The sequence below is a fragment of the Hyaena hyaena genome, unplaced genomic scaffold, assembly GCF_003009895.1.
Source record: "Hyaena hyaena isolate Hyena2069 unplaced genomic scaffold, ASM300989v1 scaffold_954, whole genome shotgun sequence".
NCBI classification, from domain to species: domain Eukaryota; kingdom Metazoa; phylum Chordata; class Mammalia; order Carnivora; family Hyaenidae; genus Hyaena; species Hyaena hyaena.
This window is the reverse complement of record NW_024081592.1, coordinates 466,724-610,902: the sequence shown is the minus strand read 5'-3', so window position 1 is coordinate 610,902 and position 144,179 is coordinate 466,724. Positions and strand designations below refer to the sequence as shown.

The 144,179-nt window shown below is 46.4% G+C and overlaps 2 protein-coding genes across 2 annotated transcripts; both read left to right on the top strand.

The window, feature by feature from the left end:
* Window positions 1-36,332: 36,332 nt before the first annotated feature.
* KCNQ3 (potassium voltage-gated channel subfamily Q member 3) lies at window positions 36,333-88,824 on the top strand. The gene is made up of 14 exons (XM_039221190.1): window positions 36,333-36,518; window positions 37,844-37,970; window positions 42,115-42,287; window positions 47,790-47,945; window positions 49,391-49,501; window positions 51,064-51,159; window positions 52,465-52,559; window positions 59,768-59,794; window positions 77,777-77,979; window positions 78,869-78,971; window positions 81,479-81,610; window positions 84,451-84,549; window positions 86,221-86,305; window positions 87,843-88,824. The coding sequence occupies exons 1-14, from the start codon at window positions 36,333-36,335 to the stop codon at window positions 88,575-88,577; spliced, it is 2,328 nt and encodes a 775-aa protein (XP_039077121.1). The 3' UTR covers window positions 88,578-88,824.
* A 21,853-nt stretch (window positions 88,825-110,677) lies between these two features.
* On the top strand, window positions 110,678-143,775 carry HHLA1 (HERV-H LTR-associating 1). Its single transcript, XM_039221189.1, has 16 exons — window positions 110,678-110,756; window positions 111,848-111,907; window positions 116,136-116,195; window positions 117,009-117,089; window positions 118,076-118,159; window positions 118,263-118,346; window positions 123,765-123,848; window positions 125,468-125,524; window positions 125,632-125,724; window positions 127,969-128,208; window positions 130,818-131,054; window positions 133,986-134,054; window positions 134,404-134,454; window positions 139,492-139,648; window positions 142,472-142,554; window positions 143,715-143,775. Exons 1-16 carry the CDS (start codon window positions 110,678-110,680, stop codon window positions 143,756-143,758), a joined length of 1,563 nt encoding a protein of 520 aa, XP_039077120.1. The 3' UTR covers window positions 143,759-143,775.
* The last annotated feature ends 404 nt before the right edge of the window (window positions 143,776-144,179 follow it).

Genomic DNA, 144,179 nt, shown 5'->3' with positions numbered 1-144,179 from the left:
GTCCTCTCCCAGGAAAAGGTAGTATTCTCTGGGACCCCTCAGGCTATGGTACATGTCACCAATAAGGTTGGTTTATGGGAGAGGATTTTATTTCTCTCACAGAACAGAGAATAGAAGGCAGGCAGCTGCTGATGTTTGTTCAGCAGCTCTGTGATGCCAGAGCCAAGTTTGAATGGTCCTCTTTGCTTTTCCCCCACGTTAGTTGTCTCATGGTCATAAAGCACTGTACCTATAGGCACTAAACCCATGTCCAAGTCAGAAGGAAGACACAGGAGACCTTTTTATAAGGAGAGCCAAAAGCCTTCCTGCCACATCCTATTGGCCAGGTGTGTCACATGACCACCCAGTCCACAGGGAGGCTAAGGGTGTTAGCGTGTAGGCTGATCTTGCTCAAAGTGGGTATCCATTAGTAATGAAGAGAAGTAAGAGTGAGTGCTAGTAGTTGACTAAGAACATCTGCCACAGGGTGGAAATTTCAGTAATGATTTTGTTACTTGAGTGCTGTACTTTAGAAGTTGGGAATGTAGACATATGTTGACCAATCGCTGTGTGCCCACTGTGTTGGCTGATCAAAGGAAAAGAAATCAATATAGTGGCCAGTGCCCTAAAGGAATTTACAGTTAAGTTCTTGATTCTTTTTGGTGCCCCTGTTACCTAGCACACTGCTAGAAACATAGCAGACACCAAAGGCGTGTGGTGAATTTATCCATAGGACAATTAAAACAAAAATGTGGAACTATTTGCTATGGAGTCCTGTGGGGTGAATCCTCTCCAGTCAAAGCGTGGTACAGAGGACAGTATTATGTGGGAGCTTGTCAACAATGCAGTCTCTCAGGCCCCACCCCAGACCTACTGAATCAGAATCTGCTGTTTAACAAAATCTCCCAGTGATTCTTGTGCACATCGAATATTGCAAAGCTCTGGTATTACCGTAATGCTTGAAGTAGCTTGGTCATGTTTGCAGAAATAGGAATACGGACTTGGACAAGACCAAGGGTAATCTTCCTCCGGTAGACAGGGGATGAGCATTTGCTCAAGAGTCGTTTGCCTGTGATTTAGATCTATGGCTCTCTACTTCCTGGTTGTGTGACCTTCACCAACTCCCTGTGCTGGAAATTATCAGGAAGTTTGTCGTCGTTGTCCACAGGGAGGTGGTAAGGGACAGGGCATCCAAAGCATTGAGCGCCTGGCTTGGCATGCTGTGGGAGCTCAATCAATGCAAATTTCTTCTCTAAGAAGAATACTCAACATTAGCAGTGTCAGGGCCATCATCGCTAAGAACAGGAGGAAAGAGCTAACGAGCATTGTGACTTGGAGCCATCACGCAAAGTACAAGTGTGGCCTGGACGTGGCAGAGGATCGGGGTGGACATCAAGTCGGAGGAGAGGTTTGAACTCATCTGCAGAGACTCACCCATGTTGGTGTATTTGTTCCCTATGGCTGCCATAACACAGTCCCATAGACTGGGTGCAAAACAACAGACATTTATTCCCTCATGGTTTGGAGACCAGAAATCCAAAAGCAAGGTGGTGGGCAGGGCCATGCTCTCTCTGAGAGCTCTGGGCAAGAATGTTTCCTTGCTTCTTCTGGTGTGTCCTGGCAATTCTTGGCGTTCGTGGCTTGTAGATACCCCGCTGCAGTCACATGGCCATCTGCTCCCCAGGCATCCCCACATTGTCTTCTCTCTAAGCGTGCCTGTCTCTCTGTCCAGATTCCCTGTTTATAAGGACACCAAGTGAGATGTGTCATCTCATTTTGACACCTCATTTTGACTTGATTATCCCTAGGAAGACCCTATTTCCAAATAAGGTCACGTTCTGAAGTAGTGGGGGTTAGGAGCTCAACATACCTTTTGTGTGGGTGGGTGGGAGGGGACAAAATTCCCCCCATCATACTAAGCAAGTGCTCTTGGTGCCAAGTGGGCGTGATTCTGGAGGGATGGGGGTAGTTGATATGGAGAGCAACCTAATGTATATATGGCCCCAGCAGAATGTTAAAAAAAAAAAAAAGAAAAGAAAAAAGAAAAAATGTTGGGGAGCAACCAGTGAGAGATAGTGCTTTCTTCTCCCAAACAGTGTGGACATGACTTTTAAGAGCTATGTCTTCCCTTTGCTCTATTGCCTGTGGGTTGGGATAGATTCTCACCTCCCTGCTCCCTGTAGAAACCTTCAAAATAATGTCCCAGGGACCTTCCTGAGTGAGAAGCTGGGAGACACTGTCAGAGAATTGCTGTGACTTAATATGGTGAGGGTTTGGAGGGTTGGTTTTTTCTATTTTTTATTTTTTTCCCTCTTTCTGCCTGTGCTGGCGGTAGCAGCTGTCTCTTTCTCAGCAGTGACAGGCTGAGAAAATGGAAGACGAATTTCGGCTGGGCGTGGGTGTGATTTCTCTTTTCTCTAGCAGGGGCTTCATCTTGGAAGGCACGGAGCTGTTTTTATCCTGGCCTGGGAAACTGAAGAAGTAACTGTCGGTGTGTAAATGAGGACTTGCAGCCTCCCGGGGACCTTCCTGCGGGAGCACCTGGCAGGCTTACAGACTTGAGTGCTGATTGGATCCCCCCCCCCCCGCTCCCCCCCGCCCAGGAGGCAACATCAGGGGAGATGCTGGGAGGGGTGTTTGGTCCTGTCACCTGTAAGCAGGTGAGCTGGGTTGAACGTGGCCCTGAGGCAGAGAAACAAACATGGTTTTGACAGAGAGCTGGCTTCCCAGAGAGAAGGGGAGTGATCAGACCCGAGCCTGCCCTTCCCAAAGCCAGTAGCAGCTCTGCATTGGAATGTTCTGTGAAAGATGCCAATTACATGGGTTGATATATTTACCAGTGCTCTCCTTGCCCGCAACCTCCTAGTAGGAGAATCAGGGTACATCCTTAGTCCTAATGCATTCAGCCTGGGGCTTCTCGCTGTCCCGCCATGTTCCACACTGGGGTGATGCTGTGTTTGCTCCCTTGCTCACTATATTTAGTGACAAGAACACGCCTCCTGGCCACCACCCCCTGCCTTTCTTGAATGCCATGATTGATCCTGTCCATTCTCATAATTTAACTAACCACCTATTAGGTCGCTACTTCCAAAGCTCTAGCTCTAGATAAGCTCTCTTAGGAGTTCTAGCCTGTGTCTGGTCACTAGCTATCACCCCCTGGAAGCCATCTCACAGGCACCTTGAACACAGCCTTCAAAATGAAACTCACCAGATTTCTCTCACTCCTGCTTCTGTACCAAAACTCAGTGAATGACAGCTCCTAGCCACGCCTTTCTCCAACCCCTGTTGTCTTCTATTCTCTATCCTCCTTACTGAAGTCCCGAAGTCAATTAACTATAAGCCTTTAAAGTATTCTGAGTCAGGCTCCTCATGCACGAGTGCTGTCCAGTGCTGCTAGCTTGGTTGAGTCTCTCATCTCAATAGTCACCCCCCAAAAAGCTAGCAGCACCATTCATGCCCTTCTTCACCACACATCCAGAAAGATCTTTAGGAAACACAAATACGATCATGGCTGCACTCCCTCCCCCTACTTAAAATCCTTTGTCAGGGAGGAAAAATTTCCCCCAACCCTTTTAGATTCTTTCATTGGGACATGCAAATTAAACTGACAGAAGACAGATTAATAGGAGAAAAGACATATTTTATCCATGTATGTACATGGCAGAAAATATGGCTCAAAGAAGTCATTAGAATTTGGAGCTTATATACCATCTTAAGAGGCAACGCAGAAGGGAAGAAAGGGCACTTCTGGAAAGAGGAATGACTTTTGGGAAAGATAGTTGGGCCCCTAGGGAATAGATGGGCATTAGATGGTTTCATGATTATGTTTGTTGATGTGATTTCTCATCCCAGTAGGGACTTCTAGTTTGCTGTGATGGAATTCAGTCTTCCTTCAGTATAGTAAGCCTCCCTTGAATGAGAGACAGCTGAATTGTTTGGGAAGGATCTGCTTTTAGGCAGATGGAGGCCAAGGTGGGGTTCAGACCCTTTCTGTTCCTTTGATTCTCAAATGTCTTTAGCTCAAAATAATTTTTAATGCCAAAGTGATACATTCTGGAAGCCCCTGTTCTCTGCAAGACAAACTCTTGGTGCCTTAACATGACATACCAAGCTATTTAGGATTTGGCCTGCATCGCCCAGACTTCATCTCCTAGAACTTTTTTCCTTTCTTCTTTGTCTACCTCTCTTCTTCTCTTCGAAGAGTCAGTTAAGGGGATAGCCCTGGAGGGAGAGTTTCAGATACTCCCTGGCTGGGATAGCTAACGCTCTGCAGCTCTACCCCAAGATTACCCTTATCCTAAACTTTGACCATCATGAATTGAAAATGTTTCCTTGTCTCACTCTCTACCAGATAACAGTAAAAATAAGGACTACACTTTTTTGAGTGTTCATTATGTTATACACACTTTTCTAAGCATTTCTATGAAGTAATTCATTTAAAACTCATATGTGTCTGAGATCAGTACTAGATTGGGAGCTCCTTAAAAGAAAGAACTGTTTCTTTTACAATCATGTATTCTCCATGCCTAATTCCTTTCCGGATTCATAGTAAGTGCTCAGTAAATATTTTCTTTAATAAATGAGTGAACAGATGGATGGATAAGAGAATTATTTAGTGTAATATAGTACCCCATCCATATGACTCAAGAAAATTATTCATTTGTTGCTTCGAGGCCTGAATATTTTGGGTTCTCGAAAAAGCCCACTAGTTGAGAAATCACATGGGCTTGACTGGTGTAAATCACAAAAAGTTTACCCGGAGGCAGAACTGCCTGAATCTTGACTAAATGTGTGACAAGTTAACAGGCGCTCCCCTCTGGCTAATTGCAGTAGCTTGGATTTTGTCAACATGATTTTGCACGAGCAGGGGAGTTTTCATCAAATGCAGCTTCTTTGCTGTTGATGGAACCAAACACAATCCCGCTGGGTTTGGTTTTATGGTTTTTAACTTCTGAGTGAACTCAGTCATGCTTCTTATCTCCCTCACTTCTTGGAGTCTGAGCCACGTCCACAGGTCATGAGGCAAGGAAGATATTGCAAGGCACAGGCAACGGGAGATGGGTTTATAATTTTCTTATAGGCAAGTGAGTGAATAGAAATGGTGGTAGAACCTACTGCGAATAGTGATAAAGTCTTCCACTCAACCACTGATAACGGGCTGGGGGTAAAGAGGAACTCCCTTCTGATTTCATGGAGGGCCAAGATTTCCATATTAGATGTCACGGTCAGAGGGAGAAAACAGACATTGATTGAGTACCTACTGTGTGCCAGACACTGGGTCAGGGACTTTGAGATATTTCATCTCATTTTTCACATTGCTCATTTATTCACTGAGTGCCTATGGCCTGCCACGTGCTGTGTACGGAGGTGAGCAGAAACAGACGTAATTGTGTGTTCTCAGACAAATACTGAATGTCTATAAAATTGGTAAATGCTCTGGGCTTGAGAGGCGAGGGGAAGGCCTGCTTCTCTCAGAAGCGTTGATGCCTTGTAATGAGAGCCAAGCGTGAAAACACGGAATGAAGTCAGCCAGACTCTATTTGTGAACGAAACATGTGCTCAGTAGCAGAGATGCGGAAAGGCCAGGGAGCGGGCAACCGTGATGAGGTGTGTTTACTGTCACCCAAAGATAGACGATGTGGACGAACCACCATATATAGGAGAAAATACGTGAGGAATCAGACATGAACTGTGGCCGCCTCCTCAGAATGCTGGCAAAGTGTCAGTGGCCAAGGGCAGGACCCAGGTGCTAGAGATGCCCTTAGCACAGGGCCCATTGGCCCTGATCATTGTCGCCTTGCAACAGATTCAGGTTTCCTTAAAGCCCTGACCAACTAGGTACGAGCCTGCTCAGGCTGCCATAACGAAATAGCAAGACTGGGCAGCCTACGCAACTGAAATGTATCCTCTCACAGCTCAGGAGACTGGAAGTCCAAGATCAAGGTGTCAGCACAGCTGGTTTCTCCTGAGGCCTCTCTTCTTGGTGTGGAGACAGCCACCTCTGTCTGTGTCCTCATGTGGACCTTCCTCTGTATGAACAAGCCGCACCACCCCGTGTCCTTTCTGTGTCCAAATCTCCTTTTTTCATACAGACACCAGTCAGATTGGAATAGGAGCCCACCAAGGGTCTCATTTTAACATAATCAATCCTTAAAGACCCTGTCCCAAAATTCATTCATGTTCTGAGGTCCTGGGAGTTAGAGCTTCGGTATATGAATTTGAGGACACAATTAAGCCCGTAACAACCCCCAAGCAGCTCTGTCCCTAATAGTAAAATTGGAATCCCAGTAAAAGGAAGACAGAGGGCAAGAAATAATCACACTTTCTTTGGAAGTCTAAGACTTCACGGAGGCTTTAACAGTTAAGCTCAATTTTGAATTTATGATTAGCAGAGAATGGGAAGAGGGGAACTAGAACAGGCAAAATAGCACATATGAAGTCATAGCACTTTGAAAATATCTTAGAACTGAGAGTCCAGTGTGACCAGAGCCTGGAAAATATGAACAAAGTAGGGCATCATACTTAAGTCCCAATGGGAAGGGGCTTTGCCTGTCCTCAGCTCTGAGTCAACTATGAGAGTATGGACCTTTCCCAGGGGAAGAAACAAGAACCACCATTTGGATCTGCTGGCACTGAGATATGCATTAAGCACTAGATTACGCACTGACTTGTGTGGGTCACTTCTCTCTCTGCGACCATGGGCAAGGGACAACCTTCCCGAGAGCCTGTCTTCTGATAAATGAAACCAAAGACACTTTCCTCTAAGGATGCTGTGATGCTTCTGTAGGATAATGGATGCGAAATTCTCAAAATCCTGGTATGAATGTTAGTTACTCTTATTTTTACCACTCAGAGAGTGTTGCCAAAATGTGGGCACGGAGTGATATCCTCCTCACCCAGTTCATGTTCATTGATTCGCTCTTGGCGGGATCCACAATGAAACCTGTTGTCTTCTGCTTGTCATAGAGTACAGCTCCAGAAGCTCATTGATACCTGACACCCCCACTGCCTTCCTAAAACCACCTTGCGCTAGCCTCAAGATGCCTGTCTTTATACTTCTGCAAATGGCACAATCCTTAATAGCTACAACTCATGATTTATTTTTAAGAACACCATGCCTCGTGTGTAAAATAATGGCATTCCGGCTCTGGATTTCTTGGAAGTTATTCCAATTTGGGCCTTGGCCACTTGTCAACTCTTTGGTTTATTTTAGATAAACCACTAAACCATGATTCTCCGGACTTGCCTCCAAGTTCCTGTGCAGATGCATGTGCACATGTGCGCACGTGTACACACACACACACACACACTTCCTTTTCCACCAGGAATGCATGAAAACACTCCATGGTTGGTATTTAATTTTCATATGCATGTTATCACCACTGCAGTCTTAAATCCTTCCGTGACTATTTCTAGCACAGGCATGCAGACTCTGAGGGGAGGGAGTAGTTCATGATCATCTGTTCCATGCCCCTATGTGCTAGCTGCATCTTCTTGCTGACAGCACGTTAAGGGGAAATGCTTTATTTCCAAAGCAGCAATGCTACCCCAGTACCCCTCTGGTTCTCAATCCCTGGTTCTAAGCAGCCAGGCCCTGGAGGCTGTTAGCCTGGACTCGGTAACCCATGGTATGCTGCTAAATATGTGGTCACTTCTCTTAACGAAAACCCCTGATGTGCAGCATTTGCTACTTTCTTTGTTAGATGTATTCCCGCTATGGTCAATTTCAAGCTCTCGGTGTAATGTGAGTGAAATCAGAGTCAAGAAGAGGTGCTCGTTTTTGCTTCTTGCCAGATGGTGTGAGTAAGTTCTAGAACATCCCTGTCACCCAGCTGACATCTCGTGGAGGCAGGGTACAGACTCTTAAAGCATCACTGGTCTTCGATCTGAAGCCCGGGTCCCCACCCACCCTGTCGTCTCTGTCCTGGGTTGCACTGGATCCTACCTACTCCTGAAGAGTTTCTAAAAGAACTGCAGTCTCTGCACTCCTTCCCCAGCCACTGTTACCACCTCAATCCCAGAAAATGGGTCCAGTGGTATTTCTGGATTGAGTGTCTGACTTCCTCTGGTATATATTGGATTCTGGCTAAGATCTCAGTGCCCTCTGACTTCACAAAGGGACTCGGCTACTAGCTACTTTTATATTTGCCTCATAGCATCTCGATGAGAAGTGTGAAAATATTTTATAAAGTCTTTTCTTGGGGGAACAATATTCCTCAAGGTTGTTTCTACCAACAGAGTGTAGGTTTTTTTCTTCTTGAAGAAGCCCAGCTGGGGAACACTTCCAGATCACTTCCTGGTTCACAAACAGGGGGCAGACTGATGGGTCCCTTCTGTCTCAACTTTATCTTAAATACTTGATTAATGCAGACTCCTCCTTTAAATTGTAAGCCTGGAGAGGGCAGAGACCCTGTCTTCTCTGTCTATCATCATACGAAGTGTCTTGCATAATGCCTGGAAGACAGTAGATACTGAATAATGAGACTGAATCTTTCCTTCATGCACTCACTCATTTATTCATTTTTAACTTCCTTCCTTCTGTTCTTTCCTTCCTTCCTTCCTTCCTTCCTTCCTTCCTTCCTTCCTTCCTTCCTTCACTCATTCTTCCAACAACTGAATTTACTATTATGTAGCTGATGCTCAGAGCAGCAGATTCTAACGAGTAGAATGGAAAGTTAGGACAAAGGGTTGAGAGCTCAAAAAATCTCCAAATCAAGGTGTTTGGAGTTGACCACGGTCTAGGTATTGGTTCATTTTTCAGCCACTTAGGAAGAGGATTGTCTTATTCTCTTTGACTCAAGTAGTTACAATGAATCCAATTTTAACACTTTTTGGAAATAAAGGAAATGGCAAAATGAGAAAGCATGCCTTGGGTTTGGTTGCAGAGGATGCCTTATGTTCCTGCTGATTGAAGCTGGTGCGTCAGATCCCTCTAATTGAGACCAATTAGTAGGGAACCAGGTCAGAATCAGGGAGGAACAAGGCAGAATGTTCTTCAGAAGAATGATTCCTCACTTTCAAGGTCTTATAGACACTCAGAGTCTCCACTGCCAGAAGGGAGGCCCAACAACTATCGGCCTGAGCCTGGGATAATCAATCCACAGAATTAAATTTTAAAAAGCAATTAATTCTGTTTATGCTTTTGTATGACTGAATTTTAACTATGGGCTATCTCCATTACGTGCTACAAGGACGTAAGTGTACATTTTAAATCAATAAACTAAATCCACTTGAAAACAAAATATTATTCTGGCCCTTAGGTGTGTTATTGGATTTTAATAATTTATTATTTTTTACATTTACCAAACATTTATTCAATACTTGCTATATGCAAGCCACTGCGTTCAGTACTGAGGAGTCAAGTGTAAATAAAATCCTTACCTTCTCTAAGTCTTAACTGCATCAGAATCTCCTGGGGTTTTACATAAAATTTCAGATTCACCCAACTACGTTTCACACATACTATATCAGAGCCTATAGGGAAGAGTCCCAAAACGTGCATTTTTAAAGTGAGCTCTACCAGTTATCACTGAAGTTTAATGTCATTCATCGTGGAAAACATAATAGTAATAGCTTGTGTTTATGCCTTTTCAATGACTGCAGTATCTTGAGATGTATGCCCTAGATTCCTTAAACACCTTAATTGTAACCAATACAGATGAGAGCCCCATCTGGCAAAAAGTGCTAAACTCCAATACCACCACCTCTGCAAACTCTCCCAGCTCTATCAACTCCAACATGTTTTTGTACTTTGCACACATTTCCATGAAAATACTCCTTAGGGGCGCCCGGGTAGCTCAGTCGGTTACATGTCCGACTCTTGGTTTTTTGGTTCAGGACATGATCTCATGGTTCCTAGGTCCAATCCCACATGGGGCTCCACCCCAGTAGTGGAGGGTGCTTGGGATTCTCTCCCTCTCTCTCTTTCTGTCTCTCCCTGTCCCTCCCCCACTAACACATGTGCTCTTGCTCTCTTTCTCTCAAAAATAAATAAATAAACTCAAAAAAATTTTTAAAAGAAAATACTTCTTATATGGGATTATTTCCTTAACTGCCTACCTCCCTGTTGGACAGAAAACTGTGTCTTCTTCCTGTCTGAACCCCCAGGCTACCATCTTGGTTCTTGGTAGGTCCTTAAAAATCCTTCCTTCCTTCCTTCCTTCCTTCCTTCCTTCCTTCCTTCCTTCCTTCCTTCCTTCCTTCCTCCCTTCCTTCCTNTCCTTCCTCCCTTCCTTCCTTCCTTCCTTCCTTCCTTCCTTCTTTCCTTCCTTCTTTCCTTCCTCCCTCCCCCCTTTCTTCCCTCTTTTCTGCCTCCCTCTCTCCCTCCCTCTGTCCCTCCTTCCTTCTTCCTTTGTCTGAGAATTTATTCACTACTGTCTATAGTGTCTAATTTAATCTGCTGAATATGTGAGTTTACACATTTGTGAAGGAACAGAATTTACAAAGCACTTTCACATTCAGTGTATCCTTTGATGAGACAAGTACTAGCGATTGTTGATACATAGCTTTAGCCGAGTGATTGTCAACTGCCACCCACTCCCGTTCACCTTCATGATTTTTGTCACAACCACGTTGGTATTGATTTAATATTTTTCTCTTTAAGGAAACTCAGTGGTTCTTACGCCATAAATTTAATCCTAAGCAATACTGTGTGTGAAGTCATGTTCCGATGTGCTAAATTACGTTATTTCAAATCCGCTTTAAACATTTAACTATATTTACACTACCAAAAGTTCCCTGTATCAGGCATACGTACATTCTTCATCATATGAAAGACACTGTCCTAAGCCTACCTGTGGCTGACCGCACTAGACGGTAGAATTCTTGGTTCAGTATTTTAAGATGTCCTGCTTATAGCTCTTAGCTTTCTCCTCCCTCCTGACACCTTCTTTACTGCATCTAGCAAAAGAGACACATCTCCCTACCTCTGTACTTTCGTCTTCCTGAAGGTTCTTTTCTCTCTAATCCAAAGCCCACCTAGAATACCTTCTCTTGCTCTAAGCCCACCCTGAGCTCTCCCTTCTCTGGACCCAACTTGACCATTCAACTAAGCAAGCAGTTATATACTGAGTGTCTATTATTTCCCTGCTAGTAGTGGGCTTTAACATATACATAGTCACTCAAGGAATATATCTTAAGTCTACTTTTCTAACTATTTGCCCTGGATGGTTTTGAGATCAAGGGACTGATGTGGGAATTAATCAGTTTTAGGAATCCTTGCTTGGTTTATGGATTTGGAAAACAGAGGCTCTTTTTGGTACACTTTGTGAGTAAAGGTGGGAATTCCCTTCATCATAGAATATGCTTGATAGTTTTTAAAAGAATAAAGCTTTAGGGGAAAAAATCCCATCAGCTCAGGGCCCAAAATACTAATTTCAATCAGCTTATGCACTCACTTTATCATGTCCTGAAAATCAGCTTACACTTAGCCAGGGTACCTCATGGTACCTCTTCATCCAATTTTGGAAGGGAGCTGTTGGCTGGGGTCATTGTTGCTTATATATTCCCAACTGTTCCCAAGCTTAGGATCTCATGGGCAGGCAATGAGACTGGTCCGGGATGAGCTGCTTATGAAAACAGACTCAGAGTCTGCACATCTTTCTGCTTTTCTTCATGCTTAGAATTGCAGGAGGCAGATTTGGAGAAGACATGCAGGTATGAGTCTATGGCTCTCAGCCATTAAAGGAACTCATTTAATGGATCTTAGGGAAATAATATCTGAAGGGGAAAAAACAGGAAAAAAAAGGAGTTTAGTGTAATGGAAAGAGATCCAGAAACCAAAGAAAATATTAGCAGGGTTTTAGGATTCAGGCCGGCTCCACAGTTATCTTCCTGCGGGACCTCAGGAAAGGAGCTGGACCTCTCTGGGACTCATCCTTCTCTGTAAAATGGAAGAAATAGGTCGGATTAGCCGGGGGTATTCTTACAATTCTTTTGCAGCAAGATCTTTTCTTTTTAATGAAATCTTGTGTTGAAGTATGATATTCACAGCAGATGAAAACTGAGATGCTCTGGTGAAAGAGGACATGGAGCAGGGAAGAAAGGTGGTGCTTTTGCCTTTCTTGAAGGAGTCTAAGAACTAGAATGAGAACATCAGATTTACATTTTCAAAGCTCACCATGACTGTTTTATGAAAAATGGATTCAAAGGGCCAAAACTGAGACTCATAGACAACTGAGAGAGGTAGGTTTTGTGTGTGTGCAATGAGAGAGGAACAGGAAGCTGTGGGGCCCCGGAGTAAACAGTGCTATGGGACAGACACAGAGAAGAGAAAAAGGGAGGTAGACCCCGAGGCGCCAGTGGGGCAGATGGCTGTCCCCAGCCTTGTCAGGTCCCCTGTGTGGTCGGTGAATAGGAGGAAGAACAGAGAACTGATCTTGCATGACTAACAAGCTCTATGAAGCTGACCTTGACCTTGGGACCTGCTCATCAGATGTGATCTAAGACCATGGCATCACCTGGGAGCTTATCAGGCCTCACCCCTGATCTATTGGGTCAAACTCTACATTTAGCTAGTGTAATGTCCACGCACACTGGAGTTTCAGAGAAACGTTAGCAGAAAAATGCCTTCGAAACAGATGATGAAACTGCACTAGATTCCTAGATGAATTTGCTGGTATTGACCTTGGACAAATCACTTTCCTTTTTGGCATTTTCTCATCCACACCATGGAGACCATACTGTTCACCTTACAGATTGTTTTTGGGACAGAGATGCTGTAAGTAGAGTTTAACACTGAGCTCACTATTGAAACAAAAGTTGATGTTAAGGAAAACAGTATTCATACACACACACACACACACACACACACACACACACACACACACACCCCATTCCTCTGTGGACAAGGAAACAAGAAAGAAAGTGAGGAAGAGGGTCTAGGCCACCACTGTGATTCTGGTGTGGATTTTTGTTTTTCTGTCTTCTCCAGTGAGAGACACCCATTATGTTTTCTGGGGGGCAGGGGAAAGGTTTTCTGTCTAAATAGAGTATTTCCAGGAAAATTGTCATCATTTCATAGTGCATAGAAAGAACATGGATTTTAAATGGAAACAAACCAGATTTTGACCTCCTTCGGCACTTCCTAACCTGTGAGATGCTGGCTGGTTGCATTAACTTCAGTCTTTCTCATCCGTAAAATGAAAATAATAAAACCTTCCAGATGGTTTGTAAGGCTTAAATGAGATGCTATATGGAAAAAGTCTCTTTTGATAAATCCCCCTTCCTCCTTCCTCTTTTGTGACTGCTTTTTGTCTGCCACTATTAAAAGAACTCTTTTCATCCAAACTGGGGTTAGAATTATAGCATAGGGGCATTCATTCATTCAACAGAAATTTACTGGATGCTCACCATGTCCCAGGTGCTGTTCTAGGTACAAAGCTACAACATGGCCAGATTTGCTCTTTCTATTATATCCCCCAAGCTGTGGGTTACACCGATTCTGGGTACTGTCCTAGGTGCTAGGCATGCAACGTTCATTGTTTGTGTTTTAGTTCATTCCCCATCCGCAGGTTACAGCAAGGCTGCCTGACCTGAAAGGGGCACAGATCTGCTTTCCTTGGGATACAGCTGTGGTTATGTTGTGGTCATTTTGATGAAATTCATAAAACCTCCCTCATTTCGGTTTCAAGGATAAGGCGCATTTTGCAAGGTCTTTGCATCCTCTATTAAAAATGCACCCACAACCATACACTTGGCTAAGCAAATTAATAACACAAACAAGACTGAAAATATTTAACCTCCTTAGGAGAACAAACTGTTTTTCAAGGAGCCTGGCAGGGCCATTTGCATGCAAACACTTAATGGGCTGCTTTTAAATGATCCTTATCTATTTATGGAAGCAGGTCTGGCTAGACCCCTCCTTGGCAGCTCTATGTTAGCTGTTAGTTGGAGCCACTGTTGCCCATGAGCTGGAAAGCCATCACAATGCGTTTATTGAAAGATGCTCAATAGTTGGGACTTCCAGCATTTTACAGGGGCCTCTGCCCAATGAGCTAAGCCAGTCCACTTGGACCGAGCCTGCTGTTACAACCAGCCATGAAGAAATTATGACCCCATGTACCTTGCACACAGTAGGTGATCTGTAAGCAGTGTCTAATGAATGGATGAATGAAGTTGTCTGACTTATTTCCTCTGCACCCTGTCTGGACACTTTTTTAGGACTCTTCTCCAGAGGGGTGCTGGTAAGCATTTAACAACCAGCTCAGAGTAGGGAGGAAGGAATAGCCCTGATGTGCAGTGTTTGCTGATCTCCGAGGTGTAACTAATCCCACCGTGGTAAGCTTGAAACTACCACGGCAACATCACTGAACACAAGGAAGAGATGGGCTCCATTATATAATATTTCTATCATACAGAGAACAAAAGACATGACCCAAAAGGCACAAATGACTATGAACCATAGATGAATTTTGAGCTTTTATTACCTTTGTTTTTAATATAATATAGTTCACTGGTTCTTAATAACAGTTGTGTTTAACTACGGCTGAGAATTTAACAGTGGGCCCTCAGGAACCCTGTGAACTGACTCCAGTACACCATTGTTTCCTGCCCCCGTAACACATGCACGTTGTGAGCAACAAGGCTGTCACTCTTCCCACTGTGTCCTATCCAGGAGGACCGAGGGCTCATAAGTGCTTCCCGACGTGCAAACAACCAAGTGATGAGGTGTGGTCTGTCCCCCCACAAGGCTCCACTAGCACCCTGCTTACACCCCTTAGTGGCATTTTTCACCTTCTCCAATGTGTGTTAAGAGCTATCTGTGTACTTGTCCCTTCCCTGGGGTCTGTGCAATCCCAAACTATGAAACGCAGATGTGCACTGAAGTTCCCTGTCCTTTGGGATCAGAGTCGAGTTGCTTTCAATCTTATCACACCACCAGTGGGAGTCTGCTCCCCTCTTCCCAGTCCCCTTGAGCACCAGGCTGGAGCACGGCCATGCTTGCCTATTGCCTGCTGGCCAAGAAATCTGCACGGATATCATCCAGTGAAGGAATCGCACTTGCTCACAGACGTGTGTGGCATCCAGACCTGGAACACCAGCCCCTTTCCGCTGACGTCCCTCACAATATTGTGCCCATGATGATGTGTGCAGCAAACGTTCCTGAGCTTCTGGGCTGTGTTTTGTTATTTCTGTCGTTGTTGTCATTACTTTCTTACATTCCCACATGGCTTGGCCCTCTTTTCTCCTTCAAGCTCCCACTCTTCCCTTTCCCTAGCCTCCAGTCTTACAACTCTTTCACAAAAGGCAACTCCTCTGCTCCATGGATCATGAGAAGAATTTATTATACAGAGAAATGTGGCTACTTATGCCTTTTTGCATATTCCCAGACTCATTATGTTTACTGATGATCATGGGCCCTGGGGTCCAAATCTTACCTCATGTTCCCCAGAACCCACTGTAAGCTACAGAATACAAAGAGATGCTTTCAGCAAAGTCCCATGGAGGAAAGCTTCAAACTGATCTCACAGGAAGCTCTGAAATATGAGTTGCAGCTCAGAACTTCCTGACCTGGGACCCATCGGTTATTGGGCAAACCCCACCCTCATCTGGTGGGGACTTCCTGCCCTCTGCTCCCACCCACAGAGAAAACAGTTCCAGAGGTCCATGGCCTACTTCTTGCAGAGAAGAATAGCAGATTTAGCTCTTTGGAGGCCTGAGGAGCAGTAAAAGATCTTTAGTCAGAGAATGATCTGCTACAATCGTTCAGAACAAAACTGCTCAAGGTTTTGGAATACCTATTTCTCTCTCTTTTTCCATAATTATCTCTTCAAGGAGAAGAAAGCAGGTTAAGAATCTATTTCCCTCCGCTATGAATGATGGTGTGGCTCTTAGTACATTGCTGTTGTTTAGCAGGGAGAGGGGGGTTAGGCATGCCCAACCAATAATCCACATTTATAAGATGATACTTGGAAATGTTATCATATGTTCCAAAGAAGGAACCTCAGTACCTATGAACTGGCAGACGTCAAAAAGACTAGGAGTCTTAGCCTCGGCAGGGATTGGTGAGGAAGGTCAGCAGGCTCTGCTGCCATTCACTCAATAACTATTCCTGGAGCTTTGATTAAGCCCCAGGCACAGTCCCCAAGTACCTGGGGATACAGCAGTGATCTGGAATGACATGTTCCACCTCTCATCTATCTGAGACAGTGTCCTCACCTATGGCATTGGAAAAACCACACAGCCCAGCAGACTGGTAGAGAAGAACAAGGGAGATAATGCCATGAAAGTGCTTTGGTAGGGGCGCCTGGGTGGCTTAGTCAGTTAAGCGTCCGACTTTCGCTTAGGTCATGATCTCGCGGTTCGTGGGTTCGAGCCCCGCGTCGGGCTCTGTGCTGACTGCCAGCTCAGAGCCTGGAGTCTTTTTCAGTTTTTTTCTCCCTCTCTCTCTGACCCTCCCCTGCTCATGCTGTCTCTCTCTTTTTCCTAGAAATAAATAAAATATATATATAGATAGATAGATAGATAGATAGATAAAAGTGCCTTTGTTGCCCCCTCATGTGGTGGTATCATTTTTGCTTTCCCAAGTAGAGCATTCATCAAAAGGAGAACTCATTTAAATAAGAGCCTAGTTCACAAATGGTGCCCGTTGCATGTGTGCATGGGAGGAAGGAAGTGGAGGCTATGAGAGGTGCCGTGATGGGCAAATAAGTAGGGCTCCCCAAGCCCTCCCCACAAAGTCACTACACTTTTTCTGTTATAATTATTGGACTCCTGCAGAAGATATGCTTTTGAAAAAAGGATTCTGCTCCGAAAATAAAGAAGAAAGGAGGAAAATAGGGAGAAAAAGAGAAAGAAATATGGCCTGGTTCATTAAAAATCAACTCCAGTTGGGGGGACAAAAGCTTGCCCCCTTGTTTTCAGAAGCACATCTGTTGCTTAAATTGTGGTCTATGTGTTGGTTTTAGAACTAGTTACGGATCTACAGAAATTACCTAGTTATTAGGAGGCAATTGTAGCTCAGATAGGCGAAGTGAATTTCCCTAGGTCACCACAGTGCCCTGTGGAGCACAACCAGGACTAGAACCCAAGTCCCTTGACTCTAGTCTGGGGTCCTTCACTGCCCCTCCCTCCATGCCTTGCTTTATATCGAAGACAAGTGTATATGTACAATGCATTTGCTGGGCACCTCAGTTCTGAGTCATTCTGCATATTTTCCTACTCTTTGTGTGTTTTTTCCTTGTCCTCATTTCAAGGAGAAAACTTAGTGTCATCATCTCTAAAGAGAGAGCGAGGGAGAGGGAGAGAAATCCCATTTGAAATGCTGCACTCATGACACATTTCCCATGCAGCTCCAAAACTCGGCCTCAAGGAGCGTTGATTACTCAGTCCCCATTAGAGCCCTATGAGGCCACAGGGACCTTGATAAATGGATCTGGGGTCTTCGCTGCTGTGGCCAGGATGGTTTTTAAACCAGAGCTTGCAATAGCCTACCAAAGCGGTAGCTGGCCTTCGGACCCGCCCACTCAGAAAGCTGTCTCTCTCCACATCCTCTGAGCCTGTGGCCTGTCAGTAAGAGAGGGACAGACTAAGGACAAGCTTTGCCACTCTCTCAGGGCTGGAGGGGCAGATGTGCACCTTGCAGGAGCTGAGTGTAACTTGTGTTGATTTGGGTCTTTGAGCCCCCACTCTATCTGTAGCTACTCTCAGATAACGGAGAAGTGAAAACTGGCAAGCTGTCTGAGAGATGGGCTCTGGGAGACAGAAGTGGGTGAGAAACCTAAGCCAGAATCCTTCTTTCCCCTGGAAGAGCCTGGCTAGGGAGGGGTGGGGAAGTCATGGAAAGCTGTAGAAGAATTGTGGCTCCTACATTAGTGATGTCCCCTGTGTCACCAGCAGGACTGTCATTCAGATGCCAAAGCTGAGGGGACATTAATGCTCCAGCAGCAAAACAGAGTTTCCAAAATGATTATAGTGGCTTGAGATACAGCCGGACCTAAGAAGAAGAAATTGAGAAAAGATAAAGATAAGAGGACTTTACTTAGGTCCAAGAAGTAGTCAGTTCCACACACAGTGATGAATGGCCCATGCTTTCCTAATAATAACTGCAAAAAAGCCTGTATTTCCATATGTTCACTCGGAAAAGTCAACAGTGTCATTTTTGTGCCCCAAACCCCAGTGAATTCAGAAGCTCTGAATGGGCTGAGGTGGGACCAGAGGAGAACACGTCCTCTGCCCACAGCACCAGGCAGTCCATTGGTGACTGCCTGCAAGGCTGTGTATGGAGAAGAGCATCCCAGGAGGGCCCAGGCGAGGAGAGAGTTACCCCAAGTACTTCATGCCTATGTGGAGAAAAGCCGGCATCACAGCCCTGAGTGGGGGCGGGGGTGACTGGTGACGTCACTGGAGGCAAATCAGAGCGACATGAGGCGAACCTGTGTGCAAGAAGGGCACAGGGTCTGCAGCTGGGGAACTAAAGCCCAACAAGTACCGGATGCGAGACTCTGCAAGAAATGTCTTCTTCTTAAAGTCACTCTGCCTGGACCTACAGAAGGGGGACCTTTCACTTTGCACAGTCAGACCGCCTTGTGTGTAGATCTAAAGATCACTCACTCAGTGTGCATGGAAGTGTCTGAAAGAGAATGAACAGGATGGCAAAAATGCTTGCAGGTCTATCATAGGAGGTCAGGTTTACAGAGCCTGGTTCAGAAAGAGAGAAGATTTGGGACCTTCGGAGCTACCTTCCAGTTCTTGAAGAGCCACTTGTGAAAGAGGGGTGGTGTTATTTTCAGAAGGCAGAAACAGGACAATTGGGCGGAATTTATGGGGAGACAGGTGTTGATTCCCTTAGAGAAAGGACTAAAGAAGCCTTTGGGTCTGAAGCCAATGGGAAGGGACTTCAGCAGGAAGTTTTCAGGAATTGTCAGTATCAGGTAAAGCCCCAGAGACGGGAAAGTCTGTATGGGAAGTTCTGCTGTGTGTGCAGTGAGTAAACAAATGTCAGATGACCAAATGGACAAATAAGACATCAGTGGGCACTTACACCATGTGTGGCATTATAGTGTGTGGTCAAGAATGTAAGTTTTGATGCCACGCAAACCTGGGTGGGTTTGAATGCCAGGTCTACCACTTAGCCATGTGGCCTGGGAAATATATGTAACTTTTGTTGAAAGATTTTTTTTAAGTAAGCTCATGACTCTCGTACAAATATAAAATGTATTTTAAGGATTTTCTTTATCAGTCATTGACAGAACAAGACAAGTGTTATAAAGGGCTCAAAAGGGAATTTGAAAAACAGATACATTTATAGAGCAGGAATTTTTGAAATGAATGGGGAAGTGGGTTTTTTTGCATAAGGCAAGAGAGAAAGAAGTCAATTGAGTCTTTTATAGACAGGACAGATTTGCATTAGTTTGCATTGCTATCTGTGATTTACAGTTTACAGTTATAAAGTAGCTCAGAGACAGGAAAAGACTAAAGTCAATAAAGACAATGAAAGACAAGATAACCTGGAAAGGTGTGATCTGAAGGAAGCACAGCTTTCTAATGAAGCACAATTTCTTTACACTTGTATTGCCTCTGTTTGCCCATCTTAAAAATGACAATGATTGTGTATCAGTGGTTTGCTATGAGGATTAGACAAAATGATGCATGTCTTGCATTTTGACCAGCAACTGACACATGGTAAGACTTCAGTGAGGAGCCCAACAGGCTTGGTGGGTGGATGGAAGACACTGCAGTGTGTCACACCTGCCACAGGACAGATCTGTGCAACGTGCTGGGGGTGGCAGGCAGAGGAGGAGACCATGACCTCTGATGTGAGAAGCCGGGCAGCAGTGAGTTCTGTGCAGGCTGTTGATGATAACAGCATTCCCTGAGTGGTCATGTGCTGTGCCCTTTTAATGGATTGTCTTGTTTAATTTTCATTAGGTATATATAATATCCTCAGTTTCTACATGAAAGTGATGTGGTGAGTAGATTTTAGGTGGACCCCTTGATGCCTTCTAATATACATGATAGCATAAAAGTATAGCACCATCTTGCTAGTCTCTGTCTGTCTATCTATCTATCTATCTATCTATCTATCTATCTATCATCATCTACCTATTTCTCTCTCTATCGCTCTGTCTATCTCTTGCAGGCTCTGAAGAAGCAAGCTGCCATCATGAATCCCTACAAACATAGGAAATAAATTCTACTGCCAACCCAAGGTGGTTTGAACTTCCCCAGTCAAGCCTCTGATGAGAACCCAGCTCTGGCCCACACTTTGACTCCAGCCTAAAGCAGAAGTCCCATCTAAGCCATGCCCAGACTGTTAAATCACAGATACTGTGAGATGATAAATATGTGTCTTTTAAGCTGCTAGATTTGTAATAATTTGTTGGAAAATTCATATAAATTGTGAGGCTATAGATATCAAGTACTTGCTTGGTGCATCCTTACTAGAAAGCATTAGAGATGTGATTCAGAGCTCACTCTTCCCGACTGCAGAGACACAGCACTACCGTGGCAGGTCCCTACTACAGGTTCCTTCTTTGACTACAGACCAGCTGCAGACAGGATTCACATCCATAGAGTCTGACTCCAAAGCCCACAGTGTTAGCTGGTGATTCATTCTTTCCAGAAAGTGGTGCTCAACCCTGACTGTATAGTATTATCATGTAGGGGAAGTTTAAACACCAGACCAGCAGTGCCCCTATTCATGACAATTAAATGAGGAAGTTCATAGGTTGGGGGCAGCCTTTGGCTCTTGTTGTTGTTGTTTTTAAGATCCATAGGTGATTTTAATTTGCAACTTCACAAACCACTGCTCCAGGACAGAGTGATGCCTGGAAAACACATGTCAGCACTACATCTGGGGAGAAGGTTCTGCTGAAAGAAAATTTTCAGGATGAGGCACACTCATAACTGGCATCATAGCTTTCCATCGACACAAACATGTTTTCTATACCCAGCTCTTCTTGCCTAAGGGGAGTGAGGCCCCCATTCAGCCTGTGCTTAGCTGGCATCAGCCATTCCCCCCAAGTACTTTGATAAATGTTGCTAGACAACAAAAAGGAAAGACACGGAGTGTTGTGTGGGTTCAGAGAATGAGGAAGAACCTCCCAGAAAGGTCAGAGAGTTATTGATTAATGAGAGAGGCAAGGACCAGTGAATGTGAAACCCCACTGCCTGTCACCCTCAGTGAAGAGGGGGCCTAATGGACTTACTCCCAGTGTGTGTGTATGCCTAAGTGTCAACAAATTGTTCTCCCTTCCTACATTGGTAAATGGTTCTTAAGAAATGGCCTGTCTGCTTCCTGCCCTTAACTACTCCTGTATAATTGAACCCCAAGGGTCCATTCTAAGCCTTATTCTGTCTTGTTCAGACTTCTCTCCAATAGCCTGAAGCCCAGAACATACCCTGCTGCACCTTCTGAACTCTTGTTCAGACTTCTCTCCAATAGCCTGAAGCCCAGAACATACCCTGCTGCACCTTCTGAACTCTGATGCAAATTAGAATCACAAACCTGTTCTAGATCCAGAAGATGTATTAGGAGAGGGAGGTGTGGAATAAACCTGAGCTGAACCCGCTGTGTGCCAGGCACTGGGCTAGAATTCTGAATGCATTCTCTCATTGATTCTCCCAGCCTACCTCTTTTAGTGGCTCGAAGCAGTTAGACCCATTTTGCAGATGAGGAAATTGAGGCTCACAGTCAACTTGCCCAAGATAGCCCAGGTAGGTGGTGGCTAAGACTTGCAATCAGATTTCTTGTCCCTAGTATTCCTTTGTCATCCTTCATTTCCTATGTAGAAAATCGTAGCAACAGGTGCCTTTTTCTCAGGCCACCCCCAGATAAATATTGTACCTCAATTTGCAGTATGACACTGGTTCTAGAAGTTAGGAATAGGAGAGCCAAGTGAAACCAAGCCTGTCAGAACTCCTAATGACCATGGCTAGTGAATGATTTGCATTTTTCCCTAAGTGATTGATCTTAGAAATAGGTGAGAAGGGGGGTCTCAGAGTCTCGGATGCAGTGCAGGTTGGATATTGTGGCTAATAGTTGGTAACCCCTGAGAACTTATTAGGGTGCCCTTGACCATCCTATGTCCCTGCAGAGTAGCTCATGCTGCATCCACTTTAATGGTGGTCAATTTCCACTGGGATATTTGGTTTCCTTATGACGCCATAAATATCTTAAGAGCAGACTTGAGTCTTGGGTTACCTCTGGACCTTGACACAGGGCTCAGTACAGAGTAATTGCTCAGTAAACATGTACTGAATGAAGGACTGAGTGAGTGAATATACAATCCAGGAGCATTTAAAGATAAACGCAGAGCCCAACGAGGGAAGGAAATTGCTAAAACAATCAGCCGTGATGGCCATTGTTTCTGCAGCGCAGCTGGGCAGACAGATGTGCCTCCACCATGCTAATGCTAGTATGGAACACACTTTTTTAAAAAAACTCTCATTTTGGAAACTTGAAGCCACTAAGTGTTTCCATTCTAATGAGGTTTCCAAGAGGAGAGGGGAAAAAAATCTAGAATAATCGGAGCTGTGTCATGCTGGGGAAAAACAGCAGGGGACCCAGATCTTACTTTGTGTCTCTAGGTTTGGCTCTGAAAAGAAATGGTGGAGCCATTTGTAAGAAGGTGCTAATGGGGTAAGAAAATATAAGATGTTTACACCTTTTGGTTTGGGTCTGAGTGGACCATTTTTTACATCTGAATGAGAAAAGTCTCCAGGGCCTGGTGAGAAAAGTAAGTAATACACCAATTACACATTGGCATTTTCCCCACTGTCTTCAGCCTGAAGGCAGTTGAAAAGGCTAGAGTCTGATTTGGCCACCATGTAGGTGGAGAAGGTGAATGCCTACTTGGGATAATTTCTGAGCTGCTGGGAAGACTTGCTCCCTTTTCTCCTAAAACCTCTGTCCCTCAGCTGGTGGTCCCTTAAGAAGTACCTTAATCTTTTGGTACAAGACTTTATTCTCCTTTAAAATGTAAATCCCAAGTGCCACTTTACAGGTCTTAAACTAGCAAGTCAATTAGCAAATGGTAATAACCACTGCAAGTAAAACTGGGTGAAAATAGGCTCCTCATATGTTCCCAGGGACAGTGAAAAGTCTTATAACCTTCTAGAATAGTCTGGCAGAATATATCAAGAATTCATACACATGTTCAAAGTCAAGATATGCTGGAAATTTAGTCTAAAGAATTGGTCCTCAACAAGGAAAATCTACAGGCACAAAGATATTTACTCTAGCATTATTTATAATAGCACAGAACTGGAAGCAATATAAACCTAAATATTTATCAATAAGAGATTAGTTATATATATTTCAGTGCACTGATGTGATTGAATGCTGCTCTTTCATTAAACATGATTGTTTTGAATATTTAATAGCTAAGTGGAAGAATATTTATGCTTTAATAAGATAAAGTGTAGAACATAATGTTGTGACAAACATTATGTAAAAATTATATAAGCCTGTGTCCTTGGGCTGGAGAGGGTACAGGGAGGGGGAGAGAAAAGAATTGATTTCTTAGACTTACAATTAAATATGATGAGTTTTTGAAGTTTATTTATTTAGTTTGAGAGAGAGGGAGCACGAGGGAGAGGCAGAGAAAGAGAGAGAGATAAAGAGAGAGAATCTCAAGCAGATTCTACGCTGTCAACACAAAGCCCAATGTGGGGCTCCATCTCACAAACCATGAGATCATGACCTGAGCTGAAATCAAGAGTCAGATCCTTAACTGACTGAGCCACCCAGATGCTCCTAAATACGATGATTTCAGTCTCCATTGTCCTCTTGAGAATTCCTTTTGTGAAATGCACAGGATGGAGGGATCTGACTGTAAGCAAGGTAACCAGGAACAGATGAGAGGCTGGAGCCCTTTGGCACCCATGGTGAAAAATGCCTAAGAAAAGGCTGTCAGAGGGCAATGGAGGGCCAGAAGACCCTCGGAGTAGAAGTGACCGAGGAAAGAAAGGGGTGCCCTAGAGCACACGCTCTGGACTTTAGACTCTGGACTACGCACTCCAAGTCCTCTCAGGGGGTCCTGTGTTCAAATGGAAGACACATGAGGAGGACTGGAGAAACAATGCTGGTATCTACTGTTTGCCAGGGACAGATATGTCCCCTTCCTTCTGGAAGGAGGGGTAAAGGGGAACCATGCAGTCTGTTTGCCATTCCCCCATCACCTTCTCACCTTCCACCCTCAGAGACCAAAGACTTTCTCCATGCAGGCCTTCAGAAGGGCAGCTGGGGAGCCTTCACTGGACCTTCCCATCCCTCTGGTGAGAGAGCAGGGACCCTACACTGCAACATCTATAGGAACAGTTAGTCTAGACACTTTCTGTTCTGGCCTCCCTGGACGAAGGTGCTGTGCCCAACACTTGCAGTCACAGCAACGTTACCGTTGAGCACACTTGGAACCTCCCACATTCCAGAGTGTGACTCTGGTGACTTTGCATCCTTTATCACCAGTCTGTACTACAGTTCTGCAAGGTGGACATGACTGTTAGCAAGACACAAGTAAGGAGGCTAAGAGGAATTAAATCACCTCACCTGGGTCACAAAAATTTGAAGAGGAAGGGCTAGGGATTGAAGGCAGTCTCTGACGGTGCACACTCTCCCCACGCTGACACACTGCCTCTAATGCTTCGTACATACAGGTGCGTCAGAAATGCACATAGAAGAGCCCTGCACCCTAATATGTGCTGTGGGGAGGATGGGGGTCCTCATAGTACCAAGCAATTCTCTGTCACCAACTGGCATCCTACAATTTATCTCATTTCTGACAGCATCTACCTGACGATGGCGTCAGATTCCATAGTTTAAGGACTCAGTCCTACAAGGCTGCCCCCATGGCCCCATTTTAGACATCAATCAAAACTCAAAGTAGTTCTCTGTGCTAATGGCTATATAGATCAGAGATTCCAATGACCCCCTCTTTGAGTTCCATTAATTTGCCAGGTCAATTCATAGAAACAAATATTTGACTAGATTACAGGATTTGTTTTTTTTAAGTTTATTTATTTATTTATTTTGAGAGAGAAAGAGCTCTTAGGTAGTGAGGTGGGATAGAGAGAATCTGAAGCAGGCTCTGCACCAGTAGCATGGAACCCAACAGGGCTCAAACTCACGAACCATGAGTTCATGACCTGAGACAAAACCAAGAGTTGGACGCTTAACCGACTGAGCCATCCAGGTGCCTCTAGATTACAGGTTTATTATAAGGTATAACTCAGGAGCAGCCATATGCAGAGATGTATAAGTTCTCTGAACCTAGTCCTTTGGAGTTGTCATGGAGGTTTGTTACATAGTCATGCTTGATTAAATCATCGGTCATTAGTGGTTGAATTCAATCTCCAGCCCTTCTACCCTACTCAGAGTTTGGGGGGTGGGGGAGGCGGACAGAGGGAGAGACTGAAAGAGACTGAAAGTTCCAATCCTCTGATCACATGGTTCATTCTAGCCACCAGCCCCCATCCATAGATGGGTCCAAAAGTCACCTCATAATATAACAAAAGACGCCTTGTTTGCTCTCATCACTTAGGAAATGGCAGGGCTTTTAGGCGCTCTGTGCCGGAAACTAAGAGGAAGACCACTCGAGTATATTTTATCATCGGTCACAAGATCACAGCACAGTAGCAGCTCTGCAGGTGTTTGTTAAATTAAACATCCTCTTAAGGTTGTTCAGTATCATTCGTAAGGCAGTGTAGATGTCTCTGGAAAGATGCATTCAGATCTCAAAAATACCACCCACAGTGTGAAACAAGATAAAGCTGCCTGGACTTTTAGTTGAAGCTGATGGACTTTTAATGCTGCTTTTGTTTCTCGCATCCTATAATGTCATGCAGCCTCCTGCCACAAAGGAAAGTAAGCCCCTCCTGTTTCTCTTTTCAGATGTCTCCAGGTTTTCTTTCTTATCTCTTTTGAGCCCCATCCAGCTCTCTGATACTATGCATCCTGTGATAAGGTCTTGAAGAAATTATGAAAAAGTCAATAAAAATGGTCCTGGTAAGGTGTCCTGAGTGGAAATGCAGCTTTGCATTTTCTCTAGCTGTCCAGGATCCGCTTTCCTCGATGGGCATAAAGGAAATACTGCCTTTTTTTTTTTTTTCTGGGCATGTGCTATACGTGCAGGGACGTTCTGTAAAATGATACGACCCACCTGGCATGGTTGAAAGTTGGCAGAGAAAATGGGTGGGGTCTGCTCTCCAGGCGCTGAGAATGGTGGGAAGGAGTTTGTAAGTTACCAGTGTCCATTGATAGCCTCTCTTCACCTGCACTGGGATCACAGCACCCCAGCAGGTGCACCCCATTGGTGTTTTATAGCCTCATTGTACAAATAAGGAGACTGAGGTTTTCAAAGGCAAGAGAATGTGACCAAGTATATACATGGCTGGAAATGTGATCCAGAATCCAAACCCAGATTTGCCCCCACCAAGACCCTTCTCTTTCTAATAAACCAGGTTTCTCAGATGATGCATGACTGTGTGTGCATGGAAGGTGGGAAGTGATGGACAGAAGGCAGGGAAGGATAGCTCTGGTCCTCCCAGGAAAGACTGCAAGGGAAGCAGCGAAGGGCCGCAGGAGAGCCATCAGGAGTCCTCACTGGAGGGATCGGAGGGAAAAGCAATATAGTTTGACGAGGGCCTTGGTCAAAAGGACACAGAAGTAGACCAGAGGTATGGTAGCACATCAGAGGAAGAACGGACATACTTTGCTGAAGGATCAGGTACGCCTGCAGGGGTGTGGGGGGGTGGGGGTGGGGAGGTGCTCAGCACTCCGGCTGCATGCTTTCTCCCCGTGAGACCTCATCCCTGCCTGTGGGAAGCCCTTTGCATCAGCATTTCTAAATCTCCAAATACAAGAGCCGAGGGTCAGAGAGATGGAGTCTTGCTGAAAGTCCTGCTGCTGTCAAGGAGAATCCAGGTCAAACCCCAGGTCATTATTAAATTTTTTAAAATGTTTTATTTATTTCTGAGAGAGAGACAACGTGAGCAGGGGAGGGTCAGAGAGAGAGGGAGACACAGAATCCGAAACAGGCTCCAGGCTCTGAGCTGTCAGCACAGAGCCCGATGCGGGGCTCGAACCCACAAACCGTGAGATCATGACCTGAGCCAAAGTCGGACACTTAACCGACTGAGCCACCCAGGCGCCCCCTACCCCAGGTCATTATAAACAGGGGTGCCTGTGAGAGTCAAGTCCGGAAAAGGAGGAAAGCCTGCCACACTGCGGAACATGGGTGGGAGTCCTGAATCTTGGCACCTGACTCGGTCTCCTTGGCTAGCTTAGCTGAGCCCCAGGATATCTCATTCCATGAAAATAAAGGAGCTTTGCTTCCAGGGAAATGTGTGGAGATTCAGACCAACTACTCGGAGCAGTAACAGCTCTGATAAAAATAGAAGGGCTTAGGCCAAATAAACCATTTACCCAGACTTGAATGCATGTGTCCCCCTCATACCAGGGACATAGGCTCCACCTCCCGCCCCTCAGACACACCTGAGTTGTATGTTAACACCTTGTCCCATTCAGAGGGTTTCTGAGGACTTGGTTCTGAGGCAGTGTTACTTACCTCTGTTTCATCAATTCTAAATATACATTTCCCCCCATTTTAACATCTCTAAAATGAGGCTGTGAAGTATGGCTGTCGCAATTATTTGGCAGTTTCGTTTTTTTACTAGTTTATACAATTATGTGGCTTACAATTAAAATCGTTGCTTATTTGTTCCCCAAAGATGACATGTGTCTGATGAATTCCAAATGTAGTAATGACAGTTTCTTCCCATTGAGTACTTCTGAATTTCCCAGGCATTGTGTTTTATGGAATAAATAATAACAATAATAACAGCTAACATTTATTAAGCATTAGCTTAACCTTTTATTATCCCATTTTACAGATGGTGAAACTGAGGTACTTCAGTCCTCACAGCCACTCTGTGAGGTTGAATAATTACCCCCACAATGAACTTGAGGGATTGGAAGGCCAGACAAGGTTAAGTTACTTATCCTAAGTCACACGGTGTTAAATAGTGTCATCAAATTTTAAACATATTTCATGCCCGATTCCCAAATTTATGCCCCCAGGTATACGTATTTGGTAAATGAGCATGGATGTCAGCAAATTGGAGGGAAACTACCAATCACTGGGTGCCCACTGCCTGCCTGTATGCATTTCATATCTGTCACCTCATTGAACCCTCGTAGGTAGCCTGCGCTTCGTTCTCACCCTAAGAGGAGAAGCCAGCAGCGCAGTGGTACGGTGACCTTGAGAGACTGATGGGATTGACTCCAAGACCCACACTCTTCCCTGACAGGAGGTTCAAACAGTACTTGGTCAGGTCATGGAGACGTTTGCCCTGCTGTACAAAGTAATGCAATTAGTACCACCCACAAATACCCTTCTGGGGCAACACTAGCGAGTTCAAACAGGACCATTGCCTTGTTTAAAAACCAGGAGTAAGGGGCGCCTGGGTGGCTCAGTCGGTGAAGCATCCGACTTCAGCTCAGGTGGTGATCTCGCGGTTACCCCATAATTTGTATTCTTTTCCTGAAATATGTATTTCTTTTCCTCCACAAACCTGTGTATGTTCTGATTGCATTCCTCTAATCATGTTAAATAGTGTGGTATTGATCTCAACAAATGGGGTTTTTAAGATTAAATTCCAAACTTTTATCTTTCAAAATATTTTCTCTGCACCGCATCGGATTTGGAATGTATCTTCAGGAGCCGCTGAGTTACATTGTCCTTGGCTGTCAACATAGGTCAGGAGTTGGGAAACTTTTTCTTAAAGAGCCAGAAAGTAAATATTTTAGGCTGGCGGGCCAGACACACTCTCTTGCAGTGATTTAACTCTGCAAAAGCAGCTACCGATGATACATAAAAAAATGAGTGTGAGTGTGGTATTAAAAAATATATATTTACAAAAATGGGCAGCAAGCTCGATTTGGCCTGAGGGCCATAGTTTGCTATCTCAGCTTTTTTACATGGTCAAAACGCGCATCTACTATATTACACATCTGTGGATCTGTCAGTCGGTATGGGTAGGGTATAGTTAGATATCGACACAGATGTGTGTGCAGTTATTTGTTTATGATATTCTTGCCTCATTTCAAGAACATGGAAGTTTTTAAAAACAAATTGTTTTTTTCTATATATATTAAGGTCAATTTTTTGACTCTGCTCTATGAGTGTAAGATGAGAAGGAGGGTCGGTAAGAAAGCAGCACCTGCTGAATGCCTCATGTTTTACAGAATTCTAGGCAGTTCACATACATGATTCTCTTCTAACTACCAAGCCCATCCCGTGAGACAGGTTGAGAGAGGCCCTTTATTTCACAGTTAATGGGAATCGGTGAAAATCTATGCCAAGGAAATCTGCTGAAAATGGGACCAAACCTCATACCAAACAGTGAACAAAATACCTCATTAGAAAATACAATTAAAATACAAAAATGTGGGGCGCCTGGGTGGCTTAGTCGGTTAAGCGTCCGACTTTCGCTTAGGTCATGATCTCGTGGTTCGTGGGTTCGAGCCCCGCGTCAGGCTCTGTGCTGACTGCCAGCTCAGAGCCTGGAGCCTGTTTCAGTCTGTGACTCCCTCTCTCTCTGACCCTCCCCTGTTCACGCTGTCTCTCTCTCCTAGAAATAAATAAAAAACATAAAAAAAAATACAANTCAGAGCCTGGAGCCTGTTTCAGTCTGTGACTCCCTCTCTCTCTGACCCTCCCCTGTTCACGCTGTCTCTCTCTCCTAGAAATAAATAAAAAACATAAAAAAAAATACAAAAATGTGTTTATTGTATCTCATCATTAACAAAACATAGGTTGTAACTGCAATTGTGCTCTAATTTATAGAATGAACAAAGATGGAATTGGGGTATATTTTCTATGCTAAGAGTCTTTGATAATACAAGGTGTGACTTTGCACTTTATCTTCTCAACATTTGGGGGGGGAAGAATCGTATGAGATTTTTAATCCTTTGAAGTATCAATTGAGGGACGCCTGGGTGGCTCAGTCTGTTAAGTGTCCGACTTCAGCTCAGGTCATGATCTCACCGTTCGTGGGTTCGAGCCCCGTGTCGGGCTCTGTGCTGACAGCTAGCTCAGATCCTGGAGCCTGTTTCAGATTCTGTATCTCCCTCTCTCTCTCTGACCTTCCTTTGCTCACATTCTCTCTCTCTCTCTCTCTCTCTCTCAGAAATAAACAAAAACATTAAATTTTTTTAAAAGACTGGGATAAAGAATGAAATAACAAAAATCCCTTGTGTTGTTTGTTACTCCTGCATTGTACCTGAGAAACTGAGACTCAGAAAAAAAAACAAACCCCATCTAAGGTCATTTAGATTCCAGGTGGTGAGCCAGGATGCAGACCCTGGTTGACCAGTATTGGTTATCTATTACTACATAACAAAACTACCACTAATTTAGCAGCTTAGCACAGTACATGTTTATTATCTCCGTTTCTGTGAGGCAGGAATCCAGGCATGGCCTCCCCGGGACTTCTGCTTGGGGTTTCTCACAAAGACCACAATGAAGTTGTCAGCCGGGGCCGAGGTCTCATCTGAAGGTATGACTGGTGAAGAATCCTCTCCCAGGCTGCCTTCTGTGGTTGTTGGTAGAATTCAGTTCCTTGAGGGCTGTGGGACAGAGCGTCGTTTCCTTGCTGGCCATTGACGGAAGGCCACCTTCGGTTCCAAACCACGTGGGCCTCTCCATCACGCCAGTAAGAGAGACAGCGTCCCAGCAAGACGGCGGTCACTGTGATTCTAAGAGGCTGTTGGGCTGATTTGTAGGGAATAAGGAAATCCCTGGCACACAGTGGGTGCTTTACCTTTGGGGCATCTCAGTTGAAGATCAGTGGGATTCTGATGTAGTCTGAGGGGATGGATTTTCTGCTCAAGAGCAAGAACCAATTGTGCTGGTTGAGAGTCAGGATGTAGGGACTTACTATGATGCCAGCAACACTTGCTCCAGAGAGTTAGGCCCTGCTGCCTCCTGGCCAGGGAGGGTGTTTCTACTCATCCTCACTTAATGGCAGGCAGACAAGGAGAAGAGTTCGGTAGAGTCAGCTGCTGCCCTCCGCCTCCCATCCCAACCCCCAGGATCCTGCGCTCCAAGAGCTGCCCGGGAGCAGCTGTAATTGGAGCAGGAGGCAGCTGGGATCTCAGGAAACTCCCTGGAAATGAACCTGAGTGTTTCTCTTCCCCACCAGGGAGTCCAGGGGAAGAGGGAGGGAGGGGCTTGTCCTCCTACCGCCATCGGCCCCTCCCCCTCCCTGCCTGTTCCAGCAGGTTCTCCCTCCCGCAGGCCGCTCTCAGCGTGGGGTCCGGCCCCCAGCAGTGCTGCCCTTCCTCTGCCTGGGCCGGAGGCTCAGTTCCTCATCTGTACAGTGGGGATGCACAGAACGGTGACAGGGACCCCACCTCGCAGGAGTAAAAGAAAATGATGCACAAAAAAAGTGACCAAATAAATTCTGGAGTTTTTGGCTACCTGTTTGTCTCACTGCAAGGGGAGCTGGGAGCTAATACTTAGCTGTTAGGCCTCGTCTCGCATTCCCACAGGACCCAGCTTTGTTCCAGCGAGGGAGGTCGGGGGCGCTGGGAAGAGGCGGCAGGAGTCCTGGGAGCCGCTGCGGGGCCTCGGTCACTTCCGCTGGAGCAGAGCTGCCGTCCCACGGTATCAAGGGGTCTGGACCGGAAGCTCTGGACCTTACCCTTGACACAGCAGGTGCCGGAGCCGGGCAGCCTCCCTCCCGCCCTCCCCAGGCCAGCTGGGCGGGCAGATGCAGAGAATGGGCGGGGAAGCATGGAGACAGACAGGACTGCAGAGCAGGATCTCAGTGACATGGCTAAAGTCAACAATGCAAAATTCACACACACACACACACACACACACACACACACACACACACAAGAAACAACAAGTGAAGATGTGGGGAAAAGGGAAGCTTCGTGCACTGTTGGTGGGATGCAACCTGGTGCAGCCACTGTGGGAAGAACAGTGCCGCCGTTCCTCAAAAGAGTTAAGCATAGGGGCGCCTGGGTGGCTCAGTCGGTTAAGCGACAGACTTTGGGTCAGGTCATGATCTTGAGGTTTGTGACTTCAAGCCTGGCGTCGGGCTCTGTGCTGACAGCTCAGAGCCTGGAGTCTGCTTCGGATTCTGTGTCTCCCTCTCTCTCTCTGCCCCTTCCCTGCTCACACTCTGTCTGTCTGTCTGTCTCTCTCAAAAATAAATAAACATTTTAAAAAATTAGAAAAAATCGAACATAGAACTACCATATGATCCAGCAATCGCACTGATGGGCATCTACCTAAAAAATACAGAGCCACTAATTCAAAGAATACATGCACCCTTAGGTTTATCGCAGCATTATTTGCAATAGCCAAGATATGCCAGCAGCCCAAGGGTAGATGGATGGATAAAGATGCGGTGTGTGTGGGTGCAGGTGTATGTGTGATGGAATATTACTCAGCCATAAAAAAGAATGAAATTGTGCCATTTGCAACAACATGGATGGAGCTAGAAGATATTATGCTAAGTGAAATAAATCAGAGAAAGACAAATACCATATGATTTCACTCATACGTGGAATTTAAGAAACAAACAAAATGGGGGGGGAGAGACAACACAAACTAGATCCTTAACTAGAGAACAGAGGGCTGGTTGCCAGAGGGGAGGTGGGGGAGGGGGAGATGGGGGAAGGGGATTAAGGACCACACTTGCCTTGATGAGCACTGGATGATGTAGGGAAGTTGAATCACTATTTTGCACACCTAAAATTAATACCACACTGTGTGTTAGCTTCGCTGGAATTAAAATAACAAACTTTTAAAAGGTGGCAGAGGAAATAAAAGAATCATTGGTGAAACGCGGGGGAGGAAAGATGGTGCCTCGCCACACACATCTGGTTTCTGTGTTGAGACTGGTAACTTGGTCTGTGTGTTTGAAATCAAGTGCGTATCTTAAGAGTAAAATTGAAAAGTGTGATATACCAAAGAGCATTTTCCCCTTCCCTGATTAAGGTGGGCTTCTTGATGCCCTTAGCGTTATAAATGGCTGTTCTCCAGTCTCAGAATGTAAATTCCTGAGGTTGCAGGTGCTTTGAATTCCTTGAGGTCTGAGAAAATGCCGAGTTCCGCCGGGTGTTTGCTGCCCCCTTCTGGCGAAAGCCTGCACACTCCCCGCAGATGGGAGTCGGGCTGAAATTGCCTTTCGGTGGCTGGTTAAGGCCAAAGCATCTCCTTGGCTGGCTCTAAAATCACAGGCTGTAAGAGCTGAAAGGAACTTAGGTGTCCAGCCTCAACCTCTTCCCTAAGCTTTAGACTTGGATTGTTTTTAATTTTTAAAAAAATGTTTATTTTGTTTTGAGAGAGACAGCGACAGAGTGTGCAGGAAACAAGCAGAGAGATAGGCAGACACAGAATCGGAAGCAGGCTCCAGGCTCCGAGCTGTCAGCACAGAGCCCGATGCAGGTCTCAAACTGATGAACCGGGAGATCATGACCTGAGCTGAAGTTGGTCGCTTAACCGACCGAGCCGCCCAGGCGCCCCTAGATCTGAATTTTGATCAGCCTGCTGCATATTTCCACTTGAACCTCAAACTCAGCAGATCCCCAATGTAGTTAATGTTTTATTTAGTACACAATGAAAACAAATGATTGCAAAGTGACAATGGCTTATGCTCAGTCCTGGAATAGACATGCAGTAGGGTGCTCTGGGACCCCAGGGGAGAGGTCGCATAGGGGAACATGAAGAGAGCAGCCAAAGTCATAGAAATCTCCGGAGGCAAGGCGTGACCAGTGCTGGCAAGGCCTCAGCAGGAGAATGAAGGGGTTTGGGGGGAGTGGGCATCGAGACAGGCACACTTACACCGAGGGGGTTTGAGGAGATGGCTTCCCTGGGAGTGGGGAAGCAGCGGAAGATCAGGCTCTGAGGACAGCAAAGCCCCAACACCAAAGGCCCACATCCCTTGCTAAAGGAAGAGATTGAACTGGGTTTTGTGTCCGCAAGCTTTTGCACTCTGCACATGCACATGTTGTTCATGATGCCCCGGGGGCCACACTCCGGGTCAGCACACATAAAATAGGCAGTGTCCTGGATAAATGGGGACATGCAGCCAACTCTAGTTAAGCCTCAGATATACTCCCAACCCCTTGGCCACCACTTCCTGGATGCTTTCTATCTCGTACTCCCAAAGCATGTGGGGGACACTCAGATCATAACCTCTCTGTTTGTCCTCTGGTTTCCCACTGCACTAGGGAGTCCTTGAAAATGAAGGCTAGGTTTTATTCATGTTTGTATCTTTAAAACCAGTGCTGTGTCCGGGACAGAAGAGGCACTCAATACATTCACATTAAATCACAATCAAATGATAGCTAATATTCAACGAAGGCACTCTTCCAGGCACCTGACACGGATTATATCACTGAATGGTTGAGGATGTGGGCATGTTTACTGGGTCCTTTTTATAGATGGGGAAACCCAAGACCCCGAGAAGTTGTATAACTTGCCTAAGATGACACGACATAAAGGAGGAAGGGGATTCTAATCTAGGGCTTATCTCCAGAGCCTGTGAATGAATAAAATAAAGGCTTGAGAGAACTGGAGTGTGGATTGGCAGACCACGTTCCCCAGGGCCTGCTGGATACCCAGCCAGTGATGATGCATGAATGGGAAAACACCAGGCATCATTTGCACAATCCGGTACAGTTGACCAAACAACTTCGCATCCACTGTCTCCTGTGGTCCTCACAGTAGCCATGATCTCTAGGCTGATCTGCTATTCCCATTCTGTGAATGTGATCATCGAGGTTCCCAAGGTCAATGAGCTACTCAAGATCACAGAGAAAGTACTAGAGCTTCCCTTTGAATGTGTATCTCTGAACTCCAAACTCTGTGGTCCTTTTACTGACAACACAATTATCCAGATGGTAATGAATCCTTCTGATGACTTTCTTCATCTCTAACATAGGAGTTCATGTCTACCTTGAGAGGTGGTTGTGAGGATGAGCTGACAGATACATAGTGGCCAGTGGTAGGTGCTCACTAACAGGGGGTGTGGGAGTTGATATGTTACCATCATCATCATCATCAACATCACCACCACCACCACCACCTGAGAAGATTTGGGATTCAGGGTAGGCAGATTCCAGGCATGGGTCCGGAACCATAAGTTTGAAATAAAACGGCGAAATGCAGGAGGGATTTGAAAGTCTTGTTTAGGTTCCTAGTCAAGCTTGGAAATAACGGTATTCAGATCTACAGATCACCAGGCTGATTGATCAGAAAATGTCATCCGGATCACCAAGGGTCGGAGCCAGGACTCGGGTCCCCAGCCAAGGCTGGGAGCTGACATTTCCAAACCTCCTACCATCGTGGTCCTTACCATCATGGCATGAGATAGCTTTGTGTTTGGCTGGACTGTGGGCTCAGGAGGATGGATTCAGCTTATTCATCATGGAAGCCTAGCTCTGTGTCCCCGGTGGCTGCCATACAAATATCGAATGAATGAATGGAGTGAGTGAATGAGTGAATGAATGCACAAGTGGGTCCCCACTTACACAAGCAAGCCAGCAAAGCGTGGATGGGAACCCGCAGGGTGGAGAGCTAGATCACATCGAGTGGAAGGACCGAGACTCACCCATGGACCTTAAGGAGCCTGTGCTGAGCACTGAACCAGAAACTCTCCACCAAGAGGGGATGAGAGCCACTTTTCTTCGCTGAAACAATGTAGCATGCACACACATGCGCACACATGCACACACATGCACACACATGCACACACATGCACACACATGCACACACACTCTCCTCCTCCCACCCTCCCCACCACTGAATGTATGTAGATGATAATTTCAAAGGATTGTTTGCCGTATGTCCCTGCCTCAGGCATGAACAAGGTGACCTCTCTGTGACTTCTCCAGGACCAGCATTCTGCGTCGTTCTCTGGGGTGGCTCCTGTTGGTTTTCACAGGAAGAACACTCTGTAATTTCAAAAACAATTCTGAAGGTCCCCGTATGAAAGAGGTTGTTTCCTTTAGTAACTATTGTCTGTAAAAAGAATAATACGAAGACATGATGACAGAGGCCTTTGCTGAATGGATCAGTCTTGGAAACGAACTTGTCATTTGTTTATACTGAGAATGTCGCATATATTTGATAGCCATTGTCCTGTGTGTTTGAGACACATCATTAATTCATTTATATTCCTGTTGCTTTACCAAAGCTTTGTGTAACTTGGTCGGAAAAATTCTGCAGCACTCCCACCCCCGCCCCCCCCGACGGATTCCTCTCACCAGCTGGTAAAGTAAAACTATACACATTGCTTACACTTCCTCCGATCTGTTTTCTTTCGCTGGAGTGATCATTCCTCCCTGCCTCACAGGTTTGTTGTGAGGTTAAGTGGGATAACAGAGAAGGCGCATGCCAGTGTCTGATGGAAGTCGTAGCTTCACGGTGTCTGACACCTTTCTCTGGAGCAAGCCAGAACTCGATGTTTCTTCCTTCCTCCCTTCCAGGTTCCTGATTGTCCTAGGATGCTTGATTCTGGCCGTGCTGACCACGTTCAGGGAGTACGAGACCGTTTCAGGAGACTGGCTGCTGTTACTGGTGAGATCGCGCACCCACCACAGTGCTAGTCTGGGGTAGGCCCCTCGGGTTGGACTTTCACAGTTAAGGGCAAGGGGGCTGCCCTTGGGCACAACCAGTGTTGGCTTCCCTGAGTCTCTGACCCAGTCCAGGCCCAAGAGAAAGCAATGCCTGGATCAACTGGTCAGGTCTGCCTTGGGTACAGGTGGAAGGGAATGGCATTTTCATTCTGGAGAGGTCAAAGCAAAAACCAATGCACATTAGTTATGTTATAAACTACAGCTTCCTAACCCTCTGAGAGTTAACACAAACACACTCTTTGCTAAAACTTGCCTCTGCCTTTTCTCCCTGAACCCTGAGGTTCTCTGACTCCCTTCACGGCCAAGTGCCAAATCCCATTTGTGCATTACAACTCCACATCCTCCCTCCTGGGCCCTCTGCCTGTTTTCTCTCTCTGTTCACCAGCTGCACAGGGAGGGGGCGCCAGCCCCCCAGTTAGGGCGTACAAAACAGCAGAACCTTCGCCTTGCATTGAACATGCCATCCACAACACCGGCGTCAGCAAATTCCTTCTCAGGTGATTTTAGTCCACACCGTCTCACGCTGAGACCTTAGCAGGCGAAGCCTGGGAAGCCATCTCGTTCCAGGAACTAAGTTTCAGGGATTTTCACGGAGCAACGACTCCCCTAGGATCCCCAGGGGTCCCCAGGAGAGGGGGGCAAAGGTGTCTTTGATCAACAAGAGAGGCGGGAAGGAAACGGGAAGCCCAGGGTCCAGGGGGACGGCACAGCATGGTGCTTAGGCAGGTCAGCTCTGAGCCTCACTACCAGCTTGGGAGGGAGTCCTTCTTTGCCACTTCCTAGTCTGGGGAAATTGTGTACTCCTTGCCTTGGTTTCTCAAAACATAAAATGAGAATATTATAAAACATTGGAGCCTCGCTTAGTAACTGTTGGCCACGATTAGCAATACGAGGGGCCAGGCACTGGGTGAGATTAGTAGACTATATTGCGTTGATACTTCTCTTTTCTATTTAACTGCGTTTAAGGAGCTTTTAGTACAAGAAAAGAGACTTAAAAAAAAGAAAAGAAAAGATCGGTTGGAACTAAAACATAGAGAGGAAAACAAGTGATCACTTTGCAAGGCTGATATTAGGGACACTTAGCTCATGAGCGTGGACACGAGAGCTGTCCCAAACTGAGGGGAGGTGACGACGTGTTCCTCACCTCCGTCCACTACGAAAACAGCAACGACAGAAATCCCACTCTTCAGAACCTCGGAACGGAAGTCGCTACTTCCAGACGCCTGGGTCCCGCCTGATCAGCGTCTCCATATGTCCTTAACGCAGGAAACATTTGCTATTTTCATCTTCGGAGCCGAGTTTGCTTTGAGGATCTGGGCTGCCGGATGTTGCTGCCGATACAAAGGCTGGCGAGGAAGGCTGAAGTTTGCCAGGAAGCCCCTGTGCATGCTGGGTAAGCCTTGCCCCCGAGTCACGTGCTGCCCCCGTCCCCTGCTTTGGGTGCAACTATTTCCCCGAGGGGATTTCAAGCAGCCACTGTGCTTCTGGGAAATCACGTGGCATTCTGGAAGCCAGCATGGCCTCCGACCCCACCTGGATGAGGAAGAGCTGCTCCAATGTTCCAGATGCTTCCGTGGCTTGCCCTAACGCTCTACTTGGCAGTGATTCTTAATGGGTCTGGGTAGGGGCCACTCTTGGCATGTGGGCTGTGAAGGAGCCGTGCGTTGTAGGATGTTGAGCATCCCCAGTGCCTGAACTTGGTGGCACCCTGTCCCTGCTACAACCAAAACTGCCTGCAGCAATCCAGAGTGGCTTTAGTGGGCGGGGGAGGGGTGACACCACTGCTGGTTGAGAATTACTTCCGTAGGCCCACGTTATGCCCATTTTACAGAGGGGGAAGCCCAGGTTCACGGTGCTGAGTCCTTTCCCGGTTGCATGGGTAGTAAGCAGCAGATTCCATCCTGACACCCAGGTCTAGAAGAATCTAGCACCTCTGCCCTCCTTCCCTTGACCCAGAAGTTGCTTTGCGGGGGAATGTCACTGACCCCCTTCCTTCTGGGTGCAGGCATTTTGATAGCAGAGAAGGTGGTCGCTTTCTCTTACCCCTGTGGGTACAGCATGGACCCTTGTGTTCCCATCTGAAGATCCTACTAAAATCATATGGTGGCAGGGATGCAGAGGTGGGGGAGCCTCAGATTCCTAGATCACAGGACGTCAGGGCTCGAAAGGCCCTCCAAAGGCACTTGGTCCAACGTGCCGCCCTGTTTGGTGCTCCCACTGCCTCTACAGCAGGCTTCAAGTAAAGGCGGTGGGAGGTATACTGCTTGCATACCTCTAGTCCCGGGGCGCTCACCACCTTGAAAGGTATTTATGCCACCTTAAGTCTTCTGTCTTCAGATAATTGAGTTCAGTCATTCTGTTCCTTGTTTCCACTCCAGCAGTGGACAAATATGCCTGTGGCTTCAGCTACACCTTGTATCACATGTTCTTGGCATCATACTACCTCTTCTTCCCTGAGCATGTTCACTGCCCTTTTAAAAAGCAACCCCTAGCACTGAACACAACCCTTTGGGGACGGATGGCCAGCCCGAGGGAAGACGACCTGGACCCCTCCTCAGTCCTAGATGCCACACTCCCCTCAGTGCAGCCAAGGGTTAACTGCCTTGCCGCCATAGCTGACCATACCACCCTGACCACAACTTACTTCTGCCCACTTGCCCTTGAAGTTTGATCCTTGAGGGTTTTGTTTTTGACTCAGAACTTTTTTTTTAACATTTTTTAATGTTTTCTTTATTTCTGAGAGAGAGAGAGAATGAGTGTGATCAGGGGAGAGTCAGAGAGAGAGGGAGATACAGAATGTGAAACAGGCTCCAGGCTCTGAGCTAGCTGTCAGCACAGAGCCCGACATGGGGCTTGAACCCATGATCCGTGAGATCATGACCTGAGCCGAAGTCGGACGCCCAACCGACTGAGCCACCCAGGCACCCCTCTGACTCAGAACTTTTAATGGAAGGAGAGAGAATGTGGGTGTATATGTGTTTGTGCATGCTTGTGCACATGATTTTGGAGGACTCTGCAGCTACTGATTTTCTTTTCATAGTTTTTTTTAACCTTCTGTCTGCCCCTGCCTTAGTCCGTTCAGGCAGCTAGAACAGTGCCCCAGACTGGGGGCTTATGAACAAGAGAAATGTCTTTCTCACCGTTCTGGAGGCCAGAAGCCCAAGATCAGGGTGCCGGGCTTTCAAGTCCCTCTTCCGGGTCACAGACTGTCCACTTCTTGGTGTCCTTGCTGTGTCCCCAGACCAGGGAAGGAGGTGAGGGAGCTCTTAGGAAGCTCTTTTATCAGGGCACTAATCCCACTCATGACCTCATCACCACCCAGAGGCCACATCTCCTCAGAGCGACTCTCTGGGGGACGGGATCTCAGCATATGAATTTGGGGAGGACACAGGTATTCAGCTCATAGCAACCCCAGCTTGCCTTCCCTTCTTTTCTCTTCCTTTCAAGTCTTTTGCAAGGTGTTAAGCTGACTTCTTTTTCTTCTTTGGAGAGATCTATGCAAGTGCTGACCGGAAGTCGTGTGTGCGTGTGTGTGTGTGTGTGTGTGTGTGTGTGTGTGTTGGCCGGGGGTGGGGGAAGTGACTTCGTGCCCAGATTCAGAGGTTCCTACCCAGTTCGAGAATATCCTAGTGTTGTGTGGAGCCTGGACCCTTCCAGGACAAGCATGTTCCCCGGGGAGGAGTCACCACGGTTCTAAGAGGGGCTGATGTGACCGAGCTCCTGGGTGTGCTCCATGTCCAGCCTCCCCTTGGAGAGCCCAGCCCAGCTCCCAGCATCACCATCCCTGCTGGCTGCCTTTCCAGGGCGCCCGTGTTTTCTGCTCTCTTCCTTTCTCGACTTCTCCCATCACATGGCTCTTGCAGGAAATGTTACTTTTCTCTCCGTGTTTGACTTGAGGGTGGGTGTCCTGTCAGTGACCCTCATGGCTTTCATATTCGAGGCAGCTTCAGACCCAGCCATTTCGGGTGTGGATGGATCCAATCAGGCCAGGATCTCCCATTCTCTCTGAGCATTGTAGACCTGGCTTGCATTTGCCACGCATCCAAGTTCTGTCGTGTTCGGCTTCCTTCAAACATAATAAGTGGACAACTCGACACGGATAACCTGAGACACCTGGCCAAGGATACAGACACATTAGTATCCAGCCAGATGTTCGACACCAAGGTCTTCCCAAAAGTTACACACATTTAGGAAACTCTTTGATATGGCCAACGTAGCCAGGGGTGAATTGAGGGACCCAGAGGCCAACAAGTACAAACGTGTGGGGGTGTGAGGGAGTGCTGTGTGCTCAGCAAACCGTACCTGCTTCTGGAAGGTTCCTAAGGGCCAGGCCACAGAGTTTTCAGGACTTGGGCATTACCCACTGGATGAACATTTCTTCCAGTGTGTTCCTTAGAACCTGATGGTCTTGCAAAACAATAGTCCTGCGGTGGAAATCCTTGGGGAAAGGCTGTACTTCATTTGTATAACCGAGAGCCACCGTGCATGGTAGCGTATTGAAGGTTCCTGGAAGTCCTGGTCCTAAAGCACCAAAATCGGCTTAATGGATCTTTTTTTCCAAATTTACTTGGATGTGGGGCCCTTTTTCCCTGCTGACCATCTGCAGTGCGGTAGGGAGATGGGTTTTATGGGCGTTGGGGGCCGCTGAAGGCATAGGAAGGGATCTGGGCACACTCCTCCATCCTCAGCCATTGGCTTCAGGAGCTAGCTTGGCCCTTCCAGAAACACCCCCACCCCCCACCCCCCACTCCCTCCCTCTCCTCTGTTTCTCTGCTCTCAGTCACAGCTGGGGTAGACGGTTCCACATACCAGCACCGCATTTCATGGGTGGACCTCATGTTTTACCACAGTCTACCCCAGGGCCTTCCCTGAAAGCCGAGGGAGACCGCCAGGTGGCACAGCTCGGAAGTGTGGGGGCCTGAACCACCCGGGGCAGGACCCTCCCCCAGCAGGGGGCAGGAGCTCCTGGGCAGAGGTCCCACCAACCATCTTCCAGAGTGACAGCCTTGGGAGGTGTCCTGCCTGCAGAACAGAGTCTGCTCACACCTCCCTTCGCAGCGCCCGTCTCCTTCCCTGGCTCCCCCTCCCCTCCCTGTGCCTCCCGAGCTAGACTCTCTCCGGTACATCAGCCGTGGCCAAGGCCTGGACTTGGTGCTGCTTTTAGGGGAAACCTGCCTTCAGTGGCGTCTCAGCTTCAGGCGTCACCTCCACAACCAGGGTAGCCCTGATCCCTCTTGGGGGGGGGGGGAGCCCTTGGGGAATCGCCCCCCCGGGACTGAGGAAAGGCTGCCCCCAATCCCCACCAGGCGCGGTCCACCCGCCTGCCGTGTAGCCCTGGGCAGGCGCGCATGCGCACTCCGCGTTTCCCCTCTGCACCGGAGAACGGCCCTGCCCACCACGTGCGGCCGCGTCCCGCTTCAGCCCAGCGATGCCCGGCGCGCGTCGGTCTGCAGGCGGCCAGCGGCTGCCGCGGCCCCACTGCACCGGCCTGACCTTCTTTTCCTTCTCCCCCGCCACGCCTCTGTCCTCGCTCCCAGACATCTTCGTGCTGATCGCGTCCGTGCCCGTGGTTGCCGTGGGAAACCAGGGCAACGTGCTGGCCACCTCCCTGCGCAGCCTGCGCTTCCTGCAGATCCTGCGCATGCTCCGCATGGACCGCAGGGGCGGCACGTGGAAGCTCTTGGGCTCGGCCATCTGCGCCCACAGCAAAGTAAGTGCCACCGCCGCCCGGGCGGCCGCCCCGCCGCGGGCCCCTCCCCCGCCTCTGGTGCCTTTCAGGGCCTCCCTCCCGGAGGACTGTGCCTCCACCAGCAATGATGCAGGAGGAGGAGGAGAGGCCCGAGCAGGGGTGCAACAGCGAGCAGAAGCAGGAAGGCCGGGGGTCAAGCCCTCCCTGCGCTCCGCCACGTGCAGATGCCTGTGGCTGAGTCACCCATCTCTCCTTGAGTCTCGGGTGCCTGGTTTCTAAAGGAGAGATCAGGATGGTTCTGCCTCCGGGTTGTCGAGGGGGTGAGATGCCCCAATGCAAGGCAGCATGGGATGAGAGGGAAAGATTCAGGAGGGGCACAGGCTGGGGGGAGGGGGGGCGGGGGGAGTCCAGACTGTATGGGTGTGACTGTGGGGATTCTCGGGAACCTCCTGGGCCTTGGTTCTTACACTTATAAATTGAGGATGGGGCGCCTGGGTGGCTTAGTCCCTTGAGCGGCTGGCTCTTGATCTCAGCTCGGGTCTTGATCTCAGGGTGGTGGGTTCAAGCCCCCACTTGGGTTCTATGATGAGCCGTAGGCTGGGCATGGAGCTTACTTAAAAATAAGTACTTACTTAAAAATAAAAAAGGGGCACTTGGGTGGCTCAGTCGGCTAAGTGCCAACTATTGATTTTGGCTGAGGTCATGATCTCATGTTAGTGGGTTCAAACCCCGTAATGGGCTCTGCACCGAGTGGAGCCTGATTGGGATTCTCTCTTCCTCTCTCTCTGCCCCTACCTCACTCTCTCTCTCTCTCTCAAAATAACTAAATAAACTTAAAGAAAAGGAAGGGCACCCATGGGTAGCTCAGTTGATTAAGAGTCTGATGCTGGATTTTGGCTCAGGCCATGATCTCATAGTTTGTGACATCGAGCCCCCCATCAGGCTCGGTGTTGACAGGGCAGAGACTGCTTGGGATTCTCTCTCTTTCTTTCTCTCTCTCCCACTCTGTCCCTCCCCTCACATTCTGTTTTTCTCTCTCTCAAAATAAATAAACTTTAAAGTAAATAAATAAATAATAAATAAATAAATGGTTTTTAAGTATAAAATGAAGATGATAATGCACTCATCTCATAAGGTGAAAAGACTTAGGACATGCTCTATTTTTATGAGCTTCCTCAACAGTTAAAATGAAAATCCTAGCTGCTTGCACGAGAAAAGGTACGTTTCAGTGCCGGGTAATAGTAGGTGCTTGTCAAGCCAAACGTGCCATTCTCCCTCTCCCCCTCCCGCCCCCGACGTCCCCACTCAGCCTTGTGCTGTTCCTAAGCTGCATTGCTGCTGCCCGGCCGCCCTTCACTTCCAGGGCAGGCAGTGTGTTGAGGAGGTGAGCACCTGCCAGGATTCGAGTCCGACTTCCCAGTTTATTGACTACAGTTCCTTCTCAAAGCCTGGTGGACGAGCACTTATCATTTCTCTGCTTCCTCCATCCATCCAAACAATGTGTCCCCTGGGCCATGTGCCGTGACTCCCTCCTCGGGGTGTCAGCAACGTGGAGTGGGGCTAGCATTTCAAAGTTAGGCCAGGCCAGGCCGTGCTGCCAGAATAAAGAAGCCCGGAGTCTCCGTGACTTATCGAGAAAACGCCGAGGTCTTCTCACTCACGTGGGGTCTGGCGTGGGCCTGGCACTCCCTGCACAGTGTACCTAAGGGACAGTAGGAAGCTGCTGCCAGCACCCCTCACACACATGGGCTCCATCCCAGCCCCCCAACCCCCCAGCCCCAGGCTGACTGCAGGCGGCTCAGGCACGTGCATGAGTCTGGGGACATCAGTGGGGTGGGGAGAGACAGCCACGGGCCGTGGCACAGAGCTACCAGCAAACATCACATAAAGTCAGAATTACCTTGAACAGCCTTCTGAATGACTGCAAAGCACAGAACTGGGACACATTTCCACTCCTTTCCAGTGCCCATTATGCTACTTCTTAATAATCCAACAAAGCCAGTTTTCCTGTGCACTCGTGACCAGACTGCAATTTCCCTAGCTAAGTACCAGATGAAACTTCTGACTCGCATTTGGGGGCCAGAGGGGATGAAAAAGCAGAGGAACATGAGAGCCACACTCAACGAGGCGAGAGGCTCATGCCCAGACAGTTGCTGGGGAAGGACCATCCAGTTCACCTTTCTCTTCTCAACCCACCCCCCCACTGAACCCCCAGGGGGGAGACAGTCACTGAAGGGAATGGCTGGCTGGCCAGGTTGCCTGCATCATTGAAACCTCTCTGGGCTGTAAAGTGAACCCACAAAAGGGGACTGTGCGGGAAGCCAGACGTAAGCAGTGAGTGGAAGAAGTGTTACAGATTTAAAGAAGTCTACTCAGGACACAGCGAAACAGATGAACTCTATTGCGTTGAGCAAGCAAATGTTCTGGAAACTTTCATCGTGGAGGTGATGGGAGTCTCAAGATGACCCGCTGCTCTTCATGGGGAAGGTCAGTGTGGGCAGTGAGACCAAGGTGAGCAATGGCATGAAGCACCCCTTTCAGTGAGACCTGCTGACCCAGATGGCCAGATGCATGGACCATGTTGATATGAGCCACTCTGATCCCCTGGATGACTTAGCAGGGGCATCAGACCTAATCTTCAGACCGTGTTTGCCAATAAAGTTGACGTTCTTCCACCCAGCCTGCTGTGCTGACCTTTGAAATCGGGAGAGAATGAGAGAAATCGAAAGAGGCTTAGGGATCCTCTGGGCCAGGGTATTTGAAGCTTCGGTGATTGGCTGATTGATCTTTGCTCTAACGCTCCCTGCACCATCCTTGCTGTTTCTTCACATTTTTCTCTAAATCAGCTCACTTTTGTGCATTCACTCCTAGTCTGTCATGTGATAATATCCACAAGATCATGGGCTTTATGGTAATTTTAATTTATGCTAATTTTTAATACAGTTTCAATCAGTATGTGACTCTTTAACGTAAGAACTGGCTGTCTTCCTTCCCTGAGGAGTACACGTGTCACTTTCAGGAACTGTGACCCAGTACTTCCATTTTGAAAATAAAGACACTAAAGCTGGGGGGACGTGGGTAATTTCCCGGGATCACACAGGAAATCAGCGACAGGACTGGGTTCCCTATGCCACACTGGCGCCCCCTGCTGTCTGTTTCCCAGTAGCGCTGAGCTTTATTCTGGATCTGAGCAGTTCTGCGTGGAATCAAAAGTCTCCGGAGTCCGGTGCCTGGTCTAAGAGGCAGCTGCCAGTTTTTCCTGCCTTCTTGCCTCCCCGTGAAGTCTTGGGAGCCATGATGTTGAGGACCCCTGAAGACAGAAATCTTCCTCTCCTCCTAGAGCTATACACGCATTCAGTTAATGATGGACCAAAGGACCATGTTATTATCACCAAGACAAGAAACAGCAAGTATTGGCGAGGATCTGGAGAAAAGGCGACCCTCATACATTGTTGGTGGGGATGCAACGTGGTGCAGCTGCTGTGGAAAACAGTAGAAGGTTCCTCAAAAAACTGAAACCAGGGGCTCCTGGGTGGCTCGGTCGGTTAGGCCTCTGACTTCGGCTCAGGTCATGATCTCACAGTTCGTGGGTTCCTGGAGCCTGTCTTTGATTCTGTGGCTCCCTCTCTCTCTGCCCCTCTCCTGCTCACGCTGTCTCTATCTGTCTCTCAAAAATAAATAAAACATTAAAAAATATATTTTTTAATTGAAACCAGATCCTATGACCCAGTCATTCCACTATTGGGTATTTACCCAAAGAAAACAAAAATACTAAATCAGAAAGATATATGCACTTCTATATTTATTGCAGAATTATTTACAATTGCCAAGCTATGGAGCACCCTAAATCTGTATCAATACACAAATAGATGAGGAAAATAGGGTGTATATACATGGAATATTGCCTAGCCATAAAAAAGGATGAGATCCTACCATTTGTGAGAACAGGGATGGACCTGGAGATAACATGCTATGTGAAACAAGTCAGCAGAAAGACAAATATCATATAATTACACAGGGAAGTGGAATCTAAAAATGACAACAAAGAGAGCCCAAATGCCCATTGACTGATGAATAAATAAAGATGGGGTATATATATACAATGGACTATTACTGAGCCATCAAAAAAAATGAAATCTTGCCATTTGTAACAACACGGATGGAGCTAGAATGTATTACGCTAAGCGAAATAAGTCAGAGAAAGACAATACCGTATGATTTTACTCGTGGGGAATTTAACAAACAAAACAGATGAACATATGGGAGGGAGGATAGAGAAGAGAGGGAAACAGACCATAAGAGACTCTTTTTTTTTTTAATGTTTATTTATTTCTAGGAGACAGAGAGAGAGACAGCGTGAGCAGGTGAGGGTCAGAGAGAGAGGGAGTCACAGACTGAAACAGGCTCCAGGCTCTGAGCTGGCAGTCAGCACAGAGCCCGACGCGGGGCTCGAACCCACGAACCGTGAGACCATGACCTAAGCGAAAGTCGGACGCTTAACCAACGAAGCCACCCAGGCACCCCAAGAGACTCTTAAACTATAGAGAACAAACTGAGGGTTGATGGAGGGGTGTGGGTGGGGGATGGGCTAGATGGGGGATGGGCAGTAAGGAGGGTACTTGTTGGGATGAGCACTGGGTGTTACATATAAATGATGAATCACTGAATTCTACTGAAACCAGTATTGCACTGTATGTTAACTAAAATTTAAATAAATTTTTAGAATCTATCAAATAAATAAAATAACAACTAACAAACGAATTAACAAACAAAAAAGCACGATCAGACCTATAAGTATGGAGAACAGGGGTTCCTGGGGGGCTCAGTCAGTTAAGCATCTGACTCGATTTTGGCTCAGGTCATGATCTTATGGTTTCTGGGTTCAAGCCCCGCATCGGGCTCTGCGCTGGTGGCTTCAAGCCTGCTTGGGATTCTCTCTCTCTCCCCTTCTACCCTTCCCCTGCTCACACATGTGTGCTCTCTCTCTCTCTCTCTCTCTCTTTCTCTTTCTCAAAAATAAATAAATAAACATTTTTTAAAAATACAGAGGACAAACTGATGGTTGCCAGAGGGAAGGAGGTAGAGAGATGGACAAAATGGGTCAAGGGGAGTGGAAGATACAGTCTTCCAGTGGTGGAATGAATAAGTCACAGGAAGGACTAACCGTCAGCATAAGGGACATGACCGGTGACCTTGTAACAGAGCTATCGCGGGACACATGGTAGCTACACTCGTGGCGAGCACTGTGTCATGTGTAAACTTGCTGAATCGCTATGTCGCACGCCTGAAACTAATGTGACATGTGTTGACTATACTCAAATTAAAAAGAAAAAGGAAAGAATGACCGTATTCCTGATCCCATTTCGCAGCGATGGGAGGTGAGGCTCAGAGAGGTAAGTAAGCCGCCCGTAGTCACAATGCTCCTAAACCTGGTGTGTTCACACAACTCCGGTGTGTTGGCCTCCAGCATCCATCCAAAGACTTCTCAGGGGCCACCTCCCTTGTCCCCTGCTTGCTCTCCAGGAGCTCATCACCGCCTGGTACATTGGGTTCCTGACGCTCATCCTTTCTTCATTTCTTGTCTACCTGGTTGAGAAAGACGTGCCGGAGGTCGATGCCCAAGGAGAAGAGATGAAGGAGGAATTCGAGACCTATGCAGACGCCCTTTGGTGGGGCCTGGTGAGTCACCGTCCTGAAGGGCCCCGGCGGACTGACTGTTAGAGACTGAGAGGTGGAGGGCGTGGCATGGGGTGCTCAGGTGGGCAGCTGCCTGCGCTCCCAGGTGAGAGCACTTGGAATGGGCTTTTCCTCGGTGCTTACAGGAAGTCGGGGCTGGGCACAGTGGCTCCCATCACCACCCAGGGGCCTTACTTCGTCAGTTGTAGGCTGTGATCGGTGGACCACGCATGTGCAAACAGACAGTAGCAGACACACACACGTGCACTCAGACCTCCGAGCGCACCTGGAGTTCCACAGGAACACATGGTACTATCGCTGGCATGTTTTGAAGGCATACTTTGCTCTAAGGATCTTACATTTATTAACATTTTATTTTATTTTATTTTATTTTATTTTATTTATTTCTAGGAGAGATAGATAGCGTGAGCAAGGGAGGGTCAGAGAGAGAGGGAGGCACAGACTCTGAAACAGGCTCCAGGCTCTGAGCTGGCAGTCAGCACAGAGCCCGACGCGGGGCTCGAACCCACAAACCGCGAGATCGTGACCTAAGCGAAAGTCGGATGCTTAACCGACTAAGCCACCCAGGCGCCCCAACATTTATTAACATTTTAAACTCCATTCCTCTTATGAGTCCCTTTTTTAAGACGGCAAAACTGAAGGGCGCCTGGGTGGCTCCGTTGAGCATCCAGCTTCCGCTCAGGTCATGAGTTCTCGGTCTGTGGCTTCAAGCCCCACGTCGGGCTCCATGCTGACAGTTCAGAGCCCGGAGCCTGCTTCGGATTCTGTGTCTCCCTCTCTCTCTGCCCCTCCCCGCCCCTCTTTCTCTCAGAAATAAACATTAAAAAGAAATTTAAATAAAATGGGGAAACTGAGGCATGAAGCAGTTAAGTATGTGATTAAACCAAGACAGATCCCTGAGCCAGTTAGGTGTTGAACCTGGGATTTGAACTCAGGCAGTTGGGCTCCAGAGTCCCAATGCTTAGCGACCCTGCCATCCCATCCTCCACATCCATAAGTACGTGCACAGTCACCTACGCTTGCAAACACACCCAGGAATATACCACACACATCCACACAGACATGTGCATAGACATTAGACATGCGCACAGACACACACAACGCACACAAATACACTCGTAGGCGTGCACACATTGGGAAGCATGGCAATTCACAAAATCACGCATATGTGAATATGCCAAGAGTGCACATGCACATGTTTGCAATTATTGGAAATGTTTGTTGGCTGATTGACTATGGGCAGGAAATCTTTAACTTAGAAACAGGTGTGGTCTCACAGCTCCAAGATAATTACTTGGCACTCGGTGCCTTTTCTCCCACGGGAGAAACCTCCGCAAGCAGTACAGAAGGCTGGAAGGTGGGGCCCTGACTCATCACTGACCGCCCTGTCCCCGCGAAGGCCCGTGTCTGACCTCTTCTCTCTTCAGATCACACTGGCCACCATCGGCTATGGAGACAAGACCCCCAAAACGTGGGAAGGCCGGCTGATTGCAGCCACCTTTTCCTTAATCGGCGTCTCCTTCTTTGCCCTTCCAGCGGTAAGTACCTTCGATGTTTTCCCGAGCATGACATGTGGGACCCCCTCCGCCGCCCGCCTGGCCCCAGCTGAATCTTCCAGGCTGACGTTCTGCCCTTGCGCCCCCTTGAGTCCACGCTGGGCTGCTCAAAGTCCAGTCTCCAGGCTGGGTTTCCTTAAGCTCAGTTAGTCCCTCCCTCCTCTGGGCCTGGCTCTGCAAAGTCATCTCTGGCCCCATGCTGCCTCCCTGCTGACCCCAGACTGTCAGATCCCTGGGGGCTGGGATCATATCTCCCACCCACAGTTTCCCCAGCGCCTTGCCCATGGCGGGCCCTTCCTCTATGTGCGCTCCCTTCCCATGTCCCATCATTTCCTGTCCTGGCTTATGTAAAAAAAAATCCGTTTCCGGCCAGACTAAATCTTGACCCATGATAGAATAACCAAAGCCTGGCACCCATGAGCATAATATTAACAACAGTCCTAGAAAGCACTTGTCGTACTCACTGTGTGCTGGCATCATGCCAAATGCTTTACGTACATCGTGTCATTTCATCTACATGACAACATCATGAGTTTGGTGCTGTGTCTGTCGCCATTTTCCAGATGAGAAAACTGAGGCTCAATTAGGTCAGAGTCAAGTTTGCATAGTCATGAGGCTATTGGCTTGTGGGTTCTGTCTCTAATCGTGAAGCTGGAGAGAAACTTCTTAGGGAAAAATTGCGCTTCCCCTGGTTCATCTCCCAGCCTTCGTCTTCAGTGATACTCTTCCTCCGCTGTAGCCTTATCTCATCTGTTTTTCCTAAGCTCTCTGACCTTGGGCATATGACCTCCGTGAATCTCAGTCTCCTCATCTGGAATAGGTTGAGGACTGTGGGGGTGCCCCACGATCTCCTCTAATTTTCAAAGGGCATGGCTTCTATCCATGTGATCCCCATGTGAGTCTGACGTGGAAATCAAAACAGGTCACAATTCTGGGATTCCAGTAAAATGACAATTAAAGCACTAAAATATTATTATTTAATGTTTACTCATTTTGGAGAGAGAGAAAGAGAGAGCGAGCGCACAAGCAGGGGAGGGACAGAAAGAGAGGGCGACAGAGGATTCAAAGCAGACTCCGCTCTATTAGCACAGAGCCCAATTCGGGGCTCTAATCCACGAACCGTGAGATCATGACCTGAGCCAAAGTTGGACGAGTAACTGACTGAGCCATCCAGGTGCTCCAAGCTGCTACAATATTTTTAAATTCCACCATTTACTGGACATCTGTTCTGTGTCGTACTTCTTACTAAACAGCATCTATACATGATTTCACTTTTTCCTTAACAAAATTATGAGGAAGGTATTATTAGCCCACTTCCCCTGGGGGACGCTGAGGTGTGCTGGGGCCCTGGCTTGCCTGGGGATCTCACCACTTGAAAGCTGCAGAGTCAGGAACCGAAGCCAGGCCTTCCTCACACCGAGGCTCCACGTAACCCAGCAGCCTACTCCCTGGCAGAGAAGAAGGGGGTCTTCGTGGCCTTGGGAGTGGGGATGGAGTGCCCAGAGAGGCCAGCGGGGCTGACCGGGCCTGCCTTCTCCCTCCAGGGCATCCTGGGATCGGGGCTGGCACTCAAAGTGCAGGAGCAGCACCGGCAGAAGCACTTTGAGAAAAGAAGGAAGCCGGCCGCTGAACTCATTCAGGTCTGTCTGCTTGCGGATGAGTCGGTAGGGACTGAGCTCGTGCATCCGCGTCTTGGGTGGGGACAGGGCTGTGTGTGCCTGCACAGCGGTGGGCGTGCCTGGGCCTGGGGACAGAGCCCAGGGCCGTGTGTGATTGTGGAGGGCTATGGGTGTCCTGTCTGTGCGGCGTGAACGTGACAATCCCAATGTTCGCCCATCCGCATTTGAAGACAAGTGAGGAAGACAAAGGACTTGGAGAGGGACCAAGGCATCCGCTGTTTTACTAACCATGTTGGAGAATTTGACTCTGGGTCCATACTAGGCTTCTCCTCCTTCTGCTTCCCACCCCTCTCCTGACCTAGGGACCCATAGGAAGCGCCAGCCCGGAGTCCAAGTGCTTAGCCCATCAACTACAAGGAGATGTGGCCCCTCACATCTGCCAAGGAGGGAGAACCCATACGCCAAGAGAAAGATGCCTTACGTGTGCCCAGTATTGGGCAGTGGGCCATTTGTAGACCAGTAGACCACCAGTGATCTAAGCACCAGTGAGCGTTAGATGCCGACCAGCTCCATCACTCCTGCCCCGTGGGCTTGACGTAGGGAGGACATTCAGGGGTGGGGGGAAAGGGCAGAAGTGTCCCCCTTAAACCGCAGAGGGAGTTCCTGCTTCGTGGTGCCGTGGGCCGTTGGGAACACAGAGAAGAGGAGGTGTGGCCCCCTGACTACAGCCACACAGGTCCAAGCGTGTGTGGGACCACCCACCGTGAAGTTGTGTCCAGTGTACTGAGGGGTCCCTAGGGGTCTGACACTACATGGTACACAGGGTTGTCCTACATCATGAAGTGTCCGAGCCAGTCTCAGTCTCTAAGGTCTGCTCCATTATCCCCCAAGCCCCAGGCCATCAGGGTATTCCTGAAGTTCTAGTATATCCGAATCAAACCCTCATCTCCCCGCCGTCTCTCACAGCCAAAGTGGCCCAAAGACAGTGTGCGTCCTCTTATCTGTTTAAGAAGTCTCAGGGAACCTCGCAGCCAGAGTAAACCCTGGCCCTTCTGGGGATTTTACCCCCAGGACCCTCCTCTCCTTCCACCGCATTTCTCCACAGCCCAACAGTACCAGTTATGATTCCAAGACGGCGGGTCAAGGAAGGTTTTCTTCCCAGAGGAGGTACACAAAGCCAGGAAGCCTGGTTTCTCTGGATATTACCTCAAGTGCATGTTTCAACCCCGACGAGTCAGGGGCTTAACAAAGGTTTTCAGTCCTGTGGGGTTCTGTGTGAGCGTTTCAGGTTGTCCGTCATTCTACCCCCTCTCTTCCCCTCCTCAGGCCGCCTGGAGGTATTATGCTACCAACCCAAACAGGATTGATCTTGTGGCAACGTGGAGGTTCTATGAATCCGTCGTCTCCTTTCCCTTCTTCAGGCAAGTGACGACCTGTCTGAACGCTCAGGGTGTGACTGGCCACCCCTCCACCATGGGTCTGTATCTGTGCCTGTGGCCTTTGAGTTTCTTGGAGAACAGAGACTGGTTCCCAGCTGTGCCACGCAGGAGGATCACCTGGGAGCTTAACCACACCCCCTTCCCCCCCCCCCTGTTAAGGGCCACCCCCCAGGCTATTTGAATCAGAAATGCCAAGAGTGGAGACCTGGCATTGGTATTTTTTTTTAATATTTGTTTATTTTTGAGAGAGAGAGTGCAAGGGGCAGAGGGAGAGGGAGACAGAGGATCTGAAGCAGGCTCCGGGCTCTGCACTGATAGCAGAGAGCCCGACATGGGGCTCGAACTCACGAACCGTGAGATCCTGACCTGAGCCTAAGTCGGACGCTTAACCGACGGTGCCACCCAGGGGCCCCCAAGCATTAGTATTTTTAAAGCTTCCCAGGGGACCCCAGTGTTGCACCAGTGGTTACCAGCTGGGCAGTGTGGAGCGGCCAAAAAGAGAAGTTCTGATCATTGTCTGAGCAGGGCCGGTGTCTGAGGAAGTGGGGAGCCAGTGCGGTGGGGGCCTCGCTCCCGGTTCTGGGTGCCTCTCCCACCTGGCCGTGGCCTGTACGCATAGACTCTTCTGGATGCTGGGAACAGGCAGGTGGAAGCAGCAGCAGCGGGAGGAATCCTCTGATCATCCAGAGGTGTTGTCTTGTGTCTTTAAGGTGGGAGATTAAATTAAAGGCCTCAGGACAAAAATGAAAAGCACTGCCCATGGCCAGCGCCTGTGGAAAGGAAAAGAGAACTTAGTATTCACTGCATATCCAATCCATCCAAGGTCTTCCAGTTCATACTCCAATCATCCCTCCCAGGCAGCCTCGGAAGCAGGCCAGAGGATCCCAAACATTCTGGAAGCATTAAAATCAATGAGGGGCGGGGCATATGGGTGACTCACTTGGTTGAGCATCTGACTTTGGCTCGGGTCATGATCTCACAGCGCACAGGGCCTGCGTCTGATCTTCTGCCCCCACCTCTCTCTGCCCCTCCTCTGTGCACACTTCCCCTCTAAAATAAATATTTAAAAAGATCAGTGGAGGGTTTGGGGAGCTCAAGTCCTATACCCGCCTTTGGCCGTTTCCATGGCGCTGGCCCAGTAAAGCATCTTGGACGGATGCCCCAGGGCGAGTCTGGCAGAGCGGCTCACGGTCCCTTCCCGGAGACAGGCTGAGTGGTCAGGTCACCAGGCTCCTCTCACTAGCGGGGGGAAGCTGGGGCTCAGAAACTTGGGGCGTTTTGGCCAATGTGTGCCACATCAAGAAACCGCAGAGCCCATGGTCTCTTCACTACCTGGGCTACGGAAACACACCCCGCTTCTCCGGGTTTGGAGGCTGTGGCCCTGAGCCGGGAGTTTACGCGTGTGGGTAGAACGCAGAATGTGTAGGATTCCTGGTTGGGAGAAACAGCCGAGGGACCTGAACCTCCCATCTGAGTTGGTCCCTGCTCTGAAGCCTGTTTCTGCCACTGGCCTTTGGTTTCAGGGATCCTTGTGTGACCTGATCATAGCTGAGTGGTCCCCTCCATCCCTGTCCCACCCACCTATCATGAGACCTGCATCCAGCCTCAATTTTCCCTTCAACCCATCACCAGATTGTGGTACAGATTTAGGGAAATTCAAGAGACCTGGGTTCTTCTGGCTCATTTCACTGCATAAAACCTTCCAGTGGATGACCGTGACAAAGAGAATGAAGCCCAAAATCTGACCGTGACCTACAGGCTCCGAAAGCTCAGGCCCCTGCTGGCCTCTCCCATCTCATTCCTGCAGAGACCCTAGTGGCATGTGCTATTCCTACCCAGGGCATCCAGTCCGCCAATCATAGGTGACTGGCAAAGGAATCGAATCTGGATCCTGAGGGCAGAGAGAAGCCGTTTGAGCCCAAGTGTGATCTGATCAGATCTGTATTTCAGGGAGATGACAGAAAGAGCATGGAAGCCTACTGGACGGACTCAGGATTCTAGGCAAGGAGACCAGTTCTCAAATGAGTGCAGGATTCAGGGTGAGAGCCAGCCAGCGCTTAGCCCAAGGTAGAGGCTAAAGAAGGCTGGTGGAGGGGGGACCCGAAAGTGAATAAGCAGGGGAGGGGGGTAACTCAAGGAGTTATGGCTGGTGGAGGAGTCAAGGAGATGGAAGAGTCAAGGCTTCCAGAAACCAGTGACTATGTTTGGGTTTCTAGACTGCATCTCTTACCAGTCATTAGATTCATTGGCTCAGTTGATGGCCTCCATGGCTCCCTTTGATTCTAAATTCTACTTTTGCTGTAATCATTTTGGGTCGGGGATAACGTCAGTCTTCTTTTGGGTCACAAGAGCCTTCGAAGGGGCAGGTGACCTCCCTTGAAAAGGCAAGAGTGACCTTGGACTCGGAGACAGACATGTGCAACCACACTGAGCTCGGAACCAAGGTGATTTCTGTTCGCTGTGCAGCCCAAGGTCTTGGCAATAGGCCTATTCTTTTGGGATGATTTATTATAAATAAGGCATTGTCGTGGCTGTCAGAGATTCGGAGGAAGACACTGTGGGCAGGGCTGCTGTGATAGGGGGATGGTTTTTAAACTGAGAGAGAACACTTGTTTCTTTCTTTCTTTCAAGGACAAAAGTAGTATAAAGTCACTAGCAAGACTTAGCATCTCCAACTAGAGCCACTTAGCAACTGTTCTGAAACAAGGCCGTCCCTTGGGAGAAGAATGCCTCTGAATGCCAGTCCCCTTCATACATTGAATAATAATGGTGATAATTCACGGATGTGTTCTCACCTGGGTTTTTTTTTTTTTTTTTTTGTCTTTCGTTTATGCTTAAAAAAAAAAACATTATTGAGGTATGTTTCACATACTGTAAGAAGGTTTCACTTACCTTAAAAAGTACCCCTTGAAAGTGAACAATTCATTGGTTTTTAATATAGTCACAAAATGGAGCATTCATCACCACTGTCTCATTCCAGAACATTTTATTGCTCCAGAAAGAATCCCTGCACCCTTTAGGAGTTATTCCTGATTCCTCCTTTCCCCCAGCCCCTGCAAGCCCTAGCCTATTTTCTGCCTCTATTCTACCTGTTCGGGACTTTTCATATAAAAATGAAATCTTATGTGGTCATTTATGTGTGGTTTCTAGCATTTAGCATGTTTTCAGGTCTCATCCAGGTTGTCCTGTGTATCAGAATTTGATTGCTTTGTATGGATGAGTAATATTCTATTATCGGTGTGCCACTTTGTTTACCCATTCATCAGACAGACAATGCACATTTGGGTGGTTTCCATTTTTTGGCTGTTATGCTGATGTACACGTTGTATGGACATGAGTTTTCAATTCTCTTGGGCTTATACCTGGGGGTGGAATTGGCAACACTGTGTTTAACTTTTTGAGGAACTACCAGACTGTTTTCCGTGGTGGTGGCATCATCTTACATTCTTCTCAAAGATTTGAAAGGATGGTGTTGTGGGGCTGTATCAGAGTTCAGTGCAGTCCTTTGTGAGTTCACAGGCTATATCTGGTTAGGCCTAGTGCTGATGGATGATGGTGTTGCCTTTTTGTTTTTATTTTCTGCTACTATTTAAAATTATAAACTAATTGCTTCTGAATTATAAAGAACTTCAGAGAGCTATGAGTCGAAGCCCAGATCTTCTGATTTATTGGCTTGTGGAGACTGTGTCTACTTAGTACAGGTAGTATGGGGAGGACCTTAGGGAATGGTAGTTGCACATAATAATGTGCAACTACAGATGAAAGCAGACATTAGAAACTACATGTTGGGGCACCTGGGTGGTGCAGTCGGATAAGTGTCTAACTTCGACTCAGGCCATGATCTCACGGTTCGTGAGATCAGAGTTCGAGCCCCACATCGGGCTCTCTGCTGTCAGTGGGAAGCCTGCTTCAAATCCTCTGTCCTCCTCTCTCTGCACCTCCCCCTCCTCCCAAAATAAACATTAAAACTTAAAAAAAAAAAACACATGTTGCTTTCCATTGACAGGGAACCTGCATACCATTTGGTTCCCTAAAAGTGTTGGTAGAATGATCTAGAATACATCTGTGCTGTCTAATGTGGTACCACTAGCCAGATGTGGCTTTTGAGCATCTGTCTGTTACTCATGCAATTGAGAAATCACATTTTCCATTTTATTTAATTTCAACTTAAATAGTCAGGTATGACTTGTGGCTACCATATTGGACATTGTACCTCTGAAATCATTAGACATTAGACTAAAATGGAGATAAGACTTAGGCCCCAGAGGTAGAAGCCTCTTGACCAAGAAGACCCAGTTAATTTTTTTGTATAACCAGAACCTGTTCCTTTTATGACCAGTGTCAAGATTGTTGGAGTGCTTAGCAGTAGAGAAGGGGGGACATATCCAGTCATCCATCACGCTGGCCAAGATGGACCTGCTTTCGTACGTGCTATCTCATTGAATCTTTAGAATTTCATGGAAGAGCAGCAGAATTAACTCTATTTTCATAGGCCAGATATTATAGGTGAAGAGTAAGCATCAGTGAGATTCATTAGCTCGCCTATGTTGCCCCCGCCCCCCAATACATAAAGAGAAAAACCAAGGTCTTGTGTCAAAGCCCATTGTATCTCTGGGAAGACAGAGTTTTTCAGGGAGAAAATTGGGTAAAAGTAAGATGAGACAAGGGTTACTGGGATAAGAATACCCATTTCTGAAGATTATTGTTGCGAAGGTCAAATCGGATAGGATGTGCAGAAGCACCTGTTACAGTACCTGGCTTACAGCAGGTGTCCAGTCTCTGCTGCCTGAATCTGGGCTGGAAGGAAGTATTGGTGTTAGAGCAGGAAAAGAAGACACTTCGCACCCTAGGAAACCACGACAGTGACAGCAGGGCTAAAACACCCCATCTGGAATGTGGTTACAAATCTTTTATCTCTTTATCCCATTCATTCATTCACTCACTCACTCACCCACCCATTCACTCACTCACCAAGCATTTATTGAGCCTCTCTCATTTGCAAGTACTGTGTTTGGCACTGGGGACATGACAGGGAACAGAAATGGGTCCACTGTGCTGATCGTGTCACAAGGTTGGTGGAGATACAGACAGGGAAGTGGCCACTGGATGTTTATCGCTTGGAGTGTGTTGGGGCCTTGAAGCCAGCTCACAAGGAGTAAAGAGTGACATGAAATGAACGTGTGGGGACAGGAAGTGCATGTGACAGCTGGGGAGGAATGTGGGGCCAGGGCATTTTCCTTGACAGGAAGGGTCTAATGGAGAGGGATCCGTGTGCACACGGGGGAAAGAGAAAGGCAGGAGGAGAGAGCGGGCAGAGGTGTGGGTTCTGAAGCGCGAGTGGAGGATGGGTGTCAGGATCACAGACCTTGCATCCGCGTGCTCAGAAGAAGCCCTCAGAAGGGCAGGGCCATGTGTACGCGGCTGCTGACCTGGTGGTGGGACACGGGGCAGATCTCTCTCAGTGAGAAGTGAGTCAAATTCGTAGCCTAGGAGAGAAAGCAGAGGCAGGAAGTGTGATGATAGAGGTTGCATAGAATCCTTGTCCTGGAGAGAGAGAAAGGAACGGGGAGGGGGGGAACTCTGCCTCTAACACTGCTCCCCACAACACCCCAGTGCACGTCCTGCCCTCCACCCACCCCCACCCTTTTCTTCTCCTCTCAGTGCTCTCCCCACCTCCAGAGGCAGACATCCAGAGCATTCTAGAAAAGCAGAGTGTTTTCTGTGCACATGCTTCAGGCAGAGAGATGGACCCAGAGGAAGTGACCCACCCAAGGCCACCCGGGACTAGTTGGGGAGCTGAACCGTGAGCTGGGAAGGCCCCAGCCAGTCCCTCTGCTTCTCTGTCATGATGCCTCGTATTCTGTCCCCATTTCTCCCTCCGCGACATCCCAGTGATAGTCCCCTTATTCATTCAATATTTTTTTTTAATGTTTTATTTATTTCTAGGAGACAGAGAGAGACAGTGTGAACAGGGGAGGGTCAGAGAGAGAGGGAGTCACAGACTGAAACAAGCTCCAGGCTCCGAGCTGGCAGTCAGCACAGAGCCCGATGCGGGGCTCGAACCCACGAACCGCGAGATCATGACCTAAGCGAAAGTCGGACGCTTAACNGCTCCAGGCTCCGAGCTGGCAGTCAGCACAGAGCCCGATGCGGGGCTCGAACCCACGAACCGCGAGATCATGACCTAAGCGAAAGTCGGACGCTTAACCGACTAAGCCACCCAGGCACCCCTTATTCATTCAATATTTATCGTGCATTTACCACGTGCCGGGGTTCTGGGGTGCTCAGATTTCAGAGCTGAGAACAGCAGAGGGCCTGCCCCAAGCCACTCATAGAACTTCCACGTGGTTGTAAAACTGTGATCCGAGTACATTGCCTCTGGTGAAGAGACTCGCCCCTCCCAGACCCTGGGGCTTTGGATAAGAAACTCCAGCAGCCACCCCTCCAGCTGGAACTCGAAGGATGAGCAGTACTGTTCTGGGCAGAGCCTGGGCAAAAGCTCAGAGTCTGGAATGTGTGCATGCCCCACATGGCCTCGTGGTCAGGATGGGGGCGGGGGGCTCTGAAGCCAGGTCACCTGGGTTCGCATCCTGAGTCTGCGACCTCCTAACTATAAGACCTGGAGCAACTTTCTTAACCTCTCTGTGCCTTAGTTTTGTATCAGGGAAATGGGAATGATGCTACTTTCCTCATAGAGTTGTTTTGAGGTTTAAGTGAGTTCATCTATGAAAAGAACTTAAAATGGTATGTGCCTAGTAATTATCACTCATTAAATGTTAGCGACGATGGTGGTGATGTCGACTACAATGACATGGTGGTGACAGAGTGATGGGGTGTGTGGCTGCTGAGTGATGAAATTCTGGGTTTCCTGGTCTGTCCCCATTGCTACACTAATCCCCTGAGCGCAGCACAAGGCCTGGGCCAGAGGAAGTACTCAGCAACCGTTCTCTGGGTGAGTAAGTGAGTGAGTGGCCCGGAAGAGCCCTGAGACTGTAGATCCACGCTGGGGATCTGGCTGGGGAAACCCGTTCTCATCACTGATTCCCAGCCACACTCACCATCTTGTCCTAGAGCTCTACTGTGGCCCACCATCTTTGTCAAAGGGAAGCTTCAGGCACATCGTGGGGAGAGGGGAAGCTGTTCATGTAATTTATACTTTCTTTATGTTTTTCTCTCTCGTCCCCTCCTAGGAAAGAACAGCTGGAGGCAGCAGCCAGGTACGTTTCTGATCACAAATTGCCTTCTTCCCACCACCATGTGGGGACAGAGGGTCCAGTTCAATATGGTGGAGGGCCCTGGGGCAGCGTGCTGGCTATGAGACAGAGTTTGGGGCTGACTACTATTGCCAACTGCCATATTCCTCTACCATTTTCATGTTAATGTCCACAAGGACACCTCAACTGTGATCTTGGCCGCAGTCACTTAGTGAGGAGGATGCCGTTCTGTGCCCGGAATCCCGCATGTGTTTATCTCACTTGTTCCTCACAACCACAGTGTAAGACAGTCCTGAGTACCCCCAACTGTGGACTGAGATTGAGGCTCAGAGAGTTTGAGTTGTCCCCCTTGGATAACACAGCGACTGAGAGGCAAGATCAACATTCAGCCTTGGGTCTGAATATTAAGACCACCTTCTTTCCATTATATATTGGTTCATTTGCTTCTTGAGTTCACGGGTGGCTCCCAGAAAGTGAATCAGGACTATAATGCATGATGCCCAGTAAACCACGCTCACCACAGGCTGCTGCAGAGCCAACACTACCACTGGGCTTCAGCATTGTGAGCACTTTTTGCCCCTCCCTTTCTTCTCCCTCTCAAGAAGATGTCACAGTAGCGGGGACACTGTGGACCCTGCTCGAGATTGCAACGAAAACAGATGCCTCTCACAAACGTCAGTGTTTATATATATATCTATAAATATAAATAACTATAAATACAGATGGCATTTAATCTATCATGTTGAGCAACTACTTGTGAGGCCTTGTAGTCTCCTGGACACAAAGTTCAACAACTGTCCTTCTGGAATTGACAGAATTCGGGCAGAGAGGGTAGCAGGACCCTGGGCCCCATGGTAGGGGAAATACTCGAAGCCAGTGACCTTTGGGAAGCTGAGCCAAATCCTCTTGAATGGAGTCCGTGATGGAGCCCTGTCCCATACATAATCCCTCTTGGAAGAAACAGCTACAGACACACCAGTTAAATCACACACAGAACAGTTAGGACCTCCTGCTTCCTTTGTGCGTGTTTTCAAATGGATGGAGCATTTCCTGCCTGGACCCGGTTTGGACTGTAGGGGCGTTTGGGGAGGTGGCAGAGGAGGGCAGGGATGAGTGGCAATGACCTCAGGGCACCTTTGCTAGAGGACCTGTAGCAGCTCACAGAGGCAGGTGGGGAGACACCTCAGATATCCTCTCCCAGATACATCTGTAGAAGCCGAGGTGCCCCTTCATAGAAGAGGGTAGACTCACCCCAAATTGCAGGTCTCAAGACTTCCACGGGTACCTTGTCCTCTCCTTCTCTCATGAGTCACAGGGTTTTGCATCATGCAGGCGTTGACGCTGTCAACCTGAGAGCCTTTTCTATACATACAGGAACAGAATTCAGCCAAATTGTAATGTACGTGCAATATACCACTGTGCCCTGGATTATGCACTTCCGGCTTCATGAGAGCCTGGGTAGATGCCTTCTGAGGCTTTGCTGGGGATGCCACCACGATCGTCAGAAAAGGGCTGTCTGGAATCTCAGCAAGTTGCTCATGCGCCTCTCAAGAACTCTGTCAGGGGTGCAGAAGGAAAACACATTTCACGATTTCTCAGGGTTAGAGTTCTGGGGTGTTTGCTGGCTCCTTCTCCCCCGGAGAAGAAGATCAGTTACATAAGTCACTCCGTCTCCCTCGTCTCGGCTCAGGCACAAGTATTTTGGGTTTGTTCAGCAAACGGGTTGGCTCACCAATTGGCAGGTGTGATTACAGCCGGGAGGCAGGGTGTGAGACCTAGAAGAAGTTATGGGCAAACTGTCGACAGAGGCATCAATTCCTTTACCCAAGAGGGCAGGGAGCAAGGTGAGAGAATGATCAGCAGTGGGCGCATGCATTAGATGTATGCTTGCCGATGGCCATTCCCCACCTTTGTGTTAGCTTCTTCAACAAGCTGCCAGCTAACTGGTGTTTCAGTCTCATTCATTATTTTCTAAATAGCTGGAATCAGAGTGGAGTTCATCTCCTTGTCCCCTCCAAGCATGGGTGGTCCACACTTCTGTTTATTTGTTGGGCTGATGTAAGTGTTCTGTTTTCTGTGACTTAACATATCTCAATCCTGCATTGGGAGAAGAAAAAGAAATTTTGTTAACTTATTGGGAAGACCTCAAGCCCATGGCTGCTTACAAAGCTGTTGCCTTCCTTCCCCCCCAAACTCCTGCCACCCCACACCTCAGAGGGTCGACAGAGAGATGAGCTTCTCTAGTGCCGAGGATGGGGCTGTGTTGACTGCTTTGATTCATGTGGACTTTTTTTGAGGAACTTCAGTTTTACTGACTTGCTTCCTACGATGGCTGGGAGGTTGGCCCAGATCATTTTATGCTTCTCAGGATCTGTGATTCTGAGGCTAATCAGAAGAAAGAGAACCAGCTTCTCTTGTGGGCTCACAAGGAGTTGAACACTTTTCCTAGGTCGTCTGCATTAATTCTTATAAAAACAGAGGCAGCCAACGCACAAACACACATTCATCCCCTCTTACCCCCTCATGGTGCCCTAGGTAGGACTCAGGACTTCCCTATTAAAGCCTTTGTTTTATATATAGTCAAAACTTGATCTCTTGTCCTCTTTAGACCATGAGCTAACACAGTGCCTGAAGGGTAGGGTGTACCTCCCTCCCAAGTATTTGCTGAAGGAATAAATAAATGACTTAACGAAGGGAGTTTTATACCATCGTGTTACCTGTGTGGAGACTGAGCTCAAGCGTTTAGTTAACTAGCACCTGAGCCAAGCACAGAAGTAGCCAAGGTGGAGATTTCAAGTTCAGGTCTGTCTGACTGGACCAGATCATATCAGGCTGGGGTGCACTATGCACATCGGATTTCCATGCCCTCCTTGTACTCAGGAAGTCACTAGCGAGTGAGCTCAGTTAGCCTCACAGACACATGAACTTGGCATTTTTTCCATCTCAGCTAGGAACTCCTGTTTCACCTCTTCGTATAGCTCAGTCCTTCATTTTAGTTGGGACTCCATCTAATGTCACCTCCTGAGAAAGTCCCTCTTGGACCCTCTACCCACACCTCATCAGTCTCTATGCCCTTAATCCTACTTCATTATCATTGTTAGCATTGATGAATATCTAACATAGTATGTATTTGTTTCTCATTTGTCTTCTGTATTAGATAAAATGCCTCTGAGGGGCTAGACTCTGTTTTGTTCACTGCGTCATCTCCAGCACCTAAAACAATGCCTGGAACACAGCCTGAGATATGGTTAGCTTTCAGGAGATATTAACTTACTGGAAAAATTGGGTGGATGGCTGGATGGATGGGTGGATGGACAAACTCTTATTCTACAAGTGTCATAAACCCAACTGAAACTACCTTGGACTAAGAGGGAAATGTAATGGCTCACATAGTCACCCAATAGAGAGGGTGTGATCCCCAGGAAACAAGGAATGAAAGCCTTCTGGGATTTCTCTTTTCCTCTCTCATCTCTGCTTCTCCTTTCTGGTTTCACTTTCTCCCTGCCATTCCGCATGCTGATGAAGATGTGGATCCAAGCAGCCCTATGATTACGTATTTTCCCCTCTTTATCTGTCCTTCACTCGACTCTAAACCCCAGGGAAGCACTTAGTTTGACCCAATCTGGGTCACATTCTTATGCTTCAGACAATCTGTATGACCCAGAGAGAAAGAGGCTACTACTGGCTAAACTTGGGGTCCTGTGTCCACCTGTTAGAGCAAGTGGTGTGGGTTCAAGATGCTATGATTGACACCTCGCAGTAGAGTCATTTGGTTGAAGTTGGGAGGAATCAGTGCCCCAGAAGAATAGTGTCCTTTTCCCCCAGAGTATCGGGGATGAAACATAAAGCAGACAAATATGCTAGTTGCCCATGACAGGCATAAAAATTCCACCTGAAAACATTCAAATGCCTAAAAATAATACTGCATTAAAGAACATCGACAATAGACCATACCGAGGCTCATTTATTCTATAGATAATACCAGAAAAGATTGATTGTTTACATTGGGAACATCATTTAAAACATCAAATGCAACTATTCAGTAAACGTGCAGCAGAGCCAATCATTAGAGGCATTTGCCTGATAGAAAATCGTGTTTTTGTGAATTTTCAAAACAGGTAACTGTGTTGACAGTAAGTGCTTACTTGAGCCATATTGTTTACTTTGTATTTTCAAACAATTCAATCTTAAAACAGTGGCATCCAGGACTCTGCTCTTCTGTTTTCATCTTTGGAGAGGGAAGATGTTCATCCGGGCATCTTCCTTTCCTGTATCGTTATGTCCTTCCCATTGCAGAGCCCTCACATTTAGCAGAGGATCATTCTTTGGGTCAAAGAATTTAAATATAATCACAATAATTTATAGAGGTAGGTGATTTGCACAGGGCCCTGCAGCTAGACGGTAGCAAGAACAAAATCGATCTGATTCAGCTAGCCCCACGATGTGTGTACCCAGCCACACTGCTGGGCCTTTTAAGTCCCTGGGAACAGTTAAGTGACTGTAATCAGTCACCACCGGTGTCCCCTTTGGCTTGTTTTGTTTTCTTCTACTCTTCCTTGGCTCTCTGTAACTGAAGTCCCTGCTATGAGAGGAGGTAAAATTCACGCTTTACTTCCTCCCTGTGACACTGACCCCATGAAATTGATCTCGCACGGTGACAGATGATGTTGGCAAGAAATCTCTTTCCACGCCCTAGAATCAACATCTGTTAAAGACATGCAGGAATTTAGAGATCAATCAATTAATCCAATCCCCTAATTTTGCTGATGGGAAAATTATTACCTAGGAGCAAAATAAAAGACCTGGACACAATTCCATAGCCGGTAATATTGTGTCCTGCCATGCAGTCCCGGCTGCAGAGTAGCTGAGATGCAGAGGTAAGATTTGGACCAAGTTCGTTAACCTCTCAGAGCGGTCTCCAACATGCCCTGAGGGCTTAGTCTTCATGTTCCTTTTGGAATATGGGGTAGTGCCTATTTATAACACCCCTTTGCCTCTGAATTATGAGCTATTGAGAAATCGGAATCAGAAATGGATCAAAACATAGGTCACCTTTGCTGGGTGAAGCAGGATTGTCTTGGAAGCAACAGTGAGTGTCCTAACACTTCCCACTACGTTTGGCTTTAGGGCCAGCCACACAGAGCAGACACTCTCCCTCCCAGACCCCTGGGGCCATTGCTTGTCTGACCCCGTGCAGCACCGACAGCTGGAGAGAGACCACGTATGACCTTGAATACAGAACTGACCTTCAATACGGAAGCCCACCCAATCGAGAAGATGAGTCAATGGCTATTTCACACACCCCATAATCAGATAATCACCTCTTTCCAGAAGATGAAGCCAGCAGAAGACCAGAGATTTCTTCTCAATTCTTCTAATTGTGGGGAAATTCCATTTTTATCGCTTTGCTAAAGTATGCAAAAAAAGATGGTCCTCCCTACCCTTCATGTAGTCCCCTGTGCCTATGAGTGCATCATTCCTTAGCACACAAAAATGTGTCACAGCTCTCCTGCTTGGTTATCAGTCTGAAAACAGTCCTCGTGCACCCACTGTTCCCTCATTGTTTGCTGTCTTAGTTTCCTAAGGCCACCATAACAAATGACCATAAACTGGGTGACTTAGATCAATAGAAACTTATCATCTCACTGTTCTGGAAGACGGGCGTCCAAAATCGAGAGGTCAAGAAATCAAGGAATCAAGAGCCATATTCCTCCAATGGCTGTAGGGAAGAACCTTTCCTTGCCTCCTCCCAGCTTCTGGTAGTTGCTAGTAATCCTTGGCCTTCCTTGCTCTTGTGGACCCAACCCTCTATTTTCTTTTATTTTTTATTTTTTTAATGTTTTTATTTATTTCTGAGAGAGACAGCGTGAGCAGGGGAGGGGCAGAGAGGGAGACACAGAATCTGAAACAGGCTCCAGTCTCTGAGCTGTCATCACAGAGCCTGATGCAGGCCTTGAACCCACAAACCGTGATATTATGTCCTGAGCTGAAGTCGGACACTTAACCGACTGAGCCACCCAGGCGCCCCCCAACACTCCATTTTCTGCCTCTTTTTTCCCGTGGCCTTCTTCTCTCTGTGTACACCTGTGTCTCTCTGTACCCAAACCTCCCTTTCCTTTCTCTTATAAAGACACCAGTCACTGGATTAAGAGCTCACCCTACTCCAGTATGACTGCATCTCAACTTGGTTACATCCAAAAAGACTCTGTTTCCAAATAAGTTCACATTACAGCTATCAGGTCAGGGGCTTGGGCATATATTTTGGGGAACATATTTCGGCCTTTCACACTTGCCAAAGGCAAGCACAATTGGCTTGCCTACAAGGTAGGAAACTGTCTGAGCAGATCCAGGATCCATGATTTCGAGAGGGACACTTCGAGAGTTAGATTCCAATGTCCCCTGCACAGATGAAGACACGAGACCTCAGCAAGGTGAAACAACTTACACAAATCCGGGCCCAAATCGTGCAAATAGGATTGGATCCTATGTCCACCTGGCTCCCTCCTGCTCTGTGGTCCTCTCTCCTCTTTCACCAGGGACTAAAAATAATGAGGTGGTGGAATTAGGAGGTAGTCATAGCAACAGGAGCTGGGAACAGACTCCAGAATTAGACCATCAGACCTCAGTGCCTGGCTGCCCTGCTTACTGTGTGATCTTGGGCAACTCAAGCAGCCTCTTATGTCCTCATGTCCTTATCCATGAAGTGGGGGTAATAATAGGAACATCCTCGTAGGCTGGTTGGAATGATACGTGTGGCCCAGTACATAGCAAATGCTCACTAGAGATGACTGCCAGTCCTTTGGGATGTTATTCATACGTGAGATTTGGGAACATGGAGAAAACCATTCTTCTAGGAGAGCAACAGAAGTATATTGCTCCTCACTCACATCAGTGTATGAGTCTGTATCCTCCGAGTACCAGCTGTAAATGTCCTGGAATTGTGCTCATAGATTTTCCAAGATTCACTGGATCAGAATCCAAGTAGGCCATTGGCCCAGCTAACTGTGCAAACCTCTCCGGATGATAGAGAACCAGATGAACACACCAGGGTTATTTCCAAGTCGTGAAGCCGTTCCTCTAGCCCAGCAGGCAGTTGAGTCACGATCCTACCTCCTTGCCCCTGGTTTATCTGTCCCCATCCTTCCTCAACCTAGACAGAAACCACCAGTCAACTGGCCTAGGCTGCCTCATCACTAGAAGGAAGAGGATGGAATAGGGGATCCCTAGGCCACTTCAGGTCCTGTGTGCTATGAGTTTGTGGCCACGGCAGCAGAATTGGACCCATGTTATTTTGCTGCGTTGGACACTGAGTTATGGGTCCCTTTTAAGAATCTTGAGTACATGATCTTGGACACGTTGCCAAACCTCTATGTCTCAGTTTCCCCATCTATATAATAGTTATGGTGAGGGTACCTACCTCCTAGCACTGTTGTAAGAATTAGATGCTCAGAAGAGAGCCTTACCCATGACGAGTATTACATAGGGCTTGCTTTTATTATTATCACTATTATTATCCTGACTGGCATCCACACTTCTAGGTTTTCTGTGTCTATAGGCTTTGCCATATGGTGCAGGCATGGTTTAGAAGGCAGATCAACATAGATTGGAATCCTAGCTTTGCAATACTTTCCTCCTCCCGCTTACCCTCCATCCTTCTTTCCTCCCTTCCTTCCTTTAACAGCCCTGCTTCATGTTAGACCATGTAAATTCCCAGAAAATTGAAACTCATAGTCTAGAGGGGAAACAGATGTTTCAGCCATGTAGTGTGGAGGGTGCTGGTATGGGAATTTTACAGACACAGGGGTAGAGAGAACAACAAAGGGAGGGAGCTCTGAGTTCTACCTACAGTGGGAGATCAGGAAAGGATCCACACAGGCACTTTGCTTTCATCTGTCAAGGGCTAGTAGCTTTTCACTGGGCTAGGAGAGGCATTAAGACCCTAATTTTGTCCCTTCCCTCCTTCATGCTTTCATCCTTCAGACTAACAAGCATTGAGTCCCTAGGCCTATGATCTTTCCACATGCCATCCATTTCTATATGATAAATCCCTAGGAATGCCAATTCCATAAAGAAGACTGGCATGCAGGTGTCACAAGGAAAATTCACAAAAGGCATATATAAATGAGTCTTCATTTCTCTACAGGGAAACTTATTTTGTAGCTAGTCACAAAGTATATGAGTTATTTGGTCCCCCCAGCTCTACTATGAACAGTGTGAGAGCCTAGAGAAATTGCCACTGTCTTTCTCAATGTTGATACAATGGAGGGTATGTCAAGTTCTGGGCCCTAAGGCCACTCCACCTTCATCGTCATCTAATCCCTAGTTAAGATTTCTCATTTCATTAAAAAGAAATAAAGTCAAGATAGCAACTTTCATTCATGGCCTTTTCTCAGAAAAAATAGGACACCAAAGCCTCAGAGGTTTGGCACATGGATGGTGACAGGTGTTTTGTTTGTTTCATTACCTCTTTGTCTTCTCTGTCTTTCTTGGGGCAGACCATGGTGCTAAAGGAGCCTTCTGAAAGAGGGCTGAATATCTTGTGTAAGGACCCACCCTTCCCATCTGGAGAGATGGGAGGATGAAAGAATGAAGGAGAGAAGGGAAAAAATTAGGGCTTTATCCCCTGTGGGTGGGATTGGCTGCTCTTTGCTAGTCACTCAGTCTGTGCTCATGGGGCTTTCACAACAAATTACACAAGACAAATTGACCACTTCTTCCAAAACTCTTCTCTTGGCTGCAGTGATGCCATAGTCTTGGTTTGTTCACCATCCATCTATTCATCATCCATCCACCCATCCATCCATCCATCTATCCCTCACCCATCCATCTATCCTCTTTTTTAATGTTTATTTCTTTATTTATTTTGAGAGAGAGAGAGAGAGAGATTGAGAGAGAGCAGAAGAGGAGCAGAGAGAGAATCCCAAGCAATCTTCTGGCTCTCAGTGCAGACCCTGACGCAGGGCTCGATCCCATGATGAGATCATGACCTGAGCTGGAGTCAAGAGTCAGACACTCAATCAACTGAGCCACTCAGGTGCCCCCATCCATTCTCTTTTTCAATGACTATTTGATAGACCTTCCTGTGTCCCAGGAACCATTTTAGGGATTATAGCTACAGATAAGAAAGACAAGGCCTGCAAGTGTTTACTTGACAGAATGCCTCTTAGTCTTCCTTCCTAACACATCCCCAACTCAACTTTTGTTTTTAAATTTTTTTTTTGAAATTGAGTTAGCTCTTCCAGGACACATGCTCAACAAAGGTGACATGAGGAGGGTGGAGAATATAGTCCCAAGGGAAGTCGTTCACTGTGCACAATTTGCCTTTGACATTCTTTCATTTACCTCCTAGGTTTTCTCCATTCCAATGTTTCCATGACATCACAGCCTCATTGACAACTACTCCCCACTAACCCCATCTTATTCCATATCCTGGGTAGGAGGACAGGGAGGAATTGCATTTAAATGTACCACTCTTAGGGACTCCTGGGTAGCTCAGTCAGTTGAGTGTCCAACTCTTGATTTTGGCTCAAGTCAAAATCCCAGGGTTATGGGATCAAGTTCTGTGTCAGGCTCCACACCGAGCCTCTCTATTTGCCCCTCGCCCCCACTTATATGCTCTCTCTTTCTCTCTCTCAAGTGAAAAATTAAAAAAATAAAAATAAATAAAAGTATTACTCTTAGGTCTCTCTCTGAACCTTGCTTATAAGAACCTTTGTATGAGTTTTTAATGTGCAAAAATGAGTGTAGAGCTGTATTTGAGAATAGGGACAAAAGAGACTCTATACAATGGAATACTACATGGCAATAAGAAAGAATGAAATCTGACTGTGTGTAGCAACGTGGATGGAACTTGAGGGTATTATGCTGAGCAAAATAAGTCAGGCAGAGAATGACAGAAATCATATGTTTGCACATATAGGAGGATTAGGAGGAACTTAACGGAGGACTGTGGTGGAGAAGAAGGGGGGTAAAATGGTGGGGGAGAGGGGGGAGGCAAACCATGAGAGACTCTTGAATGCTGAGAACAAACCGAGGGCTGATGGTGGGGGAGAGAGGAAGGGGGGTGATGGGCATGGAGGAGGGCACTTGTGGGGATGAGCACTGGGTGTTATATGGAAACCAGCTGGACAATAAACTATTTTAAAAAAGAGAGACTGACTTGAATTGGGAGTGAGAAAAATCCAGACTAGAGCAGGAAAGGACTCAACTTGGAGAAATGGGTCAGAATCCAGCAGGATGGCCTAACCTGGGGAGAGTATCTAAATTACTTTTTAATTTAATTTAATTTTTCAATTTTAATTTTATGGGGAAAAAACATTTGCATGGTTCATAAATCAAAATAATATTCGAGCCGTACAGTGAAGTGTCATAGTCCGACTCTTGTCCCCATCAACCCTTTTCCACCACCCCAACCCCCACAGGTCATTTCTTCTTCTTCTTCTTCTTTTTTTTTTTTAATTTCTAGGGTATCTTTCTCTCCAGTTTCCTTATGCAAATACAAAGCAATATTAATTTATTTTTCATATTTCCACTTTCCTAAAATATTTTAGTAGTGATATCTAATATTCAGTTTAAGGTATTTGAACTGTGAAGCAAATTCTCACCATTTACTAAAATCTGTCTCACACAACAGTCTTGTAGAAGGTGTGTATGTGTGTGGTTGCATATCTATCAAGGAAAGAGGCTACGGAGCTCAACCTTTGATTTCTTCTCCAAATCCCCCCTTTTTTGGTCCCCTCTCACTCAACTAAAAATATGGCATCACCAGCCACCATTTGTGTAGCCCCAAACCTAGCAATGCTTCTCTGTCCATCTCTTTCCCCCATGACGTCCATCAGGAAGACTGTTTTGGTTGGACTCCAAAACACAAGTCAAAGTTCTAGTCTCTTCCCATGGCAGCCACCCTGGTCCAAGCCATCAGCATCTCCTCCCTGGAAGACTTCAGTGATTTCCTCATTGGTCTTTTTTTTATGTTCTTATTCCTCTCCAATCTACAACCAAGCAGCCACTGTGTTCTCTTTTTGAAATTTTTGATTATGGTAACATATACATAATATAAAAATTTCCAGCTTAACCACTTTTAAGTATGCAGTTCAGTAGTGTTAAGTATATTCGCATTGTGTGGAACCGATCTCCAGAATTTCTTCGTCTTGTAAAACTGGAACTCTAACCATCAAAAACTCCTCATTTTCAGCCCCTTCTTGCCCCTGGCCACCACCACTCTATTTTCTGTCTCTATGAATTTGACCTCTCTAGAGCCAATAAGCGGAATCATATAATATTTATCTTTTTGTTACTTGCTTATTTCACTTTACATAATATTTTCAAGATGAATTGCAACCTGTGTCCATGTTTCCTCCCTTTTCAAGACTGAATAATATTCCATTATGTGGATATACCACATTTTGTTTATCTCTTCATTCCTTGATGGACTTTTGGGTTGTTTCCTCCTTCTGGCTGATGTGAATAGCACTGCTGTGAACACGGGTGTTCTTTTTTAAATCCAAAACTGAGAGGCACCTGGGCGGCTCCATCAGTTAAGCATCCAGCTCTTGGTTTCAGCTCAGGTCATGATCTCACAGTTCATGAGTTTGAGCCCTGCATCTGACAGCACAGAGCCTGCTTGGGATTCTCTCTCCCCCTCTCCTGCTTATGTGCACATGACCCCTCCCACCTCAAAGATAAACAGAATAAACATTTGAAAAAATGCAAAGCTCATATACTCTCCTCTTCTCAAAACTTTTAATGGCCTCCAAGTGCCCTTAAAATCAAACAGAAATTTCTATTTTCCATTCTTCATTCTGAATCCTATTTCTAGAATCCCTGCTGATCTGGCCTCTAACCTCACCTTGTGCCGCTCTGCCCTTCACTCACGATGTGCCTCCCTTCTGTTACACAAACCCAGTGCTCATGCTCCTTGCACCTGTGTGTGATTTCTCTGCCCAGGGAGTGCTCGCCTCTTTTCTGTGAGGCCTGGCCTCTTCTCTCCCATCAGGTCCCAGCTTCACCACTTGGACCACCATCATTTTAATCCCAGACTATGGAGACCAGCTACTTAACTGGTCTTCCCATCCACCCAAGAGGCCTTTCCTGACCACTCCAACTAAGCTGACTTCCTGTTACTCTCCATTACTGCACTCTCTGTTTCCTGGTCAGATTTCTAGCAATATATGCATCATTTGTTCCTTGTGTGTCTTCCCGACCTCATCATAAATTCACTGGAGGCTGAAAACTATGTCTGCTTCAGTTACCACTGTATCCCCAGCAAGTTACAAAGAGCCTAGCACTTACAAGGCATAGAATACATTCTTATTGAATAATAAATAACATTAACTCTGTTTGACAGGTGGGAAATGTAAACCGGAAAGAGATAATAACTTAACCACAGTTGAACTTTTAACTGCAGAACAAAGGTTTGAACACGGATCCTTTACTCCAAAGTCCACTCTTTCCACTACCCAGCACTCCATCTCTCTGCTGGGATTGGAAGCATTTTATTAACAGAAGATCAAATATTGTATTCCTTCCTTCATTCAATATCATAATTATGCTTTCTTTTTTTATATATTTTTTAAATGTTTTATTTATTTCTAGGAGAGAGAGAGAGAGATAGCGTGAGCAGGGGAGGGTCAGAGAGAGGGAGTCACAGACTGAAACAGGCTCCAGGCTCTGAGCTGGCAGTCAGCACAGAGCCCAATGCGGGGCTCGAACCCACGAACCGCGAGATCATGACCTAAGCAAAAGTCGGACGCTCAACCGACTAAGCCACCCAGGCGCCCCAGTATGCTTTCAATGTTTATGACTGGCACGGTGCTGTGTTAGATGCTGGATAACTGACCAAAGTATAGGTTGCGGACAAATAGCTTAACTTTTAGCTTCTCAGCCTCAACAACATGGGCATTTGGGGTGGGATAATTCTTTGTCATCAGGGCCTGCCCTGTGTGTGTGTGTAGGATGTCTAGCAGCATTTCTGGCTTTAACTCGCCTGAAGCCAAGAGCCCTCCCCAAGTTATGTCAAGTAAACATGACTCCAGAGATTTCCAGATATCCTCTGGGGGGCAAAATTGTCCCTGGTTGAGAGCCACTGCTTCAGTGAGAGTCCCTAGTAAGTCAGAGCTTTCATTTTGGTGGCCAAGTGCCATGGTTGAGAAAAGCCTGTAGAACACACGGTGAATGGGGCACCTGGGTGGCTTAGTCATTTGAGCACCTGACTCTTGATTTCGGCTCAGGTCATGATCTCACAGTTTGTGGGTTCGAACCTCACATCAGGCTACGCACTGGCAGCGTGGAGCCTGCTTGGGATTTTCTCTTTCTCTCTCTCTTTCTCTCTCTCTCTCTCTGCTCCTCCCTAGCTTGGGCTCTCTCTCTCAAAATAAGTAAACAAACTTTAAAGAAGGAAGGGAGGGAGGAAGGGAGGGAGGAAAGTAGGAGGGAAGGAAGGAAGGAAGGAAGGGAGGAAGGGAGGGAGGGAGGGAAGGAAGGACTGTGAATGGATAGGTATTTGGACCAAGAGGGAAAGTAAGCCTTGGGGCTGATGTTTGGCTCAAGTTTCAGATTTAAAGTCTGACTTTTTTTTTTTATCATTTAGATAAAAGAAAGGATGAGGGTTTTCCTGGGTACGTGCCACCGCATGTGCAAAGGCCGGGAAGCTGAGTGGTGTTTAATGTGGCTGGGGTGACTGAAGGCAGGAGCCCAGGGCAGACCTGGGCTGCTAGGGCAGACCTTCCTTTTTGATTTTACTTTTCTGTCCCCCATCCATCCCTTTCCAGTGTTACAATTCATGTTTGAAAACTGTCTACACTTGACAAATCTGGGGCCCCAGCTTTCCAAGAAAACCTGATATCAGCCCCAAGGAAGGCTTTTCTTGCAAGTCCTCTAAGACCATCAGCGCAGAAGCCTGAATTACATGCTAGAAATCCATACAGTGAAGGGCAGAGATGGGTTTGAGTTTCAGGAGCAAACTTTGCTTTGCATCTGATGATCCTTTGGGGTCTTGGATTTCAGGCAACTCAATTAAGAAGTAAGCTGATCACCCACTCTGCCGGAGGAAGAATTTCCTAAGCCTCTTAGGTATGATAGCTGGGGCTATATCAGAGCTGACTTTCCCGAGTTGTACCTGATGCCTCTGGATTCCGGACATTGTGGGACTCTCTCTTATAAACCATCCTCCGTGACCATGGTGTGTCAAGTCAACGTAGCCAAAACAATTCTGACTGTGAGAGGTTGCAATGAAACACTGGAACGTCAAACAGGCAAATCCTAAATCACTACACAGATTGAACCAAGAGGGTCCTCTCATTAACTTTCTAATACTCGGGCATTTATGCTGAGATTTCAAGCCAGGACACACTGGCTACCATTACTTTTGTCTTCCTTAGTTGATCTGTAATTAAGCTCACCGTATACTCATCTCCTGCTGAGGTCAAGTTCAGTGACAACGGCAAGTATGTGAGACTGGCATTAAGAAGCACTGTAAAATAATACGTAAATCCCGAGAACTTATCTCAGTTCATTTAAAAAACACACACACGCTTATTTTGTGGCTCAGGAAATTTTATTCATCCTTTTCACACATGCCATTAGCCTTCTACGGCTTCTATGGAAAGAGGATTATTTACTGAGATAATGGTGACAGCCAGCATTTACTGAAGGCATCTCCAACCCTCATTCCAGAAGTTGGCTAAGCGCTTTCCATGCGTTCCCCCAGTTAACCCTCATGCAACCCCTCGCAGTGAGGGCCATCATCACTGCATGAGAGGAGCTGAGCCAGAGGCCATGACATGTGCACCCTGGGTCATGTGTTCCTCAGGACTCTCCACCTGGACTGCAATTGCCCCAAAGGCCATGATTTTCACCACTACCCTGAACAGGAAGGGCAGGTTGTGGGCTCAAAGATGACCAGGACACGTTTTGCTTTGCTAGGACTGCACAGTCCAGGGGTGGGGGGTGGGGTGGCAGATGTGGAGACATATGGTCTGTACATGGTGTATTAGACACTGTGACAGAACCCTGCAGAGTATCATTGGAGCACATTGGCAGTACTTGATTTCCAAGGGAAGACGGGTGACGCTCAGGCCGTTTTATTTTTTATTTTTTTTAATTTTTTTTTTAATGTTTTATTTATTTCTAGGAGACAGAGAGAGACAGCGTGAGCAGGGGAGGGTCAGAGAGAGAGGGAGTCACAGACTGAAACAGGCTCCAGGCTCTGAGCTGGCAGTCAGCACAGAGCCTGACGCGGGGCTCGAACCCACGAACCGTGAGATCATGACCTAAGCGAAAGTCGGACGCTCAACCGACTAAGCCACCCGGGCGCCCCGCTCAGTCCGTTTTAAAGGTAGCTGGCAATGAGGGGCCCCTGGAAGGCAGGGCACACGGTGGCTGGAGGAGATGGGTGCACCAAGGCATGCTGCAGGGACTCAAGACTGGGCAAGAGGCTTGGTGCGGATGGAAGGATCGATCTGCTTGGCGGTAGAGCGAGACACAATCAGTAGGCAGGGACCAAGGAAAAGCCGACCTAAGAAGAGACTGTCCTGAAGTCCCTTTTTTACTTTGCTTCTGGTTGGAAAGTCTTCTGTCTTTTCTGCCTTGCCCAGTATTTTTAGCCCATGGACCCTGTCCTATCAGTCATTCTTCTCGACCTGGTCTGGAAAGCCACTCCGAAAATTCTGTCCTCAGCTCATGGATGATAGAGCCATCCACGTCCTAGAGTTTCCTTAAATCTACCTGGTCCGGTTATTAAGGTCACAACGCTGGGTGAGAGAGAACCATCCAGAGGGAGCCAGGGGTCACTACTGCCCACTCGTACGTTCATCTGTGTATTTGTTAACCAACTGCGTCCTCGTGGCTTCTCTACGCCAGGCTGGAGGCAGGAAGCATTACAGGTGTTACCACGGGTAATGTTCCCTCAGCTGCTGTTGGGCCCACCAACCATTGAGGACCTGGTGCCCAGAGAGTATGGGGCACCTGCTAGGAAGGGGGAGTGCCCTGCCCTCCTCTGCAGCCGGCATGCCCTTGACCTCCCCACTGCACCAAGCCACATAGACGCCATCCACTTCTTGCAGGAAGCACGTGGCTGTCATAACCTGACTCGCTCCTTAGAAATAGTCAGCTCAGGCCAATGCAGAGTCTTCTTCAACAACCCATATTCCCTCACTCACCCATTTATTCTGCCAGTACATGGTACACCTACTGTGTGCCAAGCCCTGGGTAGGGTAATGAGGGGAAGCCACTGAGTGGAGTATATCCACGTGTGAAAACTTGTAGGGTAGCTTTTCTCTGGTAGGTACCACGCAAAGGGGGCCTTTGTCTTCACACCCGCTAGGGTGAGGAGTGGAGGTAGAGAAATAGAGGAAATAAATTAATATTCATAGGGCACCTACTGTGTGCCATGCTCTGTGCCAAATCCTTGACAAACATCATCTCATAACAACTGTGTGAAGCAGGGAATGGTCATCCCTGTTTTATTTTATTTTATTTTTTTTAAATTTTTTTTAAATGTTTTTATTTATTTTTGAGAGAGAGAGAGACAGCATGAGCAGGGGAGGGTCAGAGAGAGAGGGAGTCACAGACTGAAACAGGCTACAGGCTCTGAGCTGGCAGTCAGCACAGAGCCCGACGCGGGGCTCAAACCCACGAACCGCAAGATCATGACCTAAGCGAAAGTCGGACGCTTAACCGACTAAGCCACCCAGGCGCCCCGGTCATCCCTGTTTTAAAGATGAGGTAACCAGGGTGCCTGCGGGGCTCAGTTGGTTGAGAGTCCAACTCTTGGCTTCGACTCAGGTCATGATCTCATAGTTCGTGAGTTCAAGCCCCGTGTCTGGCTCTGTGCTGAGAGTGCAGAATCCTGCTTGGGATTCTCTCTCTCTCCCTGCCCCTCCCCAGCTTGTGTGCATGCTCTCTCTTTCTCAAAGTAAATACACAAACTTAAACAAATAATAATGAGGTTCCTGAGGCTCAGAAAGGGCATGGATTTGCCCAAGGTCACCTGGATAACCAGGGGTGGAGCTGGAGACAAGTCTAGGCTGCTGCTGGCTTTTGCACAAGGACTATTTTATGTCAGACCTATTAATCATTTTGTTTGTCTGTTTGGTGCCAAGAACACTTTGGGCAGTGTGATGAAGTCCACAGACCCTTTCTCAGAATACAATCTTGAATTCATAAATAAAGTGGGTACGGTTCCAAAGGAAACTGATCATACTGATAACTATCAAAATATGTGAACATCTGAAATTCAATCATATATATGTGCTTCTCAGTGATGTGTTTAATGATGACACCTGGGGCCAGTTGAATACCACCACAATTCTGAAACAAAATGAGCACAGCAGTCCCTGGAGAGAACAGGATATCAAATGCTCTGTGATTTCTGCCGTGAAAGCTATAAGAGAAGACTGGGGGACTGAGAACTACTCGGGTTTATTACCTACATTCATAATTGAAAGATATACTGATTTCAGTTAGTAAAGATGTGGTGTTTTCCCCATCCACGCTTGGGGACCGCTTCCCCTCCACGTCCGATCCTTGGGCAGCATCTATGGCAACCGGGTTAGGGTGGCTGCTTCATTTTCATATATATCATTTGTGTCATTTATTCTGTTCGAGGACCATTTGAAAGGCTTTTTCTGTGAACGCTGCTACCTGGGCACCATGGAGTGGAGGAAGTTACGGAGGCAGAGGAGATGGGATGGGGGAAGGCGCGAAGCTTGGGTGCCAGGCTGCTGGGAGCCAGGCATTTGATGTCCTGTATGTCATTTGAGCCCCACTGAAGCAGATGAGGAAAGGGAAGCGCGGAGACGTTAAGAATCGTGCCCACGGTGTCGTAGCTTATAAATTGCCGAGCCCAGTGCCAACCCGGATCTAAGCCAGATCGAGCACTGAGGGTCCCACGTGGAGGTCAATGTGTGAGTCTTTATGGAGAGGGCTGGGTGATTACGAAAGCCTGCACTCAAGGAGGAAAATTGTTCACTTTTGCTTATTTTGTAGCCAAAAGCTGGGTCTCTTGGATCGGGTTCGCCTTTCTAATCCTCGTGGTAGCAATACTAAAGGAAAGCTATTTACCCCTCTGAATGTAGATGCCATAGAAGAAAGTCCTTCTAAAGAACCAAAGCCTGTTGGCTTAAACAATAAAGAACGCTTCCGCACCGCCTTCCGCATGAAAGCCTACGCTTTCTGGCAGAGCTCTGAAGGTGAGGCCTGTCTCTCCCTCACTCTGTCTCCTCCCCTTGACCTTCTGCCATGCCCACCCCTTCCTTACCTCCCTCCCTCCCTGGCTGAATACTGTCCATTCTGCACAGTAGCCCATCTCCGCCCTTCTGGAACCAACTTCTTGCTTCATCCCATTCATGTCCGCTGGACTGGGGGCCGTTGTAATACATCCCCACAGTTCAGAGAGTGGGGGGAGGGGGTTCCAAGATAGCTATTCTCTGGGCCAGGGCCCCCACATTCATCTGCGCAGATACCTCCAGGGCACCTTGAGTTTTACTGACATAGTTCCAAAAGGTAGCCACATTGAGGTGCATTGCCATGGAGGTCAATTTGAAGGACATAGGGGGCCAGGTGCAGAGTGATCTGGAGAGCCAGGGGCCTCCGCACCCCTGAGTGGTGGGAAAAAGTAATCTAACAGAACCCAGTGGAGGACAGTTGGAGCAATACCTCAGTGTGTCCCTTGTACTTACGACAAGGCAGGATAAGCAAGGCTCAGAAAGTGACCCCCCAAGGTCTCAAAGGTAGTGACTGAATCTGGACTCAGGTTTTTCTGACTGTAAGCCCAATGAGGATGCCCTCTGTTGCTTCTGAGAGGTCACTCAGGTACCACAGAACTCATGTCACCTAGCCTTGCTACCCTTCCTAGCCTTCTCCCCAGTCAGCAGTCCTGAACTGCGGGCATCTCCGACTCATGTCTGGAGAATAGATGCTAAGAAGGCCTGAATGGCGTCACAACTGGAGAACACCACACGGTTTCACAAAATGGGGCAAAGACTCCGGCGGTTGAGCTTAGAAGGCTCTGACTGAACGGGGTCCCCAAGCCTTTCCAAGCGCCGTGGCTTGCTGGTTGACTGTGTGTCTCCCTCCCAGATGCTGGGACAGGTGATCCCATGGCGGAAGACAGGGCCTACGGGAATGACTTCCTCATTGAAGAGATGATCCCCACCCTGAAGGCCGCCATCCGCGCCGTCAGGTGAGGCCCCCTCCTCCCCACCGTGGGCCTCCCCAGGCCCAGTTCAACTCCCACAGGACGTTGGCTTTGGGAAGGTGGGTGGAAAGCCCCTCGAGTAACTCCTGAATCAATGTATGTCAATACTCCAAGGGAGATGCTGCCTGAAGAAAAATGATCTCTTGGGGTGCCTGGGTGGCTCAGTTGGTTAAGTGTCTGACTTGAGCTCAGGTCATGATCTCATGGTTTGTGAGTTCGAGCCCCATGTTGGGCTCTGTGCTGATAGCTCAGAGCCTGGAACCTGCCTCAGATTTTGTGTCTCCCTCTTTCTCTGCCCCTCCCCTGCTCACACTCTGTCTCTCTTGCCCTCAAAATAAATAAACATTAAAAAAGAAAAAAGAATAATTATCTCTACAGTAGTAGGGCATTATGGGTAACTCTTGCTCACTGTTTTATAAAAATGTTCCCATGGGCTCCTGACAGTATCTCTAATTTTCATGCATTTTTCTGGCTCTTGCCAGATCTAGGAGGGGAGCAAGTATGTTGACATGGAGTTTTCTTCCTTTATAGGCTTCTTGCCCAAAATAGCTTTTCTTATCTGTCTTCATCCGTTAACATTTTCAACAAAATAGTAAGTTATAGGATATTTTTGTGGGTGTTTCAGACAAGACTATAGTCTACCCTGGCTGGTTTTTGTTTTGCTTCAGAATTCCACAAGAAAATAAAAAGATGCTTACTTACAGAAAAGTTTGATCAGGATATGGGCTTATAAGCCCTCTACAATGATGGCAGTGAATTCTAGAAACTAAGTTGGATTCTCCAAGAATTAATTGGGATATTTTCAGCCAGATTCCTGGCCTAGTAGGTCAGGGAAGCACAATAGTGTTACAATATATGAGCCTCAGCAAAGCCATTGACCTGTCATCTCATGACACCACATGTGCAATGTGACATAAATATGGCTGGACAGAAGCACAGCTACCTAGATTCATAACTGATTGAATGATCTTACTCAAAGAAAACGAGTGAATGAATCTGTGTCATCCTGGGGGGAGATCTCTGCTGGGATGGTCCATGGCCTGGCTTCTACCCTGTTCTTTTTAGAATTTTTACTGATGCCTTAGTACAGGCATTGGCCAACTTTTTCTGTAAAGAGAAAGATAGTGAGGTGCCTGGGTGCCTCGGTTGGTTGAGTGTCCAACTTCGGCTCAGGTCATGATCTCACAGTTCACAGGTTCAAGCCCTGTGTCAGGCTTTGTGCTGACAGCTCAGAGCTTGGAGCCTGCTTCAGATTCTGTGTCTCCCTCTCTCTCTCTGCCCCTCCCCTGGTCATGCTCTCTCTCTCTCTCAAAAATAAGTAAACAAAAAAAATTTTTTAAGGAAGAAAATAGTCAGTATTTTAGGCTTTGTGGTCTCTGTTGCAAGTACTCAGCTCTGACTTCGTAACACAAAAACATCCATTTATAGTACATACATGAATGGAGATGGCTGTGTTCCAACATAGCGTTGCTTTCAAAAACAAGCAGTAGGGCAGATTTGGCCTTTGAGCCACCCTCTACTGATGCTTACCTTAGACCAAGCTGTGTAAAGGGTGGTCTTATCAAATTACACCCAGTTGGAAAGGACAGCATGTAAATTGGATGGCATAATCAGTATGCCAAAATAGTGTTGAGAGGATGGACATGGACTGTAACAAACAAGGAACTCTGAATGTCCTGTGGAAAGAAACCCGTGCAAGTGGGGGGGGGGGTGTTGGGGGGTTCTGGGGTAGGCCATGTTTCCCAGCCCTGGCCTATGATTAGGGGCTTTAACTGACACCATGCCCAGTAGGGGTTGACCCCAGTGATGGGGTTTTCAAGGAACATTAACCATCTGGGGTGCATAGGAATATGAGAACCTGGGGTTCCCAGGAATATGGAGATGAGAGCTTGGCATCTATGAGTTCCAGATGCCCCACTTTACTGAGAAAACCTGAGAACAGAAGCTAGTTTCTCTTTTCTAGGCACTCACAAGCCAAATAATTGAAGAGGCTGTTGAGGAAGAAATGTGTCAGCTGTCCTCAAATAGAAGGCAGTGTGTCACGGTGATTAAGAGCATGACACTGATCAGCATACATACCTAGGTTTGAGAACAGCTCTGACATTAGCCTGATGGCCCTGGGAGGCTGCTGGAACTCTCTGGACCACAGCCTTATCATCTACGAGGTGATCTCTTAGCAGACTGTTCATAACGTACTTAGCTCAGTGTCTGCCTTGTAGTGAATGCCCAACAAATGTTAGCTCTTATTGTTACTATGGTTTTATTATTATTCAGATGATTGAAGAGAGGTAGTCATGAAGACAAGAGGCACTAGCCACCCCCATTCTGGGTGGCTCAAAGGGGTGAAATGAGGACCATGAGTCGGAACTTCCCACTATCAAGGCATTTTCTCTGGTTCTTTTCTTTCCCTGCCCCAGAGTTTGCTAGACTTGAATTATAGTTTCCTTCTCTCTCTACTCATGAAGCACAAATGTCTCTCCCTCACCTTGCAGAATTCTACAATTCCGTCTCTATAAAAAAAAATTCAAGGAGACTTTGCGGCCTTATGACGTGAAGGATGTGATTGAGCAGTATTCTGCGGGACATCTCGACATGCTTTCCAGGATCAAGTACCTTCAGACAAGGTAAGACAGTTGTATCTGGAGGAACGATGCTATTCTGACCACTAGGGAGTCAAAGCCAAATGAACCTAGAGCTTAGGGTGAAAGGAATTCAGAAATGATCCAGAATGCCGGGAGAAAGTTTCAGAACAAAAGCATTCATCCAGCATTGTGGATGTCAAAGCCGACAAGCACCATACAGGCTTTGAAGAGGCTCTATGACATTGACCTTGGCCAAGGTCAACACCCCAATCAGTCCTGGTGGACAGAAGGCCTATGTCTGGCTAGCCCCTGTCCGGTATACTTTGGATGCTGTCAACAAGATTGAGAGGATGTCAGTTGAGTCCAGATGTCCAATTCTAAATACAAATTGTTTACTGTGTTAAAAAAAAATGCTTGAGTATTATTTCTAAAAGCAAAAGTATGGAAACAATCAATGCACAACTAAGAATTGCCACCATTTTTGTTGAGCACCCGAGTGCCCTACATCTATGTGCCTAATCCCTTATAACCTCATAGGGTATTACATTGTAGGTGTCCTTTTACAGTTGACAAAACCAAAGCTCAAAGGGCAATGGATTACCCAAAATTAATCAGTGGCAGAGCCAGAAGTCACACCAGATCCAACCGGCTACACAACTCCTGTTCTGTGTGACACCACACCCCACTTCCCCAATTATATAAATATTGATTAAGAATAAAAGGGTGCCTGCTCTCATTAAAAAGTTATGCAACCATCAAATGACATTTAGAAAATGTATATGATGAGATTAAAAACTTATGTCATCTTTGAATATATATATATATATGCACAGTATGATTATTCATAATAAAGTCAGACATACATATATGTAAATATATACAAATGGTTATGTTGATATACTCTGCATCAATCTTTTGATACTAATAATATATACATGCAATATGATTACAAAAACATATGCACATATATTTACTCAAATATATACATACTCCCCAAAGGGAACTTATGGAAAAGGACTAAGTCTTCCCCCAAGGACTTACAGTGGCTGCACCGAGATGAAGAGTCCTCATGTGATTTTTTTTTCCAATTTTAAGCTTATCAAATCTTTAGTGAATTGTAAATATATTCTTTTAATAAGAAAAACCACCTTATTTGTGTAAGATGCTTCCCAAGATGTATTGTGCTTCCCAATGTTATTTAATGTAGATGTTACAGTAACAACAGCTAATATTCTTACATTCTTTTACAACTTCAGTCAATATTCACATACGTTTATTTTATTTTATTTTTTTAATCTTATTTAAATCCAAATTAGTCAAAATGTAGTATAATAATGATTTCATGAATAGAATTTAGTGAAAACCATTTTAAAAAACTGAAGGACAATATGAAGTCAAGACATAGAATGGATGTCATGAAACCAAAGCCCTGTGTGAGGCTCGCTCCCTGGCCTTTGTAGCATTTCCAGTGGACACAAGTCCAGTCCTGCCTGGACCTTGGCTTTCTCATCTGAATAATGTCTCTCTGCTGAAGTGTTCTGCAGAGTTAACAGGACCATCAGAGGGAATGAGTTGGAAGTTAACCATAATGTTGGGTTGGAGGAACACTCATTTGTGACCTTGCTTTATCTATAACCTGGGACGTCAACTGTGACTTCCTAGCATAGTGGCGGGCACACAGTCAGTGCTCAATTCCTGCTTCACAAATAGATGTGCGAATGAGGTCTGAGTCATGCTGTTATTTATGTAAATATGGCTCCCTGAGAGATGGAGGGAGCCTGACGTCTAAGACATACCAGATCAAAAATATTGACCCATCTTTTTATTTTCTTTTAATGTTTATTTATTTTTGAGAGAGAGAGGGAGCAGAGGAGGGGCAGAGACAGAGGGAGACAGATGATCCGAAACAAGGTCTGAGCTGTCAGCTGTGGGCTCAAACTCACGGACTATGAGATCATGACCTGAGCTGAAGTCGAATGCTTAACCAACTGAGCCACCAGGTGCCCCAGAAATATCAGCCCATCTCAATGCACGCAGAGTGGACCTTCATACTTCAATATTTGTTAGGCACATGTATTCCAAAGAGTTGTGGCTGGAGGTCGACCACCTGGATAGCTAATTGCATCCCCCCAGCCACAGTGACATTGTGGCAGAGAGAAAAGAAGGGCGATTGAGGACATGCTGGTGTCAGCGGAGGAACAGCCAGGTTTGCAGGGAACCAGAGTCATCCGTGACTACTTTTGAGTGCACGGTCTTTGTGCACCTGGGCCTGTGATGAGCCTTCAAGGTCACTCCCTCACCCATCCCTGTCCCGCAGGGCAGTGGGGGCATTTGTCTCCATTTGTGTTCAAAGTGCAACGGATGGGAAGCTGGTGCCTCGTGCAGAAACAGAGGTAAGGTGCAGGGCGGGTGCAAATCCATCCCTCCCATGGCCAGGAAGCCCGCAGAGCAGCAGAGATGTGCACAGCTGAAAACAAAGCCTAAGGTTTTGTGAGAAACTCCCTAATCAGATGTTTGAGGAAAGAATTAAAGAGCTGGAAGACTAAGTAGGCTTGTAGTACACATGACATTTCCTATAGGAACTAACAGGATGTGACCTTCACCCTGTCTCTGTGGTTTAGCTGCCTGTTTACCCTGGGATGGGGAGATACGCTCACTATCGCCAGACCAAAATAATAATAATAATAATAATAATAATAATATATGGAAATTAAAAATTCTCTCTCTTCTCTGCCCCCCCTCCCTCTTCCCCTACCCTTCTTTCCTTTCTCTTACATATTTCAAACCTTGTCTGCCTAAAGAGAGAATAGAAGGAATTGCTCTCCTATCTTTATCTGTAATGCTCTTTGTAATGCAATCCCCTCCTTGTGTGTCTCTTCCAGAATAGACATGATTTTCACCCCTGGACCTCCATCTACCCCAAAACACAAGAAGTCTCAGAGAGGAACAACGTTCACCTACCCATCCCAGCAATCTCCCAGGTGGGGTGCAGGGACGTGAACTGCCCGGCGACATGGCCCATCCCCAACCCCAGATCTCAGCTTGCTCCCTTCATGGTTGGGTGGGGCTGCCACTCCCTTCAGGAAAGTGAAGGAAGGAGCTTGCAGCCACTTCTGGTTTGTGGCCATTTGTGAGGTTTCTGTAACAAAAGACTTCCCACCCCTCTTCCCAGACCATGTCGGGAACACTCCCTTCCGTGGTTAATGAAAACAAACATATCAATGTCTGTGTTATAAAATGAGAGGAGACCTGTGAGTTTATCGGAATGGGAAGAAGAGCTCATGTGGGCAGAGTTGAGATGTTCTCGGTCTGGTCGGCCTTTGGCTTTGCCTACATAGTGGACCCTGTGTTGACCGATTCTGGTCCCAGGAAAGGAAATCAGATGTCCGGCCTCTCGCCGCATCATTGTAGGCAAAGCACATCCCTCAACAGGGCAATTCTGCTCATCCCGCATGAAGTGTTTGGAAGTGTTCTTTGCCCAGCTCCTGATGAACCAGGAGAGTCCTGACGAAAGGCCACCACCCACATGTACACCTTCTTTATTCCCAGAGGACTTCAAGGCAGGGAACATAAACAAGTGAAGGGAGTCAGGCTTAAGAGCTTCCGCACACCTTATAACAATAAGGCTCCTTATTATAAATGAGGCAAGAGCATAAGTAAGATGATGGAAAGCATCTGACCTTCAGCCTCAGTCCTGGGGATAGAATAAGGAAGTGGTGGGCCCTGAGGACCTGGAGGGTTACTTGCCATAACCAGAGGTCATGGTCATTCTGCTCTGCTCTTCCTAGTTTTAGGAATTTATAACCTCTGTTTCCGGATAGTCTAATCTGTCAAGAAAAACCCACTATCCAGATGTCACGTGAAATTCCTTATTTTTGAAATGGCTGAAATGTCTTAAAGCTGTGCGAGCCAAAGAAAACACCAGTGAGCTAGAATGAACGCGTGGACCATGAGTTTCAGCCATTTGCTTTCATTCAAGACTACTTGGCCGGAGACAGGCCAGGGACGTAGCAGGAGTCAGTATCTTGTGAGAGAAAAACCCAACTACCTACAAAGCACCCGACGCAATGGTTTTGAGCAACAGCCAGGCTCCCTGAAGATTCTCTTCTATGTAGATTGTAACCTGCACCAGCATGAAGCCCGTGCAAGGCACATCTCAACCCCATTCTCCGCCAGCGTCCTTTTTCGCATCATTTTCCAGATTCAGCATCTGTTTGGAACAGATAAGATATTGATACCCACTATGTAGGATTTCAGAGAGTAGACAACCCCACCTACCCCACCTCACCCAACCCCACACCCTTGGAGTAGAAGCTCTTCATTGTAGTCCAACGCTAAAAGCTGAAGGGACTATACCTTAAAGGCACTGAACCCTCAAGGCACAGTTAGCTGATGTATTAACTTTGACCCAAAGCCTCCTAAGACAGCTTTGGCTTCAGATATTTGCTGCAGAGAAGGTAAGACACCAGCGCTGCAGGCAGGAAAATGCTAGCTCTTCTTGACTCAGCACCAGAGTTGAGCAGCCCTCTTCCAAACCGCATAAGCATGAGCATGGGAATGATAGCACCAGGGACAATGGCCGCATCACTGAGATGGCTTGGCAAAGCAAAGACAGATACAACAATCTTATAGACCTGTTGGCTCTTTCCTAGGAACGAGCCATATGTAGCCAGAACATCGACATCAGAAATCGAAGACCAAAGCATGATGGGGAAGTTTGTAAAAGTTGAAAGACAGGTAGGTCTTTCCTTTCCCCCACCAAAAAACAAACAAACAACAACAAAAAACAAAGCCTATAAAATTTATTTTCAAATGTCATTTGTTTCCTTCGAGAGCTAACATAGTTGAGTATCTACCATTCAGAAAAAGGATGTGTGTGGAAGTTAAATCCTGATTGAGCACTTACTGGCTCGGTGTCACATGTACGTTCATTAATTGTGCTGAGCCACTGTGTCCTCATCTGTAAAATGGGGATTCTAACACCTCATAAGGTGGCCATGAGGATTGAGTGAGTTGGTACGTGCGAATTGTTTCAAAGAGTAGCCGGTACACAGTGGACACGCAGCAAACGTAGCTGCTATGTTCACTTCACTTCAAGGTGCTCCCTTTAGAAGTGATAGTTCCCTTCCCCACATGTCCTGTGTCCCTAGTCCTTCCCTCAGAGTCTAGATCAGTGTGTGGCCCTTGCAAAGAGGCCTGGAGCAGGGCAGGCTCTGGGTGGGCTCAGTCAGGGCAGAAAGAAAAGCCATTCACACCCAACACACCATGGAGCTCACCCCTCATTTCCACAAGCAAAGGGTTTATATCAGAGGGAAGTCCGTTCAAGTTCACACCGGATAAACGGCACCATTAGTTCCCACTGGGATTCCCACCAGCCCTCTTATTGTATTCATAACCCCAAATTGGATCTGCGCCAGAGATGCAAGAGGAAACTTGAAGGATTATTCCTTCTTGGCATATCAACAATAGCATTTTTTATTACAAATTCTTAATTTATAATCTCAGCTCTTCCATTTCTCACCTCTGTGACCTTTGACAAGCTACTTCCTCTCTCGGTGCCTGTTTCCTCACCTATAGGACAGAGGTAATCTCAGTCTTCACCTCCTAGGGTGGAGTTAATAACTCTAATGGCATCAAACAGTTCCGATGCCTCCTAACTGCTCTAAGTCTTAGTTGCTATCAAGGCTTGGATACCGTCTTATCCCTACCCGGTTTCTTGCTTCCTGGGGGGTGTGAATCATAGGGGAGAGAATGTCACCACTCCCACACGCGCATGCGCACGGGAGATGCACAAAGGTACAGCCGGTTCCCCGTTTTGCAGGTAGGAGCAGATACAGCTCACCACAGGGCAGCTCACATGCCAAGGCTGCTGTGAGGACCTTGAGCTCTGAGGGGAACAGCTCTTGCTACCCACCGCTCTTGGTATCTTTGTAAACACCACACGTAGGAAGAACGGACACTCACAACCCACAGGCTTGTCGAAGCAAATGTTTGCAAATCAAGAACTCCTGCTCCTTGACCCAAATGGCAGCAGCAAGGCCACCCGCTTGTCCTCAGGCCTCTTCTCTGGCTCCAGCCTTCCAGAAAGCCCCTGCCAGGTGGTTCACCCGCACGGGGCTCAGAGTTAGGAGGCGTGAAACAATTCACTGTTGTTGAGGTTATGGTTCCCAGGAACCCTCTTGCTTTCCAAAAGGTAAATACCAAGGTATTTCCTCCCGGCCATTGCCCCACAGCCCTGGAAAGGCAGTGATGCCCAGGTCCATGTGTTTTTCAGGTTCATGACATGGGGAAGAAGCTGGACTTCCTAGTGGATATGCACATGCAGCACATGGAAAGGCTACAGGTTCACGTCACAGAGTACTACCCGACCAAGGGGGCCTCCTCGCCAGCCGAGGTGGAGAAGATCGAGAACAACAGAGATTCTGAATTGAAAACCATCATCTGCAACTATTCCGAGACGGGCCCCCCCGAAGCCCCCTACAGCTTCCACCAGGTGCCCATTGACAAGGTCGGCCCCTATGGGTTTTTTGCCCACGACCCAGTGAACCTTCCCCGAGGGGGACCCGGTTCTGGAAAGATTCAAGCGACGCTTTCCTCCTCGGCGATACCGTATGCAGAGAGGCCCACCGTCCTGCCCATCTTGACTCTCCTCGACTCCCGAGTGAGCTATCAGTCCCAGGCTGAACTGCACGGCCCCTGCTCAGACCGGGTGTCCCCCCGGCAGAGACGGAGCCTCACAAGGGACAGCGACACGCCCCTGTCCCTGATGTCGGTCAACCACGAGGAGCTGGAGCGGTCTCCCAGTGGCTTCAGCATCTCCCAAGACAGAGACGATTATGTGTTGGGCTTGAACGGGGGGTCCAGCTGGATGAGGGAGAAGCGCTACCTCGCTGAGGGTGAGACCGACACGGACACAGACCCCTTTACACCCAGCGGCTCCATGCCTCTGTCCTCCACAGGGGACGGGATCTCTGATTCCGTATGGACCCCTCCCAACAAGCCCATTTAAAAGGGGTCATGGGCTGAGTCCTCCTTGTAATGTAGACAGACTCTGTATAGCTCACTTGCTCTCACACCCGACACTTACCAGTGACACCACCAGTGGCTGCGTCAAACACATGCATGTGCGTGGCGGCCTCCCACCCGGGCAGGGGCTTCTCACGGCCTTCTTCCTCCCCAGGTCACCACAGTGAAGCCGCTTCCTTTTAAGCATGGTTTGCATGACTTTCCAATATATAAATGGTACCGCTAATCTCTTCTAGGATACATATTTATCTGCTGTTCTTACTTTTAATCATGATCGGACCAGTATGGGGAGAAATTACCGACGAGCCGTGCTATTTGTCTGTTTGGGTTTTGGTTTGGTAAGCAGGGAATGTAGTTTAAGTTCTTTCTCAAACCACTGCCCCTTTGTGTGACACAGTTCAGTGATTAGCTGTTTCCTTCAGCGAGCAACTGATTTTCTCGGCAAAAATGCATTGCGTATCGATGAGGTGGCCGACTGAGCGAAAACACTAGGCAAGGCACAAGACAGTCATGGCCTATCCAAAACCAAGACTTTTTAAAGTCATTTGATTAAGGAAAAACTAGCAAAACCATCTCAAAGCTCTGAAAGGGACCTCACTTGGTCTGCCATTGTCTGGTATCATGCCTCAGTTTCCTCATCTGTGGTAATCCCAAGTGTAGCATTTTGAGTGGGTTATGAATTGACGGGGAGAAGATACACACACATGCACACTCACACGCAAGTTCAAATAGTTTCCAATTTATGTAGCCAAAGATAATGAAATGTACCAGAAGTAGGGTGCCCCTCCGGGCGGGAGCTAAGTTCAGTGCCTTCAAAATGAGGTTTCAGCTCACATTCCTCCCCCTGATACTTGTTCAAAATGTCCATCTCAAATGAAAATTAGAAACCAGAAATTATCTGGTCCAAGTTCTCCTTCGTAGAAATGAGAAACCTTTGACTCCTGTAGACACACGCCGGAGTCGGTCCGTTGTCCCCTGGAGATGCGGGACTCCAAGCTCAGCCAGCTGACTCACTCCATGCCCTGGCCTCCTCCCACCACACCGCTCTGCCCTTTATACAAAGGGATCCAGAAATTGTGCCAAGATACCTGTCCTCCCTGTCGTGTGGAAGGCACCCACACCACAGTTTACCCAGCAAGAGGGGGCCTGTTTGCTTTTAGTGCAAAATGTGCTTGCCTGGCGCATTGCATTTCGGATCCAGAAAAACAAAAACACTACAAGCAAGCTTCAACACTTATTAATATGCAAAAGGGCAAAATTTTTAGAATCATCCAATTCTAGTCCAGATTTTTAAATCACACATACCCATAAGATTAGCCAAAGTGCAAGCAGACCCCCTGAGACCACTGCCCTAGTGAATAAGTATTCCATTTTAAGCACAAGCCCTCCTGTGGCCTCTTATGAGATGTCACTGCTCTCTGAAACACTTTGATGGAACAAGGTTTCTGTGAGGCTTGGGCTGGATTCGCTAAATGCCTCTGCCACAATATCACTGTCTCCCTGTTATCCCACATCTAAGCACTGGTTGTGGGTGGTTACCATGGTGACCGTCAAGGTGATCAAAAGGGCCTAACCATCTACATGCAAATGCCACTGATGTTCTCCTTACAGTCTTGTCAAGAGCTGCAGTAGCTGTGGCAGACACCTGGTCGATGGTTTCGTAATGACCTGATGCAGGAATCTTGTACTATGTTAGAGGGAAGACCGAGTTTCTCAGAGATTGGCTCCTTTCAATCCCCATGTCAACAGGTACCATGCAAAAGGCTCAGAGTATAATAATAAGGAAGGTTTGGTCCTTGACTTGAGCAGTGCACAACCAAAGTCTGCAGTCTTTGGCCCAGGGCAGGCATTGTCAGAGGTAGATGGCATTGTGCATAGAGAATCTCACGAACAAGTGTTGATGTTGAGGTCTGAAGTGGCAATGATGCAGGACCGATCACACACTTCAGATGTGAACCCCCTCCCCTTCGGTGTACCATTTAACCGTCTAGCGATCTGAAGGGCAAAGGGAATGGATCATATGCATGAAAGGGCCATTGGAGTTAATGACCTAAGAAATCTGTGTCCCTTCCTTAGGGTTTGGTTCTTGCTTCTGACCTTCCTGGAACCTTTTACTACAGATGAGTGAGCCACTATCATCTAACACATTACTATGGTTTTCTCTATGTACGTGAGTTATTTGAAACAAACAAACAAAAAACCTGGAGAGTGAATCAAACTCTCCACATATGCACCAATTATTTTTACCTACCTTATGAATATTCTTGCAGAACTGACTGGCCTCAGTATCTTACAAATAGATGCATTTGCCAGGAACTCAATGGAGTCCTCAGCAGGACAAGTGACACTTTCTCATCCTCAAGCTAAAAATAGTCACCGTGGATCCAAAGTCAGAGGACCGCCTTAGGTTCTTTTAAAAACCTACAAAGGATAAGAGCTTGTATTCTCTTAAACCACAGGAGGACGGGCTCGCCTCCTCTGCTGGGTCATAAGGCCAGGATGACAGGAACTGGGTTTGTGTCAATTACCATCATGTCTCCAACATGTAGTGAGCTGTCATTATCAGTGTAGACAAAGACAAAACACATTTTTTCATGAATGACTAAATGATGAGACTTTTTAAAAGCTATTCTTTCCCATCTAAAAAAAAAAAAAGAGAGAGAGAAATGATCTTCTGGAATATCCTGCTTTGATATCCCTTATAGAAAAAAAATAGTCATTCCAGAAAAACAAGCCAAATCTCTTCAAGTTGTCTGCTCACAAACAACGTCATCATTGTGGCTGGCATTGATGGAGCAGAAGTTCAAGGTGTAGAGCTGAACTTATGTTATGGGGAGAAACAACGTGTGCTTCCACAAAGATCTTTTTGTCAGACAAAAGAGCAGCATGGTGTAAAAGTCCAGCAGACTTGGCTAATAACATGGCCCAAGATTACCCTACGTCAGATATACCAGTGGTCCCGAAGCATGCCAGGGAAGCTGCAATAGTTTTAGCAGAATACCATGAAATCATGACAAATTAATGCCGTTGTAAAAACTAGGAATTATTTCCTCAAGTGAAACCATAATCCCATTATACGTGTTCAGCCTCTGTGTGTCATACTATGATATATGAACACTTCAAGAGGTCATTTTTTAGCAGAATCAAAATGAATGAGATAAATCTATCTTCCAAATGCTAGGTGAGAGGTGATCCTGTCAGGCTGAGAAGAAAGCAGTTGAGATCAAGTGTGTGTTTTGACCATCAAACACCAGCACACATGCAAACACAAAAAGTTTAAGAAAAAAAATTGTGAGAGGCAAAGAAAAAAAAAACATCAAATTGAGAAAGTTCTATTCACTGACTATACTTCTTATTGGAAACTAAGAGCTTGGACTGCTTAGATATAACCTTGATATAATAAAGCTCTAGTTTCAATGAAACCATCTAGAAAGCACCCAGATATACTATAGTTCAAAATGAGCTGATTAGTCAACAATGAATGCATTATGCCTTGCCACTTTTGTGCAGAGCAGTTTCTAGACACTAAATTGAAAGAATAATTACTTGTAGAAAATCCTAATATAATAGGATATACTCATAATTTGTCAGGCCAATTCTCCCAAATCCATGCCACTCTATGAAGAATGTAATAAGAACATTAATTTCTTTACTCGTTTACAAGATTTATGAAGCACCACTGTCTGCGAGGGACTGTGTAACACACTGGAAACTCAGAGTTAAGAAAACCACAGTTTCTGCCACCAAAAAGCTAGGAATCCAGTGGCCTCAAATATTGGAGGTCCCTACAAATTATGTCTACCAGGAATGGAAAGTATCTGATTTTCTTCCTGAAGACAACTGTACGGGTAGGAATACTTCCTCATGTGGAATCAGTGGGAGATTGAGGAAAGTGAGAGCAAGAATTCTCCATCGAAACAATAATGATCCCATCAGCACAGGGAAGACTGAGTGGTTGAATGAGGACTTTGAGTTTGGGTTCAATGTGTTGGCTTTATAGCTCCAGATAAGCTAGGTACAGAAGAAGTTCTAGAGTATCTTAGAAGGTCCTTGGGGAAAAAACCCAGCTTTCTCCTCTTCTCCAAATCCCTACAATGACTGAGTCCAGGCAAGAAGCTGGGCTACCTCCATTTCATTATGTTGATCAAGAGAGGTTTATGGTATTAGCCAAGGCACATATATTTCAAGAGAAAGGTGTCACTCTTCCTGTGGAACTCTGCTAATTAAATTGTCCTGGAGCAAGAGAAGAAATTTGTTCAGTGGTCTAAGAAGTTGACTGCACTTTGGACAGTACTGACAAGCAGGCCCCCGGCTTCTCCCAGAAGATGCCACATGGTTGGCCTTTGTTTTCTGTGAATATGCTTCCAAGGCATTTAGCACCATATGGATTTTCTTTGCTTTCTGAGCCCCAGGAATTCTTAGGAATTTGCCTCTTGTCCTTGCTTGTCCTTGGAGGCTTGCTTATTTGGAGATGAACTTTTTAAAAGACTAGAAGTCCTTTCCTGGCATCCAAATCACCCAAAGTTTTTACGTTACTGATATTATACTACTCAAAACTGAACCAACAGTCCCCTAAACAAGGCAGCAGATGGCACCTCACTGATGTCCAGATTAGAACATATTAAGAACCAGGCTATCTCTAGAGCTTTCATGGTTTGGGAAACTAGCAGTGGAAAGCTCAAAGAAACAGGAAGGATATAGAAATGACCTGGAGGAAAATTTGAGTTTCAGGACACTCAAAAGTGCTTGACTTTCCTGGTCTGTTTGGATTTTCAAATGAGACCATCTATATATATAAAGCCCCTTGTACAGTGACGGCTGGGGACTCTTACATATGTGCTCTTTTTAACACTGTAAGGGGACACCATTGCCTCTGTGTTTGGTATTATTTGTGAACTCTAAATTTACCCCAAGAAATCCTTCTTTTAAAAAATGGTGGCGATACAATCCCAATTCAGGCACTTTTGCAATGGCTTTTTTAAAAAGAACATCTCTACTAGTGAAATGAGGAAAGGCAGGAATGTTGGAATGAAGGGGACAGGACTGTTGGGTTGCAGATGACTGGGCTGTGACCGTTCCATTGGACAGACAATACCAGCTGTTGTAGGGTCCCCTCAAAGGACGCTCTCTAGGAGGCAATGCCAAGTAGCAGGAATAATTAAAGATGAAGGAACTAGTGGTTGCAATGAGAAAAGTTAACCAAGCCATGATGTCTGTCAGACAACACCCTAGCAATGAATGGAGAGCTTCCAGAAGAAAGAGTTCAAGCTCACTCAAACTCTCCCCAGGTGGATTTGTTCCTAGCCTCTAACAACCTCAGCTTTGTTATCCCTGTAGGAAAAGTGTGACTAGTAGGTTGCTTTATTACACTAGATGCAGGGAGATACAATATCATAGATTCTTGAGGCTCAGAGCAAGAAGAGCCCTTGATCTCCAAGAAGAACCACCTTTCTTTTCAGATCAGGAAGCAGAGGCTCAGAGTAAAGGGAGTCACACTAGTCATTCAGTGGCTGAATAAGTGATTGGGCAGCAGAGTGAATCAAGAACCCAGGTCACCTAACTCCTGATCCAGATATTAGAGATCAGACTTGGACAGTAAATTAACAGCCGAGAAGCAAACATTATAGGTGGGCCCAGAAGATGAATGAGAACTTCCTGGCCCCCTCGAGAAACTGCTAAATCAGATGCATTGATTGGAACTCATCCCTGTCTCTGGAATGTGATTGATCTCATGCCTTGAAAGATGACAACGTTCCTTCTCCCAAGATTCTGCTGACTCCCAGAAGGCCTGGCAAAACCCACTGCTGCTGTGTGCAGTTGAGAAAAGGGATAAGGAACAGCCTTGTGGCCATGCGATCACTCTCCGGCACTTCTCTGACCTCTATCACTCTGCTCTCTCCTTGTTCTGCTAAGCCTGGACTAGTTTTGCTCTTTGGCCCCCTCCCCTGGACTCAGCTCCAGAGCCATGCCTCAGGTTGTATCTTCATCCAGAAGTCAATTTAACCGGATTCTTCCTTGAAAAAAAAAAGTCTGTGGGTTTGATTTTAGGAACTGGGATATGATTTCTTTGAGGATCATTATGACCCCAAGTTATTAGTTCTACTAAGGTGTCCCTTTGCAGTGGGATCTCTGTCTCCTGTTTTGTTTCAGAACATTGCCATGGTGGCCGGGTCACAACATCATTCTAATGTTGTCACCAAAAGTTACAAAGAAGCAGACAGGATCCAACTTAAGATACCTATGTTTATGTAACTGGGAAACTATTTTAGAAAATAAACAGTTGGCTCGAATGAGGATTAACATTGTCGGTTTCCACACATGTAGTGCTTGGGATAGATTTGCCAGAATATGGTAGACCCCCTGATAGCGCTTGCCGAACTCCCATAAAAAGACTTTCAGGTCTCCTGAGTCAGACTGAACCAGAAACTCCTAAGACAAAGTCAGAAAGAATGGCAGTAATTTTAGACTGTCATTCTACCTGTCTTTTTAGCCTCTAAATAGCCCTGTTCTGAGGTTTAAATAAGTTTCAGGGAGAAATAAATAAAAAAATGGGCTCTATATAGGAATAACCTCAATGTGACTTATAATTGAGCAGTCAAAAGTCTGGCCTAGTGCTTAGGAATATATTTGTAGTTCCTCTTAGATCTGTCAAATGGACTACAATCTGATGGCTAAGAGGAGTGAAATGGGGACGTGTCTTCTTCCAGTGTTATGTTCTCTCCCTATGCCCACAAGACAGGTCCGGGAAAGGGAGAGAAACTTACTTAAACTGTCTTTCTGAGTTGCATGTGATGTGATGGTCTCTCTCTTGATTTCCTGCAGTCATCACCACACCCCGTGTAGGTGGTGTTATTGTCTCCTTCGTATATTTGAGACAACTGAGGCTGGGGGGAGGGGGGAGGGGAAAGGAAATACGTTGCCAAAGCTCCCTCATTATAGAAGTGCTGGGTTTGTAACCAAAGCTCATGTACCTTCAAAGTTCATGTCTCCCCCTACCGAGTCTCCTACATCAATGGAAATGCTCCCACATCATATCCTGTGGTCCTCTACCATGATTTGCCTTCCTGTGTCCAGTTGACTTTATAGGAGAATAATCAAGCCCATGGGTTCCCTGGATAGAGTAGTGATCCCTGTGCCAGCTGTTCCACTTGGCTATTCAGTGGGTCTTGCCTATCCCTTTGAGCAGGTTCACCATCCAGCTGTTAGTGGCAGAAAATAATGCCACATAAATTCTTCACCTTGTTCATAGTGGAGCTCCATTAGTTCTTGGAGCTTGATGTGGCTGCAGATAATCCTGCAAACATCCCTTATTCTCTGCACCCCCGCAAGCATCTCCTGTCATTGCTTTATCCAAACAGATTCAAACATCCTTCCTGACTCTGGTCTTTCATCTCTAGACTGCACCTTTCTTTCAGGGCTTTGAAATACTGCAGAGACAGGTGAGTTGGCAAAAACATTCTTTAGGAGGCCAAATGCTCAGAACAGTTGTGTTTCTCTTCCTCAATATTAAAAAGATCACGGGTCCCGGTGGAAGTCAACCTGATCTGGTAACTGGGCCCTTTCCCTTCTCTGAATACTTTTTCATGTGAAGAGAGAGCAACTCTACCTTCCAACGTTCCTCGAGAGTTAAGAATCCATGCGCAAGAACAACCTCGGAGATTGGTGGCAGCCATTTTTCAAGTGTCAGAGATTTTACTGTTGGGGGCATGAGGCAGGCTCTGCTCCATCTTAAAAATCACCTTAGCAAGATGGGTCTACTTCATCAGATTTGTCAGTCATTTCCTGTTTTAAAGAGAAAAATGCTCTCTACATTGCTTTCAATGGGATATGGCTTTTCTTCCCTTTTTTTTTTTTTTTTTCCCGATGTAGCAGTGATGGAAAACACCAATCTCTGCAGAGCAGATTGACGCGTTCAATGACATGAATCCATTGTATTTGATTTTGGATTGTATTTTCTTTAACCCCCTTTATAATGGCATAGAATTCTGGTGCCTTGCTCCCTGAATTTGTCTCCATGCTACAAGTAGGCTTTCTTCACATTCTGGCTTACACGGGAACACAACTATTCCACAAGTGGCCTTTAGTGCTCTTTATAATATGATTTCCTGTAATTTTTAAACTGTATGTGTAATTTCTATTCTGGCTCTGGCCAATATTTGAACAACTTTAATCGGTTGATTTCCATATATATTATGCAGACACTTCTTACCTGATTTTTTATGTTCTATCTTAAAACAAATACTGCACCACTTATTAATAAATAGACATTTCAATGATCATGGGACAGAGTGTTATTTGCCTCACTGGCAACATGGAGGGACTGGGGGGTAAAAGAGGAGACATGAGCATATTTGTAAATGTGAGGAAAGAAACAACCGAGAGGGAGAGGAGAAAGCCACAAGAAAGAAACTATGATGGAGTCAAGTGTGATGTGAATTACTCTTGGGTCCACATCCTGTGGATTACACTTCCCAGAAACAAACACTACACAAAGGCTGGAGGTACGACATTTAGTAAAATGTTATCCAATATTCATAGTTTTAAGACATGATTACTCCCACTTTATAGATGAGGAACTCAAAGCTCAGAAACATAAAGAGACCTGGCCAACATCATACCCTAATAAGTGGAAGAGTCACAATTAGAATGCAGGACCACTCACCCCCAAGCATTGTGCCACTTCCTTTGTAGAAGCTTTACCTCCTACACCATGTGGGAGGAAGAACAAGTGGGTGGCTCAGAGGGACTGTGAGTCCATGGGGGAGGAAGTCAGGAAAGCACACATCAGATTGCCTCTCTCTGTTGTCAGTAAGTAGGAAGGGAAGTTTTCTCGTGAAAATAGAGTCGGGGTGGGGAACCCTGGGGGTTACTGAACCTTTTGATGTCTTAGTTCATCAGGTGGAAAGTAGGGAGTTTGAACTGATATCTGTAGAGAACTCAGCAAGGGATCTAGCACATAACAAATGTTCAGTGAGTGACAGTCAAGAGCTGTAGCCACATACCAGGTTGCCTTAATTTGGGTTTCTAGAAGAATAGAGACAAGATGGTGGGTTCAGGGAGTTTATTTGGAAAATGATCCCAGGAAACACAACTGAGAGAGTGGAGAGAGTAGAACAGGGAAGGAGAAAGCCAATAAAGAACTAGCCCATCGGGTAACTGGGCTCAATTCTGTCAATAACCCCATAAGAACCATGTGAAATGTACCAAAAGATTATTCCACCTTGAAACAGGAATCTGGAGCATTCACCCACTGACTCTCATTCTTCCTTGGTTGAGGTTGCCCTGGGGTGTTAAATCTCCTACTCTGACAGGTTTCCCTGTGCTACAGAGGAGCAAGCTCCAAAATGCCAAAATTCTTAAGCAGAGGAGTGGAGAGACATGGCCAATGGACACGTCAGCATGCTGCAATCTGTCTACCAAAACTACAAGTGAACTCAGAGGTGGGCAGAGGAGACACAGGGTAGGGCGACAGAAACATCTGGTACATAAGCCCACTTGAAAACACAACATACACAAAGGTAAGCTAGGCTGCCAGAATTTTGTCTGTAAGCCAAAGGACAAATTTGACCAACACTGGGCAAGCTGGTCATGGTGCCCATGACCATGATCCATTGTTAAAATGATGCCTGTAGCCTCCAGGAACCAGGATAGGTAGCTGCTCTTCCGCATCCAACTGCAAGGTCCACATCAGTCATCAGAAATGCCTGTGGCTGAGGTTGCGGTTATGAGAAGAGCATCCAGTCTGCAACAGTATATTTCTCTCTCAGCAAAGTTTACCCACCTCTGGTCTCAGGCAACAGTATGACAGAGAAAGGGCATGGAAATTATATCCCTGAGAAAATCTTCTTTCATCTGCACAAATGGAGCAACCGCTCATTCATAGCCCAGTATGCCAGAGACTCCTGGGAGATGGTAATTGTTCCTACTGATGTCAGCTCCCAACAATGAACTTGGTAATCCAATTGACCTGGGACCTGGTGGCTCCCTCTCCCTGAAGTCGTGTCAGGTGTCCCCCCTGAGAAAAGTCCAATTGTCCTTGTATCCTGCTTCCACATCAGTTTATCTTCTAGTTCTGGACAGATCAGTGTCAGGCCAGTGGAGAGCAAAGGAGTCAGTGGAAGGAAGAAGAGGGAGAGATGAAATTAGAGAGGCAGTAAGTCAGGTCATGAATGGCCTCATGGGCCATTATAAGGACATTTGCTTTCATGCGGAGTCAGATGGGAAGTTCCCGCAGGGCTTTGAGTAAAGAGGTGACTAGACCTGATTTATACTAAATTCTCTGGGTGCTATATTGAGAACCCACTAACAGAAGTAGGGCAGAAGCAGGGAGATTAATCAGAAGCCACAATGCATTAGTAATAATCCAGGTGAGAGCTCGGGCCAGAGCATCAGGGCTGAAGGTGGTAAGAAGTGTTTAGAATCTGAATATATTTGAATTTTTTTATTTTTATTTTTTAATGTTTTTTACTCATTTCTGAGAGAAGGAGAGAGAGAGAGAGACAGCATGAGAAGGGGAGGGTCAGAGAGAGAGGGAGACACAGAATCTGAAGCAGGCCCCAGGCTATGAGCTGGCTGTCAGCACAGAGTCCGACGCAGGGCTCGAACCCACAAACCGTGAGATCAGGACCTGAGCCAAAGTCGGACGCTTAACTGACTGAACCACCCAGGCACCCCTGGAATCTGAATATATGTGAAGAGTCATAAAGGTGGAGTCTGCCAATGAATTGAATGTGAAGAGTGAGTGAAGAAGAATCCAGGATGATTATAGAAGTTTTCATTGAGTACCTGGAAGAATCGAGGTGTCATTAACTGAGATGGGAGTAGATTAGGGAAGGGGCATGTTTTGCAATAACGACATGAATTTGGCTTATTACCCATTAAATTTGAGATGCATGTGGGGCATCTAGTGGCCCTGCTTTGTACGTAGTTAAGTGTGTAATTAAGGAGATTCTTTGAGGCTGAAGCTGCGTCCCTATATCTATCACCTCTCGATCAATCAGTCAAGTCAACAACCACATAGAGATAACATGAGACAAGATGATATCCCCAAGTGAGTGAGTACAGAGAGGAAATAGAAGACATCCAAGGACTGGACCATGCAACATCCAGAGGTCAGGGCGATGAGGGGTCCAGCAAAGTTGGCTGAGCAGAATGGTTGATGACCTAGAAGAAAACCAGGAAGGCCAAGTGCAGACCTGGTCCCGAGGACCAGGGGTCACGTGGTGGTACCAAGTGCTACTGAGAAGCTGAGTAACCGGAGGAGTTGGCCGTGTGGAGGTCATAGTGACCTTAACAAGGTCAGTCCTGCTGGGATGCTGGTCTGATGCCTGCTTGGAGACACCTTGAGAGGAAGGACAGGAAGCGGGGCCTGGAGTAGAGAGAGCCCATGCTGCCCATTTTAGGTGCGCAGTTCTGTGTGTCCAGTGCTTTCACACTGTTGTGCAGCCATCACCCTGTCCATCTCCAGAACACTTTCATCTTGTAAAAGGGAAACTCTGCCCCCATTAAACAAGCTCCCCACACCCCTTCCCCCAGTCCCGGCAACCACCATTCTACTTTCGGTCTCTATGATTTTGACTAATCTAGGGACTTCATGTAAGTAGAACCATTCAGTATTTGTCTTTTTTGTACTGCATTTTTAAGTATCCAAAAATGAGGTTCAGAGAAGTTAAACAATTTACCATGACCACACAGCTAGCAAATCACGGAAGCAGGACCAGGGCTGTGGCTTTTTTTTTTTTTTTTCCTCACCCAGAAGTGTTATTGTTAGCATAAAAGGTATGTCTCCCAGGAATCAACAAAAAGCACAGAAATGCTATCTTTCTAGGCAGATAATGGTAAGAATTATCAAATGTTTGCCACGAGCCAGGTTCTGTAAGCTCTTTCCTTGTGACCATTCAATCGTGATAACCCTCTGCAGAGGCCACCATTGCGATCTCCATTTCGTGGATGAGAATAGTGACTTTGAGGTAAATGATCCCCCCAAACCAAAATGTGCAGACCTGGAGAGCAGAGATCTCCACACGCTTCTTCAGAGCTGGGTCCCAGCACCCTGGCCAGGTGAAGGGAGTTCCCCTGTGTCACTCCTGCAGACAGGATTTGGCCTCACCCCTCTCCAACATCTCCAAGTTTCTGTGCAGCTGCTGCCTCTGGTCACCGCAGCAGCAGGACCTGGGAACTCCTCAGAAATGCAAATTCCCTGGCCCCAGCCAGACCAGACTCTGAAGCTCCGGCACTGGGCCCAGCAATCTGGGTTTTAACAAGCCTTCCAGAAGATTCTAATACATGTGATCCAGTCTGAGAATCACTGGTCTACCCCACTTTTCAGCTCTGAAATCTTTATCCTGCACATGTCATTTAAAACCCTGACCCTTCAGAAAGCTTTCCTTGATTCACATTAGATCAAGTGTGATGGCCTTTTCTGGTACCGTCACACTTTTCTGTGTCCCTAGTCATGCTGCATTATCCATGACTCACAGACAGTGAGCTCCCTGAGGAGCAAGGACCAAGAACTGCCCACCCCTGTGTCCACCGTGCTTAGCACAACACCTGGGGACAAGCTCATGAAGATTGAGTAAGAAAGGGAAAAACCAATGAGTCTCTTCTGACATCTACATTCCAGGAATCGTTTGAGATGCAGATTGAATACAGCAGAGTAATAAATGAAAGGTGATAGGCCCAGAAAATAAAAAGGCTATTAGGAGGAGTCCTCTGAGAGCCAAATGAAAACCCAAGGGCAGAAAAACAAACATTCATTCACTTAGTTGTCAAATTTGTGCTGATCGTCATGTCTCTGTCAGACTCCATGGTGGGAGCTGAGGGTGCAGGACACTTGAAGTACAAGGGGACCTGCCCTGAAGGCAGACACAGCCTACGGAGGGGGACGGACAAGTGAACAGATCACCCCGGGATAGCAGGATAAGACAAATACTAATACAATCCCCTTAACAAGAGGCCAATGCTTCCTGGTGAAGGAGATGTCTGAGATGAAGACAGAAAGGATAGGTGAAGCTTGGGGTGTGGGTAGATGAAGGGAGCAAATAGCAGCCAAAGACCTATATTTTTAATGTTTATTTGCGGAGGAGAGGCAGAGAGAGAGGGAGATGGAGAATCCGAAGCAGCCTCTGCACTGTCAGTGCAAAGTGTGATGCAGGGCTCGAACTCACAAACTGTGAGATCATGACCTGAGCCAAAACCAAGAGTTGGTGGGTTGCTTAGCCACTGAGCCACCAAAGCACCCCAAGACTTATTTTAAAAGCATGAATTAGATCATGTCTCTCTTTTGTTTAAAACTCTCCCATGGCTGTTTCCAGCAGCTAAATTAAATCCCAACCCCTTACCCTGTCCTAATTCTCCAGCAACATCTCATGCTACTTTCTCCCTTTCTCCTAGCCTTTCAGAGAGAGGGAGGCATGAGGAAAGGCCCATGGAAAGGAGAGCAGCAAGGACACAGTTTGAGTAAGAACCCCAGGCTTCCTGCTGTTGATGGAGCAGAAAGTGCGAGCTCAAGGGTAACAAAAAATAAGGTAGGGAGGGGGCCAGTGTCTGATCGTGGGGAACATGGCATGGGTCGGCCTAACACAACCAGAGTTCATCTGAGAGGGGATGAGGTGCTGTTGGAAGCAGTCATGGTCAGTTTTGTGGTCTGGAAAAAATCACTTGACTTCAACAGTGGTATGATCCAGCATGGTAGCCACCAGCCACGTGTGGCTACTGAACATGTAAAACATGTCTAGTCTACATTGAGGTATGCTGTAAGTGCAAAATTCACACCAGCTTTTGAAGACCTAGTGCAAAAAAGCTCAATTTTTAATATTGATTTTAACATTGAGACACTATTTTAGATATACTGTGCTAACTAAAGTACATTCTTAAAATTAATCTCAACTGATTCTTTTTTACTTTTTAAATGCAGCTCCTAGAAGACTTTAAACTTTGTGTGTAGCTTGCATTACCTTTCTACTGGACAGAAATACTAGAAGGTGGATTAAAAAGTAGAAAGAACAATTAGCAGATTTTATCAAAGGTCTCACTGAAGAATCAATCCATTCATTCAATAAATATTTATGGGGGCGCCTGGGTGGCTTAGTCGGTTAAGCATCCGACCTTCGCTTAGGTCATGATCTCGCGGTTCCTGGGTTCGAGCCCCGCATTGGGCTCTGTGCTGACTGCCAGCTCAGAGCCTAGAGCCTGTTTCAGTCTGTGACTCCCTCTCTCTCTGACCCTCCCCTGCTCATGCTGTCTCTCTCTCGCTCTCCTAGAAATAATAAATTAAAAATAAATAAATAAATAAATAAATAAGTATTTATGTCAAGCATTTTACACTAGACCCTAGAACATGGTAGTGAATATGGCAGAGAAGGGCACTGATCTCAAGAATCTGACATCACTGGCAGGGAAACAGACCATAGCGAATCAAGCCAATAAATAAACAGGATAATTAGAATTTATAATGATAAGCAGAGCAATTACAAGAGCATCCTTTGGTGTGGCACCCAATTGTAGGCAATATTTATACCGATAAATAAAGGAGAAGAAAGAGCCAGTCCTTAGAGCAGGCCAGGGAAGAGCATTCCAATCAGAGGAAACAGCCAGTGCAAAGTTCCTGGGGCTATCACTCCAAGACTATAAATGGGGAAAAAGTGCCGTGTGATTGCAGCTAAAGATTTAGGAAGAGGACATCAATGTGAGCCCTTGTGGGTCAGGGTAAGGAGGTGGAATTTACTGGGTACTGGGGAAAGCTTTGGGGGAATTTTAAGCAAGGTCATGACCTGATCTGATTCATGCTTTAGAAAGATTTCTCTAATCACATATTTAATATCCTATTGACAAGAAATGTCCAGAAAAGGCAAATCTACAGGAATGAAAACTAGATGGTGGCCTGAAATTGGGGTGGGGGTAGGAGGACTAACTGTAAATAGGCACAAAGTCTCTTTCTGGAGGGACAAAAATTGACTGGGAGCCATTGAGTTGTACACTGAAAATGGGTGGATTTTAGTAGTATTTGTGAGAAATAAGCCCACCAAACCAATCAAAGGAAGGATGCAGAGACTCAGAGCACAGTGAAGGAGGGTTTAAACAACTTTCTTGCAAGAGCAAGTGTCTGATGGACAGGCACACTGGAGGCAGCTACAGCACACAATGTATCTCCTAGCATGCAAGTTCCTCTGCTGGTTCCTCATTGGCTGAGTACTGCAGAGGGTACAGCCTCACCCTGACGTCACCTATTCCCACGTAAGGGAAAAAGTAGTCAGGTTGGAACAAATGTACATTCCCTGAGGCAACACAGAGACTTTCAGTCCCTCCTCCCTTTGTTCTTTGGCGCGTGCTCATTGCAAAGCCCGCAAAAATAAGCCTGAGAAATAGAGAAGGGAAGAAAACCAGGAAGTGAAGTGTCTAAGGGTTTGGGACTCCATTGTGGGGGGTGGGGCTTGTGCATATTTCCAATAAGTTATAAACCTACTGTTAATTAGATAGCAGAGCTTTCATTTTGTATTTCTGAAAATGAGTCATCTCCCTTACGTCTCACAGTATGTAAATTTTACCCCAGCAAAGTTGTTTAAAACATGATCTCTCTGGCAGTTATAGGGGAAATCCACTCAGGGAAGCAAGGGAGATATCAGTTCCCGGGAATTCCAACAGCTCAGACAAGAAAAATCAATCTTGAACTTGGGTGATACAAGTGGAAAGAATATGATTCTGCAGGTACTTGCTGGCAGAAGTTGGCAAAACTTTTCTATAAAGGGCAAGATAGTCAGCATTTGGCCAACTCCTCAACTCTCTCCTTTTAGCACAAATAGCATACAAATGAATGAATGTCACCATGTGTCAATAAAACTTTATTTGTGCATACTGAAATGTGAATTTCATATCACTTTTACATGTCATGAAATACTCCTCTTCTTTTTATTTTTTTTTTTCAATCACTTAAAACTATAAAACTGGGGTATCTGTTTGGTTCAGTTGGTTAAGCCTCTGACTCTGGCTCAGGTCATGATCTTGCAGTTTGTGAGTTCGAGCCTCGCATCAGGAACTCTCTACTATTAACACAGAGCCTGCTTCAGATCCTCTGTCCCCCTCTGTCTCTGCCCTTCCACCCCACCCCTCTCTCTCTCAAAAATAAATCAACATTTTAAAAAATGAAATAAAATAAAACTGTGATGCCATTTTAGGCCTTAGGAAAAGCATGCAGTGGGCCAAGCTTTCCTGCCCTGCTCTGGGCACTGGATGAAACTGACAAACAGTGCCCAGCCATTTCTTCAGGAGACTTCCTTTGGTCCACATGCCAGGTGATGCTTGGCTAACAGACCTTTACAACAAGAAGGGAAAATCATCACCTAGTGATGCTATTCTGCTCCTTCAATACGCGTAATTACTGTGAGAAGAGGCTTCCCATCCCACGCTGAATCGCTGCATTGTCATTCTGCTCACGGAGTCTATTCAGCCCTTAGCAGAGGCATTTTTTTCTGATGGGGTTGATCCTATTTCATGGCCCTGAGTTCTTGGTAGGATTATTATTTCTTTCTTTTTTTTATTCTGAAGGATTTAAAGCAAAGTTATCAAGCCTTTCCCCACCCCCATCCTGTGGATCTTTCACTAAAAACTCATATAAACCCCACAGCTCTGACTTAGCTGTTAATCTTTCTGGCTGCTTAAAATCTTTGAAGTCATTTATCCCCCTCAGGAAACAGGTAAGTCATATATTGTAGATATTTTAAAACCCTTTGGCTTCCTCTCTTTCCCAAAGCATGAAGCAGATAAGGAATGCATCTGCTATAATTCCCAAGCTCTGGGCTCCTGGTTGCTGAATGATAGGAAAGAAGTTTCTATCACCCAATCTCTACATTGCACTTAAGTTAAGACTCCACCCCTTGATCACAGTTTCTTTCTGTTTTTTTTTTTTCCCTTAAGCTATTGATTAAAATCTTAATGCAGTCATCAGCTGTAAGGATGGCTTGTCCTCACATTTGTGATAAAGGAAACATAATCTTTAATCCAAAAAATTGGAATGAGGTTAAATGAATGCCCTAAAAAAGGGCTGGAACCAAAGCAATGGCTAAAAATTATACTTTCTTAACCAGTGGCCCAACCAATCACAGGCTTTGGTGTAGAAACAGACCTGGGGCTCCAGTCCTGGCTCTTCTGCTGTGTTCTGTTGGGCCAGTGCTTGTCCAAGGCTTGCTCTCCTCAAACTATAAAATAACAACTACGTAAGGATGCACCAAGGACTAGTGAGTGACTGTGTGTAAAAGTCCTAGCCCATCAGATTGTTAACAAATTTGAGATTCTTCACTCCTTTTTCTGCATTAATTGTTCTTTTATTGATTTTTAAAATGTTTTCAATGCTTATTTATTTTGAGAGAGAGAGAGAGTAGGTCAGAGAAAGAAGAGAGAGGATTCCAAGCTGTCAGCACAGAGCCCGACATGGGGCTCGATCTCATGAACTATGAAACAAAGAGTCAGACGCTCAACCAACTGAGCCACCTGGGCACCCCTGCATTACCTGTTCTTGAAGAGGCAGGACCTCACCTTTCCGTGTTGTCTCCTGGGCCTCAGAGCTGACTGCCTGAGTGTGAAGCCAGCTACCACTCAGTAGGAAGGACCTTGGGCAAGTTGCCCAACCCCTAAGCTTTTGCTTTTGGGTCCTCTTCAGAAAGAGGGAGCTGATACTTTTCCTGGAAGGTTGCTGTGTGAATGGGCCATAATGTATTGAGGACCGTGCAGCTCTCACTGTGGCTGGCCCCAATGAGACAGGGCTTCCGTGTGAGTTTTGCCCTCTTCCCTGGACATTGCAATTATTCTGTATCTCACTGGGCATCTTTTGGCTGCAAAGTAAGTGAGAAAGGTAGGTTTACTCGGCCGGCCAAACTAACTTGGTGGATTTGTGATCCTTGTTAATTGGAAGCAACACAATGTTTAACTAAAGCTCCAGCAGCTTTGATCCCTCCATTTACATTTTCTAGCTCCAGGACTATTGCCCATGAAATGCAGACATATTGTGAATTCATTTGACAAGACTGTTGGCCAAGTTCTTGGCTCACTGGGCACAACACACTTCACACCCCTTCTCCCAGGAGCATGACTGGATTTCTAACCCTTTCTGCCCACCAGAGCACTTTGAAATGATCGATTCCTCAGGCCTTTTGTGGCATACAGAGATGGCATTTAAAAGGGAGAAGGGTGGAATGGAATCTGGTGAAAAAGGAAACAGACACTTTTTTTAAAGTTTATTTATTTATTTTGAGGGAAAGAGAGAGAGAGAGAGAACGCACAAGCATAATGGGGAAGGGGCAGAGAGACAGAGGGAGAGAGAAAGAATCCCAAGCAGGCTCCACACTGTCAGTGCAGAGTCTGATGTGGGGTTTGAACTCACAAACCATGAGATCATGACTTGAGCCAAAATCAAGAGTCACTTAACCCACTGAGCCACCTAGGTGCCCCAAAGAAACAGGCTTTAGTATCTGAGAGACTGTGGTTCAAACCCAGTGCTCCCACTGAGGAACTGTGAGACCACGAGCAGGGGATTCCACCTCTGATCCCTGGGGCCTGATCTGGTATGATGGGCATCATATAGGTATCTCTCCCACAGGATGCTTGAGAAGGTAAAATAATGGAAATAATGCCCAAAAATGGAGGTTCCATAAGTTATAGTGTTGGAGAGGGGGGAAAATTATTTGCTCTACCCTCTTAGATTCAGTGACTGGGACCAAGTAAATTGAACTGACCAAAGATTGAATAACAGGAGCAAAGCTTTATGTCATATGCATATGGCGGGCCTCTTGGAAATGAAATGAAAACTCCAAAGAGGTGGTCAGGCCTGAGGCTCCCATATCATTTCAACAGAAGGACAATAAATTTGTGGGGAAGTGACAAGGAAAGGAAGAGAGTTTTGAGCTCCCAGGGTGCTAAATGGTGGGAAGGTATGTAGAAACAAATGGAAGATGATTATTCTACTAGAGCTTCTTGCTGCCGGCCCATCTTGGTGTGACTTTTCAACTTTCCATTGTCTTCAAGGCCCTAAAACCCCAGGCAGAGGAGATTTATAACAGTCCTCATTTTCAGAAGTTTCTACACTTTGTCAGATAAGGGAGGCTCTGGGGAGTCTTGGAGATGCATCTGTTGATTCTCGGTGGCCTTCGGTGGCATATTTGGGGGCAGTGTATTCTGATCCTTGTCAGTACATTATTACTGTTTTCATATTGTTGCCTGATGAGTTTTCTTTCTCAACAACGTGGAAATTCTCAAGGCACCTGGGTGGCTGTTAATTAAGCATCTGACTCTTGATTTCAGCTCAGGTCATGATCTCATGGATTGTAGGAACCCTGCACCAAGTTCCATGCTGAGCCTGGAGCCTGGTTGGGATTCTTCTCTCTCTCCCTCTGCCCCTCCCCACTCTCTTTCTCCCTCCACCTTCCATTCCCCCACCCTTTCAAAAAAATAAAAATAAATATAAAAAATTTTTAAAAAACAATGTGGAAATGCTTGAAAAGGAGAGAGAATTAGCTGAAAGCCAGGGTTGTGATGCTCACAATTCTCAGTACACATGTCCAGTCCGTTGATTCTGTTTAATTCAGCAGAGAATTCACTGAGCAATTCTCCTGGGTCAGTCCCACATCAAGCCTGCAGTGAAAGCAAGTCCTCTTTAATAAAACTCACTGACTCTCCAAACTAGTGTAGCTCCAAATACTGCCTGAGGTACACTTAAAAATTCTTTATTATGTATCTCAAATTCATATTTAACTGGGTGTCGTGTATTTTCATCTGCTGGATTTGGCAACCTCACCCCAAACACATAGGTGATTTGGCCAGTAGGTAAAAAAAAAATCACACACACACACACACAAAACCAAAAACAATAACAATAACAATAACAATAACAATAACAAAACCTACACAGAAGGAAAAATGCTTTTTTCTCCAGGAACAAAATCCATAGAAAAATGCATTCTTAGAGTAAGAAGTGTTAGCATGTCTACTCTTCATAAAAGAAGGAGCAGTTAACACAATGAAGCAGGAGTCAAAAAAGGGAAATGTCTCCATTATGTAGATGTGGATAATTATTCTTCTATTATAAATTTGTATCTGTTCATGCATCTGGTATGATGTGGAGCTTCAGCATGGAGATGAAGGAGGAAGGGGGGAAGAAGAGAAAAGAGAAAAAAGGTAAGAGAATGAGAAAGCAATTGAGATTCCTAGGTATCTACCCTATTCAAGTACCTACCTTATTGTGCTAGATACTATGTTTCTTCATCTCATTTAATCTGCAGGAAATATCTTCAAGGTGGCTATGACTCTGATCATTTTACACATGAGGCTTAGAAAGGCGAAGTCATATTTGCATAAGAGTTGAGGTGCCAGAGGAAAGAATTCTCATGTAGTTTTCCCACCTCACCCTTGTCCCCCTTTGCTGGAAAGTGTGCTAAGTCCTGGGTTCTCCAGCTTGTCTGTCTGTCTGTCTGTCTCTCTCTGTCTCTCCCTCCGTCCCATTCTCTCTCCCTCCTTCTCTCTCTGTCTCACTCTCTCTCCCTCCCTCTCTTCCTCCTTCTCTGTCTCTGTCTTTCTCTCTGTCTCTCTCTTTCTCTCCCTCATCTCCATTGTAAATCACTTTACAGAGAATACACACTCAGTGGGCCATGAGTGTGAGTTAGTTGCTCGAGTTCCCACCTCCTCTAAGTCACTGATCAGCCTGAGGGAAGGGGCATGTGTGGTCTGTCCCTGGGTCACCAGCTGGCACACAATGACTGTGTATGTATTGAGTACCTACTATGTGCCAGACTCTGGGTAAAATGCTTTGGACTCATTATCCTATATCCTCACAAAGACCCAGTGAGCTAGGTTCTTGTCCCCATTTTACAGATGAAGAAAACAGATTTGCGAGAATAAGAGGGCTCCACGAAAACCCCAGCTCTTGCTCCTAGTAAGTCTCGTCTCTGTCCGAGGAAGCATTTAGAAGAAACACCAGTCCAGTATCTACCCATAATTCGAAAGTAATCTAAATGTTTACTAGGACATTTCAAGAAAATTCCAAAGGTGGTTCCATCCCGAAAGGACAGCAGAACTGGTTAAAATATAATTTGCCACAAAGATGCTCTGTTCCCAAGACATTATCCCAACCCCAGGGCACTTTCTCTCGATTTTTCTCCTCCTCTCCAATTCACCTTCCACATCTCTTCCATTCTCTACACATGGAAAATTTCTGCTCTTTTCAAAGCAAGTCTGTGCAGCCTGTATGTTAAATGAACATTACACGAGTATCTACGCACGGAGGTGTGGCAGCAAGTAAGTGAGAACTTCAGCATCCTGCAAGGTGCCTGGCACACAGAAAACACTTGAAAGCTTGTCACCATTATTCTTATTAATCTCAGCTTTGCAGCGTGAACTATTATGCTGGTTCTGAATAGAAAATGCCCAGGAGAATGACCAGCACACACTGCTGTGGGCAAGGAGGTAGTGCGAACAGTCACGTAGGCCCGTATATTCTTTTCCTATTTATAAGCATGCGTGATGCTGTGTTTGGAGCTTATCTCCCAGCTAAACAGCCAGAAAACTTATGAAGAAGACATTAATGGCTTGTGACTATGCGTGCACCTCCCCACCCAGAATCCCAGATTTCTGCGGTTATGCAAGGCCATGGGAATAATTCTGGCACAAGCTGTGAATATAAGCGAACGTGGTACTTCCTCCCAGAACATGTTAGTTGGCTCCTAGTCCTCCAGCTCTGTCCCTTCTGCTGCCACAATGAACCAACGACTAAGGAGCACTCAGGGATCATATGGAAAACTACAAGGCAGTGGGGCTCCCTGAGTGACCGTGTGGAGCAGAATCCTCACCAATGTACAGTGAGTATTGATATAAACAAGACATCGATTTCTGTTGAGTTAAGCCAATGAGATTGTGGAGTTAATTTGTTACCTCAACATAACCTATCCTAATCCTAACTATTCAAAGCCTTCTGCAGGATGTTTCTAATGACTCCCCATGAGGTTTTCTCAAGGATATTCTGCACCAATGTGTTTTGTAACACAACCTGTTTCCTCTAAGGGTCTGCTTGCCTGCTTGCAGGTGGGTCTGCGTACCACGGACATGCCAGGCTACCTGGTACCCGGTCCTCCAGTGAGGCTGTGCGTGGGCCTCACGTGCATTCTGTCCCTTTGGAACACAGGTGGGTCTGATCTGGGTTCAAGAGTGTCTGTTCTATATGCTGAGTTTGGGTTTTCACTGGGCTTTGGAGAATGGCAGGAGCCAACGTCTCTGGCCAGAATCCTAAACGAGTCTGATCGACTCGTAATGACGAATTCCCCATTTCTGGTTTTGTCCTCTGACTTTTTGCAGCTGAGTCTCATTTCTGCATTATCTCATTATCTCCCCCTCCACTGTTCCAGCCCTTGTCCAAACCGCTGTCTTCCCTTTCCTGGACCGCTAAGGGGGCTTTCTAAATCAGCCTGTTTCTCCTCTTGTCTCCCTTGACCTATTCTCTCCACTTGCCAGCCTGGATCTTTTCACAACTTTCGGTAAGTAACCTCCCAGGCTCCTCCCTCATTCCACCTTCCCCGAGTTATTAAGTGACTTCCTACTTCTCTTTGGATAGTATCTCAAGCCCTTTGCATATTCTACATACCCTGCCCATCTTGCCATCCCCAGTTGCTACAATGCCCCGCCTCCTCCATTCTTTGTGCTCTATCAGTGTTGGCTTTCGCTCAGTCCTTTAAAGTCATACTCGTGCCCACCTCGTTCCCTGGCACACACCGTCATTTACACTCTGAATATCCCCTCAGCCAGTTACCTCTGATTCAAATACTATTCATCCTTCAGCCGTACATCACCTTCCAGAGACAGCTTTCAGACCACTGAGATGAATCAAGCTCCCTGATGCACACCCTCAAAGTGCCCCTCAAAGTATTCAACATCATTCGTAGTAATATCTTTGAGTCTTCTTTTCCTTTATGTCTGCCTTCCCGACTAGTCTATAAGCACCACAAGGATGGAGTCTATGCTCCCTTGGTCACCCTGTTGTCCCCAGCACCTAGCACACGAAGCTCGTTAAAGTCCAACTGCCACATAACATTGTCATAGTTGATCAATAAATATTTGGTGACTAAACTGAATGAACAAACTACACGTGGAATGTTAAGCATTGCACTTCACCATTTCCGATCATAATTTTCACATCTTCAAAATGAGTATTTTGAATTAAATTCTTTCTTATGTCAAGTCTGGGTTATAATTTCTCTGATGAGCGCTCTTTTATTTTAGTGTCTGCGATGAAAGGAGAAGCCAAGAAGGAAAAGGTGATGACCTTCCTTCCTACAACAGGTAATCTGGCAGGTGCTCCTGCCCAGCTTGTTCTCAAACTCCTTGGCTTCCCCGAGCCTCACTGTTTCTATCTGTAAGATGGAGGTTGCGTCTGTAGCTTAAGTGTTAACTGTCGTAGTAATAGTTTCTGGCCATTGCTCTTGCTTTATGGCTCATGGGACACCTGGAGTCTCGTGATCTTATTAAATCCACAAGGATCATGTCATTCTATTAGCAATGGACAATTTCATAATGGGAGGCATTGCCATGGGCTATCCTCACTCTCGCAATAAATTCATCTTTGTCTCTTTCTTTTTGATGGTACAAAATCTGCTATGCAGCACAATGGTGAATGTATTGCAGCATAAGGAACACACAGGAGGCAGGGGCCTGGCTGCCTTTTCTAATTTGTTTGTAAACAAGCAAGATAATGGCGGGGGCGGAGGGTGGGGAAGAAGGGGGCAGGTAGCACAGCAGGGGAATTATTCTTTACTTGTTTACTTTTTATTTATTAAAAAAAATTTTTTTAATGTTTATTTATTTTTGAGAGAGACAGAGCACAAGTGAGGGAGGGGCAGAGAGATGGAGACATAGAGCTTGAAGCAGGCTCCAGGCTCCGAGCTGTCAGCACAGACCCTGATGCAGAGCTCAAATTCACAAACTGTGAGATCATGACCTGAGCTGAAGTAAGATGCTTAACCGACTGAGCCACCCAAGTACCCCTATTTATTTATTTATAAAGTTTATTTGAGAGAGAGAGAGCACGCGCGCTCAAGTGGGGGAGGGGCGGAGAGAGAAGGAGAGCGAGAATCCCAAAAGGGTTCCTCACTGTCAATGCAGAGCCCAATGCAGAGCTTGAACTAAGACACAAACTGTGAGATCATGACCTGAGCTAAAACAAAGACTCAGACTCTAACTAACTGAGCCACCCAGATACCCTCAATTTTTATTTATTCTTAATTAGTAAATTCATGTGGTTCAAAATGCAAAAGGTACTAAAGTGTATGAAGTTAAAATGGTCCCCAGCCAACCACTTTCTTTACCCAGAGGACACGGTGGTACTGATTTCTTGTACATAAACAGGGTAATTTTCTTTCCTTTTGTGTGTGTGTGTGTGTACGAGACACTGTTCTAAGTACTTTACTTACATGAACTCATTTTATCCTGAGTAAGTTATTTTTTAATTAAATCTATTTATGTATTTACTTATTTATTCTTTTTAAATTTAATTTATTTTTTTAATTTACATCTAAGTTAGCATATAGTGCAACAGTGACTTCAGGAGTAGATTCCTTAATACCTCTTACCCGTTTGGCCCATCCCCCTCCCACACCCCCTCCAGCAACCCTCTGTTCTCCATATTTAAGAGTCTCTTATGTTTTGTCCACCTCCCTGTTTTTATATTATTTTTGCTTTCCTTCCTTTATGTTCATCTGTTTTGTATCTCAAAGTCCTCAGATGAGTGAAGTCATATAATATTTGTCTTTCTCTGACTGTCTTATTTCGCTTAGCGTAACACCCTCTAGTTCCATCTACGTTGTTGCAAATGGCAAGATTTCATTCTTTTTGATTGTTGAGTAATATGCCATTGTATATATATACCACAGGTTCTTTATCCATTCATCCACCGATGGACATTTGGGATCTTTCCATACTTTGGCTACTGTCAATAGGGCTCCTATAAACATTGGGGTGCATGTGCCCCTTCGACACAGCACACCTGTATCCTTTGGATAAATACTTAGTAGAAGCAGGGTAATTTTCAATAAACATTTCCCTTATTTGAGCCTTCAATTTTCTCCTCTTTAAATGCAGACAGTTTGTGCTCCACAAGTAATCATAAAGGATGAAACATGATTAAATTAGTAAGCATGCAAAAAATATGAAAAGTACCAACACCTTCTATCTTACAGATATCACGATAGTGTCTTTTTATCCAAAAAAGAAACAATCCCTTTATAGCTGCTGTGTGGCAATTTGAGAAATGCTTTCGTATGGCATCCTCTTTAGAACTTTCTGCTTCAGGGGTGTTTAGTTCACACTTCAAATATTATTATCAAAATCCACCCACAGGTTTGCGATTATAAGAGGGAATGGTGGAAATAACGCCTCCTTGGTGGAGGGAGCGGTGTTCAAGAACGGTTCTCGGTTAGGCAGCATGGGGGACCCCTGGCTTGGCAGGCGGCCCACCAGTCTCCCAGCCTCTAGCATCCCTGTGGCCTGGAGCTCTGATTCCTCACCTGCACTGGGGTCTCTCTCTCCTTCCCCGCCAGGTCACAGGCGAGGTCGGCGGCTGCCACAACTGTCGTGGGGCTGCTTCCTGTCGACTGCTCAGGTGGTCTGCCATTCAGAGGGCAGACAGGAGAGCAGACTGAGTGACAGCTTTTGACCAGCTTGATCGCGAATGTCCGTCTCAGAGTTCCTACTGTCATCGTATAACCCAGTCCCTCCCGTAACCGCGTGTGGGGATGGGGACCCGTAGATGCCACCTACTTCTGGCCTTAAAGCTCCAGTATTTGTCCAGGAAGCTTGATACCCAGTGAAAGGTCAAACTGGGTGTCTGGAGCAGAGTTCCAACAGGGTCTTTGAAAAGCTGGGGAACACTCCAAAACATTGGTCCGCAGATGAATGGATAAAGAAAATGTAGTATATATATATATATATATATACAGTGTATATATATGTGTGTGTGTGTGTGTGTGTGTGTGTGTGTGTATACAGTGAAATATCGTGCCGCCTTAAAAAGGAAGATACTCTTGCCATATACATGACCATGGATGGGCCTGAGGGACATTATGCTAAGTGAAGGATGAATACTACATGAGGTCTCTTCTAGAAGGTATGTAAAGTAGTCACTCGTACAAGCAGAGAGTAGAAGGGGAGTTGCCAGAGTCAAAGGGAAGGAGGAAACAGGACCACTGGCCAGATATGGGGTATCGGTACATCACTTCACTTTCCTGGGCCTCAAAGCCCCCATCCTTCAAAAGGAGTGTTGGACAAGATGCTTTTGAAGGATGTTACAAACAGTGTGTGACTGTTTCCAAGATCCTATTTCATTCATGAGAAATTTTATTTCAGTGTCTGGAAACAAAGACATTTAAAAGGAAAAAGAGGGGTGCCTGGGTGGCTTAGTCGGTTAAGCGTCCGACTTTCGCTTAGGTCATGATCTCGCGGTTCGCGGGTTCGAGTCCCGCGTCGGGCTCTGTGCTGACTGCCAGCTCAGAGCCTGGAGCCTGTTTCAGAGTCTGTGACTCCCTCTCTCTCTGACCCTCCCCTGCTCACGCTGTCTCTCTCTCTCTCTCCTAGAAATAAATAAAAATATTTAAAAAATAAAAATAAAAAATAAAAGGAAAAAGAGGCAGGCCACCCTTGGTGTGACAGGTAACCAAGCCAGCCTTAATTCCTGACTTGCTCTGAAGCCCTGGAACATGTTTTTCACTCTGTCTGTGCCGTGGTTTTTCCATCTATAAAATGGGCATAAAGCACCTCTCTCCCCAACCCCAGAACATAACATGAAACATCATCATTCCAAAAATAATAGAAACAAAGGCAGTATGTTCATAATGCCACCTAACCCCAAATGACAGATGCTTCAGGTCATGGCTTGCCAGTAACTTCCACAGGGAGGCCCTTTTAAGACTGTCCCCTAGACCAGGCTGGGGGCCCTGATGTCAGAACTCACGGCATCCTGCAGGGCTGCTTCTGACATGTAATTACACATGCATGTCCCTTCTCCTGCCCTGGGGTACAGACAGCAAGCCCCACAGAGGTGGAGACCTGTCTTTCTCTCTCAACACCCAGCACGTTTGCTTGGCCCTCAGTAAGTGTTTGTTGAATGAATAAAGAATGAGCGTAAGCTTAGGCGTGTCAAGATTTCCTATGATGCTTTCTTCGCTAGCATGAACTTCACTGAGTGGGGAAGTGGCCTGCTATTGTGAAAAGTCACTTCCCTGCAGCTCTTAGGAAGCAGGTTCTGGGCTGTCTAGTTGAGGCAAGTTCCTTCTCCCCTGGGAGCCTCTGTTTCCTGATCCACAAAGGGGTGGGGTAGATAGGACCCCTGCCTGGGGATCACCTGCCTATTTATTATTTCTAGGCCAAGGTCAGCCCAAGGAGACTAGAGTGTCAGGAGAGGAGTCTGTCTTTTCACTTGGCAGGTGATGCCAACCTTCTCGAAGCCCCAGGCCACTGCATACAGTCCCCTAAGTCTCTTCCGGCTACATGTCTGCCCTGAAGCCTTTTCTCTCCCCAGTGTCTGGCCTTGGAGGAGAAGAGAGGAAGGAAAAGGGGGTGGCTTTTCTCGACACCACAGGTGAGTGAGCCTTTTCCTCCCCCAGGGCCCCGTGGGCAGCCCCGGCTGTTAAGGGAGCCCCCCACCCACTTCTCCAGACCCCCACTCATTACCCCCTCAGCACAAAGCACCCTTTCCTCAGCCTTCAGATTGTGTGGTCCACATGGATCATCCAAGCACTAAGTAAGCACTGAAAAAGTCCACGTTAGTAAAAATATAAAGAGGAGCATCACCCATTCTTTCCACCTTGTCCACTGCTATTCTGCATCTTCAGGAAATGGCTGGAGAAGGGTGGGCTTTAACCTGGCAACATCTCAGCTGCAGGTTACCAGCATCTGGGGGAGGTACCGACTGGCTGATTGATTTTGGTACGAATGTCTGGGCCACATCCCAGACCTATTAAATCCGTATCTCTGAAGCTGGAGCCGTGTTTGCCCCAGCAATGCCAGCACCCAGCCAGGGGACTGCCTGTCGGACCACATAGTCGGTTCCAAGCGCCGTGCTGCTGAGAAATTTGCCATTTCCGTGGGCTTCCCCTCACACATGAGATGCTCCTGACAATCTCTCCTGTCTCCAAATGCAGAGATACATTATTCACAAAGGGAGCATTCCCGTCCTTCACGGCGACTTCCCCTATGGAAACTGTCATGGGGTACGCCACTGGCTGTCACCTCCTGATGACGGGAACTGCCTTTTATCTCTGAACTCTGTGTGCCCGGCAGTGGGGATGAGTTCGGTAGATGGGCAAAGGGGAGGCCCGGGCGCCTGAATGTCAGAAACGGGGAGCTTCTGTTGCTAAAACAAAACCTGCTTTTTTCTGCAAATTTCTTCTAGAGCTGCCCGCAAGGTCGGTGGACCTGTCTGCGCTGAACCTGACAGAGCTGGTGAATGGAATGCTGAGTAGAGCTTTAAAAGGTAATCTTTGTTGGGGCCCCTGGGGGGCTCGGTCGGTTAAACATCTGACTCTTGATTTCAGCTCAGGTCATAATCTCACGGTTCTTGGGATCGAGCCCTGCGTCAGGCTCCGTGCTGACAGTGTGCATCCTTCTTGGGATTCTTTCTCCCTTTTTCTTTGGCCCTCCCCCATCTGCATGGATTCCCTCTCTCTCTCTCTCAAAATAAATACACATTTTAAAAAGGTTTTTAAAGGGTAACCTTTTTTTAAAAAGCCCAGTCCAGGCACACTTTTGTCTCGTGCCCACTTCCCTTCCGGAGCATCCATACTCTGGGCAAGACAAGTCACATCTCTGCACACGGGCTCCTCGGTGTTCAGAGAGAGAGCGCGGTGTCCTCCCTAACTGCCGATGGGGCTGAAGACATCCACACGAAGTGGAAGGCTGGCCAGCATCTTGAGAGCGAGCTGTACCCCATAATGACACCCAGACAGGCATTTGTGTTCACAAGTACGCTGTGGGAGAGCCGCCGGGGCTTAGCGACAGATGGGGAACACGACCAAGGGACGTGCCCTTTTGCAATTTGCTCGTATTCAATTTTGTATACTAACTCCCATTTTTGTTATTTTATTGTTTGTTTTTGTGATTTATTTTTATTATTTGTTCATCGTCTTTAAAAAAAGTTTTTTTAAGGTGTGTTTTACTTTTGAGAGAGAGGGAGAGAGAGAGAAAGGCAGAGTGCAAGTGGGGGAGGGACAGAAAGAGAGGGGGACACAGAATCCAGAAGAGGCTCCGGGCTCCGAGCTGTCAGCACAGAGCCCGACTCGAGGCTAGAACTCATGAACCATGAGATCGTGACCTGAGCTGAAGTTGGATGCTCAACTGGCTGAGCCACCCAGGGGCCCCTCATCGTCTTTTTAATTTCTCTTATCTGTTTACTAATTGATTGCGTTATTATTGTCAGTAGGTGTTTGCCTGACGACTTTGTTATCTCACTGTCCCTGACAGATACCAAGAAGTTCTTCTCCTTGCTAAGCATCACCTCCTATAGTTCCGTGGCCTTCCACAAGTTTTCCGTGGCCATTTACAACAGTAAGTGCTGCCCAGCTCTTCTTGGCGGCGGCGATGGTGAGCGATGGGCCAGCAGGGCCAGGTTCTGTCTCAGGATTGCCATGTGGCCCCTTTCTCTTCACAGTTTCTAACCTGAAGGCTGTGGACCCGGCCAGATTCCCCACCCGGTACTGCTACTGTTTAAACAACCAGACCAATGACTTATCAGGTGGGTGGAGCTCCCCCGCCCCCTGCCCCCAGGTTTACAGCTTTCCTGATGTCACTTGTATCCTTTCAGATAAGTGTGACTCAACTTTTTTCTCCCTGGAGTGAAATGAGACAGTAATATCCATTATTCTTGAACATGTGCACACATCACTGTTAAGAAAGTGCTTTCCTTGGTTTTTATCCTAGAGAAGTAGGTATGTCTGAACAAAGGGGCAAGAACAAAATGTTCATGCAGTGTTGTTTTAATAAAAAAAAAAATCAGAGAACAGCGTACATATCCATTATTAGAAAAATGGCTAAATAGTTGACTAATTCAGCTCTGGAAAACAGCCGCTGGCAATGCACAAATGAGTCGGTGTGGCCAGGTATAGAAACATGTCCATGACATCTTATTCTTTTTTTAAAAAGTCTATTTATTTAAGAGAATAAGAGAGAGAGAGAAAACAGGGGAGGGGCAGAAAGAGAGGGAGAGAGAGAATCCCAAGCAGGCCCTGCACTGTCAGCACAGAGCCTGATACAGGGCTCGAACCCACAAACCACGAGCTCTTGACTTGAGCCAAATCAGGATTTGTACAGTTAAGTGACTGAGCCACCCAGGCACCCCTCCAGGACATTTTTAATTAAGAAGAGAAAATTACAAAATAATGCAAAGATACCCTGTCATTGGTGAAGAGACACACACCTGGACAGGAGGTAAGCGGCTACCTGTGTTTTGCAGTGGAAGGGGGTTGATTAAGGGGACTTTGTATCATCAGATCTTTTTTTTTTTTTTTAATATTTTTATTTATTTCTAGGAGAGAGAGACAGCGCGAGCAGGGGAGGGTCAGAGAGAGAGGGAGTCACAGACTGCAACAGGCTCCAGGCTCTGAGCTGGCAGTCAGCACAGAGCCCGATGCGGGGCTCGAACCCACTAACCGCGAGATCATGACCTGAGCGAAAGTCGGACGCCCAACCGACTAAGCCACCCAGGCGCCCCTGTATCATCAGATCTTTATTCATTGCTAGTACATTCATGTATCGAGGAGAGAGGAATCTGTGGCCCAAGAGAGGGAAATTGAGGTAGTATCCAGCTGCTTCTTTTCCTCTCAATCTCCCCTGATGCTCAGCTGCACTTGATTTGATGTCATTTGATTCTGTGAGAGCTCTGCATCTTTGCAATAAACACTCTTCTTTACTTGGAAAAAAAAAAAAGAAAGAAAGAAAATTAAAATTATTCAGCGTCCCTTCTATGTAGAGAATCCTGCAAAGTGAAACCAAAAATTACTCTCTCGCCGCTCATTCGCCCGTCTAGTCATTCTTTACTGAGAACATGCTATTAGCCAGATCCTCTTCTAAGTGTGGGGGGCCCCTGCACTGAGCAAAGTAGACTCCCCCCCCCGCCCCCGCCCCGCTCTCATGAACTTAGGTTCTATAGGAAGGGACAGAGAGTCAATGGGGAAACCAAAACAACCTGGTATGTTGGCCAATAGCATGACCATGAGAACAGTAAAGCAAGGGGACAGAGTGAGGGGGGATGTGGTAATGCGCACAGCTGCTGTGTGTAGCATGGTCAGAAAAGTCCTTGCAGGAAGTGGAGAGACAGCCCTCTGGTCCCTGGGGACTCAAAGTTTTGGGCAAAAGCTCAGGCAGCAGGGTGGGGACTGGAGAGGCCAGCATGCCTGGAGCAGGTCAGCCAGGGCAGACAGTCATGGGAAATAAACTTAAGGCTTTGGGGGCAAAGCAAGGAGGGTATTGTAGATCAAGTAGAAGTTTATAGTCCACTGCAAGGATTTTGATTTTCACTCTGAATAAGAAGTAAGCCAGTGTTGGGGACACCTGGGTGGCTCAGTTGGTTAAGCGGCTGACTTTGATTTTGGCTCAGGCCATGATCTCAAGGTCTTTGGGTTCAAGCCCCACATCAGATTCTGTGCTGACAGCTCAGAGCCTGGAGCCTGCTTCGGATTTTGTGTCTCCCTCTCTCTCTGCCCCTCCCCCACTTGTGTTCTGTTTCTCTCTCACACACAAATAAATAAAAACATTAAAACATTTTTTAATCAGAAATACCTGATATCCTAACATCCATAGGTAATCACATTACCCAAGGTGGTCTAAGCCACCTCTCTAATCTGCCTACCTAAGCCGTCAGTCAACTAGTTATCAAAGTCTACCTATCTACCATCCCTCCTACCCCAACCATCTACCCAGCTATCTTCCCATCCTACAGTGCATTTTCTATATTATTCAGAATATAAGCCAGGCTATTATGTCAAATGACCCCAAAATCAGGTGGCTTACAGAGTGTAGAAGCTAATAGCTTTCATGTGTGACCATCTGGGTAAATGCGCCAGGGCTGCTCTGATGCTTTGATGGTTTAGGGGGCCCAACTTCTTTCTAGCTTGTTGCTCTGCCTCCCATGATGCACTGCCCTTATTCTCATCATCCAGGATGGTTTTGCTGCCACATCCACATTATAGCCGCAAAGAAGAGGAGAAAGGAAGTGAAGACATGTCTATTCACTATATAAACTCACAGTCTGGAAACCTTCCACGTGCTTCTTCCCACATTCAATTGCCCAGCATTTAGCCATATGGCCACACCCATCTGCAAACTGGCTCAAAACTATAGGTTTTTTTTTTCTAAGAGAGAGAGATAGAGACAGCGTGAGCAGGGGAGGGTCAGAGAGAGAGGGAGTCACAGACTCTGAAACAGGCTCCAGGCTCTGAGCTGGCAGTCAGCACAGAGCCTGACGCTGGGCTCAAACCCACGAACCGTGAGATCATGACCTAAGTGAAAGTCGGACGCTTAACCGACTAAGCCACCCAGGCGCCCCTCAAAACTGTAGTTTTCAAACTACATTAAACCCAGTTGTGCCTTGGGGCGCCTGGGTGGCTCAGTTGGTTAAGCATCCAACTTGGGCTCAGGTCATGACTTCACGGTTCGTGAGTTAGAGCCTCTCATCTGATTCTGTGCTGACAGCTCCAAGCCTGGAGCCTGCTTCAGATTCTGGGTCTTCCTCTCTCTTCCCCTCCCCCATTTGCACTTAGTCTCTGTCTCGAAAATAAATAAACATTAAAATAATTAAAAACAAAGAAACAAACCCAGTTGTGCCCAACTGAAATTTCATGTGCTCTTACTAAAGGAAGGTGGCCGAATGGATATTGAGAGAAAAGCTTTGGTGTCTACCATGTTTTCTACGTAGCATTATAATCCACCTTTAAACTAATCAGTATGCCTTAAAAACCATTCTATTCCAATGAATATAAATATGCTTCATCCTTCGTATGAATTCATTGTCCTTGCTGAAAGAACATACCATAATGTACTTAATTTGTCCCTTCTCAATAGCAGCTTAGCTTATTCTCAGCATTTTTATCATTATAAACAATACTGTATGTATGTATAATCACTTGGGTGCTTGCCCAGTTATGCTGTAAGATACAGTTCTTGACAGGGAAACAATTTTGCAGTGATTTAAGTTCCTAAAACTTTCTCTAGACACCTTGCATAAGTTTATACTCTTACCTTCAATATTTGAAAGCATGTGTTTTTCTACACCCTTGCCAACATGAAGTACTGAGACAACATTCTTAAATCATTACCAATTGGGTAGGCAAAAATTTTTCCCCCTATTTTCTATTTATATATGAAAGTTGTCAGAAATACTGATCTAGAGGCATTGCTACTAAGTTAGATAATTCAGATTTTCATCAAAACAAAGAATATCGGTGACGTAATGAGAGCCGATTTTCTTCGAAGCCTAATAGAGAGATTGTAAAAGCCATTCTGAAGGGAGAGTTCACACAGTGTGTTGAGTAATGAGCAGCAGTGGGAAAAAAAGGGAAAGAGTGAGAGCTTTGGCCCAAAATAGACCTCAGTTCAAATTCAAGCTCCACCGCACCCTCTGGCACCTTGGGAAAGTTCCATCGTCTTTCTGAAACTTGGACAGAACCTGGATTCCATCCTTGAGGTCCTGCCTCTGGATCCACAGCCTTAGCTTCTACACAATGTTAGAAGCAGATTGCAGTTTGCTGGTCTGCCTATGAGTCTCTCTCTCTCTCTCTCTCTCTCTCTCTCTCTCTCTCTCTCTCCCATGAATCTCAGCTTCACACGGACAGAGATGCTGTCTCATGCTATCCTCCTGTCCTGAGCAGCTGTCTGACACCCCGCAAACCATCAATAAATATTTATTACATAAATGACTTGATAAACAAACAAAAAAAGACATTTGAGAAGTAGGAAGAAATGGGTGTAAGAAGCAATGAGAGACCACCCTTCCTCAGTTTCCATAACGTGATCATGGACAGACTGGTCTAAAGAGACACAAAAAGGAGGACACACCCAAGTTTGCATCCTCTTTGCATGGCCAGGTGTCTACACCTATATCTGTGTACGACTGTGTCTCCCTTCTGGGAGACTGAACGTGTGACCGTGCAGGTGTGGTAGGGTCACACCATAGCTCTGGTTCGTGTAGTGTCCGCCTCCCCTCGGCCTTGTGCGCTGCACATTCCATTGGTTGTTGCATGACATTTTCCTGCCTCTCCAGGGTCTGCATTTTCAGTCTCTTTGTGTTCTGTATTTTCAAGTCAGCTTACCTCCCCCCTCACTGAAGCTCATAATCCCATTGAGTAAAAAGAAGTGTTTTTTCCAAAGCATGACAGGAAATTATCCAGATGATGCCAGAAGCTTCCCTCTTACTGTTTGGGGCTCCCAGAATTCATATCCCTTGTTTTGGAAGCCAAACATGCCTTGGATCCTGGAAAACCTAAGTGAACAGTGCAAGAAGTAGCAGCTCTTTGCCTGGAAGTGTATCGGGAACTTTCATTGGTCAGTGGTGCCTCCTATGTCAAGCTATGGCCCTGCTCAAACCCTGCTCAGAGAGAAAGTTCGCAAAGATCTATAGCCTGAAATGTGAAATTCTCCCAATCTCCTCCATCAGCCTTCTTAACAAGGGGGGACGGGAGCAGAGGTCCCTGGTTCTATTTTGTAGAGGCTTCTTATCTCTTTATAATTCACCATTAATGTTTACAACACATTTTGAAAATCCAAAATTATGTAAATTCATGTCACCTAACTGTGGGGCTGCCTCCGGTCAGATAGATTTGGTATACCAAAGGAATTTGATGAGATAACAGGGGACCACAAATTAGAACAACCATTATTTAGTAATATAGCTTTTCCACAGCCATTTGGTGTTGGCATAGAGGGATTTGGAGGGAGGAGAAAGGGAATTATCCAGAAGTGGTGGATAGCCAGTTTTCTCCCTGACTGGAATTAAGACATCTTTATAATTAGTAATATTTCTCTACATGATTGTTAACATTCCTCAACAAACTGAATGAAATCAAACTTGTAAAATCTACTCTGAAAAGTCCAAATACACTATACTTCTCCACGCACGTCTCTGGATCAGAAATGTAAACCTCCTCAATCCTTCTTGCAGATTTCACGGCCCTGCTGGTGGACGTCATTGGAAATTCTACCAGCTACCTCACAGAGATTTTCAAGTCAACCTCAATCCTCTCAGGTGTGTTGAAATTGAAAGCACTTGGAAAATGGGAGATTTGGCAAATTGGCATCTGCCAATGGTATATTAATCAAAGCTGGTAGACTCCCCACCCCAAGCCCTGGCATAGGCCATGCAGCCAGGAATCTCTGTGTAAGTTTCATTTAGACAATTGGTGTGGTCCAGTTTCAACCACTAGTATATGAAGGCTCTATCTCCCAATCAGAGCTGTTCCTGGTATCTAATGGGAGGGAGAGTTCATTGCTCAAAGTAAGGGGAATCCATGCAGACTCGAGAAAACAGCTTCTACCGGATAGCTATTCTCCCATTTTAAAGTTGAGAAAGCTGAGATTTAGAGAGTTGCCTATTTTGCTCAAGGTTAGTTCGGAATTTAGAATCAGATCTATATGCAGCCTATGCCCATGTCTGGCACACAGTTGAAAAAGAGCTGCCCCTCAGAAGATGGCCTCATATAACCCCCAGGGACCCACTTTGCAATGCATGTTTCTAGTCAATTACCCACACATGGACTCATCAGAAGGCTAGTGTGCTGTACCATGGAACAATTACTGTGCTAGAAACAGGGGAGGGAGAAAGAGAAATAATAACAGATATCATTAGCTGCCAGGGACTCTTTGAAGGCTTTCCATGTATTCCCTCATTGTATCCTCACTACAGCCTTGTGGGAAACTACATATTTATCCCCACTTTACAGGGAAGGAGACTATTGCACAGAGAGATCCAGTGACTTGCCCAAGATTATTCTACAGAAGTGGAACTCTAACCTAGGCAATCTGCCTCTCTAAAGTCTGTGCTCTTGCTCACTATGCTAATGTATATAATAACAGGATCCCCATTAACTCTGATAATTGTTATTATTATGACTATTTACCGAGCTCTTCCATCTGCCAGGCACCATACTTGGTGCTTCATACACATGATCTCATTGAATCATCACGGCCATCCTTTGAAGGACATGCAAGCAAATGTCCACATTGTTTGGGCAGCATCTTAAGGGACAAGTGAATTTGGGAATGCATTAGTTTTCAGACTTTTAAAGATCTAATTGGGCATCTATACCATATGTGAAACAGTTCCAGCAACATCTAAGACAGCCTGCCGTAATCAGACACATTCATTCCCATTCATGTAGCAAAATGACCCTTTACACTAAGCGAGACAAAAGAAGACTCTAAATGGCCTCGTATCCGTCAACTCAGGTTTGCCACCAAATAAGTGTGGGTACCAAACTCACACAAAAACCTCCATCTTACAGATATTTGGGGATTTGGAAATCCCAAAGAAGGGAACTGTGGAATTCAAATATCCACCATTTTAAAGATCAGTAAACTGAGTCCTCTCTAGGACTAGGTCAAGTGGTTCACTCATGGCCATAGAGCCGGCAAATGGCAGATCTGATGTTGTAGGGCTAGCAGTTGACCCCAGAGACTGTGTCCTTAGCCATTATATTATAATGCATTCCCCCTCAAAAAAATATCAAGGGTGCCTTAAAAGGAAGGGGTTAGCCTTATTTTCCTTTAACATCCTCAGCTAGGGATTTCCAACTTAATTTTCGCTTCAACCAAAGACTTAGAGCTTCAGAACCATTGCTGAGCCTTGTGTACTGGTTTGTCTTACAGTGAGTCAGACAAATGAATCCGACTGCATCTTCATCTGTATGATGACAGGAAAGTCAGGTGAACCACCAGCCATTCATTCTTTGACAAGCTCTCTGAGCTGAGAATGAGCCGAACCTTCCAGTAGGTGAACCCAAGATTTGATCCTGTTGGTGTGGTTTTTGTAGGAAGGAACCTCTCCGACTTCTGGGAGATGGCAGAGAAATCTCCTGTCATCAACTACACATTTACCAGCAGCATGTCTGGTGTTCCGGGTGAGTGTGAACCCCCCGGACTCACTATTGCCTCCAGACCAGGGCCTCAGCCAGCAGACTGAAGACTGAATGCAGCCCTCAGGCGTTAGCTATACTGTGCTAAACTCAAAGGTTTTCACCATTAAAGAAAAGTAATCTCTGGATTCTCTTACAAAAAAAGATCTTGTAACCAAGATCTGAGGAGAGACTGAGGAGCCCCTGTCCCCATCCCTTCCATTAGGAGGGACATCTTTCTCCTCTTTTCCAGAGCCCTCTCTGCTCCCTGTTACCTTGCACTTTTTTCTCACTAACTACCTGGCTTTTGTAGGTAATTGAATTTGTGATCTTGTTATAGACATTGTCACCCCCATAATACTCAGTCCATACATCATCTATGCCTCTGCACACACCTATCCATCTGCTTGCCTTTTCCCTGGCACCAGGTGACCCTTTTAGAACCACTTTTAAGCCTTCTTTGTCCCTACACTTAACTGTCATGTCTAGCCGAATGAAGTTTCTGGAATCTGGCTGGTCCTCCAAGATTATCTGCCGCTGCTGCGATGATCTTAGTTCCAGTCCTTGCCATCTACCTTTGGACTAGAAGAGCCTCTGAGCCAGTTTTCTGGACCCAGCCTCTTATTTCTTTAAAATATCCATTCACTGCCATCAGAGTGTTAGTCTTGAATTACGATTGGGTTTGGTCTCCTCACTGCCCAGAACTAAGTCAGGAGCAGATGGTCCGAAGCCCTTAGCCTGGAGTATACATTTCTCTGGAATTATAATTTGCCTCATCTGCTCTCTTCCCTTGAATCTTCTGTGAAAATGACATTGAAATCCCCACCTCTTCTTGCAGATGGCATCTCTCCCCATGCCCCTGCTGCCTTACTCAGCCTGGAGCTCCTTCCCTACTTCCCTATTTCAGAACCCAATTTGTCCGTCCCCAGCTCAGATGCTGCCTCCCCCTTCCTAAACATCGTCCAATCAGAACTTGCCTTCTGCTTTCCATGACTCTGTACCACGACACTTGTGCGTCATTTGTACTCTGTGTTACTCCAGGCTGGATCACAGGTGACTTTCCATGTATGTCTCCACCCTGAGTGGTCCTTGATGGCAGACACAGAGTCTCCCTGAGCCCCACAATCTGCCTCCCCGCCCCGCCTTACACCTGGCATGTACCATGTACATAGTAGGTTCTTCCTCAGGGTTTCTTGGGATGAAATGAAATTTACAGGAAATCTCCAATTCCACTGGAGTGGGCTGCCATGATTTGCATCCTGTCACTATCTTAGTTATGCTGAGGAAGGAAACTCATTTCTAGTGGAACGAGGCTGCTTGATAAGGGGATGAAGTGGGCATTTGGTGGGTTCCCTTTACCTACTTGATTCTGAGGACAGATCTGAGGATTGAGTGAATTTCACTTCTTTAGAGAGTCCTTCCATGATCTTCCCACCCCAGTCTCAACCATGTGTCCCCTCTGTGCTCCTTTATAAAGTACAAATGCTTGGGAAGAGAGAACATATTTACAAGTGGACACCTATTTACAAGGTTGGTATGTCTGATAGCCAATCAGCACCTGGCTGAGTGATGGTTTGATTGGGAGGCACTTAGCCGTCAGCCCGATTAATCTGGAAACAAGGACGGGACCTCTGGTGCATGTGGGTATCACCGAGCCCAGAAGTAAGGCAGGAGAGAAGTGAGGCTGCAAGACCACATCGTAACCAATGCCAGGATGTGCCCTACACACTGACCTGCCAAAGGGGCAAGTAGGGGCATAAATCTCACCAGTGTGCAGGTCAAGCTTTGCCCACCCAGAAGGGACCCGATGGGCCAGAGGGGGCCTGTCATCCTAACATGCTGCCTCTACTCCATGTTTTCCCTATGGGAGAGAGAAGGTAAAATTAACAATTGGCCCTCTTCCTCCATTTCTCCATGGAGCATCCAAAGATATTGGGTAGATTTCCCTCTGAATCGAGCCTTCCTGCTGTCCCTGCAAGGGTCTGTCTTTCAGGAAGCTTCTCCCTGGGGAGATCTGATTCTGTTCACAGTGCTCCCTCACATAGTGTTTTTGGAAATCGGTATTTTAGCTCACTTTGTCATTCAAAAAGAAACCTTCCTCTTTGCAATACATGGTACTGTTCCAAGTAAAGCTAGAAACTCCGCATTCAGTAAATTTGCTGTCCGGTGACCTTGTTGGGGGTGGGGCTTGACGATTCTATGCCCGAAGTGTCAAGCATATTAAAGCTGCCAGTGACTGTCTCCCTATATGTGCAGCTACCAGGGGCACGGCCGTGACCTCAATGCTCACGCCAACAAGCCAGCAAACACTACTGAGGGCAAGGCCCCTGCACGGAGCCCAAAGCACCGGAGCATCTTCTCTGAGAACTGCTCCCTGGACAGAGACAACTCATCTTGCAAAGGGAGAGCAGACCCCGAACACAGGAGCGCTTCCTGAACTTGACGCCAGGGCCACGGCCACGTGGGGCAGCACCTCCCCCACGCTCCCAGGCTTGGGTAAGAAGCTTTCTCTCCCTTTCCCTCCTGTCCTGTGTCTCCTTCCTATTCCCCCTAGGCTCACATAAATAAAGAAAATCCTTCCTTTCTCCCTTCTCTAGAGACCCCTTTCTTCTTCAGCATTCCTGAATCGACATGAGCTAGTATGGATTCCATACAGACATGAGCTAGTATGGATTCCATACAGACAAGCAAAAGCAGCAAATATCACTGGCATAACGTCCTTCTAACACTCATCTGTAGGACCTTTTATTTTGAAATAATTTAAGACTCGAAAGACGTTGGAGTAGTACAGAAATCTCCCCGATACCCTTCACCCAGCGTTTCCCAATAAGAATATCAATAAGGGGCGCCTGTGTGGCTCAGTCAGTTAAAGGGCTGATTTTGACTCAGGTCATGATCTCACAGTTTGTGGGTTCGAGCCCCGTGTCGTGCTCTGTACTGACAGCCCAGAGCTTGGAGCCTGCTTTTGATTCTGTGTCTCCCTCTCTCTCTCTGCTCCTCCTCCACTCATGCTCTGTCTCTTGAAAATAAAGAAACATTAAAAAAAAAAAAGAATATCAATAAGAATATCTTACATAAGTGAAGTACATTAAAGCATAAGCTATTTTTATTTTGGCAAAGCATTTAGCAATATCTCTCCTGAAATGAACTCTAAATGGTGGAATTTTATGGCAGGTTTAGGTTAATTTGTAGCTGGCTGGACAATGATGACAATGACATTAATGACCTGATGGTGGTGTGGAAAGCTGCCACGGACGGGTCACCAGGGGACTCCTCCTTCCCCACCATCTTTGTGGACATTGTCACTGGTGTTGTCACTAAAGATGAAAAGCCCTGCTCATGCTATTTGGAAATACAATACAACTGAGATAACTTTTTCATTATAAGCCAAAGTGTCTCAGTGAGTCCCGACAAGGGACCAGAGTCACAGGATTCATTCATTCATCCATTCATTCATCAAGACGTGTATTTAATACCAGACTCTAATAAGCTGGCTGTTGAAAACTCAGCTCTGTCAATGTTCCCTTTCGTATCTGAGCTTGCAGACCAGGGAGGGAGACACGGGCAAGTAAACTGATAGTTAGGATCTAAGCTACAAAGAGCTATTGTCCTGAAGAGTCCAGGGAGGAGGCTTCCCAGAGGAGGTGAGAACCGATGGGAGTCAGATGGGCAAGAAAACAAGAACAAGGAAAATTAGTCCCATAGTCAATATCATGACAATTACACATAATTAGAAAGTTTCCCAGAATAATATTTTTAAAAAATGATGTGATGGCCAGTGGCAAGAAAAATGATAAAAGACTTAGCTATAGCTAAGCCTAGCAAGAAAAATTTTATGCAAGAAAAACTATAAAACTTTAGCGGGAGAAATACATGCATATTTAAATAAATGAAGTGATATACAATGTTCTGGATGAGAAATCTAAATATTTTTTAATTTTGTAATTTTTTAAAATGTTTATTTATTTATTGAGGGAGAGACAGGGCAGAGTGCGAGCAGGGGAGGGGCACAGAGGGAGGGAGACACAGGATCTGAAGCAGGCTCCAGGCTCTGAGCTGTCACCACAGAGCCCGACGTGGGGCTCGAACTCACAAACCGCAAGATCATGAGCTGAGCTGAAGTTAGATGTTGAACTGACTGAGCCACCCAGGCACCCAAGGGGTTAGTTTTAAAAACTTGAAAAAAATAATTTTAATCCCTATCATGGAAATGAGCAAGGAGAACTCGCAGCAGTTGTTTAAAAGGCCAGCAAGAGAAGATTGTTTTTCCTCACAATGCCGTGACGTTGTATTGTTATTAGTAGCATTATCATCATCTCCATTTTAATGATAACACCAAAAAAAAAAAAAAAAAAGTGAAGTCACTTGTCCCAGATTTCACAATATGGGGGCGGCAAGTACAGAATTTCCCCTCCAGGTTTCCTCACCTCAAACCCCATCACCTTTCCACTAGATCGTGAGATGAGAAATGTGCTCTTCACTCTGAGAAAGCCCAGGCTTCCCCAAACACACACTTCAGCTGATTGTTTGGATGTTCAAGGGATTTGTGGGTTTCTTTCTTTCTTTCTTTCTTTCTTTCTTTCTTTCTTTCTAGATTTTATTATTATTTTTTTTTTTTGCTGTTTGCAATTTTCTTTATTAACAATAAATGCTTATGTGGGAAACTGACATAATGAGATGTTTTACTTTCTTTTTAAATAGTTTATTGTCAAGTTGGTTTCCATATAACACCTAGTGCTCATCCCAAGTGCCCTCCTCCATGCCCATCTCCCCCCTTTCCCTCCCCCCACATCCATCAGCCCTCAGTTTATTCTCAGCATTCAAGAGTCTCTCATGGTTTGCCTCTCTCCCTTTCCCCCACCATTTCCCCCCTTCTCTCCCCCATGGTCCTCAGTTAAGTTCCTCCTAATCCTCCTATACGTGCAAACATATGGTATCTGTCCTTTTCTGCCTGATTTATTTCGCTCAGCATAACACCCTCAAGGTCCATCCACGTTGCTACACATGGCCAGATTTCATTCTTTCTCATTGCCATGGAGTATTCCATTTATATCTGAATCAAAATGGTCAAGAATTAAAAGTCCCTGTTACTACCTCATGTGCAGCTACCAGGAGGGGGTCCGGGACTCCATGGGTGACCGCCTACAGGCAGGCGTGGACTTCCAACCTACCTGTGCCCTGGGCTCAGACCATGGGTGAGAAAGCACCTGGAGGGCCTCCCTGGGGAACACCGTCCTCCACGCCGACATCTGCAGAGGCCGTGACCATGAGAAGCCTTTCTGGGCCACCTGCTGAGACAGCGGCCACACACAGCAGCAGCTCCCAGGCCAGCCCAGCCTCAGGTGAGAGGGATGCTCACTAAAGTTAGCAGTGTCTGTTTTAAAACATTTTCTAAACTTTTATTTTTGTGTTTTTAAAAGTTTTTATGCCTATTTATTTTTGAGAGAGAGAGAGAGCATGAGTAGGGGAGGGACAGAGAGAGAGGGAGACACAGAATCTGAAACAGGCTCCAGGTTCCGAGCTGTCAGCACAAAGCCTGACGTGGGGCTCGAACTTGTGAACCATGAGATCATGACCTGACCCTAAGTCGGACGCTTAACTAGTCAGTTAACTAGCCACCCAGGTGCCCCACTTTTTCTAAACTTTTAAAATGTAATGCACATACAGAAGAGTTAGCACCATAATTAGTAACCATAAGCTGAACTCTCTCTTCCTTCTCTTTACCCCAACCCTCTTCCTCTCAACTTGAATGAGTGAATGAGTGAATGACTGAATGAATGAATGATGAAAACTCCTTCTTCGCGGGAATCTCCCTCATCTTCTCTCTTTTACGTGCCCACTTTCCAATGTCTTCTTCTCCCTTTTTTCACTGTCCATGAAACAAGTGACCAGTAAAAGCCAACATGGTTCATTCCAGAAAATTCAACTTCCTTTTTTGGTGTAGTATTACTATGTATCAATGTTATTACGTCAATCACATATACATGCTGTATATGCAATGTAAGGTAGTGTATTCATTAATTACATACACATATGTAATTATATATACATTAGTAATGTAATCATTTTTACTATCAGGAAAACCAAAGTTATGACAAAAGCAAGAGAAAAATTATCAACTGTGATCCCAATTTTGCACTTCTAGATACATTTCTAGATGTATCTGTGTATATGGGTATGTAATAAATACACACAGAAAATAGAAGATGGAACAAAGTAAGACTGGAAAAACTTCACAACATATTAACCTTAACCGTATTTGGGAAGTAGATATGATTTTTATTTTTCTTCACTCCACTGGCACGAATTTTCTATATTTTCTACTCCTATAATCAAATACAAAAGTTTTATTATATTTGTTTTTAAAATCACTTCCTCTGGAATCTGCAGCCCGTGGCCCTTCATCCACGCTCACCATAGTGGGTACATCGTAACACTCATCATTGCTGTGTTCAGTATTCATTAACTTGACCTTCCTCCCTCTGGGCCATGCTCTCCTCAAGGGCCTGAGTCTTTAATCTCCAGTTCTCATGAAACACAGCAGGCACTCAGGAAAAATGTGCTGAACTACCTACATTTCTTAAGGAACAGAGGGCATAAATGCAAAGTCTTGACTCTAGGCTCAAAATCTCAATTGCACAAACAGACGTGGGAACGCACGTTTGGCAGCCATAATCGGAGCGGTACCTCCCATGATTGCACAGGAAAACTAAAGGCTAACACGTTTGGTTTGGCTAGCCGGTTGTCAGGATCCAGCACGGCCCTGGGGCGATGCGCTCTAGTCTTTATTTCAGACACAGCAGGGTTGAAATCCTGATTCCACCATCGCTATCTGTCCTCAGGCACTTCTCTTGATCTCTCTGAGGCCTGTTTTTTTTTTTCATCTTCAAAACGGGGGAGGAGATACCTGCTTTCAGAGTGGCTGTGAGGACTGAATCAGGTGGCCGGGGTAAGGTGTTGAGCTCAGCACACAGCACCTTGGAACCACCCAGTGAATGGCAACTCCTACCAACTGGTCCCACGGCACCCACGGCGCAGCATGGCGGCCAACTCATGGAGACCCGCTTCCCAAAGGGCAGAGGCAAACAGGACGCCAGCAGAGCAGAGCCTTTGCCCTGGGTCCCTCTCACCTGTAATCATCGGCAATGCTGCAGTCATTTTGTTCAACTGCAAATAGCAATCACAGACGAGTAAACTCTGAGTTTGGGTTGCAGTGAAAGGTGCTCGGTTTCTAGAACTACATAGAAACACACTCAGGTAGCAAGCATCAGTTGACGCCTTGTGGGTTCAGGGCTTACCGCTGATGAGTCCCGCGCCTGAAGAGGAATCTAAAAATGATGTAGACTCACTTGAAGAAACTGGCAAGACCCCCCCGGTGGAGGTGTGCCTGCTGAGCATAGTCGTCTGTAAGTGCGTGGTGCTGCCCAGCTCGGCCTGGAAGGCTGGGAATCCCCAGCCTCCATTCTCTGCTCGTGTGCCTCTCAGCCTCACCCCTGGTCCACCTCCCTCTCCCTCACCCCCTGCAAGAAGGCCGTGTTGCCAGTTTGACGGCAGGATCTTGAGGGCAAGGATCATGTCCCGAAGTGGCCCTTAACCAGGACTTTAGGAACCCCATCAAGAGGATTGTTGATGTTGAGATGAGCCCGTGCTGGAGCGTGAAGATGCCAGGCGGTTTATAAGGGTGGGGACGGAGTGAGTGTGCGCACGGACTCAGAGGAGGGAAAAGCACATTTGCTTCACCCAGGAGCGGCGATGCTTGGACGCTGCCCGTGCCACGCCCTGCTCTCCTGTCCACTTCATCGTCTCATACCAGTATCAGCGGGTTTCCAATGGCACTCGTTGCCCGTTTCCTCCCCTACCCTGGAAGCGCCTCCTTGCATGCTCTGTTTCCTACTCAGGTCTGCACCCTCACCGCCCTGCAGTGTACCCGGCTTAACAGCCACCATTGGTTGACTAGGGCAGGATCTGTGGCACTGGGCCTCTTCCCCCCCATCGGGCATCCGAGAGTAAATCCAGGCTCAGGGCACCTGGGCGGCTCAGTCAGTTAAGCGTCCGGCTCTTGATCTCAGCTCAGGTCATGATCTCACAGTTCATGGGTTCGAGCCCCGTATTGGGCTCTGCACTGACAGCGCCGAGCCTGCTTGGGATCGTGTCTCTCTCCCCCTCTTTCTGCCCCTCTCCATTCTCTCTTTCTCTCTCTCAAAGTAAATAAACTTTAAAAAAATTACAAACACACAAAACCACAAGCTCACACCTTTCTCATTTCATCCCAGGAACCGTCACCCCTGGCACAGAGACTCCGAATCCAACCAAGGCACCGGCCCCTAGGTCCCCACAGACAGGTAAGGTCGTGCGTCTGGGAAGAGAACCCTGACACCACGTAGCTTCGGGGCAGGGGCTTTGAAGGACAGGGCTGCCCGCAGGCTGACCAAGCTGGTCACTATATTGTACTGGTTCTCACAGGAAAAGGGACAGAGGACTGGTTTGTAAGTCTGGCTTCTTCGTGAAATGGCCCTGTGGTTTGCACAAAGCACTCCCTCTTTCTAGGCTACAGTCTCCCTAGAGATCAGAACTCTTTTTCCTGAAGGCACTATTATTCTCCAGTTGTGTGTAAAGCCCAAGGCCAGTTCATGCTGACTTCTGCAAGGCCATTCTTGCCCCATGCAGGTGACGCCCTTTTGCCCTGGCCAGTGGCCCCTGGAGGAGAGCCCGCCCTGGCCCCGGGGCCCCACCAGGCTTCCAGTACGTTCCAGCAGCCTGACGCTCTGTTGTTTTCCTTTGCTTGGAACGAGGTTGTGTCGTGCAATAAAAAGAGGTCTGGTGGATAAGTTTAGATTCAGGCTGCTGGAATTCCATCCCAGCTCTGCCATTTACTGCTGCGGGGGGCTCCTGCGCTCAGCTTCAGGAATTCAGCATCCTCGGCTGGGAAGTAAGAATAATAACAATTACTGCGGGCACCAAAACTGCCTTTATTCCCCCCGGGTTTTATATTGAGTAAGATAATGTGTGTGGAAGAGATTTGGAACTACAGAGCTCCGCAGAACTTAATCCAATCTACCTTTGTCTAGTGAATGCCTATTGAGCAAGGTGCTGTGTGCTTTCCCAAACAGAGGCTGTTCTTTTAATGAGTCCTATGTCCACGGGGACAGCGGAAGGGGTACAGGATGACTCCAAAATTCAACCCCCATTCGCCGGGCGCAGTGTATGTTTTTGTTCCATCTTAAAGGACACCCTGTCTCCCCCATCCTTGACACTTTAATTTTTATGGAATTCTCAAGGAAACTTCTGTCTGGGGCTTCAAGGCTCGGTTTTTGAGATTCCTCCAAGAGGCTCAGGGCTTCAGTGTCTGGGGTTTGCATGGCTTCTTTCCACTTTTGGATGCCTCCCTCGCTCTCTTCCTTTCTGTTCTGTAAAACAGAAATTGATACAGAGTGAGTCCTTCAAAGCAGGTTGAATCTTCAGGCCCCTCCTACTCCATAGACGCCTTTCTATACTAATTTCCTGAATGTTCCTGGACTATGCGGTCATATGTCAGCAGAGCATTATTAAACTCCTGGAGACCACATGCTCTCTATTTTCATACACCAAAGATCTGCTTCCACCCCCTCCCGACCTGCAGTGAAATGGCCTTTCAGACACAAAGCCACGATGGTACTGGCAAAAGAAATTATAGCCATCTTCCCCCTAGAGGTTCTAAAGAAACACACTATTCGTGGAGATAAGGGCAGTTGTCGGCCTGAGTTTTAGAAAACAAGTTAACTGTTTTTAAAACAATCTGTATTTGGGGCGCCTGGGTGGCTTTGTCGGTTAAGCGTCCGACTTTCGCTTAGGTCATGATCTCACGGTTTGTGGGTTCGAGCCCCGCGTCGGGCTCTGTGCTGACTGCCAGCTCAGAGCCTGGAGCCTGTTTCAGTCTGTCACTCCCTCTCTCTCTCTGACCCTCCCCTGCTCACGCTGTCTCTCTCTCTCTTCTAGAAATAAATAAAAAATTAAAAAAAATAAATAAAACAATCTGTATCTATATCTTTATCTGTATCTATATCTACTTATATAGCTCTATATATCATCTATATATCACCTACCTATCTATCATCTCTCATCTATCTGTCTATCATCTCTCATGTATCTATCTCTGTCTTTCTACCCATCCATCCAACTACCCATCAGATAGGTAATATAAATCTAAGATGCAGTGAATAATTGTTTCCATTCACACACACACACACACACACACACACACACACACACACACACCATGCCACAAAGTCTTCTGAGATTTACTCATTCATCCATGCGATGAATGTTTATTGAACTCCTACTATTTCCCAGGCACCGTGCTAAGCCTATTTTGACTTTTTCTTTTTGCAATAATTCTGCAAGGTAGGTAACGTTACCTTCATCAAGCAATTTCGGTGAACACTACAGATAAAAAGTAACTATATTTTGAGCCTAGATTTGTCTAAATCCAAAGCCTGGGCTCATTCCAACCTTCTAGATACTCTCTCCCAAGATTCTCCATTTGTACAAAATAATCACAGTTTGAGGAAGAAATTGGGAAGGCTCTTTAGAGGAAAAGGGATAAATGCTGTGTGCATGCAGAGAGGAGATTAGCTCCATCTGGAGGAATCGTTCAAGAAGTTTTCACTGATTATGAAAGAGGCATCTGGGACTCCTGGGTGGCTCAGTCGGTAAAGTGTCTGACTCTTGATCTCAACTCAGGTCACGGTCTTACAGTTTGTGAGTTCAAGCACTGCATCAGGCTACGCACTGTTGAGTGTGGAGCCTGCTTGGGATTCTCTCCCTCTCTCTTTCTCTCTCTCTCTCTGTCCCTTCCCTGCTTGCACTCTCTCTCTCAGAATAAATAAATAAACCTAAAAGAAGAAAAAAAAGAAAGAAAGAGGCATTTGAACAAGGCTGCCTCTAAATAAGCATTCTAAGCAGAGGTGCAGCTTATCCAAAGGCAGGAAAGGATGATGTTTTCCAAGGGCTGAGAAATTCCCTGTGGCTGGAGTTCTGATGCTACAGGAAAGAGTGATGAGGAGTGAGGGTGCAGAGGCTGGCAAGGGGGAAGTCCCCAGGGCCACAGAAGACGTGTGGACCTCTCGTCAGACAAGTGGAAGGGACATGGTCAGATTTGTGGTGCAGAAAGTTTTCTCTGGCTGCGGAGTGGAGGCTTAAGAGGGGAGGAGAGGAGCAGCGTTACTGGTGAGGAGACTCGTACTAACCACAGCCAGAGATGACGGGAGCTGGAGCTGGGGGCTGGTTGTGTGCAATCAGAGACTCGAGTGGTGTTCAAGAGACAGATCCAAGAGGGTGTGATTATGGTAGAGGATCACCGGGAGGTAACCAAACATCAGTCCCCAGTTCGCACTACTGAGCAGCAAAGACCAATTCCTGAGATGGAGAAGCATGGGAGAGGCTGGGGGGCGGGACATGGATATTGAGCATCAGGAACGTTAAGGATGTTCAAGCCATAAAGTGTGGTGGTTGTGAGCAGAGGCTCCAGACTCAGGTCATGCCAAAGTCACTAACTACTGTGTAACTAATCAAATTGCAGAATCATTCAGACCCTCAGTGTCCTCTTCTATAAAACAGTACTTCTGATATCTACATTACATGTTTTTATGAGGATTGAATGACATAATGTAGGTACAGAACTTAGGTAAGTACCTGATACACAGCACGTGCTCAGTAAGTCAAGGCAAAAAGTCATAGCCTCGTTACAAAAATTGATAAGTGTTCTGGAGAGTTGACTGTTCTTTTTTTAAAATTGTTTTTAATGTTTATTTATTTCTTGAGAGAGAGCACGAGCAGGGGAGGAGAAGAGAGAGAGGGAGACACAGAATCTGAAGCAGGCTTCAGGCTCTGAGCTGTCAGCACAGAGCCCGATGCGGGGCTCGAACTCATGAACCGTGAAATCATGACCTGAGCTGAAGTCAGACACTTAACCGATGAGCCACCCAAGCACCCCAAGGGTTGACTGTTCTGACTCAGGATAAAATTCAAAATACAATTCCTTCCTACATTTTTAATGAAATCTCTTTCTAACATTGTAAGCCCTGTTTCCACTTTAATAAATATATAACTGATAGATGAGTGGATAAAGAAGATGTTGTATACATATACAATAGAGTATTAGCCATAAAAAGAATGAAATCTTGCCCTTTGCAACAACACGGATGGAGCTACGGAGTATAATGCTAAGTGAAATTAAGTCAGAGAAAGACAAATACCATATGATTTCACTCTTATATGGAATTTAAGAGTCAAAACAAACAAGCAAGGGAAAACAAAACAGAGGGAGAGCAAGAGAAGGCAGGGGGAGAGAGGGAGAGAGAGAAACCAAGAAACAAACTCTTAACTATAGAGGACAAACAGATGATTACCAGAGGGGCAGTGGGTAGGGAATGAGAGAAACAGGTGATGGGGATTAAGACTACACTTATCTTGATGAACACTGAGTAATGTGTGAAATTGTTGAATTATTATATTGTACACCTGAGACTAATATAACACTGTTAACTACACTGGAATTAAAAATAAAAATCAAAAAATATATCTATAAACCTGCTAAATTATAATTTTCAAAAAGGTAAAAACATGACTCATAAAAATAGGAAATGAACGCATGTCAGAGATATTATTCAACCATTAGTTAATGAATTAATTAAGATTCGTTCAACAGAGAGTTTGAAGAACAGGGATTTTTATAGTCGGTCCTAGGAATTTAGAAATAAATTTGCTAATAGATATCCTACAGCAATAAATTCTTTGTTTTTTACTAGACAAAAATCAATTGCACCTTTACCACACAAAATTCATTTACATTGCTTATGGAAAGGAATTATTTGCATTCCTCTCACACACAAGTCATTCACATTGCTATCAGTTAACCTCTTCAGAGTTGTAAAAACTTACTCAATAAATCAATCAAAGGCACGTACTTTTACATAACCAGATAATCCCCACAGAGTCTGCTGGACAATACCCAGAACTCATTTCCGGGTTTTAAATCACTTTTCTGGATAATAACTAATGACGCTTCATTGGAAGATTATGATCAATATCCTAATATAACCTTTAAATCACTAGAAGGTGAGCTCTGTAAGAGAAAGCCTCTTTTCCTTCTTATTTATTGTTGTATCTCTTGTGTCTATTACTGCCCAGCATGTAGTGAATGCTTAATGCATTTTTAATCCGTCAATAATAATTGCTATTATTTATTGTATATTCCATACCAGGAACTTTGCAAGATGCTTTGTGTAAATCTTCTCATTTCATCCTGCTGATCACCACCTGGTAACATATACCCATGCACGTGTACACAGTCACACACACAGGTGCATACATATGCCCTCATCCCCATGCAAAACACCTATACCCATGCCTGCACACACTCACACACGTGCACACACACATACTGACACCCCGTACCCACTGCACCATCAAATTATTCTCCATTTCCCTATCAGCAAACCATCCCCTTCCATGATATGAGTCACCATATCATCTACCTCTCACACTAGAAATGCCTCCACCTGATCCATTTTTGTTTAATGCTTTAGATCCCTTTTTAATATTTGCTCTCAGTTGGCCTTCTCCACCTGTCTCTTGCATTCTCACCACGGCTCTTCTGGGCACTGATGAAGCTACGCTGTGTGACCTGTCTGTCTCAGAGCCACCTGAGGTCAGGGGAGACGCTATCCACTAAGCACAGACAGAGGGAGGAGGCTTGCTAAACCCTTGCTGATTGCAGTGGTCTGGGGTTGCATCTTCCAGGGTGTCCTCAGCTGCTCCTTGAAGAGGGGGCCGTCACAGCTGCCCCCCTCACCTCGGCCATCCACAAGCTCAAACCTTGCCTGATGGAGCTGTGTCGCTTTTTCCAGCAATGCCTCTGTGTGACCCAGAAGAGAGACCCCGGATTGGAGGCCACGAGGTAACCTGAGCCAGTTGCTGCTTTTCCCAGTCGGTATTTAGAGGCTACTCATGCTGTGTGGCTGCTCTGCTGGCCACGGGTTGACCAGGTGGAGACAGGTGACTGGGGGTACATCAGGGAATCAGCTGTCCAGTGAGTCTTCTACGGGATCCTCACTTCCTTGGTAGCCAGGATAGAACCTCATTCATTCCTGGGTCCTCAGAACTCAGTGCAGGACTTGACATTGCAAAGGCATCTGAGTTGAGTCAAGTCAAGCTGAGTCACACCTGGTGGAATGATTACATAGGACTTCGAGGGGTCCTGGAGTCCCCAGGGCCTCAGCCTGGTGAGATTTGCCAGAATAGTCAGAGAGTCTGTTGTATATAAAAGCCACATCTTCTTTATTCATTCATCAGTTGATGTGGTTTATATATACATTGGAATACTACCAGGCAATGAGAAAGAATGAAATCTCGCCATTTGCAATAATGTGGATGGAACTGGAGGGTATTATGCTGAGTGAAATAAGTCCGTCAGAGAGACAGATATGATAATGTTTTCACTCACATGTGGAGCTTGAGAAACTTAACAGAAGACCAAGTGGGAAGGGAAGGTGAAAAAAATAGTTACAAACAGAGAGGGAGGGAGGCAAACCATAAGAGATTCTTAAATACAGAGAACGAACTGAAGGTTGTTGGGGGTGGGTGGGGGAGAGGGGAAAATGGGTGATGGGCATTGAGGGGGGCACTTGTTGGGATGAGCACCAGGTGTTGTATGTAAGCGATGAATCATAGGAATCTACCCCCAAAACCAGGAACACACTTACACACTGTATGTTAGCTACCTTGGCAATAAATTGTCTTTCAAAAATAATAATAATAAAAGATGTATTGTCTTTAAAAAAAAAACAAAGAAGAGAATAGTCAGAGGGTATGTCCATCTTAATTCCGGATCTTTCTATATCCCTAGCAGCCATCTGCTGGCCAAATGTGAAGATTGTAAAAAGAAATTGAGAAGGCAGACCCTGCTTCATATTAGAAGTTCTAGGTGTGGACATCTTCTCGCCCTTGATGATGACATTCTACCCCTTCTTCTGGCGTTTATTCTTGGTTGTAAATCCAGAACCACACAAACATGGCTAAATACTTCTGCTCCGGTGGTCTGGGGCCAATCTCTCAGATCTTTAATGTTACTTTCCAAGTCCACTCATGACCCTCCAGCATTTCAAATCTCCGTCACCCACTGGCTCTGAACCCTGTCCGGGTTTGTAGCCTGTTTTTGCTGTGTCCTTGCCTTGAATCCCTTAATCCGTGTGGATGCTTCCTCCATCCGGAGAGGGAGAGAGACGCAGAATCAGAAGCAGGCTCCAGGCTCCGAGCTGTCAACACAGAACCCGATGTGGGGTTCGAACTCACAGACCATGAGATCATGACCTGAGCCGTAGTCAGGTGCTTAACCAACTGAGCCACTAGGTGCCCATGTTTTGGAAGCTTTCCAAGCAAGCAATTTGTGGCTATTAGAAGAAAACCTTGTCACGCTTGCACACTGCCAAGCTAGCTGAGTGGGGGAAGGATTCAGCCACAGAGCCAGGCCCTCAAAGCTAGTAGGTAGGTTAGTGTGCTGTATGGAGGGGTGGGGTTGAAACCAAGCAGAACCTAGGTTTAAATTTAGGCGCTGCCACTTATAAGCTAGGTAGGCTTGTCATTTAATCTCTCTGAGCCTCAGTGTGTTTCCCCACAAAATGGGGGTGGCCTCATCAGAATAGCACTGTGTTCTGGCATGAAACGGATCACCTGGGTAAAAACCCACCCTGTCTCTTGTGAGCAGTGTGTCCTCAGGCAAATCAGTTCATCTCTGTGCCCTAGTTTCCTCCGTCTCTCAGGTGTGCTATAAATTGAGGGTGATGGAGCCCTGGAAATCTTTACAAGAGGCTTTACTTGAGCAGTTAGTTGTTCCCCAAGGAATGCCGGAATCACAGAACGATGGGAGAGAAAGTAGAAGCTGGTTGGCCCCGCCTCCTGATGTAGCCCAGGAGGGATTGACAGGGCAGCATATTCCGGAGCCCCGCGGTGAGCCAGCAGCACAGTCTGCACCAAAAGCTCTTCTTCCTAGTAATGTTCTCAGTGCTCCTTCCCTTAAGTGCTTTGAAGAGATCTCTGAAGCCCCAGCAGAGAGTAGGATACTATCTTGTAAGGACTTGATGCCTTGTTTTAACAGTAACAGCCCTGCGCTCTCCCCCCACCTCACCCCAAAAATACATAAATGAACATCGTCATTTGCTGAGCACCTGTTGCAACCCTGGTCCTGCTCAGAAACTGGGCAAATGTTATTTCACTTAATCCCTGTGATACCAGGTGAGCGTAGGTGCTATTATGGCCTCTTGTAAGTATATGAAAAAAACAAGGCCCACGGAATTGAGTCTAGGAAGCGATGATGCCAAGACTAAAAATACATCATTTTCACTCTGGAGTCTAAGCTTGGTCCCTACTCAGGCTCATCCTCTGCCCCTCCCCCCACATCCTTTAAAGATGGAAAGGGGGTTCTTGCTGTGAATAATTGGTCGCTATGACATTTTTTAAAAAATTTTGAGTAGAGGAGGGATTGGACAGAGGGCAGAGAGAGAGAGAGAGGGAGAGAGAGAATCCCAAGCAGGCTCCATACTCAGTGCAGAGCCCAACATGGGGCTCGATCTCACAACCATGAGATCATGACCTGAGCAGAAATCAAGAGTCAGACGCACAACTGACTGAGCCACCCAGGCGCCTGTGATTTTTTAAATTATGCTTGTCTTCCACTAGCCAAAAAGGGATGGTGATTGCTTTCCACTCTAATTGGAATCTTCAGGTACTGTCTTGAATACTATTCCTGGTTTCTGAAAAATGCAACATACATCTGTCAGAGGATGAAAAGGGTGCCCCACTCACACAGTAAGTATGCACTTGACCTTGTTGTAAGTTGGCAATAAATGCCTTCTCTGAAGGAGCTCTAGAATTCAGTGATTGTCCTATCTTCGTCAGGGGCCAAAAAGAGCAGGTGCAGCTCAGGTAGTCATCATTAATCTAGACAAAAAGAGTCGAGGGTATTTCTGATTCCTCTTTGCCTAACACTGTGATGTTTGCAGTTAGGTATGGGGGTGGGGGCAGGAGTCAGCCCAGCCAAGCACTATTGCTTTCTATGTGATCTCAGACAAGTGTCTCATCCTCCCTGACTCCTGTATAAGCTAAAAATACACATGCACAAAGAAGAATCAAACAAAACAGACCCCATGTGAACACTGAAATCCCTGACCAAAGCAAAATGAGTAGAAATAATCCAAGAATAAGAAGGCAGCCTGAGGGGCTAGAAGTGGGGTGTGTGGTACCCCTCTCCTGGTCTTTGGTGGCATCAAAGCCGCATTTACTCCCAGAGAGGCCAGACATGAGCTGTTTCCCCTCTTGCTCCTGCACACAAAAGCGGCTGATCTGACACATCTGGTCTCCCAGCTTATGGTTTGGCCATTAGCTGGACTATCAGTCAAAGGATAGTCTTGCCTTCTAAAACTCATGGAACTATAAGGAACTTACATCGCCTTTATTCTGCAGCATAAGAGCCAAGCATCTGGGGTGGAGGTAGGGTGCGATGGGGCTGGGAAGCTCAGCAGTCCAAGACAGAAATTCCTTTACCAGGGATGGGGGGGCGGGCAGAAAATCTTGCTAGCTACTTACCACTGAATAGCTCTTCTTTTGTCCTTGCCGCATTAAAATCTTCACACAAACAACATATTACATCTACGGAATGACACATTAATGACCTTAGAGTTGCTTTATGCAAACTGGGGAGATGAGGTAGACATAGCTGGGGAACTGGAAGCCATCACATCACTGGGCGTGGAGTGGCGGCTTGAGAGCTGGCCCCTTCTCCACTTAGCTGCCAACCAGCAGGGTTCTTGCCACACCCTTCCTCTCTGACATGGACTCCTGAGTCCCCATCCACTGCACTGTTACACCCTCACCTCTTCCCAAGGGAGGAGCGGGGGCCCTTGCTGTTGGCGATGCAGTGTTTCTTTCTTTCTCAGTACCTTGAATTCCCTCTTCCTTTTCTCTTCCAGCCTTAAAACAAAAATGCCTCTGGAATATCTGCCGGTCTGTGTGAGGCCTTGAAAGGATGATGGGACCTAGAAATAAAGAGACGGCATCCTTTTTCTCTGGCCCCTGGCCCGAGTTGGCTGGATTTGAAAAATTCACCAGGCTCCAGCTAGATCATCAATGAACTGAAAGAGGTTCTCTGGGGAAGTAGCAATTCTTTCCCTCTTGTGAACACTGCAAAGGTGGAAGACCAAGTGTTAGAGGCTGCACAGAACCCAAATCCATGGTCAAAAACCCCCTGCGATGCTTAGAGTGATCCTGAGATGGGAGAAATGGGTTGAGGGGTGTCACGCTAGCAAGAACAAATGAGTCCAGGCACTGAGACTCTGACACAGTATCCAGAGTGACCTACACTTGGGCTTTTAGGAAGACAACAAGGTAGATAAAGAAAGGTGAGCCCATGCCCTGGAGAGAGTCACATAGGATTT

What these genes read in the sequence shown, in the direction of transcription:
- KCNQ3 (XM_039221190.1), top strand. Translation starts at nt 36,333, where the DNA reads ATGCCAGTGTCTGATGGAAGTCGTAGCTTCACGGTGTCTGACACCTTT. An exon ending in CCTTCTTTGCCCTTCCAGCG is followed by an intron (nt 49,502 to 51,063) that starts GTAAGTACCTTC and finishes TTCTCCCTCCAG; the next exon opens with GGCATCCTGGGATCGGGGCT. An exon ending in TTTCTGGCAGAGCTCTGAAG is followed by an intron (nt 77,980 to 78,868) that starts GTGAGGCCTGTC and finishes TCTCCCTCCCAG; the next exon opens with ATGCTGGGACAGGTGATCCC.
- HHLA1 (XM_039221189.1), top strand. Translation starts at nt 110,678, where the DNA reads ATGCCAGGCTACCTGGTACCCGGTCCTCCAGTGAGGCTGTGCGTGGGC. An exon ending in CCAGACCAATGACTTATCAG is followed by an intron (nt 118,347 to 123,764) that starts GTGGGTGGAGCT and finishes TCCTTCTTGCAG; the next exon opens with ATTTCACGGCCCTGCTGGTG. An exon ending in AAGGGTGCCCCACTCACACA is followed by an intron (nt 142,555 to 143,714) that starts GTAAGTATGCAC and finishes TTTCTCTTCCAG; the next exon opens with CCTTAAAACAAAAATGCCTC.